The 144,179-nt window shown below is 42.7% G+C and overlaps 1 protein-coding gene and 1 non-coding gene across 2 annotated transcripts; both read right to left on the bottom strand.

Annotated features, from left to right (window-relative positions):
- Nucleotides 1-37,131: 37,131 nt before the first annotated feature.
- LOC150049616 (U6 spliceosomal RNA) lies at nt 37,132-37,238 on the bottom strand. The gene has a single exon (XR_016538917.1). It is a non-coding gene; the product is annotated as a U6 spliceosomal RNA (small nuclear RNA).
- Nucleotides 37,239-51,590: 14,352 nt separating this feature from the next.
- On the bottom strand, nt 51,591-121,251 carry Rnf152 (ring finger protein 152). Its single transcript, XM_090353011.1, has 3 exons — nt 120,974-121,251; nt 119,713-119,836; nt 51,591-58,852 (listed from the first exon to the last, which is right to left on the bottom strand). Exon 3 carries the CDS (start codon nt 58,710-58,712, stop codon nt 58,101-58,103), a length of 612 nt encoding a protein of 203 aa, XP_090209137.1. The 5' UTR covers nt 58,713-58,852; nt 119,713-119,836; nt 120,974-121,251; the 3' UTR covers nt 51,591-58,100.
- Nucleotides 121,252-144,179: the final 22,928 nt, after the last annotated feature.

Genomic DNA, 144,179 nt, shown 5'->3' with positions numbered 1-144,179 from the left:
CCCCTCTCCCCTTGAATACTAGTTTTCTGGAATTCATTGTGTTAGGCTATGAGCTAGTTTTTCTAGGAATCACATCATTTGAGTTTTCCTATGCAAATATCATACTTTGCTTAATACATTTGTGTGTACTTGCACACAAAATCCCATATGTATTTCCCTGTACACTTATAAATTAGTTCTAGCTTCCACATAGGATAGAGAAAGTGCATCCTTGGTATCTCTGGAATCTCGGGCTATTTTTAATACCTTGGAAGCAGGTGAGGTTTCTGATCAGATTGTGACTGAGCTTCTCAAACAAGCTTAGAAGTGTCTTCAACTCATCAGGTACTACTCTGAGAACATCAGACTGACCTCCCACCCATCAGCCCTCCTGTCCCACAGTAAGTTGTTCATGAGCACAGAAATGCCTTCAAGGCACCAATGAAGTCTGTCAAGGCCAATTCAGAAACAGAAGGCTGAAGCCAAATGGAACTCACGGTGAACAGAACTAGCCTAGGCCTGAAGGCAACTTATTACTAATCCAATGGGTGTTTCCAACTGAATGAGACCACATGAACACTGGCAAAAAGCACAAGGAAAGTTCTGTCTTCACTCAAGCCTGTAGCTTGTCCCAGGACAAAGGAGCAAAGGTTCCTTAAACATAAACACACTGCAGAGTCTCTGGAGAAAGCAGTCTCTCTTTTCTATCTGAAAAATCATACCCAGTGGGGGACTGGGACCAGGCCAGGGATCTGAATTCTTAAGTGGTTCCCCAGGGGTACTGGAACCACTAGGCAAAGTTAAAATGATGGCCCATAATGATCCAAAGTCAGATGCTTTGTGTTACCTTCTGTCCCCATGGTGTTGTAGACATTAACAATAGAGACCAGAGACTAACCTGTCTACCAAATTTATGGGCTTATATATTTTTTGAAATGGCAGAAGGAGGATAGTGAGATATGATACTGGGCTGAACAAGGCAGCTCAGAGTGACCATAAAAGGTCTGCTGTATCACACTCTGAAGACTCACCAAGGGTCAGTAGTGACAGATCCAATGAAAATACATCCTCTGGTTTTGGGTTTCCTCCCCTCCCTCAGCTCATAGAAATCCCTTTTTCCCAAGCTGAGTTCTAAAGACAGGAGGCCCTTTTTGCTTCTCAGTAGGGAAAGTTTAGCCATAAAATAGAGGCTCCTACACAGAAAAGAAGGTTCAAGGATATTGGCAATCTGGGTAGAAAATTGTTGTAGGAACTCCTTGAACTCCCATACAAAATTGTCCTCAGATTTAGAAATGAGACTTGCCAGGAAGTCAATGTGGGGACAGAGAGGTCATGCCTCTCCCATGAGCAGATTGTGCCCAACGTTCACAGGGGACCCACAGTGAGGCAGTCCTCTTCCCTTCAGTTGAGAAACTACCTGTCATCTTAGACTATTTCTCCTAGTCTGACCTTCAAATCTTTAAAGGCAGGAAGCATAATGGAAAGATACATTGGCCTGAAGTCTGAAAACCTGGATCTGGATCCTTAAAGCATTATTCCTTACTTCTAGTAACTGCCCAACCCATCCTCCCAGGATGAGAGAACCAAATGAGCCATGTGAACATACTTGGCACGTGCATGTGTCCTATTTCCTATATGCCCTATCATGTAGTAACAAAATCAATCAACTGCCAAATCTTTCTGATTCTGGTCTTTTGGGTTCCTTCAACACATCCCACATTCCTATATTCATTCCACTGGACTCAAAATCTCTTCCAGTTGTCCTGTACCAAAGGTCCCTGTTGTAGCATTAGGTTGATAGCCTTCTGGAAGTCTCAGTGGTTAGGATTCAGGATCACCATTCCTCCATACTACCTCTCAACAGTTGGCCCCTTACAATGAAAGCAAGAGTGTGACTGAATTCTGACACACAGAAATGCTGATCAGCCAGCAGCATCCAAGACATCAGACCACGTGGCTTGTAAGCTTAGCAAACATCAGACCACCTGGTTTGTCTCAGCTGTCCTTTTACTAGAAGCAGATGTGACAAGGAGCTAACAGCAAGACTGAGCTAATTGGTCAGATGACAGAATTCTCCTTAACCAGATGGACACAAAATCTTAGTGGAAGACCTGGGATCCAGTCCAGATGGCCTGAACTGCCCAGACCCTGCCCAGGCAAAGCCAAGAATGCCTGTAAAACTTTATTGGTCAATGCAATGAACCTCACTCATTGTACCATTGAAAAAAATAAAACGTTATACCCAGGTTGCAATAAATAAACCTGTTGTTCAAAGGAAATAAAGATAGCTTGTAACAGACTCTGGAATATGAGACTCTGGAATAGGACAAAACAGTCTCAAATATCCCAAAGGATTAGTAAAGTTGAAATGTTACTATAGAACATACATCAACAACACATGAACAAACTACAGCTGCTTTAGAGTGAGTTGTAGATAATCTCACAATATTGTCTTATTGCACTCAGGCTACTATTATAAAATAACAGAAGCTGGGTAGCTTAGAAACTATAAACTAGGAAATACAATAGCAGAGTGCCAGTGTCTGGTGAGGGTCTACTTTCTAGGTTATGGGTGGTATCTCACTGTGTCTTTGTGTGGTAGGAGTGGGGAGCTAGCTCTTTAGGGGTCTCTTATTTCACGGCTAGGTTAAGTAGGATTTTGGCATATCCTTATTGAGTAGACACAACATTCAGACTATGTTGAATATCACACAGACTTTCTTTTCTGCTTACCAAATTTGTCCTTACTAAATTTTTCCCCCTTTTCAACAAAATCCATGATCTTTTAATGCATTCTTCTTCCTCTGACCTCAAGGAAACCCTGCTATCTCTAACAACAATCTCTCCTTTCAGTAATGCCTGATTACTTTTCCACTCATTTATTCAGCAAATATTTGAACTCTGAACATTCAAAACATTGTGTAAACTTGGAGGGAAGGAGATAAACAACACAGTGTCTGGATTGAAGGGACTCTTGTCTTTTGTGAATGCTGATTGGTGTTGTGATTTGAACTCATGAGTCAAGAGTCTCGTGCTTACTTGCCATGCTAGTTCACAAATGGCATTCTACACTTGAACCAGGCCTGAAGAAGCTCTCCCCCCACACCCTCTCTCTCTCTGGAAAAGATGCTGAGATTGGAACTGGCAATAATACAAGGTAGACAGATATATATATGAGTTTCAATGAAAACACCAGAGGTAACCCTGACAGAAAAATCCTTCTACAATGGGCAGAGCTGTAGGGTATGAGTGACGAGTTAGGCTGTGACACAAAGAACACTGTAAGCAGAGGAGGTAAAAACTCCATCAGCAATAGCCATAGTCTATGAACTCCTACCTCATTCTAGGCCCTCCTACAGGAATGCCATGCACATGATAAATGGAATCAGAAGTCAGGTCCACTAGTCATGTCTCATAACTACACATGGAGATAGATTCTATTATCATCCCCATTTAACAGATGAAAAACCTGAGGCCGGCACTTAAAATACTCTGCCTGAGCTCACACCGCTAGAAAGTGCAGAATCAGAATTTAAACCGGGGTCCTCCCAACTCCTAAAATAACACAGCATAGTCTGTTCAGATACAATTTATGAACAACTGAAATTGGAGCTGGTCCTGCAGCTCAAGTCAGCCGGGCATGCCGGTAGGCTGGAGAGGTCAGTGAGCCAGAATCCATGACTCATTTTCCTACCTGAAAGGTAAATCTATTCATTTCTCTGGCTACACAGTCAGTGCTCCACAGAACCAGGCAAGTAAGAGTAGCAGAAAAAAAGAAAATAGATTGTTGAGCCAACCACTGCCTGAATAATGATGAAGCTCTTCTTAATCAAATGCCTTGTTTTCCACATGCTGGATCCACACCAGCAAATCCTTGGGTGTGTTCCCCCAGACTCAGTGTTTCGGACAGTGAGAACTCAGTAGGGAATAAAGCCTACAAGATCTCTTTTGTTAGGGAGCTTAAAACAACCTTCCCCTAACCTGACCCCTCTTATTCTGAAAAATGCCAGGGAAATAACAACAAAATCCCCACAGACCCTGGCAATGAGTGAGACCTCCCCACTGCATCGCTCCAGTTTCTTTATACACACCTTAGGTTTACCTGACCACACACATCCCTAAGTTCCTGTCATGTCAGCCAGAGCATCAGAAGCCACTTATTTTGCCACCATGGGCCTTCTCAGCAGACTTAGTAAAGTGGCAGCAGCAGCTAAGTTAGCACTGTCACCTCAAGGCCTATAGGCTTTGTCCTAGGAACTCAGCCTTGAGCCAAGAAGAACACACACACACACACACACACACACACACACACACACACACACACCCTCCAAGAAGAACATACCTCTATTCAAATTCCCCTCTGCAGAAATGGCTGCAGTGCCAAAACCAAATGGGGAGAGAGAAAGGATTCAAAACAAACATTTCATGTGGTGTCTAGTTTCCAGGCAGTTCTCATTGTCACTGTCTTCTGATCTCAAACCAATTGCATGGATTAGTTGGTAATGTCCTTGGTTGTGTCAAAGCCAAGGTGACAAGGAAAGGAGAACCATAGAGGTTCTTTGACTCAGCTACTTGGTGAAGCAAAGTGAGGGAAGAATCGTGATCCAAATACTAAGCTGGAGGTAGGCACAAGTCACTGACATGTGGAATCTTATGGGATCTTCCTAACCCAACACTCAGCCCATCCTGTGTGTGCGACCAACTGGGTCAATGAGCTGAGGCCTTCTCTCCTAGCACCAAAGCCTCCCCAGAATCTTTTCCCAGCACCAGACCTTCCTTCCACCTCCCTTATAGACTGTAACCTTGTCCTCAAGTTGCCCTCCTCTCACTCTACCAGCTAAGCCAGATATCCCAGCCAGAAGCCTCTGGGGCTTCCAGGAGCAATGGAGGTTGCCTGTCTGCATGGCATACCAGTGTCTCAACCTCAGCCCTGAGATCCAGGCTTCTACTTTCTTCCTAGACCTTGTCCTGTGGGGCCATGATCAAGGGCCAGGGTATCATGTAAAAGCAGACATAGATGCAACAATGCATGTCATTTAACTTTTCCAACAAGTCAGACCTCTTCAGCCACAGAAAGCTTAGAGGAACCATAGAAGATGCTCAGAACTCTGTCTGCTCAAGGAAGCATGCTTGTTGTAGTTTGGATAGGGTTTGCTCCCCAGAGTTCCAGTGTGGGAGGCTTTGTCCTCAGTGGCATAATGGAAGCAGGAGGAAGTTTAAGGGGATGGAGCCTGATGGAGGACTCAAATGAGACTAATAACTTCTCTTGAGCCACAATTTGATCTCACAAGACCAGTCATTATTTTAAAAAGTAGCAAGACTGGTTCTGCCTCCTACTCTTTCTGTCCCACCCTGTGATTTCCCCTTTCACATGCATCTTACTGTGACATCATCGCCATGATGTGATGAAACCAGAGGAAACCTCAGCAAAAGCCACTGCCATGCCATTTGGACTTTCCAAGATTTTACCTGAAATAAACCTCTTTTCTTAATGAAATCCCTAAGCCTCAGATATTTCATTATGGCAACAGAACACAAACTATATATACAACAGGATTATTTTTCTTCCACCCAAGAACATGCTGTTCTTGGATGTCATAATGTCTCTCTGGCCTTCTGAGAAGATTGCCACATAGTCTTTCTCAAGGTCTGCTTAGTTACCACAAAGGAACAGACTTTATAAAAAAAAAAAAAAAAAACCTAACTATAATCAGTCATTCTTCCTGAATCAGAAACCAAATTTTTCCTGGGCTAATAATTTTCTAATATCTGTATGAAAATGGTCACATGCAGACAGCTACCATAGTTCTGGCATCAGGGCAAGGCAGAGCCATCTGGCACCTCTTGGTCTCCTTGGCTTGGATGCCTGAGGTCACTGTCATTTTGGTTGGAGAGTCCTCCTGCAAAGACATTCCCCCTGCCAGGGAAAACAATAAGAGGCAGGTAGTAAGTTGGAGCTTATAACGGGAAGGAAGGTGAACATGTAATAGTCCCCCTTTGACTGAACATTGGACCATGTCTTCTCCATACAGTGCCAGGATGTGGGAGGTCAAGATATAGGAAATCTGCTCATTGTCTTGCAGGAGGGGAACTGCACTGTTTATATAAAGAACTCTCTGATTGTGTGCTCCCTTAATGGATGATTCTTGGCCCATGGAGAGGTGCTATGAGCTATATTTAAAGGGACAACTGTTTTCCCAGTAGGGGAATCAGAGAATAAATTCCTGTGGAAAAGCAAGAGGCAGAAAGGACAGCTTTGGAATAAATGCTCTGTAGAAGAGAGGTCCTCAGGGTAGGGTGTCTTCAAATAATTGGTTTAGTGAATCAGTAATTAGCCCCTGTAGAATAAACAGCTATAGAGATGGCATTTGGCGACATTGTAGTCTTTAAGTTACCGTTGTAGTTTCTTTGAATCGTCTTCCTTGACAGCCAAAATTGTAAGCAGTGAGGAGATGGAGCACCTCTTTCCTGTACCCTGGGGTTCTCAGAAACCAGTGGGAACTTGACTTTCTCTTCCCTTTGAGGAAGTTTATCTGTGGATTTTTCAGACCCGGCAGGAGCTGGTTCTAATGTGGACTCAGCTCCTACAGACAAAAGTAAAAATGAGCAGATCTTGTCTCCTGCAGTGACCAAGGAATGAGCAGTGGCAGGATCCATATATATATATATATATATATATATATATATATGCCTGTCAGAGTGTCAGGTGTCCTTTACAGGTGCCACCCAATATGGCTGCTTTCTAAATCAAAGCATCGGCAAAGAGACAGAACTGGAACATGGGATACAAGTCAGACATTAGCTTCAGCCATCTAATTTTAGTTGTGAAGTCATATCTTGGGCATTTACTTCCTACTTCCTGTTCATTTGACAGAGTTTTTTAAAACAATCATCTTGGTGACATCATCGCCCATCATGGGACAGTGTAGAAGAAATTGCTTTCTCGTGCTGTGTTGCCAGTCTAAGCTGGAACAGGATGGAAGAGTAAAGAATTGGAACATGTGGGTATGGACTTCAAACTGTGCTAGCATGTTTTTGAGCAAGATGTCATCAAATCCTCAGCCCAGCAACACTAACCCCAGGTACAAGTTCAAGGTCACCTGGGAATGAGGACTGAGGATTCAAAATTGCAGTCTCCTTGTTGGTTGGATAGAAGAGATATTCTTAGAACATCTATAATGGAGCAGGAAGTACCTGGGAGGAAGATAAAAATTTTGCAGACTTTCACTCTGACAATGGTGAATTCTCCTGCTCTGTGCTGATAGTGGCTTTCAAAGCATAAAAAGATGGAAAATGCTTGTAAAACTTGAACAGGCATAAATCCATTGTGTCATAAGTTCTTACAATGTACCCTGAATTAATTAAGCTCTTGATATTATTAATTCCACTAGCCTTCACAATAAGTCCTATAATAGAACAATGTATAGAGGAGGAAACTGAGGCCCAGAGAGGTTTTACCAACTGCCAAAGATGACAAGAACAATTGGTAACACAGACAGGATTCAAACTTCCTCTGGCTAAAAGGTCGGTCTCTAATAACTATACCTCCTAGCTCCTCTATGAACTAGCTGAGAAATGAAGTCGTGTAAAAATACAAAGCTATTCTACAGGCCCTGAGTTAAAGCCCCAATCCTTGAGACTCCATCCAACAATCAGCAGAAAACTGCAAAATGTAATTGTGACTAGAATGGTTGAGTGTTAGCCTTGAGTAAAAAGATAAGGGAATCAGGTGCTTGTGGCTAGCTTCTCAGGTGGCTGAGATCTGAGGATTGTGATTCAAATCTGGTTGGAGCGGGAAAGTCCATGAGTCTCTTATCTCCAATTTACCACCAGAAAACCAAAAGTGGAGCTATGGCTCAAAGTGGTAGAGTACTATCCTTAAGTGAAAAAGCTCAGGAGCAGCACCCAAACCCAGAGTTTCAAGCCCCATGACAGACAAAAAGAAAAAAGAAAGAGCCATGTGTGGTGGCTCACACCTGCAATCCTAGCTACTCAGGAGGCTAAGATCTGAGGATTGCTGTTCAAAGCCAGCCTGGGCACAAAAGGACTTGAGAGTCTTATCTCCAATTAACCTCTAGAAAACGGGAAGTGGGGCTGTAGCTCCAGGGGTAGGGCAGTAGCTTTGAGCTGAGCTGAAGAGCTCAGGGACAGCGCCCAGGCCCAGAGTTAAGCCCCATGATCCGAGAGAGAGAGAGAGAGAGAGAGAGAGAGAGAGAGAGAGAGAGAGAGAGAGAGAGAGAGAGAGAGAGAGAGAGAGAGAGAGAGAGACAGAGAGAGAGAGACAGAGAGAGACAGAGAGAGACAGAGACAGAGAGACAGAGAGAGAGAGAGACAGAGAGAGAGAGACAGAGAGAGAGAGACAGAGAGAGAGACAGAGAGAGAGAGAGAGAGAGAGAGAGAGAGAGAAAGAAAGAAAGAAAGAAAGAAAGAAAGAAAGAGTTAAGGAACAGGGCTCAGGCCTGAAGTTCAAGCTCTGTTCACTAGCATGAGCACACACACACACACACACACACACACACACACACACACAGTAGTGTGAATGCGAGGTGTACAGCTTCCTGTTCCATTGCATTTCCTTCCGTCAGGAGCACAGAGGCACTACTGTAGTCACACATCTGATAAATGTTCCTGTCATTCGCATGTCTTTCCTGTCAGAAGGACAAGGCTCCTGGTGGAGCATGGGTCACCTGAGCATGGCATCACCATGTATCCTGCAGCATCTGACAGTGTCTCCTCCACATCTCATCCAGGACAGCTTGGTGTGTAATCACCATTACCCACTCCACCCTCCAGGCAGTCTAGACCCAGATGAGCAGAAGTAATAGCAGCCAGCCACACCGTGCGACAGGCAGGTGTGCTCAGAGTATTTGGAATGCATCTCTGCCCCACCACCCTTGCAGGGAGCCATCATCCATCACCCCTTCTGCAGCAGGGAAGCAGGTGAGAGTGAGCATCAAGAAATGCTCTGGTGGGGTTCACTCTGAGGAAGGGGGGCTAGTTGGGATTTCCAGCCCTTCTTTGTGTCTTTTCTCCCTCTCTTCACAAAGCAGGGTATTCCTGGAGGTCACAGGTAACAGCTGCCCCACAGTTCCCGGGCAGGAAGGCAGATACAGAGTAGTGGCCAGTGAGCTACCCAGCTTTGCCTTCAAGAGCAAAGCACAGAGCCCTTTGCCCCTCTCTCTGTGGCTTGTCTCCTGTTTCCCTCTTTTCCTGCTCTCTTCTGCAGAGCACTGTCAGCCGTGCCCCCACCCTGACCTGGTTTCAGAATCTCTGCCCACATAGCAGTCTTTATATCACCAGCAACTGAGCATGTCTGGAGCACTATGCAGACTACTTTCAAGCAAGCCACATCCCACCCGGTAGGACCTGAAGCTATCTTCCTCTTGGGGAGTGAAGAACCAAGAAAAGACTGCAGTGTGGTGTCTGCAGGCAGTCACCTCCTGTGCTGTCCTGCAACCTCTTTCCCGCAACCCTCCTCAGCTTCCTCATTTGAAAAGACTTGTTTCATTAGCATATTAATATATGCTAAGTGCACAAATGGATTTCATTAAGATATGTTCATGCCTGCATACAATGTGCTTTGCTCAAATTCATCCTCTATTACTCTTTCTTGTCCCTCTTGGGTTTTTTTTTTTTCATTTACAATCCAATGGGTTGCAGTGCTCTGTTTTCATGTATGTATAAAACGTGCTTCAATCATATTCATCCTGGTAACCGACCCCTTGCATCCCTCCTCCTCCTTCTCTTCTCTCCCATACCCAGCAGTCTCCTTTTTACATTTATGTCTCTGCTTTTGTTTGTGAATTTTCTTATTTCTTCCTTTTCTTTTCTTTTCTTTTCTTTTTTTTTAGATCGAACTTCAACCTATGAGAGAAATATGTTATCCGTCCCTCTGACTTTGGCTTAAGAAAAGAAGGTCTTAGACAAGACAATCTTTTCCAGGTTCTGTGGGCCTTGAATCCATTTTCTCCTCTGATGTTTACCCTGCTTCCTTTTCAGATCAGAAACCTAGCATCGGTCCTTCTTTCTTCCCTTCCTTTTAGTTCAGCTTGTGGGTCATAGAACTGGGAAGGATGTTGTCAAAGAGCACAGGCAAAATAGTACCAGTCCTTTCCTCACTTCCTAGTGTGACTGTATAATAAGCAGTTCTTGTGTACACAAATCCCCTTGGCTCCTTCCTGGCCTACTGGCCACTTACAGCCAGCCCACACCTTATACCTGCCTTCCAGCAGATTCCTTCCCTGGCTGGCCTGATTGCTTCCTGCATTTAATTTTACTTCCCATTCTCTCATCCCTTTCTGACACAACCAGATTGCTAGTGTCTTTATACCCATTGTTCAGCTGCCAGGCAGCCTAAGCACTCTTTTTTTCTGCCTTTCTTCCCCAAAACACCTTTGTTTATGCAGAACACACAGTGTTTGGTTCCTTGTCTACAGACAGACCATTCTCAGGGCTGCAGATGATGAGAGCCAGCTCCAAGCTGAGAAGGGAGACCAGTATTTATACTATGCTGTGACAAGTCTGCAATGAATGCCCTGTAAATGCAAGATCTGAACCTCCTCACAGTTCCTGACATGCGGCTTCCTGTAGTCTGAGGGACAAGTAGTACTGGTGGTTGACACTGTTTCATCAAAGAATGTTGGTTCTGTTAGCTGAGAGTCATGCCTTCCCATAGTCCAGAAAGCAATGAACTAGCAGCAAAAAGAGGAAGAACTTCAAGGTCAAGATGAAGGTCAACAGCAAGGGCTGGGGTTCTCTCCTAGAATACAGAGCAAGCATGGGATAGTGGTAAGGAACTAAGATATTTCTCCCCTTGGAATGGATGAGAAACTGCCTTCTGGGGCTTTAACTCAAGAGCCTTTCACTCTCATTTGGCTTTTTTGCTGAAAGGTAGTGCTTTTCCTATTGAGATACACCTCCACTTGCAAAACTGATCTCTTCTCTAACAGGAGCAAACCAGAAAAGGTTTGCTGTAGTTTTCTTATTGAGTCACAGTCAAGGTCTCCTGGAAGGGCAAGTAAGTCTGGGTCTGCTCCTTTCTTCCTCTTTTCACTAGCCTTTGACACCACAAAGTCTTCCTAAGAAAGGAGAAAAACATTGTCCAAGAAAAACAAATGAACTCATTACCTGATTTATGAAATGGCTACCCCTCGGTACATCGCCTTAATAATAACAATAAAATTATATTTTCTAAAAAATAAAGGAGAAAGAAGAACAGTGTGCTAACAGAGGGGGATATAATCTGAGACAAATATGCTCTAAAAATGTCAGGAAAATATATGACATTACAATTTTTAGTCTCTCTGCCAGAGTGATCATTATTATAGAACCATTCACTCTTATTTGGCTTTTTCACTTCAGGTTGGAAATTGATCCCTTGAACCATACCACCACTTTTGGCTTTTTACTGGTTAATGGGAGATAAGAATCTGGTGTATTTGTCTGCTTCAAATCACGATCCTCAGATTTCAGCCTCCTGAGTACCTAGGATTACCAGTGTGAACCCCCAGCACATGGCTAATTGCACAACTTCAGAGCTCAAGAAAACACCTTTCCACTCATGGGTGGTTCCTCTACCACTTGAGCCATGCCTCCAGTTCCAATGACACCTTTCATTATAAAATCTCCTACTCAAATTACTAGAACTTGATGGACATTGTGGCTCCACTTCAGAGCAGAAGACATTGAGTCCAGGGGAAAGGACCCCTAACCTTTCTGCGCCCCATGGAAACAAACAGCAGACTTAGAGGAAAGCTCAGATTCCGTTTTCTAGCAATAGGTTAATGCTTCTTATTTGGTGTAGAATACAAATTAGGATTTTAAAGTATCTCCCCTTATTTACCCTGAGGGGTTAGAGAAGTCTTTCTTCTTGCTTTTTTATGACTGTAGTTTTACCTGTAGAAGTAAGTGGTGCTATAAATTCTGCCTTGCTTCTACCTGCTGTTCTTTCCTAGCAGGTCTTGAAATGATGGCTAGAAATGGTTTCAGGCTTTGCAAAACACAGTCTGAAACTTAGAGAGTTGGTTTTCTGCTCAAAGTTACCACAAAAGAGAGGTAATTTAAATGACATTTTATTGTTTCAAAGAGGAGTTAGAAAATATGTTCTATTATCAAAAATGGACACATAGTCAGTCTATTGTTGATGGGCTTTCCACTGAATTTGAGCAACACCTTTGCCTTTTCTTATTACACAGCCTCATCTTGAATGGTTACTGTTTCAGATTAATCACAGTTGGAACTCATCATATGCTTGACACAGTGTGTGGAGGTAGAGAGATGAGGGATTCAGCACCTGCCATGCTGAGGCCAGGTTCCATTAGGGGCTGCTGCCCCTTCTAGATGGAAAGGAATTAGTTGACCATGAACAACTTGTCTTTTCAAGTGGACACCTCCCGCTCCAGGCCCCAAGTCATTGAGTTGTATACATTAAATCAGAAGCTCATTACAGTTGTCAGAATTACCACGATTGACAGTTAAGCAATCTCATTATGTATTTATGAAGGATTGTGGTAAAGCTTTGATTAATATTTAGGTGTTCCCTTGGAAGCAGCGGCATTTTTATTTGAACTTAGAGAATTTTTGAGACCACTTAGATTGGATATTGAAACCTTATGTGCTGAGAATTAGCTCAGTGCCACAGAAAATCAAGATGTATTTTGTTTTGCTGCTTGTGACTCTCTAGTAAAGAAGACGTTGAACAGGATTCCATCTGGTATTTGTGCTAGGCCCTATCGAAGACCTGCCTCTGGCCTCAGAGATGTATGTCTAAATTCTTATGTACACTAGAAATGATTGGCCAAGTAGGTGGTATTTTAAGGTTAAATAAATCAAAGTGTCATTTTATTTGCAACCAAGAATAATCCCATCTTTACATTTCATTTTTTAAAATCTCTGTAGTTGAACACCAGTTGTTCCCACCTATAATCTTAGCTACTTAGGAGGATGATACCTTAGAACCATGGCCCTGAGGCAGCCTGGACAGATAAACCTATGTGACTCCAATAAATCCAGAACTGGAGGCATGGCTCAAGTGGTCAACTACAGGCTGTGAGCAAAGGGGTCCTGAGTTCAAGTCTCAGTATCAGGGGAAAAAAATCCACAAATAAACAAACAAAACAACTGTATTGTTAATAGGCTATTAACATATGGGAAGTAAATATACTTGAGGTTGAATTATAACAAAAATAACAAATCATTTCCTCCTTTCTTTCTTCCTTTCTTTCTTTCTTTCTTTATTTATTGCCAGTCATGGGCTTGAGCTCAAGGCCTGAGCCCTGTCCTTGGATTTTCTCAAGGCAAGAGCTCTACCACTTGAGCCTCAGCACCATGACCTGCTTTTTTCTATGTGTGTGGTACTGAGAAATCAAACCTGGGTCTTCATGCATGCTAGGCAAGCACTTTACCACTAGGCCAAATTCCCAGACCCTCCTCCTGCCTTTAAAAAAAAAAAAAAAAAAACAAAAAAAAAACAACTCTTTTTGGCTCATCATATGGTACAGTTGAATCACAAGGGCCATGAGTTCCACTTCTCAGAATCATTTTTTTGGCTATTGAGCTATTGCCTCTCTGTTCCCAATTCAATACTTTATATTCTGCTTTATGATTCTGTAGCTGATATACAGCCAACCATGTTTCTCTTTTTCCTACTCCTTTAAAATAGCCCTTTACTGATATAGAGTATTTTTTTGTACCCAAAACCTCTTCCAATTAAAGAGAGAGAGAGAGAGACAGAGAGAGAGAGACAGAGAGAGAGAGAGAGAGTTTTGAAGTTCAATGTTGGGAGTGTTTCATTCCCATCAAAATTCTTCCCAAGGCGTCACTTTATGGACACAGAATGTGTGATTGTAGGGCAGGGACTCCAGTCTGGATTAGGCTCCATCATCAAGACAGGGAGCACAGAGGAGATGTGAGGGAAGCTCTGCCCGCAAAGGATCTGATCATTCTACTCATCTCAACATATAGAGATGATTACAGAAAACCACTGCAAATCTCCAAGGCTATGCAAACTGTCTATTTCCTGCAATGCCCACCCCTGCTGGCCATTCTAGATGAGGAGCAGCACCGTCTGCCAAGCCTCAGGGAATGTGTTGCAAGGTCACACTTGGCACAACCACTTCAGTTCCCACCAACACCAAGCAAAGCCCTGCACATCAGTCCTACACATAGAGGAGAAAGTATCAAATGCGACTCCAGGAAGACACATAGCCAAAGGGGATCAAGTTCCAACTCCAAATCCCCAAGTGGAACTCAAATTGCATGGTCACAATTTAAGTTGACATTCCTAATGGCCAATTCATGGGAATTTCTCTTGAAATGTCAATGTTCATAAACACTTGATAATGGTCAACTCCCTCTAGGATTTTTCTCCCATAAAATGATTAAAGAAAAACATTTTTAAAAAATCTTATCAAGATCAGAGACCTGCTAAGCTCCCCAGACATGAATAGTTGGCTCCCTTTCTCAGCCTCTTATAGCAAGAGATTCAGGTCATGTCTTAGGAAGTGAAATTCCTAAATCATGACTCTCCAGGTCATTTGCTCATAGTGTCTAAGAATAGTCTAGCAAGTGGTGAAAGCCAAGAATAGTAAATCTACAAAGCCAAAGGTCTAGTTTGTATATTTATGTTGGTTGGTCTACTTTGACCAAAGACTGGTAACTAAAATTCATGTAAAGTAACACTATAAGACAAAGCCTTAGAAATAAAATGGAATTGAGACATCAGCTTTACATGTAAGTCCTTGGAACTCTTATACAGCAGGTGACCTCCCTGAACCTTGGTTTTCCTATTAACAAAAATAGAGCCAATAATGATGTCCATTTCCTCCTGTGAGAACAGATGCAACATTTTATACTAAAACACTCTATTGCAAGAACTTTTGCTTCCAGGAATCACTTTAGAACTCTTGGTAATCCAGTGGCCAGTGTATATCAATTGTTCAATAAATGTTTGCTGAATCTCTGACTGCCTGAATGAGTGAATTCTATTGTTCTTGATTGTATTGTTGTGCTATAAAGAGTTCATGTAGTATTTAAAAGAAAACATATCAAGGGCCAGGTGCGAGTGGCAGTTCACACCTATAATCCTAACTACTCAGGAGGCTGAGATCTGAGGATCACAATTCATAGCCAGCTAGGAAGGAAAAATCTGTAAGTCTCTTATTCCCAATAAGCTACTAAAAAAGCTAGAGATAGAGCTGTGGCTCAAGTGGTAGAATGTTAGCCATCAGCAAAAGAAGCTCAGTGACAGAGCCCAGGGCTTGAGTTCAAACCTTATAACGGTTACAGTTACACACACACACACACACACACACACACACACACACACACACAAAATAGCCTACAGACTGGAGGAAAAATATGACCCTTTAAGGCCTTCAATTGTGTTGTAATTCATTTAAACATGATCTTTCTCCCAGGAGCCTTAAGAACTTTCTAGAAATTATATCATTAATCATGAATTCTTCAGGTACGAAAGAAAGCAGGAAAAAGCATGCCAGCCAATTTATAGTGTACAGATTGATATGTATCTGACATACAAACCCTCAGCTTAATTTTAATTATGTTTTAAAATCTATGTGCCAGTGGTTGCATATAGAGATCCCCTTCCTGAATACTTGTTTGTTAAGCATGACATTTGAAATATGTTGTAAAAATCAGTGTTAATAAAATATTTTTTAAAAGCATGCCAGCCATAGCAATTTTATGACAGCTAAAGAAAATGAGGCACAGCCTGCTTCCCTGATACCCTGAGCACTGGGCATAGGGGACCTCAAAGATTGACTGTTTCTAGAAATCAGGGTTTTCAACAATGAAAAAAGCCTAACTTAGAGTTCTGCATAGCCCAACTGCATTTTTACTCCAGAACATATTTTCATTTCTTCTTTCCTTTTCTGGAAAAGAGAACGGGCAAAAGAAATTCACCATGGCTTACTTCTCTGTCAAAGAGCATCAGTAGGTAGATAATATTGGGCCTGAAGATCACTGGATTAACACACACGCGATCATCTTCTTAGCATCCCTGTGTCCAGTGTAAACAAGGCTCCACAGCTGAGATCCCTGCAGGAGAAAGGGAGAAGATGTGCCGGTGGTTGGCCCTCTCCCAGCTCTGCTCCCTGCACTCACAAACCCATTACAGGTCAGAGGCAACTTACATGCAGTCTCAGTGAAAATGTCTTTGCCTCGGAGAATCCAAAGATGTTATTTATGTTGCTTAAAATCCTGGGCATTCTGGGCATTCCATGTAAATATTAGACAAAGCCATGGATAACTGCTAAGCTTATTTGTACACATATATAAGATTGCTTTGGAATCTCCCTGCTAAAACACAAAGAATGGTGGCACCTCTGACCCCCTTAGAGCACCCTGAAAGAATGACCCCGCACCATCCACATAGCAGCAGATCAGGAGCAGAGAGTGATTATTTGTTATTGGAAATAAAAAGTAGTAACATGATAAACTGCAGCAAAAGAATCATGTTTTTCTGGCCATCCAGAATGCAATCAAGGATGTCAAAAGCAGTATTTTGTAAGCTGTGTCATGTAATCATGAGAAATTCCAACAACGCTTGATAGTTCCAGACAGTACAGCTGGCTCTTCATATTCATGGATTCCACATCTCCACAGTTAACTAGCTGTGGAACAAAAAGATAGTTAGGGGGCTGGGAGTTTGGCCTAGTGGTAGAGTGCTTGCCTAACAGGCACAAAGACCCGGGTTCGATTCTTCGGTACCACATATACATAGAAAAAGCCAGAAATGGTGCTGTGGCTCAAGTGGTAGAGCTCTAGCCTTGGAGTGCTCAGGCCCTGAGTTCTAGGCCCAGGACTGACAGACAAAAAAAAAAAAGGTAGTTAAAGCCTACAATGGCTCATAGGTGCTGATATTTTTTTTTCTTGTCATTGTTTTTTAAATAATGCAGAGCAAGTGCTTCTTGTGTAATTCTTACATTTTATGAGGCTTTAGAAATTATCTACAAAGGATTTAAAGTAAACAATCAGAGGCATGCAGGTGAGAGGAAAACACATAACATGTTCTAGAACAGACCCGGGAATCCATCAGTTTGGTTATCCTCGTGGGTCCTGAGAACAATGGCCTGACAACACTGAGGGAAATTGTCTACCAAATCTGTAGCTGAAGGAATCTCAGTAAGGGATGATCAAGGTTTTATCTAGATGACTGCACTTCTCATTTGACCTCACATTCTTCCTCACAAATGAATAATGATAGGAAGAAGGAAGGGGATGAAATTGTTTGGATTATATTGCAAACATGGATAAACATGACTGAAATCTCTGTTTAATGTAAACCAAACCAACAAACACAACCAGAAGCCCCTCCACTACCATCTCCCCCAAGAAAAAGAAAGAAAGAAAAGGAAAATCTAAGAAACATGATCAACAGTGATCATCTTGGAGGAGCTAAGAGGTCTACTAAGAAGAGAAAATAAATGACAAAAAAAATGTACTATGATCAAGTCATATCTGCTTCATCATCCTGGGGGAACTTGTATTGCAAAACAATTCTGGACCTGTTCTTTCAACAGTCTTACTGATCTGCCATTTTCTGACTGCCTGATCTGCCATTGGCTAACAGGGATTATCTCCTTGAATTTCATTTTCTCAACTGAAAAATAAGGATAATGATAACTTTCTTGGAATTCTGTGCAGGTTCTGTGTCTAAGGAAGTAACTACTATTGTTTGTGGCACCATGGTTCTCAATTAAAGAAAAAAAGATGATTGGATACATGCTATATTAGCAACTTCTGATTGCTATGAGGTCGACAGCTCTCCCATTCTGTAACACATTTGGAATGAATGGGAAGATGGTGGCCCAGACATGTTAAAAGCAAGAGATTAGGCTGGGCGCTAGTGGCTCACGCCTGTAATTCTAGCTACTGAGATCTGAGGATCACAGTTTGAAGGTAGCCCAGGCAAAAATGTCCATGAGACTCCAATAAACTACTCACGAAAAGATGGAAGTGGCCCTGTGGCTCAAGTGGTAAAGCACTAACCTTGAGTCAAGAAGCTCAGGGACAGTGCTCAGGCCTGGGCAGGGTCAGGGAGGGGGGAGGAGTAGAAATCACATTCCCACGCTGCATCTTAGTTTTAATTCAGTGGGGATTAGCTTTATCTCTTCTCCAGTTATAGCTACAACTCTTTAAGGTTAGAAAATGGTGATTCAACAGTGCAGAATACTCACAGAGGCCCATCTTTCCTGTGCTAATTCAAACCAAGGTCTCAGTTTCATCTAGGCTGAGCAACTAGGAAGAAGAAGCCTTAAAGAATATGTGTAAGAAAGCCTCTCTCACGCGTCTACTCATCCAGTTTTCTCAATGACCTGTTTCGAAGCACTGGGATGCACTGTCAGGAACAGAGGAACAGAGGAAGGAAATTTGAATTGGAAGCAGTAAGAAGCAGTGCAATCCAGTGGGACTCTTAGGAGCTTTCACTGGAGAGCTAGAGAGGCCAGTTCCTGGCTCTGGGCTTACTGATTGTGTGGGGTTTCCTGAGGCTGGGAGGAAGGAGGATGGGGAGGTATTCTTTGGTGGGTACAAGTTTTCTTTTCAGGATGATGACAAGTTCTGGAAGTAGATTGAGATCATGACTGGAAAACAACCTCCCCCTCCCACACACATGCTGCAAAAAAACAAAATTGTAATCCTATTCAATGCCACCAAAGCATGCACTTTAATCAGTTAAAATAGTGCATTTTATTGTAGAAGTATTTTACCTTTTGGGGGAAAAATAGCAAGGAGCTGAGCATGAGAAATGCTTATGGTTCTAAATTTTTGTAGTGTTTTTTGGTAATGACTGATTTTACAATTCTAATAGGAGAGAGAGAGAAAAAGAGAGAGGAGAGAGAGAGAGAGAAACTGAATTACCCACCAAGTGTACCCCAGTCTTAGGAGGGTAGGGTGAAAAATGAGGACATGTGACCAAACCAAAATGATTCTTAGCCTCAGAAACCACAGCTGTCCCAAAGCTTTCAATTTATTCATTTATTGACCTGGGCGGGGGGGGGGGGGGACAGCTAAATATCTGTGGTGCAACTTCTCATCCAGAAAGTCAATTATATAGTGTGAAGCAATATGAAGCAGAGTTTTTTATCAGGGAGAGATGGGGGGGGGGGTAGCTTGATTTCTAATGGATTTTTGGATCTACAGAGAAGACTGGAAGACCCACTGACTAAAAACCTAAGAATGTCACTGATCTCCATTTTCTGGGGATGAAGGAGTTGTTTTATTTGAGGGAAATTTCCACAAGCAATAGAAAAGACATCAAGGAATTCAACTCACCACAGAACCTGCGGCTTTTATTGTCTAGCTAAAGTACAAAAACAGCAGCTAGGAAGATTTAACAGTGAATATTTCACAAGTCTCACTTCAAAACCGAAGTGTTGTTCAGGCCAGGGATTTTGTGAAATGTCACACTTCACTTCTTAACACAAAGTTTAGAAAAGATAGCTATTAAAAGTAAAATGGGCCACAAAGCAGAGAGAGAGTGGAAATTGCAGGCTTCTGACAAGGTATCAGATAGAGAGAGGAAGGCCTGCCTGAAGGAAAAACAACCATTTTCAGTATTTCTAGTAAGCAGTGTAGATCAGAAATCTCTGCTTCTTGCTGAATCCTGAAGCCCTAAATCACCTCTGCTAAGTTGTTTTCGCCCCAGCTCACTGTGGAGAGATGAAATGCGAACAGAGGTTTCTCCTCCATGAGTAATGTTAATTGGTCTCCTCTGAAAGCCTAGGGGACGCCTTCCTTGATGAACAGCCTTATCTGCAGAAAGCAGCCTCTCAGGACAGCCAGGGGAATTTGTAGTTGGTTTCTTTGCAGAGTCAGCTGGGTCTCCTCTCTGCTTGACTGCTGCCTTACCAAGAAGGGTTGAAAATGGCCCCAGGCACCATTACTCACCTTGGGGATTCCACACCATCCCTTTGGGAACAACTACATTCTGACTCACAGATCAGGCTAGATTCTATTGGGGCTTTTTTCCCCCATCAGGTCTCCTGTTCTTGGTGCTACACATATGTTTTAGACAGAGCCCTATTTTTTTTTTCTCCATTGGTTTTCTTCTTTGTTTTTAGGGGTTTTGTTTTGGTTTGTTTTTCTATTTTCTTTGGAGTCATTCTGTTGATCTTTTTCTAATTCTCAGACAAACCAGCTCATTTATGTTTATGTATCTCTCTTCTAATATAACTACATGAAGCTAAAAATCATCCTTCCAAGTTTGGATATGTGATCTCATTATCATGTGCTTGTATAATTTTCTGTGAGTTCTTACTTGATTTGGATTATTTCATAATTATTTGTGTTCATAGACACAAATTTTGAGAATTTTCAAACACAACCAAAACTAGACTTGTATAATAAACTGTCATGAACACAGAATCCAGTATCAAAATAGCAACATTATGCCAATGTATGGCCCAAGAATGTAAGAGTTTTTAAACTCTTTTTATTGCTGCTACTACTTATAACAACACTTGATCACTGTCAGAGAACATTCCATACAAGAAATTAACACTTTGAAATATGTCCAACTTAATGTAAGTCAGCCACCCATGATCAGTTTTTTATAAATATTCTGTTTAGTTTGACAACAATGTGGTCCTTAATTGGTTGGTTGGATGCAAATGTGTGTGTGTGTGTGTGTGTGTGTGTGTGTGTGTGTGGTCTATTATATAAAATCTACTACATATTCTCCTTTCTTCTATTTCTTTACTAATTTCTGTTTATTGAAAAGATGTGTCATTGTACTATGTAAAGTATTTCTTTGTTCTTCTTTTCCCCTTAAGGTCTTTCTCATGTTGTTACTGTATCTGGCTTTGGTACTTGGTATAGTGTGTGTGTGTGTGTGTGTGTGTGTGTGTGTGTGTGTGTGTGTGTGTGTGTGTGTTTGAAAATGGGAAGGTAAGAGAAAAACAAGATGAGCTGGAGGGGGTGCGGGGAGGGAAAGTGGGAGGAAAGGGGTAACAATGTTCAAGAAATACTATACCCACTACCTGATGAATGTAATTGTACCTCTGTACATCACCCCAACAATAAAATAAAACTTAAAAAAGAATGTGTTAGAATATCTGGAAGTTTATACTCAGGTAATATAAATTTACACTTTTTATACTTTTCGTAACTTTTTCATCACTGTGTGATGTTTGTGTTTCTGGTATTGCTTCCTGGGCTTCAAGTCAACTTTACTATTAATTTAGATTAGCTTCCTCTTGTAGATTTTATATAAATGAAACAATTCAGCAGTGTTTTTCATCTGATTTCTTTCTATTAGTGTAATTATTTTGAGATTGATTCATGCTATTGTTTCTATCAACAATTGTGTCCCTTTCTATTATGGAGTAGTATTCAGTTGTATAAATATGCCATAATTTGTTTAGCTCTTTAGTGTCTTGGTTTCTATAAATAGGTTATGGTCCTCTGTGCACAAATCTCTGTGGAACACATATATATTTTCATTTTTCCTTCTTAAATGCATAGAAATGAAATATGATAGAAAATGTACATATTGCACTATTTAAACACTGTCCACTGAGATTAGTGGGTCCCACTGGGTGGGGAGAAAGCTACCAAGAGGCGGAAAAGAAGATAACTGTGGTGTTTGCATGTATAAAATACAACACTAAAGTCTGTTGAAAGTATTTTGGGAAGGGGGAGTGAGCGGGAGGGAGACAGTGGGGTGTGGTTGATATGCATGTGTGGAAGTGTTACAATGGAATCTCATTGCACAAGTAATGCATGTTCATGACAAATCTGCCAACTGTTTTCCAATTTTACATTCCCACCAACAATTCTATTCCATTGTAATACACAGAGTAGTATCTCATTTTTGTATCTCTTTTTGTGAACCTGGGGATTAAATCCAGGGTCTTGTGCATGCTAGGCAAACAGTCTATCAGTCTATCAAACACTCGACACCCCAACCTTCACTTTGATTTTAATTTTAATTTTCTTTTCCCTAATCTTCGGTCATTCGTGCCCTTATGTTATTGACTAGGTTTAATGACTCACGTCTAATCAATCGGAAGCATCACAGGGACCCACTTCAGTAACGAAGTTACAAGGACATGTGCTCCCATGTTGGGCTGCCCTTTCTTTCCTCTCTCCTGTAATCAGCTACCACATTCTTGTTTCACACATTTCCTCTGCTCCTTTTGTTTTCACTTCCCTCTCACAAATCTGTGAGATATATGTTAGAATTTCTCACATTAGCATCTACTATCTTAACTTTCTTCTCACTTTGTCAGTATCTCTAATGCTCTCTACTACACTTTAGATAATGTCTGCAAAGCATTCTTCTAGTTTACAACTCCCTCTTCAAATGTATTTAGTTCTGTTAGTTCTTTTTAAATTCTTTCTTTTATTTGTGGCACTGGGGTTTGAACTTAGGGCTTTGCACTTGCTAAGCAGGTGCTCTACTGCCGAGACACACCTTTAGCTCTTTCTATTTTGGTTATTTTTTAGAAAGAGACTTTCTTTTTGCCTACATCAGCCTGGACTACGATCCTCCTATTTATGCTTTTGATTGTAGTTGAGAAAACAGATATAGTTTGGAGTTTTCTTTTGCAGGGGAGGAAGTTGAGATAGGGTCTTTAGACAAGGTTGACCTCAATCCTGCTGATTTTGCCTCTTGAGTAGCTAGTAATTACAGGCATGAGTTACCAGCACCTGGATAATTTCTTATTCTTTGTGCATATTTTCAATGTATTCTTGTATTTCCTTCAACAGTCAGTAAACTGTTTTCTGCATCAGATCATCTAACATCTGTGGGCTGTTATTTCTGCTATTATACTTTTATGATGTTTTAGTTCCCTGTTATTTTGTAAATTTTGAATGTAGGCTCATGTTTCTTAGAATGTTATCTTTGAGAATTGCTTCGGATGAGCCTGTGTTGATGGTAGTTTTCTTCAGAGAGGATTGCAATTTCTTTTTCCAGACACCTGGGGTGCCATTGGGCCCTCAATTACTTTAGGTTTTAGGAATCACCAGCTATCACAAGCTTTGACATCAAGAGTGCATGAATGAAGGATTTTAGTTCTGAGTTCTCAAGAGAAAATTGGTTCTTCCTATAGTCATCTCCAAGATTCAAGAGAAGCAGTTTCTTTGTAGATTCCCTTTTCCCTTTGATTTAGAAGTAGATTAATTTCATAACCCTCAGGACACAGGCCTTGATTCTCACTTTCTGTGTGAGACATCTGCGCTGACTTGGCTCTGCCAAAGTCTCTAGCTTCCAGAACCTGGACACCAATCTCTAGTTTACTAGACTTCAACAAATACACTTGAGGATAAAAACTGATTCAAGGTTCTACCTGCTTCTATAAATCAAATCTCTTACTTAGTTTTTGATTTCTCAGTATTTCTCCCTTCTTTCTAACTCATTAATGAGTGTGAAAATAAGTTTAAATACTTACAGAAGCAATACGATATCAAGTCAGCATTCTGTCTGAAATACAAAGCTTTTTAAAAAAAAATTACTTGCAAGTTCTAACCAAGTATGAACTAATTCAAGAAGGTTCAACCATGGCCTTAAGTCAAAGAAACGGGGAAACGAAATGGGAAGTTGGTCAATTTTTCAATAAGATACCAGTTCTGTTCTCATAGCTATCCCCGCACAGATGGGAGATTCACTCTCCCAGGGATGGAATGACTTTGGATCTTTCTGCTTTGCAAAAGCTGAATTTATCTTTAGATTATGTCTCAGGAAACAGAGATGTTCAAATCATCTTTAAAACTTCCTACTAGGTTCTAAAATCATGGAGGTTTAGAGCTGGATGTCATTACTTCTTTTTTAGCCTTTAATTCGCTAGCCAAGCAAACCAAGGCAAGGAACTCTGCCCACACTGGGATTAACTTGAAGGGGCAGAACACCAGGCTAGTCCTCAGCCCCGTTGTGAATAGCACAGCTCATATAAACCATGCCTTTTTTGCTGAAATATCTGCCGGACTTTGCAGTGTAAGTTCCATCCCCAAAGAGCTTTTCCCATAGCCTAATAAAACATGTTTTTAAAATATGATAATTTGTGATTTAAGATAGACCTCAACTTCTATTTTAGGTCACATCTTTGACTCTCCCACGACTAATTTTTGATGTGCAATTTGTGCCCTTTATTGCCCATAGGGAGTCTGCTGTATAATGCGTACAGTAGATTTATGCCCAGTGTATAGACCTTCCTATTTTAATTAACTGAAGAGGTTAATAGTTGTGTATGTTTGGTTTTATGGCACATATTTCACATATCTATTATTTATTTGATATTGAATTCTGGATCAAAAGTGCAACCCCCAATTATAGCAGAGTCCTCATGGGAAAATATAGCTGGCATTATTGTATGACCACAATTTTTAGACATGAATTACGGCCTACATATAATTTGTAGCATCAGATTTGTAGGTAATAAGATTAGAATGAGTGGACTCTATATTATAATTTGAGGAGCAGAGTCAATTGAAGTGAAATTTCAATCATTTGCAGAAGGAAAGGGACAATCTTATAATAACTTGGTGGGAGAGAATAAGTTGGAAATAAATATTACACATTATTAATGTGTTATACATATTCCACTAGTAAAGAATGCTGAGCTTTTCTTTGTTATTGTTGTTGTTTTGTTTTTTTGCCAGTCCTGGGCTTGGGCTCAGGGCCTGAGCACTGTCCTTGGACTTTCTCAAAGCTAGGGCTCTACCACTTGAGCCACAGCACCACTTCTGGCTTTTTGCTACGTATGTGGTACCTAGGAATTGAACTCGGGTCTTCATGCATGCTAGGCAAGCACTCTACCACTAGGCCAAACTCCCGGCCCCTGAGCTTTTCTTTTATAGCAAGCAGCTTGTCTTTCCAGTAATAGACTAGTAATACGTTTTCTTGAAAAGACTGAAATTTTACGTCTTTATATTATTTGCCAGGCTACTTTCAGATAAGCAATTATAATCATTTGGTTGTGTCCCTCTTTTAAAGCAGACTGGACATTTACGTTGGAAAAATATAAAATGGTTAACATGAAAATGAAGACAAGAGTCATCCTCTGTTCAAATGAATTAAGTTACAGGTTGAATACTTCCAGAGACTATATTTTATTTTATGTTTTGTTGTATCCATAATTCTGAGATCCACCCTCCCCGCCCCCAAAAAGATTGGGTCCTGCTATATAGCCCTGGCTGGCCTAGAATTTGAGATCATCTGGCCTCTAACAGCTGGGATTACAGGTGTGTAAGACCATGCTGAGCTTGACACAGTCAGCTTCAAACTCCATAACACACAGTTTCTCCAGGAGTAGCAAGTTATAGATTAGCTAGTTTCCAAGAGAAACAACATGGCAAATAATGATAAACATGATCTGGTAAACTTGGGAAGTAGTATTCATCTCAAAATGTTTAACACTCATTCTGATTATCTAATAAGAAGAGGAAGTGCTAAGAAATGCTTAAGGCATTTTCAAATTGTTTTCTCCTTTTCCCTCTGCACATTACTATACAGAGAGAGATGCTGCAGTGGCAGGCAAATGTGGAACACAAAGAGCAATGAGTTGTGCCTTGCCATTTCAAATGGAAGCAAAACATAAAATAAAATATAGTCTCCTTCAAATGGAAGCGAATTCCATTTGACATTGCTGATATAACCAGCAAAACATTTATCCATGTGGCATAAGGAGAGAAGCATTGGTCACAAAGCCAAGAGTTTCTTTTTGAGGAGGAAAAAAAAAATACTGGGGTTTAAACTCACGGTCTTATATTGACTAGTCAAGCACTCTACTAAGTGAGCCACACCCCCAGACACAGTCCTGGATGCTGTCTTTTGTTTGTCTTTGACAAAGAGTCTCATTATGTAGCTCAAAATCCTCAAGCCTCAAGTCTCTCAAACATCTAATACCTACACCAGAGAGTTCTAAACTCTCTCTTACATATCCTTTCTCTCATGCCCAGTTTCCTACACTACAGCCCCATAGAATGGGTAATATGCCTAAGAGACTGAGCCCAGAAAAGCTGAACTCGAATCCAGGTCTGGGCAACTCAATTTTACAATAATACTGTATTGCCCTGGGGGGGAAGCACAGTTCAGGGCTCAAAGGAGCAAGGAGATCCCCCTCCCTCCCCCCAAAAAGGGTCAGAGCATCTGTCTATAACAAAAAAAATCCTCTGGGAGCCGGGAGTTTGGCTTAGTGGTAGAGTGCTTGCCTAGCATGCACGAAGGCCCAGGGTTCAATTCCTTGGTACCACATATATATATAGAAAAAAGCCAGAAGTGGTGCTGTGGCTCAAGTGGTAGAGCTCTGGCCTTGAGAAAACCCAAGGACAGTGCTCAGGCCCTGGCAAATAAATAAATAAATAAATAAATAAAAATCCTCTGAACTTGGGGAAGAAAGACACCATTCCTGTTTCTCAAGGAAGCCATTGAAATCTGAGATTTGGTTCAGGTCCCAACATGGGTCAGATATCCAACTAACTTCGGCTTCTTCCTTCCTTGGCTGCCTCCAGCCCACACTGTTGCGCACAGCTCTCCCAGGTCCACTGGAAGCTGGCTCTCCTGGGGTGATGCGAGGCTAAGGCGTGTTTGCCTGCCAGCCAGTGCGTTAACAGAAAATTTTCCCAAGAGTGCAGTGAGAGTTAACGTTTATAAAGTGCTCTGAGAGACACTGATAAAAGATGCTAAATGACATGAACAGAACTCATTCCGCAGGCCTGGCATCTGCTTGGCCTTGATGGATATGTGTCTCATGTTGGCGCTATAGGTGGACTTGTACTTCAGATGAATTGAGCTCATTAATTAGGATGCTGCCTGCAGTTTATTGGGAAGAGTGCTCCTTTATTACTGTAATTAAGACCCTTAGTCAACCCCTACACTCTCTCCCTGTAAACATATGGGGGGAAGGGTCTCTTTAAACCCACTGGGCACATCCTTGCTAAATTCAATCCTATTATCTTGCACCTACAGGGAACTGCATCTCAAATAAAATAAAGAGCTGTTGATTTCCATGATGCTTTCTCTTAGCTAATCCTATGTAAGTACAAGAGTGGTTTGGTGATGGGTGCATTGCTTTAATAGTGCTTCCCTATGTCTAGACATTTGCACGATTCTGGAGCCCCTCTATACCTCATACCTCTTAACATTTGATAGATTTGCCTTTTTCTAGTCCTCCTGGGTTTTTTTAATCAGAGCTTTGCACTAGCTAGACAAGCTCTCTACTAATGAGCCACAATTCCAGCCCATTTGGTTTTCTTTTGTTTGTTTGGTTGGTTGGTTTTTTTGTTTTTTTGCTTGTCTGTTTGCTTTTTGTGGGTCATGGGGCTTGAACTCTGGACTGGGCACTGTCCCTGAGCAATTCAGCTCAAGGTTACCACTCTACCAGTGAGCCAAACCTCACTTCAAATTTTTAGAGGTTAATTGGAGATAAGAGTCTCAGGTGCTTTTGAGTCCGGGCTGGCTTTGAACCTTCATTCTCAGATCTTAGCCTCCTGAGTAGCTAGGATTACAGGAGTGAGCCATCGTGCCTGGCCCATTTGTTTTTTAGGGTATGTTTCAGGTAGGATCACATGGTTTGGGCCAGGGCTCACTGAAGCAGAGCATCTCCTGATGGGTCTCGTTCTCCCTCGCACCCAGAGTTAAATGCATGGCCACCATACATGTGGTCTGATCATTTTTTTTTTTAATTTAAGAAACAAAATCAAGCTTCTTTATTAACATGCTATCAGGGAGCTACTTCTATTATCCAGAGAACCTGCAGCACCTTCAAGGCAATTCTTCCCAGTCCTATTAACAAAAAATTCTGATGCCCAAGCAGGGCATGGTGGCTCATGTCTGTGATCCTAGCTACGCAGGAGGCTGAGATCTGAGGATTGAGGTTCAAAGCCACCCTGGGCCCTAAAAAGTCCATGAGACTCTTGCCTCTAATTAATCACCAGAAAACAGGAAGTGGCACTGTGGCTCCAGGGGTAGGGCAGTAGCCTTGAGCTGAAGACCTTGGGGACAGCTCTCTTCAAGTCCCACAACTGACAAAAATAATTTCTGATGCCCAGGTCTTAACATCAGAAATTTTGATTCATTTGGTGTGGAGTGGAACTCAAATATAGGAGTGAGTCCTCCCTCCCTCCCTTCTTCCTTCTTTCCTTCCTTCCTTCCTTGCTTCTTCTTCTTTAGAGCAGTTTCAGGCTTAGAGAGAAATTACGCAGGTGAGTACAGTATCCCTATAAACCCAAGAGCCATGAAAAAAAATTTAAGACCTTAAATGATTCAAATGTATGAGTAAGAATTCTTCAGTGCTGCTGCTGTTAGACAATACCTATAGAGCTGGAATCTCAGTGTTTGTAGAAGAAGAATTGCTGAGGAAACCACAGTGCAAATGCTTAGATTTCCTCAATACCTTTCTCAGTGCCTCTCTCTCTCTCTCTCTCTCTCTCTCTCTCTCTCTCTCTCTCTCTCTCTCTCTCTCTCTCTCTCCCCCCCTCTCTCCCTCTCCCCCTCTCTCCCTCTCTCCATGGAGCCACGTAGAACCACTCTCCATTTTCTAGTGGTTAATTGAAGATCACAGCCTCACATTCTTTAGTGCCTGGGCTGGCTTCACCCCGATCCTCAGATCTCAGCCTCCTGAGTAGCTAGGATTTCATTGCCTCTCTCAATGCAGCTGCTCATGTAAATGACCTAATAGTGCTCACTCCCAGAACACTGGCTGTCTGAGGCAGACCTCCCTTGCAGACTACATAATGAATGGTCTTGTCATTGGTTATTACAGGTCTTGAAGGACTCACTTCCTTGTTAGATTAAAGGGAATATAAATAGAGGTAATATAAGCAGTGGCAGTCTAGGGCTCTTTGAGAATGGCTGATGACTCTCAGAACTTATGGGAAATTACCACGGTACTTTTAAAAAGGAGTTACCTGAATATTTTTCTTAACATCAGGACTCATGCTGAGAGAATAATTAAGTAGAACAAAGATAGCAATCCATTTGCTAAAGAAGAGAAAATCTGGGGAAAAAAAAAACTGATAGTGACTTTAAAAAGGAGGTGTACTTCTTCAAGTCTTTTCTGCCCTTGACCACCCATGTATTCATTAAGCAACAGTGTTGACCACCTAGACTGTGGATTCTGAGTGCTATGAATAAATAAGAAACCAAACAAGCAGTAGTGCTGGTATCTCTATAAAGCTTATACTTTAGCTTCAAATTAGAATAGATACTCTTTCTAGTGATATTAAGTACTGCTGGGCATTTTATCAAATGTAAAATACTATCAAAATTGACCTGGCATCACACCAACATCAGGATGCAGAAGAAACATCAAAATTCACTATAAGATATCTCCCATTGTTGAATTTTGATTAGATTGGGGGAAAGGTGAATATTCTTTGATATTAGTAAACTATAACAGTCTAACTGTTCAATTACAACTCAAAAATCCCATAGAACATAGGAAAATAGACAAAAGTTTCTTCTATAAAGTTAAAAGCTTGTGGATATATTAGGTCTGGGTTTAAGTTGGTAGGCACCTGTTTTAGAAACTTGCTGAGAAGAAATAGTATCTTGAGGGAAGACAGGCTCTGGTATCTATCAATTAGCTATTGTTGTATAACAAAACCTTTCTTAAGCCAAATAGCTTAACACACAGGACACCATAGGATTTAGTTCATTATTCTCCAAGTCAGCTAGGAGTTTTGAAATCAGAGGGTCAAGTATATTTCATGTCTCAAACTGTGTCACTTTTGCTAAATAGCAAAATTTCTTTGTTGATCAAAGAAATGTATGTAGCAAAACCCAGTACCACTGTGGCAGGGAACTACAGAAGGGCAGAGAAAAATCACTACCACCATCTGTGCAGACAATCCACCCCAGTAGCCCATCCTTAAGCCATAGGTATTTGGAGACAGAATTCTTTGTGCACTGAGCTTCGATGATCCAAGAGAGAACCAACCAAGGAAAAGTACAGCTCCCCCTAGAAGGCACTGAATTCTCCTCCAGTTCACTGGACTCTCCTTTCTTAAAGTGGCTTCAGATTATGCGAGTGTGAACGTGTGTGTGTGTGTGTGTGTGTGTCCAAAAGAACCATGTCCCTAAGTCCCTGTGTCCCTATGTCTTCATATTCAGGGCAAGAGAAAGACATTTGTGATTCAGTTATCTCTCCCTTCTCTCTTGCTGTCTGTCTGTCTCTGTCTCTCTCTGTGTGGATACAAATCAAAGTATCATCTTTCTCGAGTCAAAGAGCTAAGTGAATCACCAGTAGAGCCTGTGAAGAGCATCAGAGAATTCATGGGGACTGGGATGAACCAAAAAGTTTGCTTTTCTTCTCTTCTTGCCCCTCTCCCACTCCTCCCTCCTTCTCTCAGTCTCCCCTCCCCCCCTCTCTTTTTGCACTGTTCCTGAGGTTTAAAAATCAGAACCTGGGCACTGTTCTTGAGTTTTTGCACTCAAAGCTAATACTTTACCACTTGAACCACTCCACTTCTAAACTGGCTTCGAAATGCCGTCCTCAGATGACAGGCTAGGATTACAGGTGTGAGTCACCAAAAGAGTTTGATTTCAAACTCTTGATCCTCCTGCTTCAGCCTTTTAAGTCCTGGGAGTGCAGGCATGAACCCCCACTCCCAATCCAAGCTCCCAGGAGGAAGAACTGTGTGTGACACAGCATTCACAACAATGCTGGGACCTCTAGCATTGAGCACTCATCCACAGTGCCCCCATCCCCTGTGGGTAGTGTAGAGGTGGCATGAGCAGAAAGATTTGGTGGATTCATGCACACAGGTTGTCTTAGTCCTTCTTGAACCAGAGCAGAGCATTTAGGGTTACTTTTAAACTGATGTTTGTTTCTTAAAGCAAAGGAATTTAGAAAGAGCTCTGATCCTTTAAGACTGACCTATAGCTTTAGAGACCCATCACCTAGCAACAGGAAGATAATTCTTTCTCCCCTCCAACAGGTAAACCTCTGGCTTATTTAATTGAAATTTCAGGCTTCCTGCCACACTCCCGAAAAACTATCACTTTAAAGAGATCAAACCGTACAAGCCAAACAAAGTCAGCTTTAAGTGTGCTGCTTTTCAAATGCTAGGCTAATGAGATTTTCATTGGGAGAAGAGATTCAAAGCTTTACAGCTCATAATATAAGAAGCTTTGTTCGATTGGCATTCACAGAATCTCACAGAGTCTGTGGTAAAATTCCCATTGGGTTTCTGTCTGGGGATCAAAGATAAATGTGAAAGCAGAAACAAAGTGTGAATTGTATGAAAATAAAGAATGATCTAGACATTGCACCAGCTCGACTTATCTCTTTCCTCCCTCCTGCTTCCCCTCCCAGGTCCATTACAAATGCAACTGGCCCTACTCCTCAAATGCCTGCCCATTTTGTATTTCCACCCCACTGCCCTGCCCTTTCCAGTGCTCTTAATTGCTCTCTCTGACCAAGCCAGCCCCATCCATTTGCCCTTCACCCGGTGAGCTGGTTTATTTATAGGAACACAAAGCTTTCCCGCATTCTGTTCCAAAGTTGCAATAATCACAACCACTTCTTTCAACAAGCTTCAAACTCCTTTGTCTGGTGTTTAAGACCTTGTGATCTGACCTGAATCATTATTCCTTTCACCACTTTCAGTCAAATACAAATTCCTTGTCCTCCCCCAAACACATGCCAAGATGCAGATGGATGATGATTGGGGTAGTGGTGGTGGTGGTGGTGGTGGCAACAGTGGCTTAGGTGGTGGTGATTTTCTACAGGCTCTGCTAGGTATCTCAGGCTAGCTTCACACTTAGGATTCTCCTGTGCCAATCTCCCAAGTACTGAGATTACAGGTGTCAATTGTGTGTAGGGCTTGAACTCAGAGCCTGAGCACTGTTCCTAAGCCCTTTTTGCTCAAGACTAGTGCTCTACCACTTAGAGCTACAGCTCCACTTCTGGCTTTTGAGTGGCTTGTTAATGGGAGGTGAGAGTCTCATGGGGAGTTTTCTTCATGGTTCCAACCACAATCTTTAGATCTCAGCCTTCCTGGGTAGGTAGGATTACAGGTATGCGTGCTGGAACCAGGCTGCTTTTAAAAAATTTATTCTTCCTTAATTGTACAGCAGCTCTTCAAAGCCCTGTCTCTAATTCTTTAATCCTATCAATTAATAGAGCCTAAGTCAAATGCTACTTTCTCCTGAGGAGAAGTAGACATTTTCCGCTTCTTTAGAGCGGTCACCCTAGTTAAGCCCATCTGTTTTCTAGCTGTGTTACTTTGAGTAAGTCATTCTTTCTGAATCAGGAGAGAGTTTGAACCTATTTTGAAAAATGAGGTACCACCAGGCGCTGGTGACTCACTCCTGTAATCCTGGCTACTCAGGAAGCTAAGATCCAAGGATTGTTATTTGAGAAAAGCCTCAGTAGGAAAGTTGATGAAACTCTTATCTGCAATGGACTACTAAAAAAAGAAAACAACAAAACACCAGAAGTGGTGAAGTGGTGGCTCAAATAATGGAGAGCTAGCATTGAGCAAAAATTCAGATTGGGGACAACACCTAGGCACTAGGCACTGAGTTCAAGCCCCAGGACCAGCGAGAGAGAGAGAGAGAGAGAGAGAGAGAGAGAGAGAGAGAGAGAGAGAGAGAGAGAGAGAGAGAGAGAGAGAGAGAGAGAGAGAGATCTCAGCCAGAGGCCCAACCCCAGGCATTCCTTATATCAGATCCAATTGTCCTCCCCTAACATGCTGAATAAAGAGATGAATGATGAATAGTCATTGAAGGGTAAAGGGGGGTGATTTCCCATGTGACATAGGTACAGTGCAGGACAGAGTAGAGAAGGCACAAAGGCCCATCTTCAAGGTACAGAGAGGCATGAGCTTTAGGTTTATATAGACAGGACTGGGCCATAAAATGAAAGTTATGCATTAGGAAACAGTCCTGGTTGCAAGTATAGTCAAAGGTCAAGGCTGTGTTTTAGCTGAACATTGGCTCTGATCTGGCCAGGCAGGTCATGATCACTATAGGAAAATCACTATCGCCTGTAAGGGAAGCTTTGACTCTTGTCACAAGATGTTACTGATCAGTCCTGTCCCTCCTGGATTCCAGGGGGGCTGCAAGGTAACGAGATAGAATAGTGTTTTACAGATGTAGTATGAAATCAGGAATGCTTAGCTTGTGTGTGTGTGTGTGTGTGTGTGTGTGTGTGTGTGTGTGTGTGTGTGTGTGTGTGTATACAGGTCCTGGGACTTGAACTCAAAGTCTGGGCACTGTCCCTTAGCTTTTATGCTCAAGGCTAGTGCTCTAACATGCCAGTCATAAGTCCACTTCTGGCTTTTTGGTGGTTAATTGGAGATAAAAGTCTTATAGACTTTCCTAACCTGGTTGGCTTTTTAATTCAAGCCTCAACTTTCAGTCTGCTGTGTAGCTAGAACTATAGGCATAAGCCACCAGCACCCAGCTCTTTTTCTGCTTTTAATTACCCTGTAGACATTTGCAGGCCAAGTGCTTTTTAGTAAAAGCAGTTTCTAAGTACCTGTTGTACTCACTCATTGGTGAAAGTTAAATAAGCCAAACCATAAAAGGTACTTAATTCAGGAGCGTGGCATGTAGCTGACATTCAGTGGGTATTAACTCTTATTTTTTTTAAATTACAATTTAAACTGCTATTATAGTCCCTTTATATATTTCTGATCTCCTTTCTATATTATAAAATCCTTTGGGGAATAAAATCTATTAGCATCCTTCCCATGACTTCTTTTCCCCTAGCATTCAACTATATTTTGAATGAAAAATAAAAGCATTCCTCATTCTCTTCCCTGAACAATTCAACTAAAAATGTTTCAGTCCACTGCTGTCCCTAAATTTCTTTTTTTTTTAATTTTTTATTGTAATTAATAAAAGGGTTACATGATATTTGCCAGATAGAAGGTGCATTAATTCACATACATTGATACCCTTTCACATGTCTTGGTACCCATTACCTCCCCCCCACCCCCCCACCCATCTTGGTTTTCCCCCCTTCCCTATCAAATTTCAAATAACCGAATACAAATAAATTCAATATATCAGATAACAAACTGAGATACTGTAACAATATGAGATACCCAATGTCCCTAAATTTCTTACCTGGGCCTAATTTTCCATAGCACTCAATTACAATGTATCTCTATTATTTTGTGATTGGTTCTACTGTTTATTTTCTCTATTAAAATACAGTGTAGAAGACAATGATTATTGCTGAATCCCAGCACCAAGGTCAAAGCTTTGTGTACAGCAGGAACTTGAGAAGTATTGGCTAGATGGGGGGAGTATTAGAAAGATGGAAACCTCTCCTCTTGTTTGTTTTTCCAGAGTTGCATTTCTGTTTCAGTCCTTTGAGATTAGTCTAATAAGATATCACATACTACGAAATTTATAAATAATAAAGATTTCTTTTTTACAGTTCTGGAATCTATGAAGTCCAAGATTAAGGTACTGACTGATTATCTGGTGAAGGCTGATTCTGTTCTTCCAGGAATGATATCTCATTTCTGTAGCCTCACATGGAAGAAAGCCAAAGGGCCAAAGGCTCTGTGCTCTATGAAGCCTCTCTTATGAGACATTCATTCTACCCAGACATTCTTAAAGGCTCCATGTTGTAGACTATTACACTAGCGGTTAAGTTTCACTGCATTAATTTTGGAGGTACACATTTAGAACACTGAAATCTCTAAATAAAACTATATCACTGTCTGCTCCTCGAAGCTCGGTTTATAGAGAACAATTGGAAATTTTGCCAGACAATTCTGCTATGTAATTATCAGTTGAAACTCAGACTTCGATTGGAAGTAGGCAGTGGCTACTGGTATTGCTTACTCTCAGCTTGTCTGCCTTGCATTGGGGCATGAGAGGGAAATACAGCTCTCTGTCTCCATGCAGTCAGCCAGTGCCTCAAACCAGAGCTTTCTAGACAAAACCAGTTAAAGGTTCACAAGATACAAGACTTCCTCAGGCCCATCAATTGAAGAGACCATATATTCTAAATGATATAGGATGTGGGCTTCCTGTTAGAGCTGGGTCCTAAGATGTTATTTAGGGGTCAGTTGACTTGGACTTTGTACCCTTAGATCCCAAACAAGTTTGAGAAATAAGCATAGTGGTGCTGGCTATGACATTTAAATGAGTGGCTATTACAACCTAATCTAGCATCCTGAGGAACACAAACTATTGTGGTGGATTATATGAAAAGCCAGAAAGAAGGTAAGGGGAGTCACAATATTTCCAAATAAATCACCAAATTCAAGCAGCCTGAAATGATAAGAAACTGGCTATTCACACTCATTAGTTCATTTCAAACAATCATGAAATCTCTCATCTTCCTTGATTGTCCTCCATTCTTTCTAGAGAAGAGTGATTTACCAGCTTTTGCTAAACTTGACAAGTTGTTCTAATTTTACCTGGCACAATGTTTTCTAAAACCAGAGTATACAGGGACTATACAAAATAACATCAGTGCCATTTACATAGACCTATGCAGAACAAGGACCACCTATAGCTAACTTTACTAAAAAAAAATATTGTGGGGTTTTTTTTTTATTGTTGTTGTTCTTTTTTTTCTAGTTCTAAACTATGCAGGAGCTAGACGTTGAAACAATTCCATTTTGTTTTTTCCTTTCCTGTTGCAAAGAAGGAGAATCCTTTCCTACAAATAAGTGTGACTTGAACTTCAAGTTTAATGGACTTGAACAATGGACTTCATTTGCCCTCTATCAATATTTGGATTGTTAGAATCCTTTGGTTCTATCTCCAAACCACCAATCTTCCCACCACATGAGTCGTTTCGATTGTTGACCCCTGCTTCAAAACTGACCCACTAGGCTGGGAGAGTGGCCTAGCGGTAGCGCACTTGACTAGCATGCCCGAAGTTCTGCATTCAATTCCTTGGTATCACATGTAAAAAAAAAAAAAATGGGGCCAGAATTGGTGCTGTGGCTCAAGGGGTAGAGTGTTAGCCTTGAGAAAGCCCAAAGACGATGTCCAGGCCCAGACTTCAAGCCCAGCACTGGCAAACAAAAAAAACTGATCTACTCAAAATATTGCAGCATAAAACATAAAAAAGAAAACCCACAAAAACAAGTAAGTAGCAGCTATCTTCTTTTGATAAAGAATGTCTTTAGTATTTTGGCGACATTGTCCCATAGGAGCTTGGTCAGGCCAGCTCAGGAACCATGATTACTATCCCAAAATTGAAGGATGGGTTCACATGAGCTCTTTATATGTTTTGCCCTTTGAACATACTGGCCAGAGGATCAGACTTGGTCCAGGACCAGGAGGTGTGGTAAAAGATTGACTTTCTAAGGGCTCAAGTTCCTTGGCTGCATTAACATGAGTCATCTTTGTTGTTAAAGACCTTCTCATTAGTAACACCAGTGCAACTTATGCTTGGTTTGAAAAAACCAAATCCTAAAGTTTAAAAGGTAGTCTGCACATTTAAAGGTCTTATATTCTAGTTGGGGTTGTAAGATAGATCTATGTAGTGGTTATATCTTGTGAAGAGCAAGTAAAAAAAAAGAGAATGGGACAAATAATTAAATTTTCTGTCTTAGAAACTTTTGTCACACCTAATGTCATACTCTAAAACAAAATGTGTGATAAAGACCAGGTATGGTACAAACTCAATGAATGCTACAGGTATGAAGAGCTATATAAGATGTCACTGACTGATAGATGACATGTTCCTTCAGCTCTCTTATTTCCACCAAAAAAAAAAAATCATAGATGAGGCCGACACATGAAGATCATTTCAAGGGCTCACAAGTTGGAGATTTTAGCAAGGGTTTATTTTAATGTAACAGGATAATGTGGGGAGAAAAAGAAAAAAAAAAGTCTCCACTCACAGGAAATAACAAAGTCCTAAAATGGTGACTCTTACCAATGACCTTTATACTTTCTGGCCTGGAAAAAACACACCCTTGTCCTTAGACAATGGCTTTGGGAGGAGAACATGTGTGCGATGTTATTTAGGTACGTCTGAAATGCAGAGACAATAGTATTACCTTTTGCCAGACAATTGTCTTTCAGTTTCTTGCTCTTAAAAAAAAGCATTTAGAGATTTTAACATCTTCTTCAGAAGGCAGATAGTATTTTTAGCTTGCTCTCCCCTGCTATGGTTCTGGAGTTTAAGTTGGTGGCCTTGTGCTTGCTAAGCTAGTATTCTACCACTTGAACCCTGCCCTCAGCCCTGCCTTTTGCTGGTTATTTTTTTAATGGAGTGCTTCACGAATTTGCATGTCATCCTTACGCAGTAGCCACACTAATCTTCTCTGTATTGTTCCAATTTTAGTACATGTGCTGCCAAAGTGAGCACTTTGCTGGTTATTTAGACAGAACTAGCTACTCTGAATTTTTGGATTTTACTTCCCGGTTCTAATGCTGGTGTCTTTCCTTTTTAATATTTATGAGTCTTAATTTCCCTGACTCCCCATCTATTTTACCTCGAGGAGACCTGGAAAAGGTACACTGAGGAGATGAGGTAAAGAAAAGGTAACATTTCTACCTGACATAGAAAATTCAAAGGTCCACAGGGGCCCTATGGGAAAAACGAATGAATGAGACTGATGGAAGGATTGCAGACTTAATTCCACATGCTCAGTGGTGATGACACTGCCCCTGCCTCTTTGCTAGGCAGAAGTGAGGACTATATTACTCTAGTAATGACCTTGCTTTCCAAGAAAAGTTGGACATCCAGATAGCCACAAGAAACACACAGGTTTCAAAATACTAGCCAATAAAATAGACCCTGTTCTAGGTCATGTAAAACCATTACTGGCGGAACTGGATCATCCCTGCAACTCTGATCTTATCCTTCAACGTGAGCAGCTAAAGCAAAGTTCTTTGCTCTCTTACCTAACCTTTTGCATTTCAAATAACTTGTTTTACTTTATGAAAAATACACATAACCCTGGTTAAATTGATATTAGATACACTGCATTTACTTTGCATAATTCCCTAATTTTGAAGAGGAAATTGGAGATACTTGCCCCCCTCCATAAGATTTTGCTCTGTCAATAATAATTGTTCTGAGCCTCTAGCACACTTGTAAGAACTGTTGAACAGGAGTTGGCCCTGATTAATTAAACTCTGTTTGCTGAGAGCAAATGGCAGGGCCCTCATTCACTCTGCTTGCCTCTCCAAGGAGGCAACTGTTCTTGGATTTCAGTTTCGTTACTATGGAAATTTATTCCTCCCAACTTACTTTTTATATTCGTATTGTGAAGCAACATACAATGTATGTTTCATGTTAACTTTATTTTTGCCAGTCATGGGACTTGAACTTTGGGCCAGGATGTTGTCCCTGAGCTCTTCAGCTCAAGGCTACCACCCACCCCATGAGCCACAGCACCACTTCCAATTTTCCGGTGGTTAATTAGAGATAAGAGTCTTATGGACTTTAGTGCCCAGCCTGGCTTTGAACCACAATCCTCAGATCTCAGCCTCCTGAGTAGGCTTATAGGCGTAAGCTGCTGCCCCTAGATAATTATAACTTTTGAGCATATCATTCCGTGGAATTGAGGACATTCTCAGAATTCTACAACCATCGCTACTATTTCCAGAACTTTCTAATCTTTCCAAATGAAAACTTGGTGCCCGTTACATAATTCTATGCATCCCCTTCCTGTAGACTCTGGAAACTTCAATTCTTCCTTCCGTTCATCTCTCCCTCCTTTCCTTCATTTCTTCTTTCCTTCCTCCCTCCAGTATATCCTCTCTTTCCCTCTGTTTCTCTCTTTTCCTTCCTTCTTTCCGTCCTTCCTTCCTTTCTTGCCTCCCTCCCCTCTTTCTCCCTCTCCTACTCTGTCTCTCTGTCTCTATCTCTGTCTCTATCTGTGTCCCTGTCTCTCTGTCTCTATCTGTGTCTCTGTGTCTCTGTCTCTGTCTCTGTCTCTCTCTCTCTCTGTCTCTCTCTCTCTTCTTTTCTTTAGCTTTTCAATCAAGGTTGGTGCTCTACCACTTTAACTACACCTTCACTTCCACCATTTTTCTGATTCATTCAAGATAAGATTGGTCTGCCTGCACTAGCTGTCAACCATGATCCTCAGCTCTCAGCCTTCTGACTAGTTAGGGTTATTGGCATGAGCCATCAGCATTTGACTCAGATTCAGCCCTCTATCTCTATGAATTTGCCGACTCTAGACAGCTCACACAATGAAGTTACATTTGTCCTTCTGCATCTGACTTCTTACCCCATGTAATGTCTTCATCCCTACTGCTGTCCATGGCCCATTTCCTTCCGTTGCTGCTCTTCCTTTCCCTCATGGTTCCTGCCCGAGTTGTCTAGTTTAGCTGTAAAAACACATATAGAAGGATAACATATATTTTTTTGCCAGTCTTGTGGCTTGAACTCAGAGCCTAAATACTGTCCTTGAGCATTCTCAAGGCTAGTTCTCTACCACTTGAGCCACAGCACCACTTCCAGCTTCTTCTGTGTATGTGTTACCGAGGAATTGAACCCAGGACTTCATGCATGCCAGGCAAGCACTCTACCACTAGGCCACACTGCTGGCCCCTAGAAGGATAATATTTTTAGCACCCAAACTGCCTAATTATACATCACTGAAAGCCACAATTGTCTCAAAATGACAGGATCTTCATTTAACCAAATCAGTGACTTTCAGATTGCATTTGAATCTAGACTCTTATCTGGCCCCAGAAAAGTGATTTCTGCTTTTAGTGCTTAGCATCTGCATCTGAAAAATAAAGTGTGTGGGGGGGATGATAAAAATTTGGGGGAATCCTGACAGCCATGTCATATACAAGCATAAGTATGAACGTGGCAACACTAAGTTACTTAAGAATCTTTTACTAGCAGGGTGGGAGTTTACGCCTATGATTTTAGCTACTCAGGAGGCTAAGATCTAAGGATCGAGGTTCAAAGCCAGCCCGGGCACAAAAGGACCTGAGACTCTTATCTCCAATTAACCTCTAGAAAATTGGAAGTAGGGGCCGGGAGTTTGGCCTAGTGGTTAAAGTGCTTGCCTAGCATGCATGAAGACCCGGGTTCGATTCCTCGGTACCACATACATAGAAAAAAAAAGCCAGAAGTGGTGCTGAGGCTCAAGTGGTAGAGCTCTAGCCTTGAGAAAGTCCAAGGACAGTGCTCAGGCCCTGAGCTCAAGCCCAGGACTGGCAAAAAAAAAAAAAAAATTGGAAGTGGAGCTTGGCTCGTAGCCTTGGGCTGAAGAGCTCAGGGACAGCGCCCAGGCTGAGTTCAAGCCCCATAACCCACCAAAAAAAAAATCTTTTACTAATTTCATTTAGGCACTTGTTATATAATAACAGACTATTTATGTAAATAATTTGTCTAAAAATATTCTTTTTTATTTATTTTTTTTGTTGGGGTAATGTATAGAGGGATTACAGTTACATTTGCCAGGTAGTAGGTGCATTACTTCTCACACATTGATACCCCTTCTCATGTTTTTGTCCCCATTTCCCCCTACTCGCTCCCAATCAACTTGTTTTTCCCCCTTCCCTTTCCTATTTCAAATAAACCAAATAAACATATATACAATATAATAGATAACAAATAAATACATTCATTTTATTAAATATAAACTATTTACTAACCAGGGAGTAATACGTAGAAAGGGAATGAGAGCTGTGACAACACTTAGGCGCATTTCTCTGTAAGATACAGAGTATCAGCTGGGTGTGGTGGCTCACAGCTGGGTGTGGTTAGCTACTCAGGAGGCTGAGATCTAAGGATCACGGGTCAAAGCCACTGAAGTCCATGAGAATGTTATCTCCAATTAACCAGTAGAAAACTGGAAGTGGTGCTGTGGCTCCAGGGGTAGGGCAGTAGCCTTGAGTTGAAAAGCTCAGGGACAATGCCCAGGCTTGGAGGTAGGGCAGTAGCCTTGAGTTGAAGAGCTCAGGGACAATGCCCAGGCTCGGAGGTAGGGCCGTAGCCTTGAGTTGAAGAGCTCAGGGACAATGCCCAGGCTCGGAGGTAGGGCCGTAGCCTTGAGTTGAAGAGCTCAGGGACAATGCCCAGGCTCGGAGGTAGGGCCGTAGCCTTGAGCTGACGAGCTCAGGGACAGTGCCCAGGCCCAGAGTTCAAGCCCTATGGCCAACTGACCAACTGGAACAAAAAAAAGAGTATCTGTGCAGTGCACAGTGGCACACACCTGTAATCCAAGGACTTGGGAGGTTGAGGCAAGAGGATAAAGTATTTGAGACCAACCTGGGCCACACAGCAAAATCCTGTCTCAGAAAACAAAAACAAAACAAAACATAGGTGGTAGTGACTCATGCCTGTACTACTTGCTGCTCAGGAGTCTGAGATCTGAGGATCATGGGTAGAAGCTAGCCTAGGCAGGAAAGGCCATGAAACTCTTATCTCCAATTAACCACCTAAAAACTGGAAGTGGGACTGTGGCTCAAAATGGTAGAGTGCTAACCTTGATCCAAAAGCTCATGGACAGAACCCAGGCCCTAAGTTCAAGTCTCATGAGTGCCCTCCACCTGCCCCGCCAAAAGAAAGATGTACAATGCTCTCCTTCACACACTGAAAACAGAAAGCAAAATACAAATCAAAAATTGATCAAGGTGACAGCCCACAGTAGGAAAGTTGATAGACATAGAAGGAGAAAGCAAAGGGAAGAGGGAAAATAAAGCAAAAATCTCAGACAGGACACTGTGGAGTCATTGAATACAGACACGGAAATCTTGACATAACCTCTAGAAGCCTGGAGAGCATTCATTTTTTCCACAGTCGAGAAATGTACAAAATTGTACAGGGAGGAGAACAAAATGTATGTTTGAAGTTTTTTTTTCCTTTCAGACCACAATCTAGTAGGAGACAGAGGCAAATAAGTTGATAAACACAAGAGCAGAAGCCCTTCAGATACTAGAGTATCACAGAAGAGGAATTGTTGATTCCTATCTTGGGTCAGTAAAGCTTCCTGGTAGAGGGGACAGCTGAAGACTGTGTAGGAGCTTCTCAATCAACTGACTATCCCTTTTGGTCAAATATACCCAGGAATATTTTAAATCTTCTTACATTGCCTGAGATTGAGTGTAGATGGAAGGTGCTGGGAGTAGAGATATGTGGTAGAGCACTTATCCAGCAGGAGGCCGGGTTCCTTCCTGGTTGGGAGATGACCACAATCTTCTGATGACTGTCTAAACCTGGGCAATGACCACAGGGAAGAAAAATAAATATAGACATTCTTTTAGTAGTTTTTATGTCACTTATTTAACACATTGTAAGTATTTCCTGTTAACTAAAGCATCTCATTATTATTTGTGTGTGTGTGTGTGTGTGTTAAGGGCGGGGTTGGGGTGGGTGTTGTAGAGCTTAAACTCTGGGCCTGGGAGTTGTCCCTGAGCTCTTCAGCTCAAGGCTAGCGCTCTACCACTTTAGCCACAGGGCCACTTTTGGTTTTCTGGTGGTTAGTTAGAGATAAGAGTTTCATATCTGGGCTGGCTTTGAACTGAGATCCTCAGATCTCAGCCTCCTGAGTAGCTAGGATTACAGGTGTGAGGCACTGCTCCTGGCTGCTGAAGTGTTTTTCCAAGCTTTATTGCTTTGCTTACTCCTGAGAGTAACCCCATTTTACAGAAGATAGTAGGGCTGAGAGAGGAACTTCCCCGTGGTTATACTGACAGTAAGCTGAAGACCTGCATTAGAACTCAACCATCTTGTGCAGTCCAGTATATCTGCTCTCTCTCCCGTCAACTCCAGTGGACTGCCATCTATGCACCCCCAACAAAGGCAAGCTGGCTGAACACGGAGGCACTCAGCAGAAGAATGAAAATTTTCAAGGCCAGCAGAAGACTTTTCAGAGTTATTGAAGGGGAAGCAATGGCCTGGCAAATGGGAAGGAATGTGGGACTGTTTCTGGTGTTTGATCTGTAAAAGACAGAGAATCCACTTGCACCAACACTAGGCTATGATACGGTGAACAAGAATCATGGGATGCCTGACAGGATGCCTCTGCCTCTCTCCTCTCTGGATAAAATTTCTGCATCAGATGGAAAGGCTGTGGTAACCTGTCTCCATCTCTGAGAAGACCTAAAAAAGCATTTGGTGACCTATTTAGGCTTAATTTGCTTTTAGGCTTTTCAGCCGTCTGTGGGAGCTGAGGAATGTCCTGCCCTGAAGCTTGCTGATGTACAGTAATGTCAGTCAGTGCCTTTGTTCTCCTGCATCCTAAACACAAGGGCCTTGTAAGAAGCCAAGGTCACCTCTTCCACTTCTTGCTAAGTACATCATCTAAGGGTTGCTCTCAGACCTATTTGTTCAAAAACCATTTTCTGTTTAGAATTAAATCTGGCGGAGTCTACCAATGGACTTACATGACTGGGTTTGAATTTTACTGCCGTAAAAAGAGATTAGTCTTGCTGTAATAATATTTTCCATTTGGAGAGCACGTAGGGCTCAGAGGCCTTTTCAAAAGCTATGTTGGTTTGACTCAATGTTTTAAAAATCAGCCACTTTATCCCAGCCAATAAAGACAAAGAATGTTTCCTAGATGCACCTGGTAGGAGGAACAGCCTGACAGAAGACTATGCTGGTAATTTATTTCCTGAACTCTCAGGAGATAGGCTACTAAAACCTCAGGTTCAGCTGGGGAGGGACCTAAAACAGTCCGGGGTTTTAGTTGTTGTTTTGTTTTTGGTTTATTTGCTTGTTTGTTATTTTAGGGGCTTTTTCGTGCATTGGTACTGGGGCTTGAACTCACTCTTGCTTAACTATTTTTTTTCCTCAGGCCCTCTGTATCTGTGCCACACTTCCACCTCAGGCTCTTTAATGGTTAATTTGATATAAGAATCCTTCAGATTTGCCTTCCTGGGCTGGCTTTGAACCACAATTCTCAGATCTCAGTCTCATTAGTAGCTAGGTGTATAGGCATGAGCCACCGGCTCTGGTCCTTTGATCTTTGGATATCAGTACTTTTCTCAGGAGGGCAAATTAGCACAAGATCCTCTGATCTGGCTCTTCTAGGATTGTTCCTTCTGGGTTTCCCACCAGTGGGGGGCCAGCAGCTCTCATTTTGTTCTTGTGAATCTAGATTGAGACATTTTAAGGACATCTGGTAAGTCCTAGAGCCATCCATCCTTCAGTGAATCACAAAATGAATAGCCACCCAGAGAAAGAGCCCAGGTCTTCACAGAGCTTTGAGACAGGCACTCCTCAATTTCTGTCACCCTGATCCTATCCTCATAGACCCCCAGATTACTTTGCCTTTACCGTGGAGTTTAACAACTCTTCTCTAGTTATATGTATCAGTAGGAAAGCAAAGCGAAGAGCTTAGAGCAGGGCCACAGGTGGCTCATGCCTGTAATCCCTGCTAGTCAGGAGGCTGAGATCTGAGAAACACTCAGAGCCAGTGGGGGCAGACAAATCCATAAGAGCCATATAGCCAATGAACAAACCAACAAAACACCAGAAATGGAGGCAGAAGTGGCATAGTGATGAGAAGACCAGCCATGAGCTAAAAAGATGAGCAAGAATGTAAGGCCCTGAGGTCAAGCTCTGGTACCATCACATGCACACAACACAAAGAAAGGTGTGAGACTAAACTGTCGTGACTCACAAAAGCTTCAAGTCAATCAGCCTGCTTAACCAAGCACATGTTGAAGGGAGGAGGCACTGAGGAGGAGAAGCAAGTACAGTTGGAAGCATAGGCAAGAGAACAAATGAAGCTGAAAGCAGGGTATCAGGAGTTGAAGACAAAACAGAGGAATTAGAACACAAAGGCAAAACTATGAAAAAGATACTTAGAACATACCAAAAGTACATGCAAGAATTGGCATATTCACGCCAAAAGATCAAATCTACACATAACTGGGATTGATGAGGAAGAGGATTTCAAAACTAAAGTGATTAAAACCCTATTTAATAAAATAATAAAATAAACTTCCTCAACCTCAAAAGAGATCTCACAGACCTGACAGAGGCATGCAAAACTCTAAACAGAATCAAAGAAGAAATATTTATCAACATAGCATAGAAAAAAAACCTCTGGACTCAGCTGGAGCATGGCCTAGTGGTAGAGTGCTTTCCTATCATACACAAAGCCCTAGGTTAGATTCCTTGGTACCACATACACAGAAAAAGCTGGAAGTGGTGCTGTGACTCATGTGGTAGGACAAAGTGTCTGGGCCCTGAGTTCAAGCCCAGTACTAAAAATACAAAGAGTTAATTTTAAAGTCATCAAAATCAAAGAGGAAACTTTATTACAACTGAAAGATTAGAATAGCAGCAGAATTCTCCACAGAAATTCTGAATACAAGGAAAGACTGGAGTGGTATAATTCAAGCTCTGAATGACAATTGCCAACCTAAACGAGTGTAACCATTAAAGGGATGGAAAAAAGATCTCTCACACAAATACACCCTGAAAGAAGGTAGGAGTAGCCATACCTTTGTCTGATAGAATAGACTTCTCCAGCTCTTAATTCTTTATTTGCATTACAAATTGCTCTACAAATCAGGTTCCATATAACCTGAAGCAAATTTGAGATTCATATTCAGGCTACCTGATAACGTTTACTAGAAAGTAAATAGGAAGTTATATATAGACTATCTGACAACATTGTTTTTGAGAAAGTAAATAGGAAGTCATACCTATAATTCTACCTAATCAAGAAGCTGAGATTTGAGAATCATAGTTCTAATCAAGGCCAGACAGAAAAGTCCATGAGATCTTTACCTCCAATTAACCATCAAGAAACCAGAAATGAAATAAGAGCTAGAAGTTTTGCACCAACACAAAAAGACATAGTCACAATAACATGATCCAAACTATTGTTTACAATTCAAATGAGTTCTACTTAAAGTGAACATTTGGCATATGTCTATGAAAGTTTATATATTTCAAATTGGCCAAAGTCATGTTGCCATGTTTTTCTCTTTTGGATCTCTGAGAATTTAAGCTATCATCTTGCAACTGAGATTATTTTATTCTTTGGCACATAGGCACTTAATGAGCTCTACAATGAATGGAAGAGTGCTAGCAGTTGTTGAGGGGAGCAATATGTCCTCCACTTGGGTGAGAACCTGGGTGAGGACTTGGAAGTGAATACCCCTTGTAAATGTCCATCGCAGTATACTATCTGCCTCACCCTAGCTCAGGCTCTGCACACCCTCCATTCTACTCCCCACCACCCAAACCATAAATGACTCCAACAGAATGACAGAATGACAGAATACGTGTGAGATCCTCAAATTCGTGAACTGTAGGAACAATTAACATTTGTGAGTAATCAAGGTGAGGAGTCATAAATCTGTGTGTGTGTGTGTGTGTGTGTGTGTGTGTGTGTGTGTGCATGTGTGCACATGTAAACGCACATATTAGTGCTTGAACTTGTGGCCTCACATTTCCCTTAGCTTTTTCACTCCATGCTGGTACTGTATCAGTTGAAGGACACTTTCACTTTTGACCTTTTGCTGATTAACTGGATAGGAGTCGCATGGGTTTTTCCTGCCCATACTGGCTTTGAACTGTGATCCTCAGATCTCAGCCTCTTGAGTAACTGATGCCAAGTGGATCTTGACATTAATTCTTTTAAATAAGCTTATCAGCTCATCAGCCTTGAGCACCATTGAGAGGAAGAGGATATGACTTTATTGCAGGAAGATAGCTGAACAGGAACAGCTTGCTAAAATGGGTTTGATGGGCAGGAAGGAAAAAGTGAGCAAACACCAGAATCTAAGTACAGAAAATGGTGAGCTCAGCACTGAGTCCCAGCCACCTGGAATATCCTAGACTGACAGTAGATGAGATAATTTGCAAACATTCATTCAATGAGTGCTCACTGAACATGGAGCTGGCGGGAATGCAGTGGTCAGGGCACTGCAGAGACAGATTGTCTCTAGGGACAGACCCCAAGCACAGCAGAAATGTCTCTGACCATGGTTCTTGGTACGTAGTCCAGTCTCTTGCAGGAAGTTTTCCCATGCCATCTCACCTCCACTAATGCTGCCATCTTCAAAACAAACGTAAGTAATTTGTTCTATTTTTTAAGCCAAAGACCACTTTCTATTTTATATAGCCAGAAGTCATTCTAAAACCTGATAGCCAATTCCAAGTGCAGGTGACTCATGCCCATAATCTTAGCCACTGAGGAGGCTGAGATCTGAGGATCACTGTTCAAGGCTATCCTAGGTGAAGTCTGTGAGGTGCTTACCTCCCTTTAACCATCAAAAAGCAGGGAATGAGTTTTGGTGGCAGAGTACTATCCTGGAGCAATAAAGCTCAGGGGCAGCACCCAGATTCTGAGTTCATGCCCCAGTACAGGCACACAAACACAGACAGACAGACAGACAGACAGACAGACAGACACACACACACACACACACACACACACACACACACTGAAAGACCTCTTCATACAAATCAAAACCATAAATATATCTTCAATGTTAATAGATCGTAAGAGCTGGCTGAAATCTCAGGAGCTGTGAATGTTTTACTCAGAAATAAAATTTACCTTTATGAGGGTGAGGGTTGAGTCATAAGTGCATGGAATGAAATTTGGACTATTTCATGACAGAAAGCTAGGAAGTGATGGTCCTAGAGAAACCAGAACTGTCCTTTAAGGGCTGTCCTTTAAGAAGGCATGCAACCAATAGATGTGGGAAACTATGTGCTTTAAGTAAATTCAAACAGATGGAAATTTATAGAAGCTCAGGTTGAGTACATTTGAAAGTAAATATAAAAATGATCAATTTCACCCTGTGAAATTTATATTTCCATTAAAATCACGTTGTATTTCTATTAAAAAGAAATGGGAAATTTATTTTTGGTTTGTATAAATCCCTCGGTTCATCTAATCCATTAAGCGTGGCTCTAATGCTTGGGAGTGGAGGGCGAGGTCTGAAACTTCTTTCTATGGAGTTATGGATGATCCTCAAATTTCATTTAAATTCCCTGATGAAATCAGCTTATTAAAACTTGCCCCCATGTTTTGTTAAATTTGGTATTTTACAGTAAAAAAAAGTCAGCACATTTTAGTTTAGAGATTAGAGATGGCTTTTCTGATTAAAGCTGGTGCTCTGCCACTTGTGCCACAGGTCCACTTCTGCATTTTTGCTGGTGACGTGTAAACAAGAATCACATCTGTCTTCCCAGGCTGCTTTCAAATCACAATCTGACCTGAGCCATAAGCACTTGGCTCAATTCAATATTGTTCTAACTCATTGTTTTGCTAACATTGTAAGCCTGTATTACTCAAGTGTACATGGAAATGGTTAAAGTCCTTACAATTTCAGGAAAAAGATAAGTATTATCAGAACATCGTTGAATTGATCATGTTGTTTAATTGCTGCTTTCTTGCTTCTTAATAGCAAATTATTGTTAATTTTCCTCATCATTACCAATTTGGCTTGTTATGGGTTGTTTTTTAACCCCACAAGATGTAATGAATATTTATGAATTTTAGACTATAATTTTCCAAAGCTAGACTCTGATATGTATGCAGTGCATTGCAGAGTGAATCATCTAGACCCTTACTGCTAAACAGATGTGCGCAGATATTAACCCTATAATCTGCTCGTGTGACAATATTTTGTTAAATGTGTGTATTACATAATTTTACATAAAAATATCCTACCAGGGCAAAGCTCATGCCATAATTGGGTTATTACATGCTTACATGACATATTTACAGGTTTATATGTTTTCACATGAGAAAGCAAACACAAACTCATGTTTTTATTCACTTTGTTTTGAGACCGTATTTCTCCATGTAGCCCAGGTTGGCCTTGAACTTACAATCTTCCTGCATCTGTCTCTTCAGGGAAGAAGTTACTGACTTGGATGATACTACCTCTTTTAATCTTTTTACATAAAAAATAAGAACTTCATGTATTTTGTTTTTGTTTGTACAACGCTTTTGTGGTGACTTTGATACAAAAGTGAATTGGGCGAGTCAATTTTGTGATACAACATTTAAGTTCAACATTCTAATATCCTCCTTTCCCCAACTATGTTCTACCAGATATTAGCAGACATTGTGCAAAAATGACATTATTCACTCAAATAAATTTCGAAGAAGTGAATGCTAGGTTAGCTTTGTACCACTGAGCTATATTGCCTGTTCCCTGAGGGTTGATTTCATATGTTCACTTGGGTAGGCTATTATTTCCAAATAAGTCCCACATACATGCACATTCACATGTATAAACATTCACTTATTCTTTCAAATAAACCACGATGAAAACAAATAACCATGTACTCATCACAGTGTCATGAAGACAGATGGAGAGAAAAGATGAAGAGAGTGGTAGATGTGGAGGGAGAAAGGTGAGAGGAAGAGAGATCGAGAGGCTGAAACCAATTACAGCTGTACCCGTTTCTGGGTCAAGTAGAATTGTATAAAAATTTTCAAACCTATAAAAAGAAAGGCAGAGGCTCAGCCTTAATTCCAGAACTGCTTCCTATTCTCCCATCTTACCCAGCCTCTTCAGGACACTGTCAACATTGAAAAGGGGATTTCTTCTCCAGAAATTAACATAGAAAGATAAAGCATTAAGAAAGATAACATACCAACAGATAGGCTCTTGTGTCAGAAAATGTTCCTGGGACTTAGATGGTGTGTGTGTGTGTGTGTGTGTGTGTGTGTGTGTGTGTGTGTGTGTTAACAGTGGGATGCAGTGAATGTGAGATGAATGTCAGATCTGGTAACACTCACTCTCTGCACCTCCAGACCTCTAGTGTTGACAGATCCCAGCCTCTCAACCCCACATTAGAGGCAGAAAACTTGTGCCACACTCTGTATCATGGGAAGGGACTGACAATATTGATGTCCCCAGGCAAACTGAGGGCTCCTCATGGGCCTTCCTCCTGAATCCAGGTATGAGTAAAGTCTAGATAAGACAAAGACACCATCTCTCTCTGGTATGGGGAGCCAATTCTTGGAGGAGCCAAGGAAGGCACTTGCCTGTTGTAAACAACCCAGGCCTCCTGTCTGCTGGCTTCTCTGGCTGAGGGAGATGTTGGAGTCTGAGCAGGTGAATCTGCTTCCAGGGAAGGGCACACTAGAATTTGTAAAATTTGAACAAAATTATGTTCTCAATAATCTAGACTCACAAATACAAAGCTTGATTCTTTGTCACAGGATGCATTGAATCAAAGTGACACAATCATTTCAGAGATACAGGATTATCTAAAAAATATATTTTCCAAGCTGGGTACTAGTGGCTCATGCCTGAAATTCTAACTTCTCAGCAGGCTGAGCCAGCCTGGGCACACGAGTCCATGAGACTCATTACCAATTAACCACCAGAAAACCAGAAGTGGTGCTGTGGCTCATTGTGATAGAGTGGTAGCCTTGAGCTGAAGAGCTCAAGCCCCACTATATATATATTCCCATACAGAACCAGAGCATGCTTCTACTAGCATCAACAGATCAGATCATTGATTACCTCTCAATTAAGATGCTAAGCTGAACTGAAATTCATATGATCCAGTGGTTCCTTCTTGTTGTCCAGAAGGGTTCTCCAAACACCTTGTGTGCTATCCATGAAAGCATTTATCAAAGGGCAATTTTTGAGGCATGGAGCCCAGGCAGGGGCTCTGCTACAATTCAACAGCCCATCTGGGGCCAAAGGTATGCTCACCATTTCTGAACAGTGGAAGACCACATTGCAAAGCCAAGTTGCAAAGACATTTTGGGGCTTACTTACGACAAATTCATTCTTGGGCTTTTCCAGAGTCAGTTGAAAGTCACCTTGACTAAAATTCCTGGCTTAGGAACTCTTTATATCCAAGTCTATTACAATTGAATGATATTTCTTTTCTTTGTGAGTTGGGGGGGAGATGGGAAGTGGAGAGAAGAAAAACATTTGAGTCTTTTTGAAATCATTTTGAATTTTAATCATAGCAAATGTGTTTTAACAGTAGTCATAAAATTAACATTACCACATATACAAAGGACAAGACACCAGTTGGCATACAAAAATACCATATATTAAAATTGAGTTCATCAGAAAAACTCAGGACTAGCTAAGACACCATCTATAACAGAGAGAGCAAGCAAGAATGCGTTTTAAGACATTCAGATTAATAAACAGCAGCTTGATATCCCCTTTACAAAGTCAACATTTGGCAACATTTGGACAATATTTTTTCTACATGGCCCAGCAGCTCATTTATTTGTAGGGCAATTTGGCCCTTTAAAAACTCCTAAAAATAAATAATCCACATAATTGTAAATGAAACATGTCAAGGGCTGGAGTCAATGGCCTCTGAGTAGCATTCATCTCACCATATGACCAGTTTGTTACCCAGCGTGAAGGAATACACTGGTAGAACCCTAAGAAGGGAGAAACATGCGGCAGCCACACAGCTTCCACTGTTAGTCTGTGACAGCCCCCAGGAAAACCAGCTTCTACAGGCTATCAACCATCCAGTGAGGAAAACACAAACCAGTAGTGGAATAAATAAATAGAACCCATGGTACTCTCCAATAAATTTCCCTAACAAAGGTAAGTAATTCAAGACAGACCCATAGAGCTAGGTAACACATTCTGCAGTGAAGAGAATGCACAGAACTTTGTACTGACTCAGCCACCATTTCTACAGAAGGTTCTGAAATTGTCTAGCATGCTGACAGAAGATGACAGGAAATCCTGGTCCTCCTTGGGATTCTCCCCATCAACTTTGCACCCTGTATAAAGTCTTCATCAGAAGCAACCTGACCGAATGTGGTCATCCATGCCAGAGCAGTAGATTGTGCTTCGCTGAGTTACCTCACTTGCTCCCAACTCCTTTCTGCAGCTGCTTTCTGTTCTCAATGTCCTTTCATACCTATTTTGTTTTCCACAATCCTATCACAGACCTTCTTTCTCTTAGTATTTTATCCTTCTCTGTGTTTGTCTGCCTGTCTGTTCAGAGACAGATGACTTTGTCTCTGCTTCTCCCACAGAGTTCACTTAACAGCTGGGTGGTCTCTTTGGCAGTCCACGCAGCACAGTATAAGGTAGTACAGTACTTACTGCATTATGTACTATTTAATGAGATCAGTGGTTCCCCTGATAAATGACAGTTGTTACTCTATTTCTTCTTGTTCCAGCTCACACTTCTTCTCTACCACCACACCCATCAGCTACTTGTGGATTCCCAAAAGGCAAATGTCAAGTTAAAAACTGACCATCCCCTCAAGGATGTAACTCTTCTAAACAACCAAGGAGCAGGGCAGTTTACTAAAATGAACACTGGAAAGCTAAAACATGATTTATTGGGGCATGGTGGTCTCCAGGGGATGGTGAGCAAAGGAATGGAGAGAAGAGAAGACTAGGAAAATACATTATCATTAGAGTCAATGAACATACAGGAAAATGAAACCTCCTAACTGAAGGTTATGGGCAGAGAATAGATGGAGAAGTGATCCAGAAGCATTGTACTCATAACATGAGTCATGGAATTGTAATCTCTTTGTACAACTATTAAAATAAAAAGTTACCAAAAAAAAGAGATGCATTGTCCTTATAAACTGATTTGTGAAACTGAAACCCCACTGTACAATTAATTACTTAAAGCTATATATTTGACCATTCCTTGGGAAAACTCTTTTTAGGATAACTCCAAAATAACTCACAGTTGAGGGAAAGGACAGAAGACTTTGCCATGAATCACTAGCCTTACAAACTAGTGAGGGATCTAGAGCAGCATTCTGTATGATTAGGAATACGTATGAATGAACATCCCTGCAACAACAACAACAAAAGAAAATACATGCTGTCAGGGATCTGAGGAGGCCCCTCAGTATTTTGTACTAATTACTGACTGTCCCTAAAAGTATCATAAGATTAGTATCAAAAACCTTAAGCTAGAGTAAAATCCAGCAAATACGATGAGTGTTTTCAAGCACCACTACATCATAAGTGAGATATACACAATGGGGTAACTCCCAGGCAGTGAATCCAGAAAAAAAAAATCAAGATTACTGGTTACAGAGCAAATAAACTTGTGCAGAAAAATGGGACCCACATTGGCAGAGCTGGGGAATAATGACTTACTACCCTGATCCCATGAGCAGTCAGAAATTAAATGCCTCATCTGCTTATGTGGCTCAATGACAGATGGCTTTCAAAAGAACCCAGCCGTGTCCATCTCTTCAAACACTGGCGAAGTCTAAGAAGCCTATCGACAAAGTTACTACCAAAGTCTAACATTATGTATGGAGCTCATAGCAACTCCAAGAATTTAACATTTAGAATCTACATTGTGTAATCCCTGCAACTTAGAAAGGATGGTTCTTACTATCTAGCCAACTCTTATCCCAGGTACGTTGTGTATGTATGTATATGTGTATGCACATTAAGTCAGCTGTCAGGACAAAAAAAACCAATGCTTGAATATCTACTTTCTTGGTTACTGGAGTTTGAATTCAGGGCCTTCTTTGTGCTTATTTTACAAATGCTCTACCACTTGAGCCATGTCCCTAGTTCTCTATGTTTTAAAAATATTTCAGGTTCCACAAAATTCAGCAAACAATCATCATTGCTTTGAAATTTCACTTTTCGTTTCAAAATTGTCATGAAATGACCATGGCTCTGGCATGGTGTAGAGCTGTTTGGTTAAGGGTTACCCTGGGGGTAACATTTTGCTGGGAATGATGGAATTGTAAAGGAACAGACTCTCCATCTAGGTCCAAGATGACAAATGGCCTGATGGATACTTCAAAAGCAAAGCTATCTGGCTGGTAGCATCATTTTTCCAAGGGAAGATACACAATACAGTATTTTGCACATCACTCCTGTCCACTAAACCTTGATTATCAGGAAAAGTCTGAGTTTTACATGGGATTTTACCTCAAACTGAACTTCCTGCTTTCCTTTGCTCAATGAAACAAACAAACAATCCTAGTAACTTCAATACCATTCCAGTCTTCAAATTTCATTGGTCAATGCTTCGTATTGAAAACAAAACAAAATGTAAAAAGTGCCTCTGTTTATGGAATTGTAATCCCTTTGTACAACTGCTTAATGGTAATTTTTAAAAGTGCCTTGGTGTAAAACTCTACTGAAGACTAAAATAAAAACAAAAAAATGTCAAATCCCACTCTAAAAAATAGTATGTGCACTTTAGTCCGGCATCTAAAAACTGACATCCACTGACTCCCACACCAAATAAAATGACAAGCTGTCAGACTTCCCAAGAAAACAAAAACACTCTGAACTCTGCAAAATATGCTTGCTCTTAGATTTCACAGCTTATAATGTAGTAATGGAGTTCAGGAAAGACATTGAAAGTGAAGGGGGGGTTCATAGGCTTTTTTTTTCTGTAACATTTTTTGGCCACAAGACCCTAAACATGATTTCACAATACAGGTCATGCAGAGCTTGCAAGTTAAACATTTTACAGCTACAATCTAGCTACTATTTTTGGACAATAAATTCGCATGCAGCTAATGGTCCCAGAAAAGAGGCTTAATAAAGCCCACTTTAAACTCTACTGCTCTTCCTTGGCCCAAAATACCTAAATAATAATCTGTCAAACTGGAGATGACATATTTTTTTAAGCCCAGAATGGAAGAGCTTTCTTTTTGCCGACTCTATATTACTAGCCCTCACACGCTTTCTTTATCTCACTGTTACTTTTGGAACATTTTGATGTCACTAGCCAATATGGTAGCCTCTAGTCACATGAGTCAATTTAACTTTTAATGTTTTCAGCATCCCCAAAATGCCTATCCAACAGCATTGATCTAGAAAATGCCAAGGGCTGTATGGCATTAGCACACAGTGGACCCTCTAGTGGGCCCACTATGGAAATCATACACGAGATTAATTTTATTTGTAAACAAAATACCTTCAGCTTTCTGATCATAGAAAGTGACTAGAACTTCAGAACCAATTTGCTTCTGCTCATCACAACTTTTACCCCAGATAACTATACAGATATTTTCCAAAGACAATACTTTTCCGGTGACATACTTGGCTCTATTTAACATATTAAGCATTCACTTGTTTGTCAAGATCACTAATAAAGATGAAAATTCATGCTTCTTATGATTTACTATTTATACAACACTCATTGTCCTGTACAAATAGGAAGGGGCATCCAACCCATGTTTAGCAATTTTTAGAACTTTAAATTGCACGGGTTGAAAAGTTTCTTCAAACATCTACTCTCATCCCTAAATCAACCCTCATTTTGTTTCCCAGAGAAGTTCCTAACTAAATTGAAAAGAAACCTACAAAAACAAACAGACAGGAAAGTAATAGCAGAACGATAAAGGATACTCTTCAACCCCGAAAAGAATCACTTGTCAGGCAGGGATGATGTCAGATCCAGGAAGAAGTAAGAGGACACCACAATGCATGGCCCTTAACTCTTTTGCTGCAGAATTACAAGTTATCACTCTCCTTCCTAGGACCCCTGGGCTCACTTCCAGATTGACACCTGCCACCAGAGGTTGCTTTCAGCTCCAACTTTCTCTGCTTTCCACTTGTAACCTTTCATGAATAGGCAAGTATAAAGTCTGGCAGTTGTATTACATGGACTGTATAGGTTGTTAGCATTGCAGGTAAATTCCAGAAGAGGTCAGGGCATGGATGCCAGATAACATTAAAACACTGTTCAACATATTAAGACTCTATCTGGCAGGTTTGTAGGTCTCTCTCTCTCTCTCTCTCTCTCTCTCTCTCTCTCTCTCTCTCTCTCTCTCTCTCTCTCTCACACACACACACACACACACACACACACACATACACACACACACACTAACAAGCAGGTATGCAAGCTGCTGGTACAATTCATTTAGCAATGTAAATAATTTTTCTTAAACACTTACACATAGTCTGATTTAAGTAGGTACTATTAATTTGAAGGTCAAGAATCTACCAGAAAGCCAATTAATTTTGCACTGCTCATTATAGCTCCAGCACAGGGCTGGTTTTAAGTGAACAGTTCTGTGGGCATTGTTTGTTTTATTCTATAGCTTTGAACTAGGAAACACAGAATACTGCATCACCACACACATTAGTGTCCGTGGGGACTACATAAACCTACTAAACAAGCACAACTCTTATCACAGACTATGCTAGAGGCTTGGTCATTTCAGACTATACATTAATGTATATAGATACCACTCATAAAATTAATTTAAATAGTGCAGGGCTTAGAATTGCAAGGATAAAATCTATTTGAAATGTAGCATTTCAATGCTACATTTTTATGTATTGTTTTCTGTCCAAAAAAAAAAAAAGAAATTAGGTCAGACATGCATTATAGCAGCCTGTGAGTTTGAGAAATTGACACTCACCCAACAGTATATTTTGTTACATAATACAGGATAGTATTCAGCTAATATAATACCTAAATTATTAATACCAAATAAATCCTAGATTATTTGTTGTATAATGCCCAATAGCTTACACAATAAAATGGCATTGTAACCTAGTTTCTAGTTTGCACTTTCAAATACATTTTCTAAAGGTTTTATGACAAATTTGAAATATGTGAAAAATCAAAGTTCATAATTTTACATTTCTCATTCCAATTAAATGCTAGCTCTTATTCTAGTTGTTAGTGTTTCAATTTATTCCACATTAACGCCATCAGTTTAGTATGTGTATACTTTTATGTTGCTTGAAGATAACAGCTAGCATATAGATCAATTAAATTATCTCTATTTAAAGGGCTATTATCTAGCTTTACTTTCTGAAATCAGTCACTGCTTATTTTTCTCTTCTTTCTCCCCAACCTTCCTGCCATTTTCTGGGATTCAATAGAACTTAAAATCATATTTAAGTGGAGATCTTGCTTCCTGAAATCAGAGAAAGGAATTACAAGAGAATTATAAAGCTCATAGCTGACTGTCACCTTCCCCCCACCCCCGCCCACCACAGGAGTTTACCTTTAACTTTAGCAGATCTTTCGTCATGAGCATCCATAGACTGCTAATATATTTTTAAGCAGTTACAAATTCCTCAGGAATTGGGTCCATTTATGGGAACATAAGCTGTTTACTTTGCCACTTTTCTCTACAAAACAAATACATTTTGAAATACAAAAGATTTTTCTTGCTTGTATTTCAAGAGAACATTGGAGTTCTAAAAGATTTGACTTTCACAGGCCAACATCTTTCAAAAAGTAATCCGTCCAATTCAGATGCTTGTCCATCCATAGTTTTCCCAAAGCCCAACACTGGAAGACAAGCTCTTCTGACCATCTCCATTTATGTCTTAGAAACATAGAACATAAAACCACACAACAAAGGAGCAGGTGAGTGTTGGAGGTGATCAGGAGACATCTCATCTCATTTCGGGGAGGGGGAACAGGTCCAGGCATCCACAAGGTACCCAGTATTTCAGATGCTTAACGTATCTGTGCCTGCAAAGTCTGACTCACAGGATTCTTCTGAAAAGACTCAAAAAAGCCTGAGGTAAATCAAATTACACACACGCTACACACACACAAATACACAAATATTTACATTTTAAATTGTGAGATGGCTTGAGGAAAATCTGTGTACAGGATTCCTGGAGAATTAGACATTTCTCATTACCTCTTCATTAATTGCTCCCTTGTTCACTTTCAGATTAATAAACAGGTAGCAAGTTCTAATCGCAAGGGAAATGAAGGTACATGACAAGACATAACACACAGAAGACCCCTGTCCAAATGTGTTCTCCAAATCACAACAATCCATTTCACTTATTTTGATTGGGGTGTCCTTTGAAATGTATAAAATGCCTTAGCAACAAAAAGAACACTGAGTTTCACTGAAATAAAACAGATGAAAGAAAGAAAAAGGCCAAGCAGCCAGCACTGCATGTCTTCACCGAGTTTCTACGTGGACTCGAAGATTAATTCTACTCATATGCCCAGCATCTTTGTGATACCCTACTGTATTTGGAGATCGTTGTAAGCACGTGTACAGTTGAACGTCTACGTCGCAGATGTCTATCTCACAATGTGATTTGAGAAATCATAAATTACAGGCCCATTTCCTACATGATTATGAGGAAGCATGCAATCATCTTCCAAGCCGTCTCCATCCACACACCGCAACTCGCCTGCCATCTTGCTCCGACCTCACTTTCCACCCCGTGTGTCCGTCCTTCAGGCGGATCAAGTGGCAACTCAGAGGCCAGCGCTTGGCACCAAATGGTCAGTGTCACCCCCACCCCCATCTCACCGGCATCCCCATCACCAACACCTGCTCCACCTCCACACTGGCACCCACAAGAGCCTTTCCTGCCCTGGGGTTCAGCCGCACGAGATCACAGTGAAGCGCTTGGAGATACAAGACATGTTGTGCAGTACAATGCCCAGAAGGAAGACCAAGACACAGGCCACCAGGATCACAGTGCACACGCCGGACCAGGTGGAGCTTTTCACGGCCCCCCGGCGCTCTGCCTCCTCCTCCACCACCTCCTGGGGGGGCCCACCTTGCAGAGGCTGCTGCTCAGCTGGGATGGTCACCACCGTGACGGGCTTCTGCTGGCTTCCGGGCAGCAGGCGGCAGCCCATGTCGCCGGGCAGCAGAGTGCGCTCCTTGGAGATGGGCAGGGGCAGCATGTAGCACCCGTTGCTGGGGAGTTTGATGAAGACCGGGGTGTGCTCAGACGTGTGTGGAATGGCGATGACTGCCAGGACCTCAGGGTCATCGGGGAGCTGTGACACCGAGAAGCCCGGGGGGAGCTTGGTGATGCCCCGGCACCAGGGACACCTCACGTCCTTCTGGCTGGTCCTCATCTGCTGGAGGCACACGGAGCAGCAGGTGTGTTTGCAATCCAGCAACTTGGGCCTGCGCCGAGGGCTATAGTAATTGAAACAGATCTGACATTCCAGCAAAGAATCCTGGGAGAGGGTCTCCATGGTGGTCCACGAGCGGGAAGGGCTGGGCCCAGACCAGCCAGGGGCAGCTGCTTCTCAGGAGTCCCCGCCTTGGCTTTCTGGTGTCACCCAGGGAAATCACGGGGCTTGCAGGTCTTTGGCATTCACGGGTGTGTTCATGTCTGAAGGAGACAAGCGACACAAACAAAACTATTCAATGCATTCAGAGAAGGAGGTGGGATGCTACATATTTCAAGGATTTAGAGCATGATTCAAAGGTACTGAGCTTCCAGCGAAAGCATAGAAATGGACACCATCAACAGACAGAGACCATGCTTCCCTATTTCACAGGGTCTGTTGTTTCTGTTCTGGGCATTGCAGCGCACCCTGGGTTTTCCTAAACCACTTCTCTTTTCCGGGAAGTCTGAGGCATTTGCTAGAAGGAAATTTCCTCTGGTTCTCTCTGTCTCTGCTCACCCTCCTGTAAATAACAGCTGCCAGATTCAGGCAATCTCAGGGTGCAACATGTAACCAACCAGTCTACTACAGTCTAGGGTTCCTTTCTCAAAGGTTATTAACATGACTCTGCTGACAGAAACTTATCTTTTCAATCTCTGTCACCAAATCATTTGAACCAAGGCTAATGTTTATCAAACATTCGTACCATGTGATAATTCTCATCACTTGGTCTAAAGTGACAGAAGCACTCATAAAAATGAAATAGCAATGCACCTTAAGACAGTAAAAGGCCACACAAAGGCACACTAACTGCACAGTTACCACAAATATTTCTCAGTCAATTCTTGTGTTATTAATATTTAGGCCTGTGTCAAGAAACATCTCAGTGTCTCACACATGCTAGGCCAAGTATTCTGGCCCACAAATAAGAATCAGACATGGGAACAACACACAAAAAAATCAGAGGTCAAGTTGTTTTCCAGTGAAGAAATCAGCATAAAAACTGAAAAGGAAGTCAGCCATTATTAAATTATTTCTCTCTTCTTCCCGGGACATCAATAAGAATTTTTACCCTAATCCTAGAGTGATAGAGATGTCTGTTTATGGAATTTGCCAGTGTGGGGGCTTGAATTCTGGGCCTGGGCACTGTCCCTGAGCTCGTTTGCTCAAGGTTAGTATTCTACCACTTGAGCTACTATTCTACTTCTGGCTTTTTCTTTTTGGTGATTCACTGGAGATAAGAGTCTTGTGGACATTTCTGCCCAAGCTGGCTTTGAACTGTGATCCTAAGATCTCATAATCCTGAGTATCTAGGATTACATGTGTGAGCCACCAGCACCTGGCTTCCTTATAGATTTTTAAAGAATGCTTTATCCTTAGCTTATAAATTTCTATCTTTGACCTAGATGGCTTTTACGGAATCTCTATGCACCCAGTCATAGGCCCAGCTAGGAGAGCAAATCCTGCAGGGAGGGAGAAATGAGTTTTATCAGGCTCAAGCACAGACAGGGACTCCGGTTCAAACCAAAACTTGGGGGTTTACTGCTGGTGATGGGAAAACACCAAACGTTAAGTGTAGAATGAGGGGCCCGTTACAAAGACCTGTTTGCGGACTATTACATCAGGAATGAAGAGTGGCTGAGGGTACATGGGAGTGGTAGAAAATGCTTCTCTCTCTTATCAGAGTAGCTCAGGGAAGGCAATGCATTGAATGAGGTCACAAGGTAGAAGAATCCAAGTTAAGCCATGACAAGACCAGAGTATCACAGAGAGAAATCAAGACCAAGGGCCACAGGTTCTGCTTAAGCTATGCTCCATGCAGGTGTTGGGAACTAAATTACACAGGAGGAATCAAGAGAATCTGGATAAGGTGGGGACTGACATTGAAAAGTCATCACAGAACATGATTAAGGTTGACATCCATGGGGGAGAAGTAGCAGCCAGAGCCAGCAGAAAGCAGAGGAGAGTGGCCCTCAGGAACCAAACTAGGAGACCATCAACTTATCCTGGTATCCAGCAGCAGTACTGAGTAGCACAGATAGAGAGTAAACAGTGAGGGAAGACCTTTGTGGCATGGGGAGTACTGGCTGGTACTTCAGAAGAGAGACTTCAGTTGAACAACAAAGAGGTATGAGAGGGTGAAAGAAAATATTCAAGACTCCTGCACATGAAGAATACTTCTCATTTTCAGAATAACAAGATTTGGGCAAAAGGAGGCCGAGGAGGCAAGTTCCTGTGCTCAGAATCTGATGTGCCAGTGGGTTCTGTCCAGAAAGAGAAGCAGCAGCCACACCTGTGGGAGGAAGTCTGGATGCACAAATTTGAAAGGGGAAAGCTCATGGAATGGGAGTAGAAATCTTCAGTGACGGTGTTCTAGAACCATTGGTCACTCCTGTGGGTGGGAAAGGCCACAACCCCTCCTTCCCCAGGCCCGATATCCTAAATTCTAGAGGGTGGCCACACCTAAACGATTCAGATGAAAATTACTGGGCTACCTTTAGATTTTCAGAAACTACATCTGGTGACATTCAGATTACATCAGAATATGACTTAGTTTTTAGTTCTTCTGGATATCAACCAACACAAAGCATGTACCTTGCTGTCATTATTTGTTTTTTTATTTGGAGGAAAATAATATGTACCTAAAGGACTACAGGAACTGACCTCAAAAGAGGAGGCATCTGCCAGGGAAAAAGAAAAGGAGGCACGGGCCGTGGATGGTGAGACTGCTCAACCAGGGTGCTCCCTTAGCACTCCGTCCAAGTCCTTTCATCCAGCTACCAGGAGGTAGCTTGGAAGACAACAACTGCTCTCATCTTTGCAGGATGCCCACCTTTGAATTCAACTGGATTCCATCCCATCAGTTATTGGCTTTTCTTATGGCAAGCAGCCAGATCAGTATTGATAACAACTCTTAATACTGTATCTATGATAATGAATTTGTTTTTCTTAAAGAGGGAAAGAGAAAAAGAGAAGGCATGAAGCTTGTAGGGATATCTTGGACTTATCTGTCCTTAGTGTTAAACTCACAGAAAAAGAAAATCAGACCTCGATCATAGCAAGATGTGAATCTACATGTAGGATGATTGATCAGGTTGAGAGTTTTAAAACAAGGACAGAATCCCATAAAAAAAAAAAGTACTTTCCTTAACAACATTTCCAAGTCAGGGACAAAGATATGTTGTGATACCAGTATCAAAACAATTAACATCAATTTATCGATTAACCTACCTTCTATACTATAGATTTTACCTTCTAAACAATGGATTGGCACAAATGAGAAGCACAAGGGCTATGGCCTCTACTCTGTCACTAACTAGCTGTGACATCTGATCAAGTCACTTATGCGAGCCAGCTTCCTCATGGTCACAGCAGGGATGGCTGAAGGTCAAGTGTGTTCACTCACTAGTCACAACACTCAAAGTATAACTTGTCCAGGCAAAGTGCACAGTGGCACTTCCTGATTATCACAGAGCTGCCATGTTGACCAGAGAATGTAAGTATTCTTCCTGGCCCTGCTTCAAGTCCTGCCACACCATCTCCTCCCTCCACCCTCAACAAAACCAGCATGTTATTTTATCCAGCCATTTGTATCCAAAGTGATGTTCACTTAATTTTGTGTTAAGCTCCCTTAAAATGAGATTATGCTACTCAATTTCCAACTTTATCCAAGTAAAGTCTAGGCCTTACAGTATAGGCTGGATACGGAAGCGGAAAGGGAAAACAGTTTCTATTTTCCAGTGCTTAGCTCTAAAGCCAATTTGACAGCAACCTCTTTGATTTATACTCCGATTTGTTCTATGGTAAGCCAGTTTGTATTACATTCCAGTTTATTTTCATCATCATTACTAATGATGATGATTAGTTAGGCAAAGAAAAGAAAATTTATGAGGTTATGTCTCTAAGCTAATGATGAATCATTCTTTCCCTCTTTCATCATACAGTCAAAAGATGCAAGTCAACCATTAAAAGAGGAGGGAGAGGGGGAAATAAACCCACATAGGCTAGAAAAGAGCTTGAGAGCTACTTGTCAAGTATGTTATATACAAGCACATACTAGCAATTGCTTTAGGAACCTGTATTTGGAATTGCTTCTTCCTGAGAGCAAGATGTGATACTCAAATAAAATACTCATTAAATTTTAAAAGGAAAGAGTACTTTGGTAGAATGCATAAAAGCAACTACATACTGAAATATATTAGACCAATATTTAAATGTCACTGCAATTCTTTTTTTTTTTAAGACTAAAGAACAAAACAAGATCACAAAATCAGAAGTAGTGGCTATGGGAGACCATTCCAAAATTAAAAAAAAAAAAAAAGGCATTGTGGCTTATAAAATAGACCTTATTTTCAAGCAAATCTTCCTAAAATACTACTTCGCTTACACACACAAATAATATCATTTTCACTGTGGGGGGGGCTGGTCTGCATTACTATTAGTGCATTGCTATTCTTCAGGGACTATGGGTGATCAGGGATTTGGATCTACTTTATAATATCAACATGGTTTTATAAAATAAGATTTTTTTGCCTTTGTTTTGTTTTGTTTTTGTTTTTGCTAGTCCTGGGGCTTGAACTCAGGGTCTGGGCACTGTCCTTAGACACTGTTTGCTCAAGGGTAGCACCTGGCCACTGTAGTCACAGCAACACTTACTGCTTTTTCTTTGTATGTGGTTCCAGGGAATTGAACCCAGGGCTTCATGCATGCTAGGCAAGCATGCTACCACTAGGCCACGCTCCTGGCCCAAAATAAGATTTTTTTAAACACTATAATTTTGTGCATATTTATCCAGTGTGGGCATGGCAAAGAACTTCCAAGAATTTAGTGGGTGGTAAAATGGTAAAGTCTGCACCAGACTAGTACAATCCCAGCTGCTTTTAGAAATCCAGGCATATGTGCCTGAGGAGTTAAAAAAAAAAGTAATGAAATAAACAACCTAGACAAGTTACTCTGCTTAAATGCTAAAGAATCCTCATGTATTCTTTGACTACAGGATGAGTTATGAAGCCTGATCCTTGAATTGTTCATATGAAAATCTTAAACGTAATGATTACCTTGAGAAAAATACCCAACTCAGCTTTTCTTTTTTTCTATTGAGATAGCATGTCTTTTTGATATAGAGAATGTGTTTGAAATGAGATTAAACAAATAATGATAATCTCATCTTGTTTGGCACATTAGCTGGCAAGACCTAGGCTGGATCTTAGTAAGCAGTGTAGTTAGCTGGAGGAACAGAAATGGCCTTTCTCACTCTCTGACAGTAAATAACTTAACTACCACATATCCAATATAGTTCATTTGGTCCAACTACTCTCGTGGCTTTCATGGAGCAGGGTACTGGCAGCAGACAAGTCTCAGCCGACCATTCCGTCAGTCAGTGGCACTCCACAGCTCCAACCTCTGCACCATGACCTCTTTCGAGCACTCATTCTAGTTTAAGGTATTTGCTGAAACCAAAATATGGGAAGTGAAACTGTCCTTGTAATATCTCGCATGACAGAGGAAAGGGGCGGGGAATTCCACACTGCTGGAGGCCAAGTGGCTAAGAGGTAAACCAAGGTGGGGCAGAGATAATTAGCAGCTCAACAGGAAGAAGCAAAACAACAGACAAGCTACCACATCAAGGTCATTCCAAGGACTCAACTTATAAAGAAGGGCCTAGCCACAACCTAAGTGCTGTTACTTGCCTGTAGGAACCATGGAGCTGGGCCATGCCGCTGGGCATCTAAAGTTACTGGTAGGGTGCATGCCAGTTCCATTCTGAGAAACTCAACTAACCAAGCTATGATCACCTGTGATGGAATTCACTAGCTTGCAGTTCATTCATTTACATTTACTAGTAAATGTAAACACACTTTAACCTACCCACAGTTTGGTCTTTCATATGGAAAATTATATTGGGATCAAAAAAATTAATTAAGGCCATATTTCAACACTGTCTCAGCCTCCCTAGTTCTGTGATTCCTACAGGAATGGTTACCAATAAACCTGACCACACTTAATTGTGGACCAAACAATGAATTTCAGAAAAGGTGAAACCTTCTTGTCAATTTGATGCCATCTTGGGGTATGGGCCCAATTCTCCACCAGGTAAAGAATTAAGAGCAGTTAATAAAGTGGCAAATTAATCGAAAGCAAAAATGGAGTACAGATTCCCCATACATGGGGGGCCTAGAGCCAGAAGCTCCTTGTGGTCTTGGAGGGCAGTTGATTATATATATATATATATATATATATTATGGATGTTCTTCCATGCATCCTTCCCTTCACAGGATTTGAGCTGATGGCCTGATGGCTTGCGTTCAAGAGGATCTGGTTGGTTCCCCATCTTAGTGTACAAGAGTATATCCAAGTAGAGCTCATGCTCACATGTGCAACTCACTACTGAGGCAGGATTATAATGGAAAGAAGTGCCATATTTATGACATTATGAAAAGAAGTGCCATCTTAGGAGCAGGCACTTGAGGCACTATGGGAACACAAAGCATCATGATGGGAGGTGTGTTGTCTGCCATACATTAGGTCTGCCTCCTTTTACCACTATCTGCCTAACAGTTTCCCCTTTCGTTGCCCTACATGTGTTCCTTGAACATTTCCTATTGCACTGAAGGAACAAGAGTCTTGGTACTAGGCCATGGTATTCATACGATAGGTATGTGAAACGCACCTTCACCTCATCATCATAAGGTACATCATAAGTCAAAGAGCAATTGTGCTCAGCTTTGCCAAAGTAGTCATTCAGTCACGGATAATATTAAGGAGTCAGAGTATTATGTTCTGGGGTGGGGGATCTCACAGAGAACCTCAGCATTGGTGTAAGATACTTTAAGGTGAAGAGGAGAAATTTAATAGATGCAGAAAGATTCATTGGCTCTTCCCTTGTCTGACTAAACGCTCTCATAAATTCCCACTTTTGGGTAGGTCTAAGTCCCAGGAGAAGAAGACAGGGGTAACTACTCCATAAATCCCTCGGGGAACATCTGATAACCAAGACAAAGACTGCATATAAACACCGATGCATTTCCATTTACTCCTAGAAACTATCTGACTTTCCTGCTTATAATAGCGAGCTGTTCTTCCTAAACAGCCTTTGTTCTCCTCCCTTCTTCCCTTGTAAACTCAGTATAGAACACCCCACTCAGGCCAACCCTTTAACTCACTATTAGGCATGAGTTACAAGTCTATAAACACTTCCTCCTAGAATCAACTTTTATTTTTCAATTTAATTTACAGCCCCCAGATGCTGAGAGTATAGGGGTTTTTGTTTTAGTTTATTTTCCTCACAGTTCCAATAAAACTGTATTTACATGTGTGGGTATACCATGGGAAAACAAACCCCTCTGTACACTAAATATATACTCATAATAAAGAAAAAATGTAAAAAACACTCCATTTATGAAAATAGGCCATGCCACATCTCCGACACCAACTCTCTATGTAATTTCCTTTCCTTCCTTCCCTCCTTCCTTCCTTCCCGCCTTCCTTCCTTCCTTCCTTCCTTCCTTCCTTCCTTCCTTCCTTCCTTCCTTCCTCCCTTTCTTCCATTCAACAAACTACTCTGGTAGCATAATACCTATCATTAAACCAGCATATTCTTCTAACAAGGGCTACCTTACCTGAGTTTTGTGGCTATCTACAAAATTCAAAGCACTTCTGTAATTATTTTTCATTCCATTTTGGAAATAATATGACCTACTGATGAAACATTATAGCTTTATAATTGAAATTGTGTGTGTGTGTGTGTGTGTGTGTGTGCTCCTGCTCATGCATGCTGGTACTGGAGCTTGAATTCAGGGCCTCAAGCCCTGAGTCTGAACTGCAGTCCTCAGATCTCAGCCTCCTGAGTAGGTTGGATTACATCTGTGAGCCACTGTCCTCCATGGTCCAACCCCCTAACTTCAACAGTTGTTAAATGACTGTATAGAAACAGTAAAGAGAGACAACCCAGGAACACAATAAAATGATCAGCATTTACCAGACCCACTGTGTTAGGTACGATCTCACATAATATATTTATACACAGGTGAGAAAGATTGGTAGGAACTGGTTCATGTGATTATAGCAGCTGAGAAGCCCCACAATAGGCTGCCCACAGGCTGGACACACTGGGATGATCAAGTGTGGCTCAGTCCAAGCTCCAAGCCCTGAGTTTCCCAGGGAAATTAAGGGTAGAAGTCAACTCAGATGCCTGGGAACCCAGTGGGATGCTGGTTCAAGGTCTAGAACGCAAAGGCCAGACTTCAGCATGCTGGGCAGGAAGCCAGCATATTTCAGTTGGGTAAAAAGGGGGACAAGACCAATTTACCTTCTGCGTTTGTTATCTCAGAGCCACTGGTTGATTGGTGCATTTCTACCCTTGATAAGGTCTGGTTCACTCTGACTCACAAGCTACCCTCCTCTGAAAATGCCCAGACATACCCAGAATACAGCTCTACAAAATTTGTGAGAATTTTTTAATCCAGTCAACTTGACATATAAATGAACCATCAACACCACCAACAGCAACCACTGATGCTAGGAGTGAGAACACAGAGAGACAACTCCAAACTATGACACAACAGACTATGAAAGGAATCATAAAACTCCAGTGAAAGACAACTCCATTGGATGGAACTTCATAAAGATATGGCCAATCCTTTCTGATATGGACAATATGCTGGTACTGCGGCCTGAAGTAAAGACTTCAAACTCTCCCTTAAGTTTTCTACTCAAGACTAATATTCTACCACTTAAGCCAAGGTTCCACTTTCAGTTTTTTGCTGGTTAGCTGTAAGAGTCTCATGTACTTTTCTGTCTGGTCTTATTTTCAAACTTTGATTCTCAGATCTTAGTCTCCAAAGTAGCTGGGATTACAGATATGAGCCTCTGACACCAGGCTACTACATAACATTCTTAGGGTAGTTCACCTTGACCTTCTCAGTAGCCATAATTCTGTGAGCCAACTCCATAAACACTCTCCTCTCCTGTATCTATCTACATATCTGAGACCTGTCCCTCCTGTGAACTCTGACTAATACAGTGGGAAATTATGTAAATCTCACACCTTCCTTTAAAGGTCTAAACAGCACATCTTGATTCACCAAAAGTACAGCTTCACTAACTGGAAATGGCCTAGAGCTAGTGGAGACAAGGGAGGGAAAAATGTGGTTCAATTGCAAAACAAATTGCATAAACCCAAACTCACCTAAATGCTAACTCCCACACATTACATACACACACACACACACACACACACACACACACGTGTGTGCACTTCTCAAAAGTTATTTAAATCTACCCAAAGAACATTCTATGTAAAAGTTGAAAAGAATGGCAAATAGAAAACCTAGCAGATTTACAGATGTCTTTAAGTTTATTGAAAAGTCATCCACTGGGTGGCTTGCTGGGGCCTGTGCCTGTATTCCTCATTACTCAGGAGGCTGAGATCTGAGAGTCGAGGTTCAGAGCCAATCTAGCCAGAAAAGTCTATGAGACACTTATCTCCAAATAAACAGCCCAAAGCTAGAAGCAAAGCTGTGGCTCAAGTGGTAGAGTGCTAGCCTTGGGCAAAAAAAGCCAAGGGAGAATACTCTGGCCCTATGTTCAAGCACCAGTACACACGTTTAAAAACAATAATCACAGTAACAACAAAACAAACAACCAAACAAAAACATCCATTTATATGATTATTTTTCTTTGAGCAGAGCATTTATTGCTTCAGTCTTTGTACCTACCCTCAGCATTAATGATTCATGGCACGAGTTAGGACTCAGGCTGAACTTGCAAGGAATTCCTAAAGGCGTGGGCACTAAAAGTAAGCCCCCAGGGGAGTCAGCTGTCAGTTTGCTCATTCCTTTTGCTTTTTCTTACTTCCAGTTGCAGTAACTCAATGAGGGTTGATTTTTCCATTTAGGCAAAATAAGAAAGAAAAAAAGTACAAACCCTGAAACCACATATTGAACAGCAGTACAAACATACCACCATCCATCATTCATCTGTCTTTCCTAATCTAACAATAAAACCAGATTTCTTCTCTTGCTTTCTTGTATGTACTTTGTAGTCAACTTTGAAATGTAGCATATCTATAATGAAATGGATATTTTAAGTGTTCCATCTGATGAGTTTTGACAACTGTATTCACCATGTAATTAGTATGCCAATCAAAAGATCCTCACCACCTCAAAATGTCCCTTAGCCATCACCCGCTACTGCTGCTTCAGTGCTTTTCTGTGTTTAATTTTTTTTACCATGCAAAGCTTGAACTCTCACACTCTTGCTTTTAGCATTTTTTGCTTATTGGTTGATTGGAGAGAAGCGTTGCCCAGGCTGATTTGGAGCTGGGACTCTCAGATCTCTCTCAGCCTCCTTCCTGAGTAGCTAGGTTTGCAGGAGCAAGCCATCAGCTGTCTTGTTGCTTCTGTAGGCTCAAAACCCAGCCCAGTAGCTGGGCACGGTGGCTCACACCTCTAATTCTAGCTAGTCAGGAGGCTGAGATCTGAGGATCAAGGTTCAAAGCCAGCCTGGGCATGAAAGACAGTGAGACTATTATCACCAATTCACCACCAGAAGTGGGCTGTGCCCCAAGTGGTAGAGAGCTAGCCTTGAGATGAAGAGCTCAGGGACAGTGCCCCCAGGCCCAAAGTTCAAGCCCCATGACTTACAAAAAAATAATAATAAAGAGGAGGGCTGGCCAGACAGAGAGGACAAAATGGGACCCAAAGCAGCGCCCTCTCCTTTCCCACCCTATACTATGGTGGTGGAGAGAAGCAGAGGGCTCCAGGAGACAAGGCCAGAGGCCCATGTTATTGGCTAGTGAGAAAGGTAGAACCCCAAGGGATAAAAGCCAGTACTCCCCAACTTTCCTTTAGTGTGTGGATTTCTTCACCACTGTAATCACATTTTTGGTACTACTGGCCTGTGGAACCAACAGCCTGCTAGGCTATTTGTGATTCCACTAAGCCACATCTTCATGGCTGTTTTCTGCTGGTTATTTTTGGGACAGAGCCCTGCTTGCTACCCTGGTAAGAGTCTGACCCTGTGACCAGCCCATTGAGGCTTGTCTTCACGGCTGCAATCACAGGTGCCAGCAGGATGCCCAGCTTTCCTCCATTGAAACGGCTTCTCGTAGACCTTCCCTGTCTTGGCTGGACTGGAATTAAAATCCTGGATCTCAAGCTCCTGCATAACTTAACATGGCAAGTGCAAACCCCAGCATCTGGGGATAGGCAGTGAAGGGGAGGAGGGTGAACTCAGGACCTCTTCGTCCCAGGATGGTCTCAAACCACGATCCTCTCATTCTCGGTCTCTTAAGTAGGTAGGATCATAGTGGGAGTCACCAGCATTCTTATACCATCATTAGAACCCAAGTAGTCAGTAAATGTATATAACCCTCGCAATTATTTCCAGATTATTATTATTGTTATTGTTATTATTATTTTGCCATCCCAGCAGAACTCTGTGCCAGATTCAACATTAACTTCCTAATTTAACTCTTCCCCCAGAGCAGACTGACTGACCTCTTTCCACTTTGTTCTATGAATTTCGGTATTTAAAAAAAAACCCAAAAAACAAAAAACGTAGATCATATAAGTAGTCATAAAGTTACTTAGCCTTTAACCCTGTTCTAGAATCCTCTGGGCTCATTTCACTTGGCATATCTTTAGGGTCCCCTTTCCTTTTGCATGGTTGGATAATACTCAATTGTCCTGGTGGCAGAGGGATGACTGACAGGGAGACAGGCCAGGCTGAAATGAAGGGGTGAGTATGGAGGGGGGAAAGCAAGGCAAAAGAGGTCCATGGGAAGGAAAAGGAGGCATGTAGAATGACACAGATTCTCTGCTGGGCCAAACTTTTAGTCAGGTTTCAGAATCTTCTCCTAGACCCACCAGTGCAATTCCTTGTAAAATCCAGCTTTAGCTAGAACCTCTCTGTCTTAATATCTGATCCCCTCAATAGCAGATCAGGCTTCTCATCATCCACACCCATCACCCAGGCCATGTTGGAACCTCTGTTCTTTCTCTAGGAAGAGACTTGTCACTGGAGCCAGAGCCCTCCTCACCTTGCCCCTACTGTTTCCTCTTAGCAGCTTCCCACCCATTGCCTCCACCCAGCTGCCTGGCTGTCAACCCCATTTGTCAGCGCAGAACTTGGATTTGAGCCCAGGCTCTCTTCCTGACTGCAAGACTCCATAGTGCCAGTCCTGAGTGAAGTCTTTCTTAACATGCATGGACAAGAATCACCGAATGAGTTTTCTTTTAATGGGGGATCCTCAGGTTTCTTGTTGAGACAACTAACGGGAGTATTTTTGAGGAACACAGCTCAGATGATGAAATTCAGGGAGGGGCTGGAGGTCTGCAGATGATGGGAGAGAGCCACTGCTAAGATTCTCTGAATCTTCAAATCTTCCCATTACCCAAATCCCGCTCATCTCTGAAAATCTACAGGAAAATACCTGTAAGAGGTTCTGTGGTGCCAGCTGGAGCTGGCTATTAGATCCTCAGATTGCCAAATAATGACTGTGTCTAATCAGAAGCATCGCTGCTCTTAAACCTTCCACTGTCTCTGCACACCAGGCTGTGATTACAGCAGGAGGGCGGGAAGTGAGGGAAATGCCGGGCGTCATCATCTTTCGCATGAATGCTCATTTAGTTTGAGTTCGTCATCTTTCTTAAACACACAGCTTTGCAGGCAAAGGAAGCCCTGAGCCTTGTCCACACAGGAGACGGCCTGTCCCGGGTGCTGCTTGTTAAGTCAAATGAACGTGCTTCTCTGACGCTCATTCCCTCATTAGCATATCTCCATAATAGCACTAGTCCATTTTCTGGAAGCCAGAAACTAAAGTTATAATAATTCTGTTTTGGTTTTGTTCTGGCAGCACTGGGGATTGATATTAGAGGTAACACATGTTAGTCACATGCCACTAAGACACATCCTCAGTATAATTCCAATTTATACCTCAAGATCAAAATGGATTTAAGCTCTAACACACACACACCCTTCCTAGGTCTTAAACTGCAGTCATTGCAACTATCCTTCAAAATACCAAATGTATTCAATATGGAGGGAACTAGTACATTCAAGTATTATTTTAAATATATAGATTAAGCATCTGAATTATTGGCAATGTTTGAGTAACATAATTTAATCAATGCAAAAATGCATTTTTATTTATGATTTGTCCCTGTTCTAGGCATTGCTCATGAGTTTCTTTTGCTTGAAGTTACTGTTCCACCACTGGAGCCACAGTTCCACTTCCAACTTTTTGGTAGTTTACTAGAGATAAAAGTCTCACAACGTTTCCTGACAGGATGGCTTTGAACTGAAATCCTCGGATTCCAGACTCTTGAGTATCTAGGATTTTAAGTGTGACCCACTAGTGTCCAGCTTACAACAGGGCATTATCAAATCGAGGTCAATTCAGCTTAAGCATTTTGAATTTATACAAGTAGTAGAAGCTTTATACAATATGTAGAAGCTTCATTTTTTGCTTTAAGTGCACAAGTATTTATATATAATATACATACACGTACAGATAACTTAAACTACTTAAAATATTAGCAAATACTTACTTGCACTAAGCTAGTAGATTGAGCTAAGTAACTGATAAGTCTTATTTGGTGAGAATTGCTATCCCAACTCAGTAAGGTGAAAACATTTCCCAAATAACTGAACATACCTTATTGATTTAATCTTATTTAACCCAATGATAACTTACTAACTGTAGTGTTTCAGCTTTCATCCCCTCCTCCCTGTGTCCTGCCCATCCCGAAAAAGTTTCCTTTTCAGAATAGATACAAAATGTACCTCAAAATATTAAATGCATATTTTCTAGTTTTACCTATTATTTTATAAGCCAGCGCAATTTAAGCAAGCATGCATTTTGTGAAGTAGCAAAAGGATTCAAGAAATTTTTTAGACTAGAAAATAAGATAGCTAAGATCTCAGAAGCTCTTCCATATTTACAGCCTCCCCTATAATTGGCCTTGCCAAATACAAAGAATGTATTTTCAATCATCAAATAACAATTTGGTGACAATACATTTTGCCAGTCAGCACACTGTGACCTTTACTCCACTTAAGAGACACTGCCAAGGCCGTCAGTCTGTTGTCACATCTAGAGTCCCTAAAACAACACAACAAATCCAAATGTGCCTCAGTGAAGGGAATTATCAAAGCAGAAGAAATGAGGGAGGCTCACATTAGGTGAGCAATGGCTGCATGCGTCCTTTAGCTGGTGACGCTATCGCTTCTATTAGGATTCATCGTTACCAACACAGAACTCTTAGGTTACCCATAATCCAAGAGACTTCACGAGATGCAGCCATCATCTGATTTAAACGACAAATACAAATGAACAGATTTCTCATAAACCATTAGCTGATGTAGGTCACAAGAATCAGATCAAATTGGTTTATGAAGACAGCTACTGCTTTTCAGAAAATGATTCTCTAATGCTCTCAAGTTACTGAGTAACTTAAAACAAAGCAAGGTCAAATTTAACCCTGGTGGATGACTTAGTATAGAGGAGACAACAAAGCCTCAGAGATGTTCGCAGTTCAGATGATTCCCAGTGCCCACCCCTGGACTTTAAATCCAATTTCAGCTTCCACCAGGATCTCTGGCTCTCCCAACATCACTGAAATTGTCACATCCCCTCTTATTACCAGTGAGACCACAGACACACACACACACACACACACACAATTTCCTGAGGAAAGGATTTTAAACTTGGGTGTGCTGCTTGTCTTTAGCTGATGAGAAACATTTTCAGAGCAGGCCCCAAGAAATTATGCATTTAAAAAATGTCATTGCTGCCAGAAGCTGGATTATAATAAGCACATCAAGAGACAAAAATATTATGACAACAATGTGAACTTTCTTCTTTCCAAGCACAGCCCTGGGATATAGACGAGGCAATCTTTTTCATTTATGGCTACTTTCATGATCTAATTTCCATTTGTGTGAAAATATAATCAGTTTTATCTATGAGATAAAATATCAAAGATATCAAGGATAGAAACTCCACTGTTTCTGGGTATACTGAGTGAAATCTAATGTAATCCTTTTTATTCCACAAAGCAGCAAGTCACCATGCATTCCATCAACCATCCAGTGACTTACTAAGCACCTATTATTGTGCCGGACACCGAAGCAAAAGATGTGCCCCTGTTTAGCTGTCCAGTCTCATTTTTGTTATGCTGTAGTTGGAATTCCATTCTCTAGCTCCTCTGAATCACTTGTATTTTTCTAAACACCATGTTCTTCTCTCATCTCTAAGACTTGGCTCTTTTTAGCTTAGAATGCTACTCTTCCTTTTTTGTCCTGAAAAAATTTTGAGCCTCATCCAAGAGGCCTCCTTGCATAAAAGCCACATTCAGTCTCATTGGTTTCCATAGGCAAGGGAGTTCCTTAAGAGCAAGTACTTACTCAGGTTGCTGGTGGCTCATGTTTGACTGTAATCCTAGCTAACTAGGCCAACCTCCGGCAGACAAATCCATGACTCTTATCTCCAATTAAGGAGCAAAAATCTGTAAGCAGAAGTGTGCTTAAGTGGCAGAATGCTGGCCTTGAGCAAAAAAGCCATGCAAGAGCAAGGGGCTGGGAGTTCAATCCTCAGTACTGATATGAGAAAAAATAGAGCAATAAACAACAACAGCAAAACCCTAACACAGGAATGTCTGGTATGAGATCCACTCCAGGTTAAAAACCAGCAAACACAATTATCATTGTAGAGTTGAGAATCACCAATATTCTTTAACATACAACAATGTGCTCCCAACAGGCTCACTCAAGCAATGGCTGATGGGGAAGCAAATGGCAGGAAAGGAAGGTGGCAAAGCTACAAGAGATACTTAGCCTGCCTCCTTCCCCTTGTCAGTACTCAAGGTGAAAATAGACCTCCAAGCTACTAAGTCACAGATTTGCAAGGCCATTTACATCCCCATTACTCACAAAGACAATATCCTGGTGTGGGGGGGATTTATTAATGACATCCATCCACCTGATGAAGGGGGCTAGGTGTTTCACACATACACTATGTCTTTGAGTGGCTTCAAAATGACAGCCAGGTTATACTGAGGGGTGGGAGAGAAGGTGAAAGAGCTCCAATACTATTTGTTTTTATAAAGACAAACAGAAAGAACAAATCAAATAAGGTAAATGGTCACTAATACAAGGGTAAGTTGGGTTAGGGACAAAAGGATGAGAGAATGAGATTTCTCTAGTATACTTTTTGCTGTTTTGCTATTTTTGAGCCATGTCCATATAAAAAACAATAAGTGAAAAATTCAACTCTGGTATTAAATAAAAACAACTATCGGATTAAACTCATGACTTACAATAATACTTTTCAAGCCCAGCACTGGTGACTCATGCCTGTAATCCTAACTAGTCAGGAGGCTAAGTTTTGAAGCCAGTCTAGGTAGGGAAGTCTAGGAGATTGTTTTCTCTGATTAATTACTCAGAAAAGGCTGGAAGTAGTGCTGTGGATACAGTGGTAGAGCACTAGCTAGCCTTGGGCTAAAGGAGCACAGAATCTGGGTGCAAGCTCTGAGTTTAAGCCCTATGACCAGAACAAAATAGCAGTAGTAGTAATGATAATACTTTAAGCTTTGTTAAATGAGAGGTTTAGTAACAGTGACAGTCTACTAATATTGAATATACTAAGTTACAGAACATTATTTCTATATAGCACTTTTCACTACAAAGAACCTAAAATCCAGTGTTGGAAATGTGGCTCAGGTGGTAAAGTACCAGCCAATGCGCAAAACCAAGACTCAGATACCAAGTTGCAGTCCTGGTATTGGACAAAAGAAAAGAAAAAAAATGAGATTCTCCTGGGCCTGGGATAGGAAGACTATAAAGTGACCCTCCTGCTAGGTCATCAGCAAAGAATGATGGCACCCACCAACGGGCATGGGAGGCATCTGGCACTACACTGGCCAAGTCAAGCAGCATGAATGTGGGTACTCAATACCTGTGTACCTCAAAAATTCATCTGCTTGATTCTTATTTGCATGTGACTGCTTCCTGGGGCTGGAACTCAGGGCCTGCACACGGTCCTTCAGCCTTTGTGCTCAAGACTAGTGCGTTACCATTTCTGACTTTTTGCTAGTTAAATGGAGAGCAGAGTCTCCTAAAAGTTTGCTGCTCAGGCTGGCTTCAAAAGGCCATCCTCAGGTCTCAGCCTCCTGAGCAGTTAGGATTGTAGGCATGAGCCACTGGTGTGGCCTCTAGACACCCTTTATGATGAAGCATCAGCTGTAGATGATCTTTAAAATGGGGCCATCTGAGAGGTGCCACCATCAAAGACCAGTTAACTCTCAAATAATGAGAAAGATCCCATTGTCTGATGTGACCTCATGAGAAGAACCCGATATCCCTTGCAAAGAATCATGCCCAAATGTTCACCTCCATCTTATGTAGACGTGTGCTAAAACATTCATCTTGAACCCAATCAGGAGGGAATGAGACACAGAGGTCTGGGAAGTGGTTCCTGAAAACTGACAAATGTCGCAGAAAGAAAAGCAAAAAGCAAGGACATCCCTGGGTTGTAAGAAACCAAGGAGAACACGGACGACAAAAAGAACTGAACTCTGGAGGGGAAAACCTCCAGCGAGAAGACATTTGTGAATTAGCTGTGTATTCGCTGTCACTACTGTTTGTGCAGGGGAGTGTGCTCATTCTCAGATACACACAGCTGGAGGGATTCTGGGGTGAAGTGATGCCCACAAATCTGGGGGGGGGAGGGAAATGAAGAGTAGTAACTTGGTACCTTTCCCTCCTTTTCATGTACAGATTTAGATCTTCACAAAATTTACTACAGATTCATCTGCATCCTTCCCACTGTTCCTTTGTTCCATCTGCTCAGTTCTTCTTGGCTCCCAAGACTCTTAAGCAGAAGGCAGCCTTGATTGGGGTTTGAGCTTCCACACAAGGTAGTAACCCTCCTTCTCCAATGTTCATAAGGATTCACAAACCCCAAAATCCCCAATGTGGTGTTTTTCATGATTGAATATTTTATGTAGGCAAAATGTCTTACTCCAGGCCCAAACACACTCCTCCTCAGACCTCAGGGACTTAGCATAAGGTCTCTGGATATCCAGCTCCAAAAGTTCCAGTCTCTATCTACTATCCTTCTGCTTGCCCCTGGCTCCCGCCCATCAGCTGAACCTTGGCCCTTCCTCTCTGTGCCTTTATTGGAAGAAACAAAACCACGCCATCCTCTGATTTAAAGGCCCTTGTAGACCACACATCCAGAGACCCCCTTGTCTTTACTCAGCCCCTATTAAAGTATCTGCACCCCAGGCTGCCTGCCTTCAGAAACACACACTCTCCATCTCTGTCTGTCACAGTTCAGGAGCGCACGCTAGATGAATTGGGTAAACAGGAGAAACACAGGTGACCCTCTCATTCAGCTCCCAGCTCTTCTTAGAGTTTCTCATTTGTTCTGGCATGTTCAAAGGCCCAGAGCAATAGCCATAAAAGATGCCCAAAAGATCAGGTTAATACATTATCAGAGATGGAGGAATAATACTTCCCTTGTAACATGGAGGATCTGCTGTTGGCCAGCCAGATTTTCATGAGCCTGGACAGAAAAGAACCTCAGAAATGGACCCCAGTACAGTTTAAAGCAAATATTTCTTTGTTTCTAGGATACCCAGTCTTAATTCTTTCTGAAAGCCTCAGAAACCTTTCCATGCCATCCCAACAAGACCCCAAACACCCAGAGACTGTCCCCAGATGGCATTAACATGGGCTGGGAGGACAGAGGGGCTGCCAGTCACCAGGATGGCACTGGAGGGGCTCAGAAAGGGTTACATAGCTGCTGGTTGTCACACGAAGCCATGCAAGCCCAGTGTTCAGCTCTGACACTGACGGCTATGAGGCCAGAACCCACGACTTTCTCATGACCCAACTCCTTGGCTCCCATTTCTCCCCCTCCTGTAGGCTGACATCCTTCATCCTAATCTGATTGCTTCCCATCTGTTCCTCCATCTTCCTGGTCCCTCTTGGAATGTGCTCCTCCACAGAAGGTGTTAGAACCTGCCAGTCCAATCTCATCTTCCTCCCACTCCCGCCGTCCCAGCTCATCCCCGCAGTCATCTTCCACTTCTGAAATGCAGTGATTCCACTGCATTACAAGAAACAAATCCCCCGGTGCCCTTTGCCAGAACTGTCTAAAAGTAAGCTGCAGACCTAAGGTCTCATTACCCCTGCACGCACCAAGTAAGTACTCTCAAGAAGTCGACCCTGGCAGACGGTACCACTGCCCCACTCAAACTTCACTTCACGTTCTTCTAAGAGTGGCAGGGATCCACACTCATTGATTGCGTCTTTGATCTTTGTTCTGGAACAGGTTCTTGGTCTTCTTTGGATTTTCATAACCTTGACAGTTTTGAAAATGACTATTTTACTGACTATTCCCTAACTTGGAATTGTCCATGAATAGATTCAGATTCTACTTTGTAGGGGAGTAGAGGGAGATATTGTAGAGTTCTTCCACCCATCCTAGCAGGTGGTGGAAAATTATATTAGCTTAAATGTCCTGTGCCTCGCTGGTCTCTCTTACACACTGGACTGTTTGTGTTTCATGTGTGTGTTGGTTGGTACTAGGGATTGAACTCAAGGCCTTGCACTCTTGCTTGGCTTCTTTTTTTTTTTTTTGCCAGTCCTGGGCTTGAGCTCAGGGCCTGAGCGCTGTCCTTGGACTTTCTCAAGGCTAGAGCTCTACCACTTGAGCCTCAGCACCACTTCTGGCTTTTTTCTATGTATGTGGTGCCGAGGAATCGAACCCGGGTCTTCGTGCATGCTACGCAAAGCACTCTACCACTAGGCCAAACTCCCGGCCTATCTTGCTTGGCTTTTTCACTAAAGGCTGGTATGCTATTACTTGAGCGACACCTCTACTTCCATCTTTTGCTGGTTAACCGAAGACAAAAGTCTCACAGAATTGTTTGCCTGAGCTGGCTTTGAACCACATCCCAGCTTCCCAAATAACAAAGATTACAGGCATAAGCCATAGGCTACCACTATATTTGAGCACCGAGCTACCTACCCATTGTATTTAATAAATGTTCTGTGGAGTAATACCCTGGGACATATAAATATCCTATTCTTCATCAAACTTTTTCCTATTAATGTTGGCATTCACACATTGAATAGCTGGCATTTTATTACAGATAACAAACAGCTTCATTTATTTCTTATTTCTTTATCATGGTCTAGAGCCATGATTTTTATAGTATTTAACACTTCTAATCTACTATTGCTGCATTTATTTTGATACAAATATGTGCCAGGTTTGGCCAGTTAAAGCCCCACAGGTTGGTCCCTGTGTTCTTGGCCATATCCTTATCATTATTTCCTCACTTGGCTCCCCTGTCTGAGGCCCAGAATTAGCCATTCCTCCATGGAGTTCCTTCAGTGCAAAATGTCATTTAGATACCACAGACTGGGTAGATGGGCGTAGGTGATCACTTATGGACATAGCTGGGAAACTCAGGTGCCCTGTAAGCGACTCTGGAGATGCAGACTGCGGCAGGCGGGCTCATAATCGTCCCCAGTGAATATGGCAAAATCCCATTCCAGAAAGCCCTGAGGCTCTAGAGGTGACCCAGTCATAAGGACTCACAGGACTAAACCTTTATAACAGAAGGCCCAAGAGAAATTGTTCTCCAGGTGCTCAGGTAATAAAGCCCTCACCAGACACTGAATTTGCCCATATCTTGCTTCATACATTTCCCAGTTGCCAAAACTATGAGAAGTATTGTTTATAAGACATCTAGATGACAGCACTTGGTTACAACATCACAAGTACTTTCAGACAATGTCCCAACAGGTAATTTCATAAAGTAGGCAACCTCCAACATCAGTGAAAATCCCTAGGGGTCTGTTTTGTCTTTTGGGTTATAACTCACGACTCCCTAGAGCCAGCCATGGCATGGCACAGAGCAGAGATGGAGAGGTACTGTGTTGTTCTTTCTGGCTCCTAAAGGTCCTCTTCCTTTACTAAAGATGCAGGTTCTGGTCTGAAGGCCTCTGGTTCCATCTGATTGTCACCTGCTCTATGCTTAGCTGTGTGTTGGGTTCTAACTTGCTTCATAAGTAGGCCTTTAGAATCTGGGTCCCAGGAGCCCAAGAGTCAGTCCTACTCTGCAAGGTTCCACCCTCGCTAGCTCCAAGCATCCAGCCTGGTGCCTGCCTAGCACTGCAGGGACCTATTTGTTCCAGAGAAGAAACCTTCCACTGAATAGAAATACCAAAAAGAAGTGATGGCCATGGGCCTATACTCCTCTCTAACTCCTTCCTAACAGAGGGAAGCGAAGGTAAGGTTTGCTTTCAGAATAACATTTGGATCCCAAGTTTCAGCCTTCTCTGCTAGGCCTGCATTTCTGAGTCTCTCTCTGTTATTCCCAAAAGTGTCATTGCTACAAGCACCATTGTTTTTCCTCCCTTTTCTGTTCTGCACCACTATAATCTTCTCCAGAAATATGTGTCTATGCTGGTAGCAAAGGAGTCAGATTCACACTGCCTAGTGCAAGAGGCTGGTGTGGAGAGAATGGCCGGGACCATGGAAGACATGTGGGAATGGTAGTTACGAATCAGGCTGAGCCCACTGTAGATTCTTTCTTCTGCTTTTTAGCAATTCCTGCAGGGTTCCAATCATGATGGATATCCAATAACACTGCCAGGCTAACTAGCAGTGATTTCCAGTGGGTACCCATAAAAAGTCATGACAAAGCCCGAAGATTTGGGACATAAGAGCGTTCATTTTTTTCCAAGGTGGGAGAGGTATGTCATAAATATCTCTGGATCTGCAATGTGATATGACACTAGCTATTAAGGCCCAAGGAACCAATATCCAGGAGACAGTTCCTGGTCCATTAATAATAGTTACAAGATGACACATTCCATTGCTGTGTCGTGCTGCAAATCTAGTTGCTTTATTTAAGGATAATAAATAAATGAGCACCAGCCAGTCATACTATTTCTGGTGTAAAATAGCAAGACCACTGTCACCATCCTATCAGGCAGAAATCAGTTCTGAGTCACGGAGTCAAGGCTTTCCTCTGGCCTAGTGATTGTGTGTGTGCCAGGTCCTGGGGCTTGAACCCAGGGCCTGGGTGCTGTCCCTTAGCTTTTTTCTTCAGAGATAATGTGTTCTACTACTTGAGCCACAGTTCTACTTCTGGCTTTTTGGTGATTAATTCTCTAGGACTTTTGTGTTTGGGTTGGTTTTGAACTCCCATCCTCAGATCTTCACCTCCAAAGAAGCTAGGATTACAGGGATGGACCACTAGCATTTGGCTAGCTTCATGAGTTGTAATTTGGGTGCACCAAAGCCATGAAAGGTACAGATTCCCTCTTCCTCTGAGAGAGGAGTACAAAATAAACAGTAGTCACTTGACATTGTCCAAAAATAAATGTGCTCTTTACCTGACCTATGTATGTAACTGTAACCCCTCTGTACATCCTCTTTGTAGTAACAATTAAAAAAATTATTTTAAATGTAGCCATTTCCACACAAGAAGAGCCACACTTGCAATTTCCTAGAGTCCAACCTCTAAAGCCTTGCCATGTAGCTCAAGTGAAGAGAGCTCCCAGCCAGTGTCTCCTCCATTTTTAGGGGCCCATGATCTTCCAGTGCTGAGCTGTACAGCTATGATTCCCAAGCAACCATTGATATACTTTTTTGGGTTTCACAGGCTACTCCATCTCTGTAACAACTATTCAACTCCACCATGGGAGAAAGCATCTATAGACAATACGTATACAAATGGACATGTGTGTGGTTCAATAAAACTTTATTTCAAAAACCAGAAGGGGCTGCCAAGAAAAACTTGCTGGTATCACTTTAAATTTGGTACTGGAACTGAGAACTGCACATTTACCTGGCATATGTGAGACTCTGGACTCAATTCCCAGCACTGGAAAATAAAATCAACTTAGCACAACAAAACAGCAAATCACAATATTTAGCTCAGTTCAGGGTCTCTCCCTCACCCCCAAAAAGTCCCCATTGATTTCCATCATAAATTTATCCTATTTGCTTCATTATTTTCTTAGCCAGAAATCCCACTTACTACTTTTTGTCCCCTAGTGTATACTTTGTCAAGAACAAGCAATTGTTCCATTTTCTAGCCCACACAATGAGGATCAGAATAATCCCATATTACCAACATTTCCTGAAAGCCCCTTCGTGGCCTTGTTTTCTAACTCACAGCTCATTTCTAGTAATTGACAGCTGACCATAAACCAGACGACATAGAAGAACACATTCTTTCATGTTCTTAGGGGGCCTGGTTCTCTTCTGGAGGCCACTGTCATCACTTGGACAAGCCTGGCAGTTGTCACTCAAATCAAGCCAGTGAGGACAAGGGCTTGTTTTCCCTGGACATTTGTTTTCACAAAACTTAGGATCCACACAAGGCTCTCTCTGGCCTCTCCCTTCCTTCATGGAAAAGATCAGAGACTTGTGTATCTCATCCATTCCATGTGCATTTCCCTGGATCTCTCTCAGCTTCTCCATGCTTTTGCCCACTCCTTTGCCCACAGCAACCTGATAGCACAGTGCACATGGCCCCAGTGGTTTTCTTCCCAGGCTCCTGCATTTTCTAGCACAGCCCTGATCTTAGGAAGACTCAAGAAAGGTCATTGAGTGACTGAGAGAATGTCATATATACCCTACAGAAAAGCTCAATCTCATTAGAAAGCACTTAGGTTCGCTTTGTTCTCATAACTCCATATTGTCCCCCCGCCTTAGTCCACTCTTTCTATGTATCCAGAGATTGACCCCCACCCTTTTTTCCCAGGTGCATACAGATACCAGGCAAGCCACCAAAGATAAAGGCAGACTGCCTGACTCCAGCACAGCAATCTATCTAAGCCTAGCCATAAACATTCCATCATGGGTCCAGTTAGAAAGCCCCCACCTCCCTTGACTTAATGCCTTTTGCATTAACTTCTGGCCCCTTGCTCAAACCTCATAAAGCCAGTTCCTGCCCCAGGTAGGACACAAAACCTCCAGTCCCACGGGAAGGTCTGTGCCCCTTGCGGTTCCTCAATAAACAGTCCTTACCTATTGAGGACCCAGTCTGGCCTATTCCCTTTCTGTTATCCTCCATTTTCCTAACACTGTCTTCTTCCCTAGCTCCTTAGCACTAGCCTTACCAAATTAGACATTAGATTCTCCAAAACTGTTGGACTTTGTTTTTAAAAATTAGTACCATCTGTTGTGGAAACATTGCAGTTTCTTTAAAAACAAAATTAGAAATTGGACCCAGAGTATGGCCTAGTGGTAGAGTGCTTGCCTTGAATGCATGAGGCCCTGGGTTCGATTCCTCAGTACCACATACACAGAAAGGGCTGGAAATGGTGCTGTGGCTCAAGCAGTGCTAGCCTTGAGTATACCCAGGGACATTTCTCTGAGTTCAAGCCCCAGTACTGGCAAAAAAAAAATTAAAAATAGAATTACTATATGATCTAGCAACTCTACCTCTGGGTATACACCCAGAAAAATCAAAAGGGGCAGAATTGAGTATTTTAAAGGCATATTTAAAGTTATGTTCATAGAGCTGTTATTTGAAAAGGTTCCAGATTCACAAAGAAACCAAAGCATCAAAATTAGATAAATGAATAAGCTGACTGTGCTATGTCCATACAAGGGAGAACTATTCAGCCCTTAAAAGGAAGGGATTGCCAACATGTGCTATAATAGCACTTCAGGTTACACTGGCTGTAGCCAGTTACAGAAGGGCAAGTACTGTAGGATCCCACTGGAATAAAGTAATTAGTATAGTAAAAAAAAAAAATCATAGCTTTCCTAACATGCCCAAAGCCTGGAGTTTAATCTCTAACATCCCTCCCTGCCAAAAAAGTTATAGAGATAGGAAGCAGAATGGTGGTTGCCAAGGACCAAGAAGTAGAGTAAGCACCATCTATAAGACCAAAGTTTAGGAAATGGGAGAGAGCAAGTTTGATTCCAATGACTAGACCCTTTAAGAGTGGAAATGATAATCATTGTATGTATTTTAGCACAATAAATAGAAACAAGTATAATCACTCAATAGCTACTAAGGAGGAAGTGGTTGGCAGGATCACTGTTTGAGGCTAGCCAGGGCAAAAGGTTTGAGAGATCTCATCTTAACCAATAGTTGGGTGCCATGTTATATATCTTGATATCATCCCAGGTACAAGGGAAGCTGAGATCAGGAGGATATTGGTTCTAAGCCGGTCCAGGTTAAAAGTTCACCAAAACACCATCTCAACAGATAGAAACAGATCATGGTGGTTTGTGCTCATCATACCAGCTCTAGTGGAGGGTTAAGTAGGAGGTTTGCTGTTCAGGCCAGACTGGGAGGGAAAAAAATGTAACTTCCTAATCTCAAAAACAGCCAGAGCAAAAATGACTGAAAGTAGCTTATGAGCACCTGCCTAGTAAACCTGAGTTCAAAACCCAGCATCACCAAAATTAACCAAATAAAAATATAATAAAGACAGCTGGATGTAGTGGCTCACGCCTGTAATCCTAGCTACACAGGAGGCTGAAATCTGAGGATGAAGGTTCAAAGCCACCTGGGGCACAAAAGGACCTGAGACTCTTATCTCCAGTTAACCTCTAGAAAATGGGAAGTGGGACTTGGCTTAAGGGTAAGGTGGTAGCCTTGAGCTGAAGAGCTCAGGGACAATGCCTAGGCCCACAGTAGGGTGGTAGCCTTGAGCTGAAGAGCTCAGGGACAGCAACCAAGCCTAGATAAAGCACCATGACCCACAAAAAATGTGTATATATGTGTGTGTGTGTGTATACACACACACACACATATATATATATTATTAAGAAATGAGGGGTCTCCCTGTCTACAAGATGCCATGTTTAAACTTTACAAAGCACAAATGATGCTATCCTTTCCACCTGAACTCTCAAGATTCATGTGGCAGCGAACATTGTGCTCCACCTGAGGCCTATGGAATATCATCCAATTATAAAAGAAATATGGTGCTTAGCTGCTCCCCCTCCCCCTTTACCACAGCCAGTCACGACTTTAATCTTATAGAGTAGCTTCACCTGTTCGGGCATTCTATGTACTCATCCATCTGTGACAATGTAGGAGACAGTGTCTTTATCTCAAAGATAAGATTCTATGAACAGACCAAAGAAAAAAAAATTCACCACTGCTCTACCCAATTAGCGCCAAAGGTTGGCGAGAGAAGGAAAGTAGCAGTAACCTGCATCATGTGATTAAAATCGTAATCTCCCATGAGGCAATGAGTGATTTCTCAAGATAAAATGCAAAATGCGCTTCAACTCAATTTCTACAGTCTCTGATGACCTTTAGATATTCACACTGTCCTTGCAAAAAAAGACATTTATTCCCCTATTCTCCCCAGTGATTAACAAATTTTGTAGGGCAAGTCGCAAAGCCTGTTTCATTGGCTTGACTCCTTGGTCCCGCTTTAGAACTGTCAGTGGAAAAAAGGACTCACGATGTGACACTAGAGGATTTTTACAGTCGTAGGGGGGTCAGGCTAAGAGGATTTTCTTGTTCATTTGTGCAGGTGACAGTTTTGACATCCTGTGCTATCTAAGAAAGACATGCTAAGTATCCCAGATAAGATCTTGCTAAGGGAAGTAGCACTGTGGCTCAAGTGGTAGAGCACAAGTCTTGAGCCCTGATTTTTTTAAGCACCAGGACAACGTGCATGTACACAGACATAAAAATGCGCGTGCACGCGTGCGTGCACACACACACACACACAAATCCTCACTAAGCAATGAGGTCAGCTCAGAGCACTAAAGTTCCTGCAAGCCAACAGACCAACGCCAGGCCAGCTGGGCATCCAGTGTACCTACTTGGCCATCTGGGAACTTCTGGGCTGGAAGACTTTTGTCTTTCCTTTACTCAATGCTTAAGTTGGAATGGTATGCGTGTGTGTGTGTGTGTGTGTGTGTGTGTGTGTGTGTGTGCATGTATTTAGCACAGTGTTCCACCCACTAGGTATTCAATAAACACTGGCTTTACCCCTGTCTTTATGGCTTAACTTCACCTCTGAGAGGTCCAGAGGTATGGCTAAAAGGAAAATAGAACTTTCAGAATAAACAAAAAGAGGCTGGGTGCAGTGGCTCACACCTGTAATCCTAGCTACTCGGGAGGCTGAGATCTGAGGATCAAGGTTCAAAGCCAGCTGGGGCACAAAAGGACCTGAGACTCTTAATCTCCAATTAACCTCTAGAAAACGGGAAGTGGGGCTTGGCTCAAGGGTCGGGTGGTAGCCTTGAGCTGAAGAGCTCAGGGATAGCACTCAGGCCCAGAGTACAAGCCCCATGACCCCCCACACACCAAAAAAAAAGAATAAACAAAAAGAAAAATGAAGAGAACAGCAAAAGGAAAAAGTATCAGAATAACATTTGCAAGCAAAGATAGGACTAGAGACAAAGCCTATTTTAGAAAGTGCCAGGCCCTCGTTTCAACCCCCCAGTACCACAATAAGTAAATACATAAATAAGTAAATGAACAAATACACCTATGAAGGGGTGGTGAAGCTTTAACGAGGGGACAAATTAGGGCTCTGCTGACTATGCTATTTCTGTTTGCCTGGGTGTGCTTTTGCAGTCGACTTGAAACTTTCATTGCATAATGCTGAGCATTCAACTCTGCTTGAAAAACAAAGGTCTGCTGTGGATCCAGTCTCAGCCAGGGAAGTAGCAAAGTGCCTCCAGCTGCCTTCCACTCAGTTACCATTCCCCAAGGGTCCCAGAATGTGTTCTTGTGCAGAGGTGGCTTTGAATCGATGAGACATACAAGATGGTGTGTATTTTACCCTGAAGCTAACTCTTAAAATCACCACCATGGTACAAACATTAAAAAAAAATCTCACACTAGTACTCACTAGACTATGTTAAAAATGAACTATACAACTTGTGGGTGAGGCTGGGAGGGAAAAATTGGGAATGAGCAAAGGAAGGGGGTGACAAAAAGAAATGTACTCACTACCTGACTTATGTCACTACTGTAACCCCTCCAATATCACCTTTATAATAAAATTCAAAACACATACCTCAGAGAAAGCAAGCCACTCTAAGACATGCAGTGGCATGGAGTAGGGGAGAGGAGGAATGGGGATTGAACACCAAGTCTGGGCATTGTCCCTCAGTTTTTCTGCTCGAAGCTGGCACTCCCCCATTTGAGCCATGCCTTCACTTTTAGCTTTTTCATGGTTAACTGGAGATGAGACAGTCACAAACTTTCCTGCCGGGGTTGCCTTTGAACCATGATTTCAGCCTCCTAAGTAGCCAGATTACCAGCTGTAAGCTGCTGGCGCCTGGCATTTTTGACTTAAGATTTCCATTCAAGCATTGAGAATAGCCAAGCATTTGAGATCACCAAGGTCTTGACCTGTCCAAAACAGAGTTCTTTACTTCTCCCCAACCTCCCCTCCAAACTTGCTTCTCCCATGGTTCTACCCTTCAATGACCGTCAGCCTCATCCAGCCACTGGCTTAGGCCGATATCACCAGAATCTACTCGAGACTCTTATTCAACAAGCCCCACATGAAACATGTGTGCAATCAGACCATTTCCCCCCACTCAGGTACCATGTCCTGGTCCAAGCCACATGCTCTCTTTGAGGAGGGAAATGAAATCAAATGGTTTTGGCTACCAAATCACTGTTTGTCAGGTAACACCGGAAGTCAGTAACAGAATCACAAGCAGTATCTATTTTCCCAATAATAATGTGTCCCCTAGAGCAGACAACACCTGAGTGCCTGAGCTAATACATATTCTTCCCATTCCTTTTAGAGACCCTTTCCTCCCCATCTTCTCACTGTGGGTTTTCTCCAGGACAAATACAGTCATGTTGAAAGGGGGTATGAGTCAGAACTCTCTGGAGTCAAATGGCAGGCCTTCCACCCTGAACCTGGGCAAGTTCTCTGATCCTGCTGTGACTCTATTCCCCTCATTTGGAAAATGCAAAAGCCAAGAAAATCGGCAGGTCCTGATGCTCAAAGAAGAAAATACACTCAAAACCCACAGTACATTGACTGGGACACAATACGCCTTAAAAGCTGAATGCAATTATTATCATTATAATCCTCATCATTTTTCAAAAGTGGTTTTAAGTGACATTGGTAAAAGAACAAAATTTTCTTTGAGCATTTGCTACAATTATTCTACATCCTTAAAATAATTCCCTTCTACTTTCGAAAAGTAGAGTTAAAAATAACTCAAATGGCTATTATAATCACCACCAGCTTTTTGAAATAGCTATAACAACTAATAAAACTCAAGTTACTCAAAAAGGCAAATTCAAGCTACATCTACTTAGAGCACAGAAAATTTTCACTAAGATTGAGGAAGGGAGGAACAGGGAGAAAGTAATTGATTATATTGTATACAGTATGTAAATGTAACAGTGAGATCCTCCCTTTATAATTAATATAGGTTAATAATAAAAATGCAAAAGAACATACTAAAAGATTCTTTAGAAAATCTTATACCACTTTCTATTAAAAGTATATATATATATGCACATATACATACCTATAGACACACACACAAACTCATGACATCACAATAATCTGGGTCATGGTAAAACAGGGCACTTGGGGCTGGGACCAGTGGCTCACACCTGTAATCCTAGCTACTCAGGAATCTGACAAGTGCTCTTCTACATGAGCCACCACGTAACATCTGTTCTTATCTCTCTGCATGCCTCTGCCATCTTTCCAGCATCTAGAAGTCTACTGAAGATACAGCAGCAACATCTGCCCAGCACCTTATGATTTATTAATGCATCATCTACTGCTCAAGGTTGTGGTGCTTATGCCCAGCTGCCCAGAGCTGGCCTTGGCAGCACACTGCATCAAAACTCCAAGCACCCAGGGAAGGCCACTAACAAAGACCATGGCTTCTGCAAAGGGTTTCAAAAAATAAATGGAATTCCAAATCTATTTTTTGTCCTCCCACCTGGAGGGAGTTCATAAGCAAAAGCAATATTCAACAATTCTCAACAGTCATAATATTCAGTGTACATATGTGAAAATGGGTTGGGTGGGGAGAGATTGGGGAGAAAAATGGAAGGGGTAACATTAATCGAGCTGCAGTGTATTCATAAATTGTTATGAATTGCAATCCCTTTTTCTAACTGCTTAAAGATAATTTAAAAATGTAAATTTAACCCAGGCTCCCATGGCTCACATCTGTAATCAGGAAGCAGAGATCTGAGGATCATGGTTCCAAGCCAGCCTGGGCACAAAAGTCTGTGAGATTCTTATCTCCAATTAACTGTCAGAAAACTGGACGTGATGCTGTGGCTCAAGTGGTAGAGCACTAGCCTTGAGCTGAAGAGCTCAGGGACAGTGCCCAGGCCCAGACTTCAAAACCCACAACCAAAATAAATTCATTATTTAATTAATTAAAAAAATAAGGGATGCCTATTTAAAGAGCAAGCAAACTCTGACAACAAAAGGAGATAAGTGTTTGCTGATTAACCAATCATGTGATGGATTTTTTAAGTTGTTAAACGTGTTCAGGACATTGGTGATTAACTCTTTCTTAGTCTAATACAAATACTTCTGTAGCTGGAATTATACCATACCTGATCAATGCAGATCACTGAAATAGAGTCCAACTCTGAGCGTATTCCCCTCAAACTCAAAAGACAAGGGAAGCTAGGAGGTCCACCTCCAAAAGAGAACCAATGTCACTCCGCAGCACCTCTGCAGGGGGTCTCCATCTTGGCTGTGCGCTAATAATCACCTACAAAGCTTTATCAAAAAAAAAAAAAAAAAAAAAAAAAACCCTGGCTTTGCTTCCCCTTCCAAAGGCTCTGCTTGAATTGTCCCAGCTGCAGCCTGGCCTTCGGGACTTTTCAAAGCTCATCGGTGACATGACTGACTATGCAAGGTTGAGACTGGCAGATACAGAGGGAAAAAGTAAAGACACATGCTTACCTGTTCTCATAGGTGCTAATGGCCCTGAGTGACTTTATAGCTAAGAGTCACTCAGAAATATGAGCTTAAAATCTATCACTGCAAAATTAAGCAGCTCAGCATTGTTCTCCTGGTCTTATTGACTACTTAAACACTTCAAGCTACAGATTTAGATGAGTGGGAAGTATCCATTTTAAAAGTACCAACATCACACAGCACTTGCTAAATTTTTAAACACAGAAGATATAACATTATATGTGGCCACTGTGAGAAGTATGAAATTGGCAAATCTGATAAGGCCCTACCATTACACTAACAAATTACACAAAACTTATTATGATGGTTATACTTGTATTGATAATTTAGGATTTTTGTCTGTCTCCGTTTACCAATGCCTCAGGGAGGGAAAGGAGCCCATAGCACCTTGAACAAGGGAGAATGTAAAACAAATCAAGCGGATCTCATGGAAAGCTTATGCTTTGCCTATGACTGGGTTCAATGTGATGTGAGGGGGATGGAGGTTAGATCAATACCTCATCAGAATGCAACTGGCAGCACAGTAGCGAGTTACATGACTTTCCAGACTAGAGAGAACTCAGCCACTCTCTCAAAAACTGTCAAATAACAACAAAAAGGCCTTCTAAAGGTCAGACGGGAGAATTCTAACAACCAGAAGATGTTAAATGTGATGGTGATAGGGAGAAAGGGAATTGCTAGCCTATACTGTGGGGCTTGTGTTCACACCAAGTCTATGCAGTAAACACAGCATCACATATAATGATAGCCAGTGTGTAAATGAATCGACGGGGTGGCAAGATTCCCTGAGTTCTAAAAAAGAGACAGTTGTGGTCCATCCCAAATTTAGCAAAGTACACTAATGGCCTTTGGAAAGCTTTTCCTTAAGGTTGTCAGCCTCGGGAATTCTGCTTTAATTATGTGGGCAGTGTCACAGCCTCAAAATGACACAGGCTAAAGTAAAAGAAGGAAAATCTGCTAAATCTTCAGCACTCTATACTCACTAATTAACGTTTCCTTACATATAAGTACCAAAAGAGCCCTGGGACAGAGTCCTGGCTCTACCAGTAACTCGTTGTGCGATGCTGGGCCAGGTAATCTGAGCGGGTGAGCTCTGGTTGTCAAGGTTTACAGCTATGAGGGGAGAGGGCTAAACATCCCGGGTCTCTTAATTATTATTGTTGTTTATGTGTGCTGCTACTGGAGCTTGAACTCAAGGCTGGGCACTGTACCTTAGCTTTTTCCCTCAAGGATGATGCTTTATCATTTGAGCCAAACCTCCATTTCTAGTTCTTGGTGGTGAGACTTAAAGAGTGGATTCATGGACTTTCCTGCCCAGGCTTGCTTCATACCTGGATCCTCAGATTTGAGGCATCCTGAGTAACCAGAGTTACAGGCATGAGCCACCAGAGAACCAGGTGGCCTTTATTCTGACTCTAATAAATCCATTCAAAAGTCCATTAACATCATTCACACTGGCGGATTTCTATCTAAAATTACATTCTAACTGAGTCTGTGAGCGGAGATGTGACAACAAGACTCTGCAAAGCTAAATGCCGGGCAATACCCCAAAGCTGAACAGCACCATGATGAAATGCAAATCAGGCCCCCTTAGGTGGGAAAGCTACAAGGACCCAGCCGCTCACCTCACTCCAAAGAGGCTGGAGACACTTGCCCACAGGAAACCAGTTTCTTCATGCATGTCACCTCCACACCCAGATCCTCCCAAATAGCAGGCTCAGAAGCATGGGTAGTAGAGTATGGTCTTGGGATATGAACCCCACACCATGTCATGGCCAGGACCCTTCCAGACATGGAAGGTCTGGCAGAGGCTGCCATGTCACTCTGATCCAGAGATGATATCATGGATTGTGGGTTGGTCTCCAATTGGGGAGGCAATTCTGGAAAGTTTAGTTGGAGATGAGCCCTGAACTCTGTCTTGCCCCGGGTGGTCATTTCCTGTATTCCACTTCTCAACTTCCTGTCCTCACTGAGATGAAGAATATCTCCCACCATGCTCTCTTCCTGTCAAGCTCTTGGGAGTTGAGCAACCAAGCTCGGAACTCTCTGAAACTGTGATCAAAATACACCCTTCCTCTCAAGTTATTTCTGTCACAGATACTTGGTTACAGCCACTGGAAAGTTAACTAACACAAAGCAGCCATTTCTTGGGAGATGGAAACCTGAATGTTCAGATTTGCAGCATCTTTCTCTTCCTCCCTGCTTTTTCTGGCTCCTCATACAGCAATCTTTAAGTTAGCTACAGAGAAACAGTGAATTCACAGAGCTGCTGACTTCTCTTGGGATTTAATTCCCTGAACAACTAGCTCCATGTGACAAATGTGCTTGCTTAAGTGGAAGAGCTCATGGAAGAAGTGACAGGAAAATTGAAGACTTGCTATAAAACCCATCTTCAAATAGCCATAATTATCACAATAGTGTCACCCAAGCATTATTTACAAACACCCTCATGTACAATCCTTTCTCTCCTAATAGTCCACATCTAGAGACAGTGTCATTCCTCAGGACAACATTTTAATTTAATTAAGTAGTAAAACAAGAAGAAACCCACTTTTTCCAATCAAAATTTGAGAAAGAACATAATTAAAATAAAAAACAGGCATAAATGAGAATGCCTGGTGCTTCACCCTTGCTGTTGCCAATTCTTACTACACAGAGTTATATGACACCCTAGTTTTTCAAACATTGTCATGATTACCCAACACTCTAAGTATAGAGAAAATTTTCTATTTTGCCACTTATAAAATTAAGAGTTATTAAATAACCAAAGTCAAGTCACCTAATTTTTTATTTCAATTTCTGCTCTAGGACTCAACACACTGTATCCACATGATTTTATTTTCATGGTGAAACTAAAATAATTTTTATATTAAAAACTGTCTCTCTCCCCCGCCCCTCTCTGCTTGGGATTTGCTTTTCAACCTGTATGGCCTCTGAGCACATTCTGGCTTGAATCCTGGAAAATGAGGCAAAAATTCAATAGGTGAGGAAAAAAACAGCATTTTCTCTATAAGCAACAAAAGGCAAGAGAATGCTCCCCACAGTCTGTTGTTACAGCTGTGATTTTTCTCCCAAATCCTTGGTTCTCCATTTCAATGACCAGCCCTTCCGTTTTCATGGCTATGTTATGATTGTACAGGGTACAAAAGTAGCAAATAATCCCTCCCTGGAGTTCGATATCTTCCAGACTCTGGCCAGAATCAAAAGTACACCTCTGGGATTTGTTCATTCTCTTTTCACATGACAGCCTATCCCACTCACCTTTCAGCCTGAACCTTGCTAATCAATAGTCTTTCAAAGTAAATTAGTCACAGAGAGTATGATTATATAAGTAATTTGACAATTAAACAACACACCAAGGTGATGGGCATATCTTTAGCCTAGTTCTTTTTTTTTTTTAAGCCTTTTTGACCACTACTAAATCTATGGAATGAAATCAGCCATGTTTGTCAGAGGCTGAAACAGCTGCTAACACAATTGGAAGGTCTCTCTCTCTCAAGCCACATGCATGGCCACCCTGGCTTCTAGAGCTAGCTCTAACTTAGTGGAGGTATCAGGTATTTCTGGTATAACTCCTTCCCCAATTGTTGGCTTGACTGATTTTCTCCCCAGGGCTCCTCAACACTTGCATCCTCCCTAGCTCTCTAGAACTGATGGACCTGTCTCCCCTGCAGCCCTGTGTACTACAGTAGATCAGCCATCTCCCTAGACCTGCCCTCCTGGTTACTTCAGAGGATACCTATGCCTGGGACTCTTTTCTACCAAGCTCACTACAGCCCTCCTACTTAGGTCCACTCAGGCCTGGAGAACCAATTCTTCCTCCACAGTCCACAGGCCTTGCTTTTCTCAAGTCCCTCTCTGTCAGCCCATAGCCTCTCAAGGATGTGGCTGTCCTCACAATCACCCCACTCTTTCTGCCAGTGGTTGCATACAACAACCTAATAATTGCCTTGCAGACATCATGATGCAGCAAATTTTCCCATTTTCAGAGATGAGGAAAACTGAAATGCCATTTTAATAAGGAATGTGTGCTAAGTTTAAGTTCAATAGACAAGATTGGGGCAAAAAAAAAAAAAAACAAAACAGAATGGAGCCAGGCACCAATGGCTCATGCCTATAATTCCAGCTATCAAGGAGCTTAGCTCTGCAGATCTCAGTTGGAATCAAGGTTAGACAGAAAGGTCCATGAGGCTCTTCTCTCCAATTAACCAGCAAAAGTCCAGAAGTGGAGGTATGTACAAGTGGCAGAACACTAGTCTTGAGCAAAAACCAAAAGAGAATGCTAGACCCTGAATTCAAGCCCTAGTACCCGCCCCCCAAAACAAATAAATATAAACCAGTAGAACAGAACTCAGCCTCAGTCCTACGGCCTGAATCCTATCTCCATGTTTCTTGTGCTTGTGTTACTGTTGATTGCTGAGTAGTGCTGAGTATAGGAGGCTAGATGAGATACTTGTAACCCTCAAGGGCCTAAGTGATCTCTCATAGCCATAACCCCCCCCCCGCCATGTTAAAGACAAGTATCCCCCCAGTGTCTGCCAGTCACTGCTGCCATGCACTTGCTTGGTTCACAGACAGAGGACACCTCTGCTTGAATTCCCACCTGAACACTTTTGATAAAAAACCAATTGTTTCAAATAAAACAGGACAAGCTTCTGTACCTCCCACTGGTGCCATCTGAGCGTCTTCATTGCTGACTTAGTTGACTTAAGTGAAATAGGCACCCAAGCATGAGAGGACTGTTGAGCAAGTTCAGACTGAGCTGCTTCAGAAATGCTGTGTAATCTTCCCACTCTATATTCCCATGCTGACATGAGGGTGGCACAGGTCACAGTCCTGGGGAAGAAGAGTCCCCGGGCATTCCCCACTCCTGGGAATTAATCATAACAAACTACCAGGGGGTAAAGACAGTTAGGTACATCCTAACCCTGTACCTAAAAACATGGCTTTATTTGGAAATAAGATCATCACAGACAGACCAATCATGGTCATATCGAAGTAGGGTGGGTCCCTTCTTTTGTGCTAGTCCTGAGGCTTGAACTCAGGATGTGGATGCTGACCTTGAGCTTTTGTGCAAGGCTAATGCTCAACCACTTAAACCATAACTCCACTTCTGGCTTTTTGGTGTTTGATAGAGGGAAGAGTCTCAGATCTCAGTGTCCTGCACGGCTAGGCTTACAGGCGTGAGCAATCAGCACCTGGGCAGGCCTTTAATCCAACATGATGATGTCCTTACAAACAGAAAAGACACACTGGAGAGAGGACGAGATGCAGACAGAAAGTGGAGTGTCTACACATAGGGACTGCCAACCACTTGAGAAAGTAGGGGCAAAGAGGCCTCTCTTCTGTGGGTGTCAAGGGGCATAGACCAATAAAGCCTGATTATAGACAACCAGCTTTCCCAGCAGAGGAGACCAAGTATGTGGTATTTGGTTATTGTGTCCCTGGGACACAAATGTGGTAGGGTGAGGGGAAGCTACATAGGAACCAAAAACCATATGCTTTGGAAACCATGCTAAATAGGGAAGAGAAAACACTTGTCACTCAGGAACAGCCCTCAGAGAAGGAGCTACCTGGGTGGTAGAACTGCAAAAGCATAAGACAAGGCTTCTTCCCTGCCAGGAAGCTGCACATCAGTCCATCTATTTCAGATCCTAAACAAGAGAAGGAGCAGCAGGGTGGGAGCAGTAAAAATAAAGGCTTCTTTCCTTGCTGTGTATATTCAGGGGTCCTGCCTCCATCCTCCCAGTCTTTCTACTCCCCTCACCCCCCTACCCCATGCTCAGGGGAGGCAGGGACTGCAGAATCTATGCCCGCTCTCATTTTCCTCACAACAGTGCCCATGGAAGGGAGAGAGGCAAGAACGGTCAACCACTTTGCACATGAAGAAACATACTCCGGTAGGTCAGATGTTATCCGCCAATGGGAACCTGAAAGAAGCATCAGTGGGCCAAGCAAGAAACTTATTTAAAAGGTGAAATGAATATTAGCTTTCAAAAGTTCTAGAAGTGGCTGGGAATGTGTGTAGTGGTAGAGTGCTTGCCTAGCATGCATGAAACCCTGGGCTTGATTCCTCAGCCCCACATAAACAGAAAAAGCTGGAAGTGGCCCTGTGGTTAAGTGGTAGAGTGCTAGCTTTCAACAAAAAAGTGCAGGGACAGTGCCTGGGCCTTCAGTTCAAATCCCAGGACTGACAAAAAAAAAATCTAGAAGGCTTAGTTGTTTTCAGTGGTCCAAGTAACTTTGCAGCAAATAGCATCCACCAATTCTTTTACCAACTCTAAAGTATCTTTGGAGAAAAATCCAGGCACACTTTCCAGCCTTAAAATACAGGGTTCTGGCCTTTGTCTTCTCTCTCCTTTTGTGTTAGCTCACGGTCAGGAGGCCAGGGGGAAAAACTTGTACAGGAGCACATTTTTCCTGAAGACAGAGTTTAAAAAGGGTCTGTGATGCCTAAATCCATCTGATGATGGGAAGAATCTTTTCCCAGAAGCAGAGGTTTGGAGAGAGCCAAGAGCATAGGAGGCAAGTCCCTGGGCATGGCAAGGCTTGAATGGGCTGAACTGAAAGAGGCTGAAGATAAATTTGGCTGAAGACCTAGGCTCCAGTCATCTGCCTTTTCCATGCACATGAATCGTTCCCTATCCAGAAAACATGCAGTCACATTCACCAAGAAAACCTGGCTTCCTTCTTCATGCCTCTGATGGTTATGATCTATTTCTACCCACCAAATACCAGACCCCAAACAAGCAAGCTTTGTCATGACTTTCCAATGTCTTAACACCAATTGTTGGCCAATGACTCAGTTCAATTGTGAATACTAATGACCCAGAACTAAAGCAGATCCTCAGGTTCAAATTCTACCACAGTACCTCTGGGTGCTAATCACAAAGCCCAGGCTTCCCAAATCTCTGACTGGCCTTGAATAGTGAATTTCCACAAGCTTCTGACCTCCTTAGGTTCAGTCATTGGCTAACTATCCACTCATGAAGATCCAGATATGTTTATTTCTTCTTATTATTGGTTTATTATAAAGAATTACAGGTTGGGGCAGACAAATGGAAGAGATATGTAGAGTATGAAGTATGGGGCGTGGCGGGGGGGGGGGGGAGCTGAACTTTGACCCTCCAAGCAGCTGCAGGTATGCACCAACTGACAGTTCTTCAACCAGGTCAATTAGAGGTTTTATAAAGATTGCATTAGATGGTTCATTAATTAAACAATTGGCCATCCATGCTTAATTCAGTTTTTAGCCACTCTTTCCATCAGAATGGAACTGGAAAGTCCCAAAGCTCTAACCCAGTGGTTCCTCAGGGGAACAAACCCTACAGCTACTCAAGGGCCCACCCAGTCACCTCATTAACATCAACTATGGTGTAGTCTAAAGGAGTTTAGTATGAATAACAGACCCCTACAGGACTTTTCTAGAAGCTCAGTACCAAGAACTAGGAACCAAATCAAGTAGTATCACAAAAGATCACAAAGGTCTGGAATCACAAAGGTCTTCGGAGCTCAGGGACAGATACTGGGAGGCATAAATGAAATACAGGTGTCTTACTAGGTAGCAAGTCATACCTAACTCCTATAGCCAAACTACCAACACCCGTACTCCATAGCTACCAGGAGCCACTCTGGAAAATGGCATCTACTACTAAACATCAACCTACATCCTGCCAGCTTGAAAATCTTAAACACCACTGAATAGAAATTTAAGGTTTCTTTTTCAGATTTAAATGTCTACTTATTTCAAAATGAATTAGGAGTTCTCTGGGTTTCATAATGTTTAATTCATTAATGATAACTACAGCTCAAAAAATTGAAAGGAAATTGCTTCCAGGATAAAATTATATGCAAAATTCGAAGCAGTGATTCATGCCTGCTTCTAGCTAAATTACTAATCCATCTGATGAACCTGGCTGGCAGCACACCGAAGGAAAAAAGAGAAAGAAAAAGAACTGCAAGTTCCCCCATGGCTTTTTTTCCTAATTTTAAATAACTTATTAGCCTTAAATAGTTGTAAAAAAAAAAAAAAGGGTTTTCATTCAGTAAATTAATTTATTAGTTGGTCAATGATGCTGCTTCCACTATTCTTCCCCACTTTTCCAACCCCACCTATGCCTTCAAATTGTGTGCTTCCAGTTCACATATACACACCAAATATAATGACTGTATTTGCCTACCCTACCTCTTCCCATTTGTCTGCCCCTCCTTCATCTCCAGCCCAACCAAACATGTTTCAGCCTTCTGTTACTCATTTTGTTAAGCCATTCATTGTCCCAGAGATACCCCACTGGGATTCTCCCCTGAGTACATTCTTTAGTCAATTTGTTTGTGTATAAATGCATTTGATCCTGTACATTTTCATATATGCTCACAATTTTACATCTAGTGTCCACATGAGAGGAAACATTTGCTGCTTGTCTCTCTGAGCCTGACTTAGCCCCAGTATCTTTATATATTCTGCTGAAATGTTTTACAAATTGTGCAAGCCCAAGTTTCCATACTCTCCCCCTACTCCCAAAAACCTCTGTTCTGTAGTGGCAGTCCCTACTTTGTTTCTAATACCACAAAGACACTGATAATAACAGACTAACACTTCTGTCACTCAAAAAAAAAAAAGAAAGTTTTCTGCTGGGCATGGTGGCTCACGCCTGTAATCCCAGCTACTCAGGAGGCTGAGATCTGGCCATCATGCTGCAAAGCCAGCCCAGGCCAGAAAGTCCATGAGACTCTTTTCTCCATGAAGCACCAGAAAGCCAGAAATGGTGCTGTGGCTCACAATGATAGAGTGCTCGTCTTGAGCATAAAAGCTCAAGAACAGTGCCCAGGCCCTCACTTCAAGCCCATGACTGATCAAAAGAAAAAGAAGTTTTCTCAATACTGAACTTAGTGCAACAGAGTTTTCAGGTAAAAGCAAAATTGTCTGTAGTGTCCATTCTAATCCCCAAAGAACTCTACTTAAAACTCAAGGGGTAAAAGGCAATTTTCTCCTCATTTGCAAGAAAGACTCTCCAGCTGGGACACAATCACCCATCTCTCTGTTTGATCAATGGATATGGGGGCAACCATGCTTCCCAAAACCGGCACAGTGCTTCCTACATTTTTCCAAGCCTGCGTCATTCTGCCTCCCACATTTCTCCCCTCTGGGGTCACACTGTCTGCAGACGATGATAGGCAAGGGCATTCCTGACTTCAGAACCCCTCCTTCCTGAGGTCAGCAGCTGGCACAGTACAGGGAGGGCCTTGCCCACTGGACACCGCAGTCTGCATCCTCACAAAAGTTCTGCAGCCAGGCTGGCTATCATCTTAACTATTCAGGAGGCTAAAAGGTGAGGATCATAGTTAGAAGCCAGCCAGCAAAGGAAAGTCCTTGAGACACTTGCCTTCAATCAATCACTAAAACAGCCAGAAGCAAACGTGTGGCTCAAGTCAGCCTTGAGTGAAAAAGCCAAGGGACAGTGCCTAAGCTCTTAGTACAAGCTCCAAGACAGGCACCTATATTAAAAAATAAAATAAAATAAAACAGCTCTGCAAATCAGGTTCCCCATCACCAAGCTTCCTTGCTCTAGTCCTCTTGTCTCTAGCTCCCGGAGGAGCCCTGCTCCATGCCAGGTGCTTTACTACAATGCTTTATCCTCAGGACACCTCCAGGGAAGGCACTTACTTCATTGTTCATTTATTATAGACCAGCACGGGGACAGGGGACAAGAGCAATACATCCCAGAGACCTGACGATGATACAAGCACAAGGACCTCAGGGCCATATTTACACCCACACTCTGCCCACTCCAGGCTTTGTACCATCTGAAGCTGAAAGTGGTCAGGGGCCACCTTCTAGACACGCTTCCAAGAAAATCACATGTTATATTGTTCTCCAAGAAAGATCTATACTTGGGACTAGAAAAAGGGAAAACTCACAGCTAACTCCTTTACACACACACACACACACACACACACACACACACACACACACACACACACACAGATGGCCCAAAGAGATACAGTTTCTTCATCCTAAACAGATTCTGTTATCATAGGACCCTATCTGAAAACTAAAGCATAAAGGGCAGAGGGTCTGGCTCAAGTGGTAAGGCATCTGTCCAGCAAACACAAGGCCCTGAGTTCAGTCCCCGGTACTGAGCAACAACAAAAGTTCCCAAACCTGTCCTTCTCAGGGATTCCAAGTCTGCTACTACATTCATGTCTTGGCTAAACACAACCTTCAAGCCATTTTTTTTTCTTCTCTTTAGGATGTGGAAGAGTCCTTTCAAAGTTATCCTGGAATGAAAAAGATTCAAAGCCCTACTTTCTTGCTCTGTCTGTAGTCCTCCCCTCTTCAGGTCCCAAAACAAAACAAAAAAAAAAAAAAAGGGAAGCCTAGGAAAGGGGGCTGGTTGCAGCTGCACACAAAATGTCCCCAGGCTGGGGGGGGGGGGAGGGACTGAGCATCTATCTTCTTTCAGCACCTACTGTCTCCACCCCCAAGAGTTAGACCAGCCCACGAGTAGCAATCATGTTGCAGCTATGTGCCTCCATCGCCACCCAGGCCCCTTCCCGTGATTCCCAGGGTTCTTATCTCATCCCCACCAGGACACTGTTCCATACCTGAATCCTCCTGAACTCCATGGAAGTGAGGATGACCCCTTTGCTAGGACACAGATACTTCAGCACAAAACCCACAAGGAAAGAAGGGGCCTGATGGTTCCCACTGAAGGATCTACACCCTGCCTTTTGACCTCATTTCTCTGGGTCTGCATCTGGGGCCTGCCACAGGCAACTGCTCTGAAAATTCATTCAGACCAAGCAATGCAAAAGCATGCCCATTATCGGCACTAACTTCTCTTCTCTTGACCTCCCCAGGTAGCTTCTGCTGGCTACATCAAAGCTGAGAAATTGCTCAGGATCCCAAGGCTGATAAAAAGTAGAACATGACATAACACCATTGGCCCACCAAGAGGCCAAGATTCTCTTCACACCTCAGGGAGTGAATTTCTCATGGTAAAATCACAGGCACCCTGCAAGCTGGTAGGCCTGCATTACCGGAGCTTCTGATATCAGAAAGTCAAGCTGGATTCCCAAAACACAAACATGAAGGTCTACGAAGGAGCTACAGAGGTGGCCCTGGTTTATCAAATAACTTCTTTCATAAATTTATCAAATAAGTTTAAAAATGACTTCCCATAAGTTTGGGAGGTGAGGAGCTCCCAACATCTGGCCATATTCACAGCAAAAGCTAACCTCACTCAGGAAGCAAGCCTGGTAGCAGAGGTGGTAGCTGAAGTCCCTTCTTCACTGAGTCTCCTAGAAAAAGGTAAGGACCTCATGACTTCTGTTCGTCTATCAGAGCCAAAACATATTGCTAATGATTCTGATAATGCCTCGTTTAAAACTCTGAATTAACCTGGGCAGTACAATTTTTATAATCTCCAGAAACTTCATACATTTCCATGACATGTCACAGTCTGTAACGAGACCTCCTCTCCTGTCTGGCTTGCCCAGACAGGAATAGAATAGTAGTGAACAGCAATCACTATTCTACAATGCAGGTTTCTCTCAAAATAACCTCATTATTCCTTACTTCCCCAATTATGTCCCTGATAGAATCACCAGCATCCATGATCTTAGCAGCTATTTGTTCCACTGTAATTTCCAAATGAACTTCTGGGGTAGAAACAAAGTAGCTCCAATAAGATAATTAATTACAACTCTAATATTACTAGACAGTGGCTTGAATTAGAACACCGAATTTTTTTAGCATCAAGTTTGTAATGCCATGCTCATTTTTGTAGAGAGCAAATAATTACTAAAGATTATCATTAGCTTATCTTGGTTCTGGGAACATCTTCTCATTGGTACTTTTCAATAACTACTTTTACAAACCTGTGAAAGTCCCTCGTATTCTAACGAACCACACATCAACCATACTACTGACCCAGTCTGCAGTTTGCATCTTGGTTTTGCTTCTTACTAGAACAATCCCAAACAATCCACTAAACTTGCATGGACTGTTCATCCAAAAAACAGAGCCCTACTCCTAAACAATGGTGAGGACTAAGTTGGAAAAAAAATTGGAAACAGCTATTATTATTTTTTTACTTATAAAATTATTTTTTTACTTGTAAAGGTGCAAATTCCAAAGATACTTTAGAGGCTCTCCACACGAGTCTTGGTTGGGACTACACCACTGCCACCTGCTTCTTTTCTGCAAATACAGCAAATTCTGATTCTTCAAAAGTCAGTTCAGGCTGGGCATAGAGCTCAGTAGCAGAGAGTTCTTGCCTAGAATATTTTGAAAGTCTGGGTTCCATCTGCAGCATCACATGCACATACGTACAAGACAGTGTGTCTTTTCACTTGTAAATATAAACTAAGCACATGATGATAAGCAGCATGCTACCAGGCTTCTGACCACAGGCAGAGGCCTCAGTCACAAGAACGTAGTAAGTATACAAGAGATAGAAACCTCTGTTGATAATAAATCTTTAACCAACAAATACTTATGAGGAGTGCAAGGGATATAAATAGGATGATAACATTGCAGTGATGTAATGCTGTATGGAAAAGAATAAGCCAGGTACTTGAATGCACAGAGGGATGGGCTATGCCAAGGAAATCACTCATTAACAGTGGGCTGTGCCCAAGGCAACATAAAAATGATGGAAGCAATGGAGGCCATGTCTCTCTGGCAATCAATCACCAGGATTCAGGTACTGAAGGAAGAGTTAAATTCAACAGGACACAAGAGGGGGAGGGCAGGTATCGTAAATGAGCCCAGGTCTTGGGAATCTCTGGGAGCTGGTGAGTTGATCATTCTACGTGGACTGGGGACCCTTTCAATCAAGGTCTCTATATTCCAGACAAGGTCCCATACACAAATAGCCTTTATATACAGGCTAGGAAACATTTTAAATCCAAGAGAAATCATAATCAATTTGGGAATAAATATAAATTTGGCAATTCCATTATTTCAAGTAACCTATCGCTTAATTTTCAGCGCATGAAAGAGTCTTTCTTCTAGAAAAGATTTTTTTTCTTTATTCCTAGCAACCTTTCCATTGTTTTTCTTTGGCCAGCATTCTTGAGGGTGGTTCCGTTGGTGAAGTGGTTCAGCTCAGCTTCACAGTGACCCACTACACCTTCCAAACTGAACTCAGGATTGCTCCTCAGTCTGGTCTTTCCCCCACCATATTTGTTAACATCCTTCACTCAACATTTCACACAGAAAAAGCCATCTACCTCCTAGATGGCTCTCACCCAGGCAGCCTCTACAACTCTACTTCTGTCTCTGAGCACTCTTCCATTCATTGGTCCATCTGACTCTCGCCACTGTACTCCAGCATCAGGTCTTCATGGGACCTCAGTGGCCTTCCATCTTTGTCTCTTCCTTCTCCAGTCAGTCTGACTGCTATAGGACTGAGTTTCCAACAGCAGCTACATATTCACATCTTCCTCCAGGCCCCCAATAGCACCTCCTGCCAAATAAATCCCTAGGCCCCTCTCCCAACCCCTTGCACACAGCTCTTTCACAGTCCCAGGCTCCAGTCATAACATATCACCCTTCCCTACCATCCCGGGGGAATCTTACCTGGTTTCTAACCTGGAAATGGCATCCCACATGCCCCAAGGCCAACGGTCACTACCTACTCTTCCAGCCATCCTAAAAGCCTCTAGCAGGAAGTCATCTTCCCTCCTGTGAACTCCAAGACCACCAGGCACATGTTCTTACTCCCACAAAGCAACTTTCTGATGTAAAAATCACCAAATCAACAGGCTAATTCAGTGTCTCCTGACATGAAGTATTACAGCAAGAGTCAAAGATGACATCTGAGTACCTGCACGCAGATAGCTAGCTTGGGAAATTATGCTGACCCCACACACCCACACAAAATAAAGCAGGGATGCCAAACTTTGAAATTGTCATATAGAGATGTTAGCTGAAGAGACAAAAACATAGACAGCCTGGACGAACACAGTCTCCTCCATAGAACCAGAGGCTGGGGCCAAGCCTACAGCAACCTTCAGCCTGGATCCACTCTCAGGCTATGGTTGCTGGGTTCAAACCCCAGCCCTGGCTTTGACTTGCTTTGTGACCCTGTGAGAGACAACGAACCTCTCTGTACCCTCAATTGCCTAACAGATATTAATAAGATTTTCTAAATGGGGACCAAGACATGTGAAAGGATATCAATGTATGGGAATTAATGCACCATCTATCTGGCAAATATCATGTAACCCTTCTATTAATTACAATAAAAAATATATGAAAAAAAATTTTTCTGCCTTTGGTTGCAGCATGTACATACTATATGCTAAACCCTAAGGGCCACACACATAATTGATGTTACCAGTGTTAGCAATTCTTCGTTTTTCTATTGTGAAAATGTTTTAGAACCAGAAATCTGGTAGTAAAGATATTTAGCAAGACCTTTTACTAGAAAGAAATATCACCATCTTATCACCATTAAATGAAATACACTCTATTTCCTGGTAGGGATTCAGACAGACAGACAGATAGGGTGACATTCACAGAACGACTGAATCTCATGTATACAGAGCAGGCGCACGAGGCAGCTGAAACAGACACAAAGCGTGTTCACCCTCCAAAGGGCTTCATCCACAAATAGCCATTGTCCCCCAAACAACCCTGCTGCTGTCAGCCAGATGGGCACCAAAAGAGACCATTTGACTTATGTGTTTTGGACAGTGGGTCAGCGTAGACTCAACCACAAAAACAAGGAATCACTGGTAAAGAAATCTAGCACTTTTATACTGAATGTACAGAGAGGCAAGCTTTGTGGGTCAGCTTTTTAGAGGACATTAAGCCCAGCATTTGGCTGGACTGAGCCTGTGAGTGTCCATTTCAAGTGTAGTTGTATCAGACAGTGATTTATTTATTAATGGTGTGGGGAACACTGTGACTTCAGGCCATCAACATCTGTCATCGAATTCTTCCCTCTCCCCACAAAAAGAGTAACTTAAAATGCATTAAATATACATTGCCACAAATATTCCCATTTGATCTTGTGTTATACATACAGATATATACACAGCAACTCCCTTGATATTTTATTACAGCTCAAAGCTGCTCATTATTCACATGTTGAAATTATTAGTGGTAGTAATAACAAATTTACCTTGTACCATCTTAAGAATTATGGCAATAAAGCTATGTCCTCTGGTCTAAAAGAGTAGTGGCTTTTCTACAAGAACAAATAAGCAACCAAATATAAATGCGTCTTATTTATTGTTTAAGTCCTTCTTCCTTTTTTTTTCTTTGAGATAGGCTCTCAGCCCAGGCCTCAGCTTCCCAAGCTTGCCTTATGATCTAATGAAAGAATGGCTTATATTTTCTTCACCTTGCATTCCACTGCAGCTGGGGAAAGAAAGGTCTGAGCCACATGATCCCTCAGGGGTGCTCCTTCTCTGTTGTGGCGCCATCTTACCCCAGGGCTTCCAAATCTCCTCTGTGGACCTCCTGGCAGAAGATCACGCATGGAAACAAAGGAACTCCAGTGTGAGCTGTCTCTTATGTTCCCATACATCCATGGTAAGTAAGACCAGTTGTATGGTCCCACCAGTGTCTGTCTGTACTGCAGCAACTGGCAGCTAGTGTTGGGTGAGCCAGGGATGCTCAGGATAGCCCCCAACAACAAAGAAGTACCCAGCTCCAAATAGTGAAACCTTGAGATGTTGGTGAACACTTAAGCCAGTCTCAGCTACAGTGACACAGACATCCATATACTCAGGTATACCATCCCTTTCCACTAAGGTACACACAAATCCATCTCAGCAAAAAAAAAAAAAACACGTCAGGAGTTATTCATTAATCCGCTTGTTCTTGTTCTCTCCTCTGCTCAGTCATCCTTAACAAGTAAACAGTCAAGGAATTCACAATGGAATAGAGGAGGAACCATATATAGAATTATCTCACACAGGGCAAGGGAGATTCAAGAAGCCAAATGGAAAGAAGGGAATAAAGTTTATAGAAGCTGGAGAAGAGCCAGAAGCAGAAAGAAGGAGAATGAAGGCTTGCAGGAGGCATGGCCCACAGTTCTGCCCTTGGGGTGGTGTGCTTTGGGGAAAGGAGAGTAGGGCAGGGAGAATCATGTTCCAGAGATGGAACTGCACGAACAAAGGATGAGAAAAGGATGAGTACAACTTAGTCTACTGCTGGTATGAGTGTGGGAGGGAGGATCAGAACTAAGAAAGGAAAAAAAAACACATTTTGTTCAAATGCAGGATTTTGGTGGTCTATTTAAGAAAGTCTTAGCTCCCAACAAACGATCAAATCTCTCACACAGGACACACATGGGCTGTCATGACATGACCTGTCCAGACGTGTTCACACCACCAGCCTTCATGGAAACCTAGTAGCACGTGGTAAAGCTGGGGTGACAGTGGTATTGGGAAGGGTCTTGGCCCAGGTTCCATGTCCAGTTTAGCTGGAACAGACTGTGACGCTGAGTAAAGTGATCTAGCCTATTCTCTTACCCTTGACCTGAGGGCCATACTCCCAATTCAAGTGAGGGAGTGAAAAAGAAATGGAAACGCCTTTAAAAAAACAAAAAATAGGGCCAGGAGTTTAACCTAGTGGTAGAGTGCTTGCTTATCATGCACAAAGACCCGGGTTCGATTCTTCAGTACCACATACATAGAAAAAAGACAGAAAAAAAGACAGAAGTGGTGCTGTAACTCAAGTGGTAGAGCTCTAGCCTTGAGAAAGTCCAAGGACAGTGACCAGGCCCTGAGTTCGAGGTCCAGGAGTAGCAAAAAAATAAAAATAAATAAAGCTGGGCACAGGTGGCTCACACCTATAATACAAGCTACTCAAGAGGCTGATATCTGTGAATCATGGTTCAAAGCCAGCCCCAACCAAAAAGCCCTTGAGACTCATCTCCAATAAACTACTCAGAACAAGCGGAATTAGTGCTGTGGCTCAAGTGATACAGTGTTAGCCTTGAAGTAGCTCAGAGACAGGGCCCAAGCCCTAAGTCCAGACCCAGGAATGGCAAGAAGGAAAGAAGAAAGAAAGCAAGTGAGCAAGCAAGCAAAAAAGGAGGGAGGGAGGGAGAGAAAAGTAAGTCATATGCTATAACTAAGACTTCCATCTAAAAAATAACCTAAAGGGAAAGATGGCCAGGTAGGGGTAGTTGACAAAGTGCAAGGTCCTAAGCAAAAGCCACAGTAACACACACACACACACACACACACACACACACACACACACACACACACACACACACACACACACACAGACTTACCACGGAACTGAGCAAGTTCATTGGTTCATGACAATAATCCCAGCTACTCAGGAGGGAGAGATCAGGAGGAATGTGGTTTGATGCCAGTCCAGGGGAAACTTTTCAGACTCTCACCCCACAATAACTAAAGCAAAAATACTAGAAAATGTGACAGAGTGCCTGCCTAGCAAGCATGCGGCCCTGTGATTAAACACCAAGAGCAAAAGCCTTACTATGGCTTCCTAATTTACAAGGAATTCAACTTCTGTTATAGACTGGATTTGACCAAATAGGATGTTTATTGTACTGAGAACAATAAAAAAGAGGATTTGATATTGTCACAGACAGAGATTCCACCAATAAAGTGAAGTTTTGAAGCTTAACATTCTTATATTCTTTCCTAGTAAAGACGTTTTTCTCTGTAAATCAGCAAGTGCCTTGTGGTTTCGTGTGACGGCCTTAAGATCTGAGTCCCTAATATCTTACTTATTTCTTTGTTACATGCCCAATGATGTGAGAATAATTAATTTTAATAAATCTGACTCTAAGGCCAAAAGAAAAGGAAGACTACAGACTACACAGAAACTCTTAACATTGAATTAATCGTGAGTCCTGCATGTGTAGAAATAAAAGCAATGTCTTTGGTACATTCTGTTTGCACAGGAGGTCTCCCCCACCCCCATACACACAAACACACACCCCTAGACAAGCTCTTGGAGAAGTCACAGTGGCTGTGCGGCAAGGTGAACAGGGGATCTTGAGTGTGTATGGGAAGTGATGATGCAGTGCCTGCCAGACTACCTTCACATGCTACGTATATAACAGAACTGATTACCCGGGCTGGCAGTTTGATGGAGGTTCTGCCTACAAATCCTAACAGCCCTAGATAACCTTCCAAGGAGAAAGAGAACTGGGATGGTTATCTTCTGCTAAATACTAGAGGAATGTGTGGCTTATCCCAGAGCCTTATCTACTCCTATCAGTCCTCACAGTGTGGTGATTTTCTTCCCTGCCCTTACATCCTGAAAATCCTTATGGAATCTTCTGGGAGAAAACACTAGGTACAGTGTACACTTTGTTCTTAGTCCCACCCTTGCTACCAGCTGATTTCCAACACGGGCAGGCTCCAGAAGCACCCTACCTACAAATAAAAAGACAAGGCAATTTCATTGTCTGCTAGCATTGTTCACTCCAAGATAATAAAAAAAAAAAAAAAAGAAAGAGCATGAATCCCCACAGAAATAAATGCACCCTACATAGCACTGACACCCAGACCTACCCACCTGACCTGCAGACATCGTCGAATTAGCATGGGAGGGCCCAGTTTAAAGGCTCAGCCAGGACAACCCAGTGTGACTCTGACCTCCAGTCTCGGAGGCCCCTCCCACTTTGCAGTACGCCCTGGATGTTATTATTCTGAGGAATAAACTGACCCCAGCAAGTCTTCATTGAGTGGCCGCTGCATCCCAAGCACTGAGCAACAACCCTGACAGCCAGGCACAGCCACTGTCAGGCCTTGGGGGAACTTCTGACACAACTCATTACCCTTCTATTTCTACTATACATTTGTAGTTACTCTATCGTTAGGTCTCTTAGTCTTTATTAAACGTGTTTTCTCTTTAAAAAAAAAAAAAGGATTAATGCCTAAAAATGAAAAATATCTCATTCCAAAATGTAGATTCATAAATAAAGAGCTCGACAAATCCATATCACCTCTCCTTTTCTTATCCTAACCCCATCTTCTCCTGCCTCTATGTAGGAACCTGAATACCTTACATCCACAAAGCCAGCTTCACAAGGAGAAGCACTGGTCACACAATAGTAGCACTCCTGTATAGAAGGGCATTGTGGCACAATTTTCCTGAGACTGGTCTGGTTTTCAAATGGAAAGTTTTGGTAGGTACTTGGGAGCTCATGGCTACATTCCTAGCTACTCGACAGGCTGACATCTGAAGATCCTAGCTGGAAGTTCATGGCACTTATGACCCACCAACCAGCCAGGTGTAGCTCAAATAGTAGAGTGTCAGCCTTGAGTTAAAAAAAAAAAAAGGCAAGGTACAATGCCCAGGCCCAGGCTAACTCTCCCCCCCCCCCCTCTCTCTCTCTCTCTCTCTCTCTCTCTCTCTCTCCTCTCTCTCTCTCTCTCTCCCTCTCTTTCTCCCTCTCTCTCTCTCTCCTTCCTTCTCTCTCTCTCTCTCTCTCTCTCTCTCTCTCTCCTCTCTCTCTCTCTCTCTCTCTCTCTCTCTCTCTCTCTCTCTCTCTCTCTCTCTCTCCCTCTCTTTCTCCCTCTCTCTCTCTCTCCTTCCTTCTCTCTCTCTCTCTCTCTCTCTCTCTCTCTCTCTCTCTCACACACACACACACACACACACACACACACACACACACTTCATGCTTTCAGTTGGGTATAGTGGTTAAAGCTAGAAAAAATTAGCAAGAAAAATAAGCTGCTCATGGCAGTATATACCTATAATCCAAGCTATTTAGGCAATCACAGACAGGAAGATTTCATCCTAAGGTTGGCCACTAGACAAGCATGAAGACTCTCCCAAATAATAAATATCATCATCATCATTATCATAGCAGCAGCATCAACTAAAATAAAGGGGAAAAGCAGGAAGAAAAAAAAAAGAGAGAGCCGTGGATGTGGCTCTGCTTAGCAAGTACAGGCCCTAAGTTTAATCTTTGTACAGCTAAAAATAGACTGATAGAAAAAAAATGCTTTAAAAATGTATGGTAAGGAATTAGGAGAAAAGTATCAGATACGTTTGTTCTTCTTTCCTGTTTTAGTTTTATCAAAGAAAGAAGGAAGGAAGCGAGGGAGGGAGGGGGGAGGAAAGGAGGGAAAATTAAAATTAAAATTACATACATTAAATATGGAGCTTTCTGTCAGGATTGTGCCTCCATGCAAATCTTGACTACTTTACTCAATATGTGGCTTACTCATTACGCTCTGTTCCAACTGCTATTTTACCCACCACCCTATTTAGCATGGTTCAATAAACTACTACTAACCTACCATAACAGCCACCTTTCTGCAGTGAATGAGCAAATCCTCCAAGCTCTGGAGACTTCCCCTGCGCTCACCGCTCCCTTCCATCTCCTCTATTAACCTGCGAGGGAGTAATTTGCCAATCTACCCCAGAGTGACAACTGCAAAGCACTATCACATCAAAGACTGGTTTCAAGACAGTTTTTTCAGATCCTCTGAGAGGGTGTGTAGCAGCTGTGTATTCCCAGCCACTATTTCCCCACTTTCTAATAACACTAACCAGCATGATCAAGCACTGAGTGGCAAAGATGGGGGCCATATGAATGAGTGTTCCAAAATCAAGATGTGAGGTGACACGGATGTGTGCCACAGAAACATTTAGGCCCAAGGAAATATGGTGGTCAGTTGGCTTCCTGTCACTTGGTCATGTCAAGCACGGTCATCACAGGACATTCGATTAGACTGAGGGGTGGCCTGGTACAGGAGCAATCCTAACGCTGCCTGTTAAATATCACCAAAGACAGGGTTATCTCTCCTCCCTCTTTCCTAACTTTCTTTCACTCCTTCCCTGCTTCCTCCCCCTTCTTCCCTTCCTTCCATGGCAAACAGAAGTTAAAAAACATCACTAGAGGGCAGGGAGCATAGTCTAGGGGTAGAGTGCTGGCCTTGCATGCATGAAGCCCTGGGTTCAATTCCTCAGTACCATATACACAGAAAAAGCCAGTGGCACTGTGACTCAAGTGACAAAGCACTAGCCTTGAGAAAAAGTGTCCAAGGATAGTGCCCAATCCCTGAGTTCAAGCCCCACCCAACCGAACCCAGCCCAACCCCCAAAACAAAAAACAAAAACAAAAAATCACTAGCAACTAACTTTGTTAGAATGAGCCCCTAGGGAAGAGCTTTACCTCCCAAGCATATTGGTATGCACACAGCAGCCTGGGCATTCAAATTCAATTCAGCATCGAATCATTATTAATGCAAGTAGATGAAGCTCATATAAGTAAGTTTCCCTCTAACTTCCTTGAAGAGTACAGGCTGAAAGCACTTCTAATTCCTTCATCACCGTCGGTCAAAATCGTTTTGTGTTTGCAAAGACTCACCACTGGTAATATCCTGAGAACTTTGTACACAAAGTCATAGTGACAAAAATCTTGAACAGGGTCCAACACAAATGGAGAGCTCCAGGATGAGCAATGGCTAGAAGAACCCTATGCATGAAAGCTCTAGGGATGTGACCTGGTGACAGAAGAAAGCCCAGGACACCTCCTCAATGTACCTTCTCTGTGAACTGGCTTGACTGAGTCTCAGTTCTTTGCAATTAAGCAGATTCTTTTAATCTTAGGGGATAATACAAGCCCTTCCACGGCCAGTGCTCCTTTAAGAATGAATGGATATGAACATAAAAATGGATGAATGAATCAATCAATCAACTAATGTTGAATGAAATGAAATAAGCACTGAATCAAAAAGAAAGGCATTTTCACTTCCACCATGTGTGAACTCTGCAAAATACTTTGAATGAAGTATGGATTAACCACTCTGGTAAATTCAATCAAATTTTAAAGTCAGAATAAAAGTCAAAGTTGTTTAGAAGTTGTTAGGAAGTTAAGAATCCAGTTTCATAGAACTCTAAAGGCAACAATGTATACTTCCCCTCCTTAAAGGAAAGAGAGAAGGAAGGAAGTCACTGAAGATGTTTACAAGCATGAAAAAGTCAAGGAAACCCCTTGTATGTATCATGATAATAAACAATGAAAAAAGAGAAGAAAAAGAAGAGGAGAAATAAGAGGAGCTGGAGAGGAGAGAGGAGGAGGGGGAAGGGGAGGAGTAGGAAGTGGAGGAAAAAGAGGAAGAAAGAAAGAAAAAAAAAACAGCAGCCACCAAAAGTAATCAGGGAAGGGAACGACCATTAAAACAGCCTGCTGGGGGCCGGGAGTTTGGCCTAGTGGTTAAAGTGCTTGCCTAGCATGCATGAAGACCCGGGTTCGATTCCTCGGTACCACATACATAGAAAAAAGCCGGAAGTAGTGCTGAGGTTCAAGTGGTAGAGCTCTAGCCTTGAGAAAGTCCAAGAACAGTGCTCAGGCCCTGAGCTCAAGCCCAGGACTGGCAAAACAAAAACAAACAAAAAACTAAAAATAATAGGCTCCTGGTCTAAGGGCACCTATGAGGAGAAAGTCAGGAGGCCACAGCTAGAGTGGCATGGGTGAAATAAAGGGAGGGCTAAGAGGGCCAGTTAGTCTATTCATAAGCAGAATAGCAGTATTAATAATAAAGTTATCCATGCCAGCATATCTGCCAAAGCTTTAAGGAAAATCTCATCAATCCTTGTCGAAGCCAACCTGAGTGAGGCTGGCAGCCAGTGTGCCTACCTACATTTAGAAGTGGAATGGAGCAGTCCCGTTCCCTTTCCAGGTGAGTTGGAGATGGCTGTGGGGGGCGGCAGGGGGAGAGAGGAGCAGGCAGCCAGGCCTGCCTCAGATGCTGCTTCATCCTTGCTCTGCCCTGATGGCAGCACCTCCCCATCTGATCCACCCCTCCCCTGATGCGTGGAGGTGTGCTACCCCAGGGGAACATATATCACCTAGGATGCTTGCTGCAACTTACCGATGCAGGAATACAGCAGGTAGTAAAAGTACCTTTACTGATTCAGCCCCTCCACTCTCGAACTCCTACAACCCTACTAAGCCTCCATATCCCTATGTGCTCTATGAGGAAACTACGGGCCTCGGGAAGCAAAGGAAATGTGGGTTCCACAGATTCTGCTGCAGGTGCCTTTTTAATCCTAAATTGGCAGTTGAAGGCAACCAGAAACAGAAAAACATTCCCAACTGGGATTTCCATTCAAGAGGCAGATACAGGACCCACCCTGTACCAGCAGGAAGCCCAGTACCTTCCTTCTTTCCTATGGTGGAGGCATCTACAGGTAGTACCAGGCATTACACATTCCCACCACCACCACAGCTGTCTTCAAAACAGCAGGGACTCAAAAGGCCACACAAAATAGAAATGTGTTTTGAGATGGGTGCCAGAGGCTCCTGACTGTAATTCTAGCTACTCGGGAAGCTGAGATCAGAGAATCACAATTTGAAACCAGCTGGGCCAGAAAAATTCACAAGATACTTACTTCCCATTAACTAGCAAAAAAGCTGGAAGTAGAGCTGTGACGCAAGTGATAGAGTGTCAGCCTTGAGCCAAAATGTTAAGGTATGGGACCTAGACCCTGAAGTTAAGACCCAGTACAATACTATATACTCAGTTCAGCCTCAACACTCTGATTGGTTCTGATGGTCTATGGCTATGTCTGCTCTTCCCTGCTGCGCATCTTCTAGCTCAGAACCCCCTTGGGTTAACTTTATCACTGAGATGAAGCTGGACAATCCTTAGGCTAATACCAGTGTCCCTTCAGTCTGGGGGGGAGGGGAATGTAACTTGACCACTATATCATGTCACCTATACACAGAACTGTCTTTAAAAACAACTTCTCCACCGAAATAAACAAAATCACAGACAAAAATGGTAACATCACGACAGAAATGACCAAGATCCAGAGCATCATGAGGGAATACTTCTCAAACCTTTATGCCAACAAATTTGAGAATCTAGAAGAAATGGATGAATTCCTAGCCAATATTAACATACCCACACTGAACCAAGAAGAACTAACCCAACTCAACAGGCCTATTTCAAGCTCTGAAATAGAAATGGCAATTAGAGAACTTCCACCTAAGAAAAGCCCAGGGCCATATGGATTCACAGCTGAATTCTATAAGGTCTTCAAACCAGAGCTCACACCTATACTCCTCAAGCTCTTTACGGAAATTGAAAATGAAGGCTCTTTACCAAACTTATTCTATGAAGCCAGTATAACCCTGATCCCCAAACCAGACAGAGATTCATCAAAGAAAGAGAACTATAGACCTATTTCTTTGATGAACATCAATGCAAAAGTTCTCAACAAAATACTGGCCAACCGTCTACAACAACTCATCAAAAAAATTATACACTATGATCAAACTGGATTCATCACAGGGAGGCAAAGCTGGTTCAACATACGCAAATCAATTAATATAATTCAACACATCAACAGGAGCAAGGACAAAAATCACATGATTGTCTCAATAGAGGCAGAAAAGGCATTTGACAAGATCCAACACCCCTTCATGTTAAAAGCTCTGGAGAAACTAGGAATCCATGGAACATTCCTCAATGTAATAAAGGCTGTGTATGACAAACCCACAGCTAGTATTATACTTAACGGCAAAAAGCTAAAGCCATTCCCTCTAAAATCAGGAATGAGAAAAGGATGCCCACTCTCTCCACTCCTCTTTAACATAGTTTTAGAATTCCTAGCCAGTGCAATAAGGCAAGAAACAAGCATAAAGGGGATCCAAATAGGGAAAGAGGAAGTAAAACTTTCCCTCTTTGCAGATTACATGATCCTGTATTTAAAGAATCCTATAGACTCTACTTCCAAGCTCCTTGAGCTGATTCAAAACTTTGGAAGAGTAGCAGGGTATAAAATTAACCCTCAAAAATCAACTGCCTTCCTCTACGCGAACAGTAAGAGGAATGAGGCAACAATCAGGAAAGCAACTCCTTTTGCAATAGCCTCAAAGAAAATAAAGTACCTAGGAATTACCTTAACTAAGAATGTAAAGGACCTTTTTGATGAAAACTTTAAAACCCTGGAAAAGGAAATTAAAGCAGAACTGAGGAAATGGAAAAACCTCCCATGCTCCTGGATTGGAAGAATCAATATTGTGAAAATGACAACCTTGCCAAGGGCTATCTACAAATTCAACGCAATACCCATCAATATCCCAATGGCATTCTTTAAAGAAATAGAAGAGGCAATCCAAAATTTCATATGGAATAATAAAAGACTCCGTACAGCAAAAATATTTCTTAGCAGAAAGAACAGCGCAGGAGGAATTTCAATACCAAACTTTAGACTCTATTACAGGGCTATAATTATCAAAACAGCTTGGTACTGGCACAAGAACAGGCCTGAAGACCAATGGAATAGAACTGAGGACCCAGATATTAAACCACAGACCTATGGCCACCTAATCTTTGACAAGGGAGCCAAAAAAATAGAATGGAAGAAAGACAGCCTCTTCAACAAGTGGTGCTGGCAGAACTGGTTAAGCACATGCAGAAAACTAAAGTTAGATCCTTCTTTGTCACCCTGTACTAGAATTAACTCCAAATGGATCAAAGACCTGGAGGTAAAAGCCGACACTCTGAAAACTTTACAAGAAGGAATAGGAGATACACTAGGCCTCCTTGGCACAGGTAGAAACTTTCTTAATAAGGACCAAGAATCACAACAAATCAGAGAAAGGCTGGATAAGTGGGACTGCATTAAACTGCAGAGCTTCTGTATGGCAAAGGACATAGCTAGTAAACTAATTAGGAAGCCTACAGAGTGGGAGAAGATCTTCACCAACCATACAACAGACAAGGGCCTCATATCTAAAATATATCAACAACTCAAAAAATTGAATCAATCCAAAACTAATCCCCAAAGTAACAACCATCCCATTAAAAGATGGGCCAAAGACTTGAAGAGAGTCTTCTCTGAAGAGAAATAAGAATGGCCTATAGACACATGAAGAAATGCCCAACATCTCTGGTCATAAAAGAAATGCAAATCAAAACAACTCTTAAGATTCCACCTCACTCCAGTTAGAATGGCCAGGATCAGGAAAACTAATAACAACAGATGCTGGAGGGGATGTGGCCAGGAGGGATCACTACTACACTGTTGGTGGGAGTGCAAACTCATTCAACCACTATGGAAAGCAGTATGGCAGTTCCTCAAAAGACTAAACATAGAGCTCCCCTATGACCCAGAAATTCCACTACTAGGCATTTACCCAATTGTCCAGAAACAAGGACATACTAAATCCACTAGCACAATGATGTTCATTGCAGCACTATTTACCATAGCAAAGATATGGAACCAACCCAGATGTCCCTCAGTTGATGAGTGGATCAACAAGATGTGGTATTTGTACACAATGGAATTCTATGCAGTTATCAGAAAGAATGACATTGCCCCGTTTGTCAGGAAATGGAAAGACTTAGAAAAAAATCATATTAAGTGAAGTAAGCCAGACTCAAAGGAACATAAGCTCAATGGTTTCCCTCATTTGTCATAATCAGTAGAAACCTTGGGTTCTCCTAGCAGAGATTTGCAATAGAGCAAAACCTAGACACATAAGGCCATATAGTATGACGCTAAATGAAAAGACCTCTAGGATATAGAAACAAAAGCCATATAATAAGTGATTGTTGTCCTTAATGTACTATGTTATCTCTCATCTCTTTTGCTGTCCCTTGGTTATCTCATATTGTTACAGTATCTCACTTTGTTATCTGATATATTAGATATATTTGTATTTGGTTATTTGAAATTGGATAAGGAAGGGAGGAAAACAAGATGAGGGGTGGGGGGTGGGGGGAGGGAAATGAGGACCAAGACATGAGAAAGAATATTAGTGTATGTGAATACACTGGCGAATATAATGTAACCCTTCTATTAATTACAATAAAAATACATGAAAAAAAACCAACTTCTCCAAGGTGACTGAGCAACAAAGCAGTCCATTCTTAAATTCCATTCCACTGTAACTCTTGAAAATTCTAATGTATATATGTAGTTATGTCAGCGTGAAGACACTTAACTGGCCAGTTCTTCCCAGAGCAATGTCTCTCTGCAAACTGTCAACTGTGTAACCTCCACCCCAGGAAAAGCCTCTTTCACAGCACCCAGTTCTTGCATGGCAGAAGAGGCTTTCAAACTCACCAACGTAAGTATTCAATGATTCTGCATGTTCTATGAACCACATGACATGAAAAAGCCTCTTGGACACAAAGCTCACGCCTGTAATCCTAGCTACCCAAGAGGCTGAGATCTGAGGATCACAGTTCAAAGCAAACCCATGACATCATCTCCAATTAACCACAAAAAGCTGATAGTAGAGCTGTAAGCTCAAATGGTAGAGTCTACTAGCTAAAGATCAGTGCCCAGGCACTGAGTTCAAGTCCCAGTACTGGAACAACAACAAAATCCAAGTAATGAAGTTGCTTGGCCAGCCCTAAAGCCTAATATTCCTGCCTCCACCAGTGCTACCTGTTGCATTTGCTGTAGGAAGTCACCACCTGGTAAGTCGGGCCCACCTGGGCTGTTCCAAGCAAACTCAGGAAGTCTCAGCAAAGCAGCAGATGGCAAGAGAGAGTAAGTATGTGATACTTCTCTATTATATAACACATCCTCATAGCATAGGACTGGGAAACAGCTATCAGCCTACCACTCCTGAATAAACCAGTATTCCTAACAGGCAAAAAGCAAGATAACTACAATTTTTATTTGATAACCAGTATACAATCTTTTTCAGTCAGTGCTCTGGGACACAAAATACCTCCAAGCACCCAGCCAGACAGTGGAACACAATGAAGAAACCTCTCTTCTGGGCCACATCAGTGTGGAAAGTGTCAGAGATGCTCACCCATACCCAGTTCTCCTGTTTCTACTCAGAAATGCTAAGTTGGGGCTCAGGAAGGTCACCTGAGTGGGCTGGAGTAGTAAGCTGCCCTCTAGGTGGGGTTCACACAGCTGTTAGAGTGGCAGCTTGGGTGTTTCCTTTCCAGTTCTGCAGATCTACGACCAAGCTTTGGAGCAGTGTCCACTTTCCAGAGATGCTGGACATCCAGCCTCAAACAAAAACAAATGGCATTTAGATACAGAAAAATCCTTGTCACCACAGCATAATCTAAGAACCTCTGTGGCAGACACATCATTGCTTAAAAAGAGAGACCTGCAAAAAGTCTCTCCTCTACCCCCAATCTTTTTTCTAAAGGTGGTAATACCAAAAAGCGGAATTTGTCTCAAAATGGAAGGGTATCTGGAACTAAACAACACCTTGAGTTGATAAGGAGAAGATGCGAGCAGGACAGGAAGAAGGAGTGCAAAGCAGAATAGCCTTCCAGCCATGATGGGGTCACCCCATTCCTGTAGGATTCAGTTGGAGAAACAGCTATCACAGGCTGACCCTCGACCCAGCCATTCAGAGAACAAGAGCTCTCCATGGAAAGAGGCATTCAGGCAGAGGCTAGATCAATACACCTCCTCCCCCAGAAGTGCTATGGAACCAGTGACAATCAAGCCCCCATTTCTCCATTCTCCTGTATGTAAGCTTCCTGAAGGTGATTCGCTTTTGTGTCTAGCCTTCACCCACACCCCTCGACGACGTTTCTCACTGACGCATCTCTATCTGCTGCCCATAAACACCTACTGAAGGACTAAATGAATGAATGGAACTATTGAGAAAGGTGCTAGAACTAAAGACTGACTCCTCCAAACTATAGCTAAACACATGCTGCAGGAATCTGGAGGTGGGGAGCTTTCTTCTAAATATTTTTTTTTAAAAAAGACATCAATACAGTCCTTTATTAAGATTTATCACTATACACAATGTAAAACCGCAATGAAAACCAGCCCTGTAGAGTAGCTATCTTGGTTCTGGATGTGCATTCGCATGTACAAGCAGCAATTTTCCCAAGTGGAATTTTGTGAGTGAGGAATATATTTGATCTGTTTTTTAAGCCACACCCTTCTTTCTGTTGCATTTTTACATTGCTATTATCCCCTTGCGTGAATCTTCCCCACAGTGACACCACAGTACACACCCCGGACTACTGCTGACATTAAAATCACTTGTCAAAATACCTCTCTCCTGGCACCAGATTACTAATTTCATAATGGCCTTTGTTTCATCTGGGACTACAAAACTGCTTCCCCCCAGTGATATGAGAATGTTTTCAGTAAAAAAATAAACTATAAATAAATGAATGCAGGTACCATTTGCTGTTCTAAAGTCTCCCTCCAAAACAAAGCTTACCTTAGAGGTGAATGAGGCACATTAAACTTTATTCCTCAAGGGATTTTTCTTTTGGTGGGGGGAGGGAGACAGAGGGTTAAAGAACATCTGTCCTGCCCTAGTTTCCAGCAGCAGCAGCAGAGTAAACCTTTAGCAGCAGTAAACCTTTGGCCCTCAGCAGTTAGTCTCCCAGGACAAGAATCCCAGAGCCCATTTCCATATCAATTCCTACTTCAGTCTACTTGGGTGGGATGCTTAGGCTCCGCCCACTGGGGGGGGCAGAAGGCCAAGGTGAACTGATAAGTCTGAAGGTTAACTCTTCCAGATCTAAGATTAAGATAACCCCTGGCCTTGTTAGGTAGACATACAAACACAACTATCCTTAGAAAGGAAAAGAACAGGCCAGAGTTTTGGGGAAAAGAACCAATAACCTAAAGAAATATAAAATGAAAATAATGAGGGTCTAAAGGTTCGGTGAGCACATAGAAGAAAACTAAAGGCCCCTGTTTCCCTCTTCTCTTTCTGATCGGTCCCCCAACAACCCTCCTAAACACCACTGAGGCACTGGACCACCAGGCTTACTCTCGGGATGTGGAGACACTGTTGCAGTGAAAGGCAAGGGGAAGACAGGGCCATTTCACAAGAAGGTCACAGCATCTGGCCCTCACTGAGCACTGTCAGATTTATGATCCAGCTTTACAAGGAGACCTTCAACCAGTAAGAAATACCCCAACTATAGGCTGAAGTCAAAATATACTCCACCGGGCCCCCCTCCCCATCCCAAAACACCTGCCTAAGGACTGGTCAGCTGGTCAACCAGGGGAAAGGTCCCCTGTCCCCCAACGACCTCTTCAGAGGGAAAGTGATGAAGTCAGCCGTCATTTCTTTCTCTGGATCAAGAGTTTTGGCAGTCCCAGCTCCTTCTGACACTGAACCTCTCAAGATGCAGACGCTCCAGCACCGTGGACCCAAACAACCCAGAGACACCCCAGCGGCTACCCAGACGGGTCCTGCGTTACCTGAATCTGTCACGAGTCCCTTTCACCCCCTTCTGCGTGATGACATCAGGTGGAAGCGGTCCGCGCAGGGGAGGCAAAGAGGCCGAGGAGCCCGAGGCACGCTGGAGTCTGAGCTTTGTTCAGCCTGCAGTGAAACACACGCAGTCAGGGTTAGACACGCGCAGCCTGGCGGGTGCGCCGGCCACGCCGGAGTGGGTGCCCCGAGATGGGGGTGGGGTGGGGGGACGAGGGGTGCAGGGACGGGGCGCAAGGCTGCAAATCCTCTGTCTGGGATCCACACCCACCTCCCCGCGCTCTCCACTGCGCAGTCCCCTCCTCCCCTAGAGTCCCGGGCTGCAAACCTACTAGCGACCGCAATCCCTGGGAAAGCGAGGAATCCCGGAGGGTGGAGAACACCACCGGGGGCAGAGACACAGGACACGGGGCGATCCCAGCCTTCAGGGGATGCGGGGCGCCCGGTCACCCGGCCAGACACACGCCCAGCACCGCCGCAGCCACCAGACCTTCCTCGCGTGTGCCCGGGTCGGCCACCGAGTCCCCGTCTCCGTGTGGTTCAGGATTTCTCTACTCCCTCCCAAACCCGGCCCCCTCCACCACACCCCTACGAGAGAAGGGATCCGGGGCCGCTGCCGCCCGGGCAGCACCCCCCGAACCCAGTCTGCTTTGTCCTGCCTCTGCCCTTCCAGAGCAAGCGCCCCCGGCGCGCGTGCCCGCACCAGAGACCCCCCAAAGTCTGGCCCGCCACCGCGCCCTCTTTTCGCAGGAAGGGGACCCCAGGGCAACTTCTAGGGGTGGAGCAAGCGCCCCACGAGGGAACGGCGAGCCGGCGGGCTGGGGCGTGTGCGGGCTGGGGGCGCAGGCGCGCGCAGTGCACCCCCGGGGCGCGCGCGGCGCGGGCCCGAGGCGGGCTCCCCGGGACCGGAGCTCCAGGGGGCATCCGAGGACTCGCGTAGCCTCCGGCGGCGCCGCTCCCGCCCCGGCCGCGCGCCCAACTCTGCCGGCGCCGGGGACGGACGCAACTCTGGAGACCACCGGCCCCCGTCCCCCGGGCCGCGCACTCCCATCCCCGGAGACCCCAGGGCCCTCCACCGCGCGCACTGGGCAAACGCCCCCCCAGACCCCGGGCGCCAACGGTCCTTTCCCGCTTCGCTGGCTGCAGCCGGGGTGCGGACACCCCTTCCCGCGCCCTTCTGCGCCCCGGACCCGGAGGACGCGGGGCTGGGCTGGGGGGGGGGGGGCGGACAACCCCGAACTCACTGACCTTCCCGCGCCCGGGCTCGGGAGCGCTACGCGGGCGGCAGCATCGCCGCGGGGTCCCGGGGCGCCCGCCACGCTCCGCCAGCCCAGCGCTGCGGGGCCGCGGGGCGCCCGCTCCACCTGCCTCGGGCTGCGGGGCGGCGCCGGCGAGCGCCCGCAACCCCGTTTCCCGCTTGGCACTTCGGGGGCGCCCCCACCTGCCGGGCCACCCCTCCGCGCCCCAGATCGGAGCGGCCGCCGGGCGCTGGGCAGCGAGCGGGAGCGCCGTGTGTGTCACCGCCCGCCGAGACACAGGCACGGACGGGGGTGGGGGCGGGCGGGAGGCCGGGCTCCGCGCCCGCGGCCCCGCCCCGCCCGGCGGCTCCGCCCCCGGCACCCCACCCGGCCGCTCTCCCGCACGTCCGTCGGTCCCGACTCCCGACCTCCCCTGGGACGCGGGACGCGCCCTTGGCACGCCCCACCCGGGCCCCGTTGCCTACTGGACCCGCACCTGAAGGTCGTTTTTGCCCGCGCTGGAGCGCAAGCCGAGCTGATTCAGGTGTGGACGGAGCCGGAGGCTGGGCTTGGGCGGGTGAGGGGGGGTCCGCCCGGCCCCGCGGGGGAGGAGCCCGGGGCCAGGAGGGACTCTGCTCCAGCTGATGCTTTCTGGCTGCCCCTAAAGGTTCTGTAGTCCATCGAGGCAGATCCTACTTTTCCAAAAGGCCAGGAAGCCTGGAAGAGGCCCGGACGTCCAGGGTGGGTGGGGTCTGGATAATAGAGACGGGAGGCGCCGGTCCTGGGGGTTCCATGGGACCTCACAGTCCACCCCGGTCCTGGCCTGAAAACCCAGCCTCTGGTCCGAGGCTAAAGTGCAGTGGTAAAGTGCTTGCCCAACATGCTTGAGTTCATCCCAGCACTGCAAAAGCAAAACAATATGTAACACCTACCTTAGGGCCATGCTCTCCCTGTCTCTGTGATCTAAAGGCCAGATCTCTGCATCTTCCCTGGGCAGCAACACAGGGGGATGGACGAGGAAGGCGCCTGGCTCGGGGTGGTCTCCCTGCAGAACAATTAGAAAACAAAACATACAAAATGGAACGTGTAAGCAGGATGCGGCTGGCTCTCACTTGTAATCTTAGCTACACAGGTGGTTGAGATAGAAGGTAGAGATGCAAAGCCAGCCCAGGCAGACAAGTCCCAAAGACTCTTAACTCCAATTAACCAGCAAAAAGCCAGAAGTGGAGGTGTGGCTCAGGCTCAATTAGTAGAATGCCAACCTTGAGTGGAAAAAGCCCAGGCCCTGAGTTCATGCCCCAGTACCAGAACACTCTCACCCCCTCCCCTCTCTCTTTCTCTCTCTCTCTCTAGCAAAGTTGAGCATTCCAACTTTCCTGCGTCTGGAGTAGGAAGATTCAAGCTGCTCTGAACTGACAAAGCAGTAATCCTCCCCCAGCTGCAGTAGAGGTGGCTTCATTCATTCCCTCCCTCCTCCACGTAGCTTCTGTCATAATAAAAGGAAGATCTAAAGTTCACAATGCTGTCAGCTGGCACTCCTTGTCTGGTTCCACAAATACAACCTGTTGTTGGGTTTCCCCATGAGCTGATCCTAAGTGACTACAGAAAATCCATTTCTGGAATCCCATTTAGAGCACTATCCCACAGCCATTGGGCTGAGCCTGGTTCCATTATCCTCCAAATGATAATCTCAATTATATACCAAAGAAGAAGCAGGAAGGCCAAGATGCCCACATGTATTAGAAACCTTAGATCATTTTGCAAAGACTACCTTATGCTTCAGCTTGTAGGCAGAACTCATGGCCTGACACTGTTGCTTGGCTTTTTCACTTTAGCATTTGAGCCATACCTCTACTTCCAACTTTCTGCTGATTGAGTGTTTTCAAGCTGTGTCTGTCTAGGCTGGTTTCAAAGCTCAATCCTTAGATGTCAGCCTCCTGAGGTGGGCCTGAGCCACCAGCACATGCCCCGCCCCCCAAAAAATATTTATAATGAAGATATTGACAACTCAGAAGTTGGCCAGAGCTTGGAATAAGGCAGGTGAGTTATTATGACATCTCAAGATCGTAACAGGGAAGCTTAAAAAGTTTAGTCTGGAAATATTCATATGATGCAAGAGTGACTTTCCAAATTACTTTTATGAGGCTAATGCCAAGTCACAGCAGTGATTCCAAAATGTTTCAACTCCTTTTTCAGTTACTTTCAAGATTCGAGCATTTAGCATGTGTGGTGTGAATGCCTCCCATCTCATTCATTCCCACTGGCTGCTGGGTTCATTCACAGAGCATCATGGGTGTTCTGCCTTCTGTCCAGTCTTGTCAAGCTGTCACACAGAGAAGGTTAATTAAGTGGGACAGCCTGAGATGACCCAGTTCTTAAGACAAGTTGGAGGCCAGCACCCAGGCGGCAGGAGCAGTTAGAGTCTGGGGAAGAGCAGGGAAGAACATGTTGTAACAGATTCCTACATGAGAAAGTTTCAGGAACAAAGCAGCTAGGACCAGTCCATGTGAAGTTGTAAGTGGTATGGTCAGAGGATCTGCCATACTGCCAAAACCAAAGCCCTGCACAAGACAGTATCCAGGATCTGCAAGAACTAAGATTGTGAGGCTGGGCTCTAACACTGCAGAGAAGTTTCAGATATTCAAACCAGGTGTCAGTGGCTCATGCCTGTAATCTTAGCTATCCAGGAGGTTGAGTTCTGAAGATCTCAGTTCAAAGCCAGCCTGGGAAGGAAATTCCTTGATACTCTTATCTCCAATTAAGCCAGAGTTGAAGCTGTGGCAAAAAAGCTCAAGAACAGCACCCGGGCCCTGAGTTCAACCCAGGAACAGCAACAGCAAAAAAAAAAAAAAAATCAAATATTCATGAATCATACAACAAATACTTACTGAGTATGGACTATGGACTGGATACCCATAGGATTAAGACAGAGAAAAGAAGACACCAAAATTCCTGCATTCATAGAACTTGCCTTCCAATGGAGATGTTATGCAACCTAAGAAATAAATTATGTTGGAGGAGGAGAGAGTGGAGGGGAATAAATCAGGGAAGAGAGATAACGTTAGACAGACCTGTTCATCGGGTGTCTCTAGACCTGAGAGTGAAAAGAAGCTAAAACAGCATACAAGGCCAGGAAATAAGGAAAGCCCCATTATCAGCAACAGTTCAAGAAGAGGTCTATCCTTGGCCTTGGGCAAAGGTCAGGATACAGAAACTGGAACCCAAGGTAAATCAGCCTCATCACCTTAATGGACACTGAGTCACATGAGATCGAAGCAGGACTGAGTTCTTACTCATCTGTGTACCAGCTTGAACCAAGGGAGGGGGGGATGCTGTTTACTGGGCTGATCTGGGAGATAAATATAATCCCATAATGCCTGGACATTCTTCTACCAGGGATGACACTTTCACAAAAGAATGTGATAGTTTGTTTGATAGCTTTGGTAATTGTCTTTTTGGTCTTTTCACCAGGCGTTCAGCATCTAATGCCATGAGGAGGGAGGGGAGCAGGGAAGGAAGAAGGAAGACAGATAGGATTGGGAGAAAACAATCTCTGTCAGTGCTGGGATGTCTAAAGATACAAGTCCAACCCAATATGGAAGGCAGACTTTCTTTTCTGCTGCTTGTCATTGTCCTTTGCAAGGTTCTTCCTCCTCCTTTGCCTGATATCCTAACTTCTAAACAGAAGCCACATATAAAGTATCATTAACTACTAAGCCAATTGGTAAATCCTAACCCTTTGGAAGAATAGGCTGGAAAAAGGGTTGAGGCCAGCCTGAACTATACATGGAAACTCCTTCTCAACAAAGGAAAACAGCAAAACCAAACAAGTTGTTAGTTGCTAAATGATCTTTCTTTACATTTACAGAACCTAGAACATGCGGCTGCTTTCAGCAAACATCTGAATGTATAATGCCTCTCCTTATTTGCGACTCCTTCTTCTTTAATTCTGTGCATCAACTAACACAATGCATAGAAACTGCTGTGATGTTTAACTTGGAGAGAGGGATAAAATACATTTGTAACTAGCCCCAAGAGATCAAGAGTGATTGCAATGTTCAAGCTATAGAAAATAGAATAAAGGAGAAGAGAATATACACATGTTCACAAGACACCACTCAGCACGACGTCTTCCTATGTTGCTCCTTGCTGGCTCTTCTCCCCAATGAAATGACTATGCACTCCAAGTCTCCTAAGTGAGAGCTCTATGGAAACAGCTCCCCACCTTCGTAATGGCACCTCTTGTTACCATACCCAGTCTCTAGAGTACTCAGTGACAAGGAGCCAGACTGGGTACTGTGCCAAATGTTTGAATTTTCCATCTTAAAACTTCATTTTATAACTGAATGGTAGTGATATTTGCACAATTCAATACAACTACTAAAAAACCAATATATCTACACTTAAGTGGGTTTATGGTGTATAAATTATATCTCAATAAAGTTGCTTAAAGATTTTACAGTAGAAGCCAGACTTCCTCTGAAATCCTTGCTACAAAAAGGCTGAGAACTGAGGATCGTGGTGTGAAGCTAGCAGGGATAGAAAAGACCATGAGATTCCTATCTCCAATTAACCTGAAAAGATGCCAGAAGGGGAGCCACAGCTCCACTTGAGTGGGAAAAAAGTGCCTGAGTTCAAGCCCTACCAACACACACACACACACACACACACACACACACACACACACACACCCAGAGTGGAACTCTCCATTTAAACATTTTTGTGTGTTACCAATGAAAAAATGGAAATATCCTTAGTCAAAATATTATCATCCTTTGTAACAGCTATTTAAACAGAATTGGTCTAAAAATTTACCTTGCTCTGATATGCTACTTGCCACCTTAAAATACAAGTAGCCTGAAATCATACATCCTATGATACAATGAACCAACAGTGCCTGCTAAAGGTAGTTCACATTTCAAAACCAGATTTCATTTTTGTACAGCATAAGTCAGTCCCAATACATTTATTATTTTGATACAGTGTTCTGATTGAGACAGGTACTCTATTTGACATGTTATATTGCCTATTTAGAACCCAGTGCTGCCCAAAAACAATGCAACCTTATCTGGAACTAAATACCCCAGCATTCTAAGAACACCCAAGGATTTTGATGGGAATTATATTCCGGATTGTTTTCTAAAACAAGTGTTGGGTTAAATGAAGCATTTCTACACTCCTAACCTTACTTTCATATGTACAATGCCATTCCAAATCAGCTGGCCAGAATTAACTCACCAGCACCAAAGGTCTACCCATCCATTTGGATGCTGCCAGGGGCAATGAGTATGGTCATGAGGATGGCCTGGGTGAATGCCAGCTTCCCCTCTAACACACAAGAGCACTGGTAACCCAACGCCCCTGTAGTATAAGACCTTTCCTTTCATCCGCAAATGGCTGCTGTCTAGTTTTAAGTATGGGAAAGGAAAGCACCCCGTTGGTACACTGAATTTCTTTCCTTTGAAAACCAATTAAGATACTCTCCTTACTTTCTAGTGGGTCAGAGTGCTTAGCCCCTGGTTGGCCGTGTGCCTTTTCTCTTGCTCCATTCTCCCCCAATTCCATCATCTGTCCTAACCTTCTTCCCTTCTGGTACACCCCACCTTCTGTTCACACCTGTGGGTTGTAGGGTCCTCCTGAGTTTTTCTGAGTCAGCTTTCAGGTTGCTGACTTCTTCCCCTCACCCACCTGCTGCTCCAGAGAGTAATGCAATGGTGGCTGGTGCTTTAAGACAGGAGAGAAGGAACAAGGGAGCCAGGAGCTTCCACCACCATTTTTCAAGAGTCAACTCTAAATCCAGGAGCTTGGCAAGCTCCTCCCTGAAGCTGGCTCGAGTCCCGGTAGGCCCCAGGCTCCAGAACTCCTTCTCTAGCTTGCACCTTACCTAAGCAGAGCTGGCACCCTGTGCCTGCTCCAGATCCAAATCTGACTTCAGCCAGTTCCTTATCTTCACTGTCTGCAGTTATTACTACCCAAATTGTCCAAACATCTGTTTTCAGCAAAGGGGCGGGGGGCTTTCTTCTTCCAACCACCATTTGGATATTCATAACACTGATTCATGAGCCATACACAATTATCTAGACAGTCAGACACCCAGGGGCGCAGCCAATGAGAAGCCGGAAGCAAATGGTTTTGCCTGCATCTTTCTGTGGCCAGTCCCAATCTTGCTAGAGAATCTAGTCAGAGCGCCCTCTCGTGGTCAGGAGGAGAAGTAGCAGGGATGGGTCCCAGAGTCAGACTTGCAGAGGTAATGGAAGAACTATCTCTTAAGGAGACAGTCTCCACATTTCTTGCAATCATGTCTGTCTTCCTTTCCTATCTGGGTGGAGTAAAGACCCCTTCACCCAGCTCTTAACCTTTCTCTTTTCTGTTTCTTCATAAATCCTTAATAATATTCACAGCAGTTGGCATAATCATCTATTCTATTGCTTTATGGGGTAGTGGGGTATGTGTTGGCCACTGTGTGTGTGTGTGTGTGTGTGTGTGTGTGCGCATGTGCATGCGTGTGTGTGTGTGTGTGTGTGCGCGCGTGCGTGTGTAGATATGTGAGCTTGTACTGGAGCTTGAACTCAGGGCCTCATGCTTCCACTTGATATTCTTTCTCGAGGCTGGCAAATAAAAGTGTAAATAGGGAGAACTAAAAGTGTAAAGAAAGACAAGACATGCTGATAGGTAAGTGATTTAGATATGATAGCTTTGGGGAAAAAAATAAAAGAGGGCATAGGAAGCAGAAATAAAAACCAAATAAGATCTGAGGACGAAAACCAGCCCAAGCAGACAAAACGGTAATCGCTATACTAAAAAGTAAAAACTTGGTGGGGTGGGGTGGGGAGGGGAAAACCTGGGAGTAAATGAGGAGGGGAATGACCCAGTTCAAAAAGAAATGTACTCATTACCTGATTATGTAACTATAAGCCCCCAGTACATCACCTTCACACTAAAACTTAAGTACAAAAAAATAAATACATAAAAGTAAAAACTTGGGCCGGGAGTTTGGCCTAGTGGTTAAAGTGCTTGCCTAGCATGCATGAAGACCTGGGTTCGATTCCTCAGTACCACACATAGAAAAAAGCCGGAAGTGGTGCTGAGCCTCAAGTGGTAGAGCTCTAGCCTTGAGAAAGTCCAAGGACAGTGCTCAGGCCCTGAACTCAAACCCAGGACTGGCAAAAAAAAAAAAAGTAAAAACTTAGCCAGATACTGGGAGCTCACATCAGTATTCCTAGCTATTCAGAAGGCTGAGGATTGTGGTTGGAAGCCAGTTGTGACAGAAAAGTCTGTGAGATTCTTTATCTCCAATTAACCACCAAAAAGCTGGAAGTGGAACTATGACTCTACTTAAATATAAAATTATATTTTTTTAAAGAAGTAAGTGGCGTATATCAAATACCCAGGGAAAAAACAAATCTATTCATTGACAATTCAAGACTCGAAACCATCAAACCAAAACAGTTCTTCACTCTTATCATGCTCCTAGGCTCCTTTGGTTAACACCTTTGATAGAATTGCAAATGGAGCCTCCGGAAGTGTGAATGATTTCCCAGGGGAGGAAAGGGAGAGCACCAGTCAGGCCAGGTGCCAGGGAGAAGGCTACTTCTCTGCCCTGACTACACTGCGGACAGGGTTAACAGGTGAACTGTTCTACAAGCTGTATAAGACCCAACCAAATAGTGGGATTTAATTGGCCTTGGGTGAGGCTCAGGCATAAGAGCTTTCAGAACTAAACAGAGGCTTCTAATTTGCAGCCTGGCTGAGCACCTCTGGGCTACAGTAGTCTTAGCCATGAGGCAGAACCTGAAGACAGGAGACAATGGGGAGACAGAATTGATGAGACTTGACAACACATTGCAGAGAAATGCCAAAATGAAGATGCCAGGTCTTTAGCCTGAGGCACTTGCCTTCTCCATAATATCTCACCAGTGTAGAACAGCTACCTATACTATATAAACCTGGGAACACTTTATCCAGAATCAAAATAAAAGGAAACTTGCTGCTTTCATTGTCATGAAAATGGATCATTCCACAGAAGGAATCTTGTGCATGTATGTGACAAATCATTTCATTGGTGGGGGTTGGGAATGGTGTAACTATAACATTAGCGAGATGTAAAATGCTTCCTCTGGATCGTCATAGAAACTTCCATTCAGTGGTGCAGAGTTCTGTGGTTGGAAACCGTTCATGAGATCATCTTCCTCCTGGGATTCCCTCAAGGATTCCAAGATTTGTAGATGAAGGAAAAGCACCTGGATGATGACAAACACCTGAGGTCCATGTTTGGAATTAGGACCCCTCCCCCATGAAGAACAGCAAGAGGGAGGATGAACTTAGGAGTTATAATACTTGGGATGCTGGTATGGCATGTTCAGATTGGAAAGACCAGAGACATGGAACAGAATCACTGCAGTTTTGCGTGGGCTGGATCTTAGTCCATCACGACTTGGTTTAAGTCTAAGAGGTGAAAGAGCATAAGAAAGCATCTCAATATAGAAAAGTCAGCAGTTCAAGGACCACATGGTGAGAAAGAGCAAGTTCTCAAAGTGTTCTACTTTTTGCAGAAAACGGAACCTGCCATGAATCCCTGAACATGGTCTTCATCTGCTTGTGCTTTTCTCTAAAATGTTCCTTGTCTTGTCCAGCTTCGTGCGTTTGCCCAGTCCTCTGAAACACCCATCTGCAGTGCTACCATAGCCTGCTTCCCTCCTGCTGCCATTCCCTCCCGAAACCCTCACTTCACCTCTTTAAAGCCCTATTATAGGAATGGATCTGTGTATTGCTGTGTAGCAAATTAATCTTGAATTTGGCCATTGCAAGAAAAAAAAAATCAAACGTCTATATCATTACTAAGTTCCTAGGTTTAGGGATCTGGGGCTGGGTTATCAGAGCCTCTAATAAGTAGCTAGATGTTGGCTAAGGGTTTGGTGGGAGTCTGGAGAAAAAGAGGTGGGGGGAGAGGAGGAGGAGGAGGAGGAGGAGGAGGAAGGCATGTCTTTCATGTCTCCAAAGTTCCATGCCATTATTTCTCCTTTATTTAGTGCATTAAAAGTATGTCAATAAATGCAATCCACATTTATGTCTAGGGGATTAGGCTCAGCGTCTTTGAAGGGAAGAGCATTAAAGCATTTTTAGATATATTTAAAGCCACCATATGCGCCTTCCCTTCATTCAGCCTTGTTATTCAGTCTTTTCATGCATCGCGTAGTGGCTCAGCCTCTGTGGAGGACTGATCATGAGCATCACACCGTGCTGATGAAATAAGACAGGCAACCCGAACTTTGCTCCTCAAGTAGCAAAGGCACAAAGCAATAATGAGTAAAGCCACAGTGATATGACAGACGTGCCATGGAGAATCCAGGCACTTGGTGGCTCAGGGTTGTGATCCTAGCTATTTCAGGAGGCTCGTGGTTCAAAGTCAACCCGGGCAGGAGAGTCTGTGGGACTCTTATTTCCAACCAATCACCAAAAAGAAAGAAAGAGAGAGAGAGGGAGGGAGGGAGGGAGGGAGGGAGGGGGAGGGAGGGAGGGAGGGAGAAAGAAAGAAAAAAAGAACGAAAGGAAGGAAGGAAGGAAGGAAGGAAGGAAGGAAGGAAGGAAGGAAGGAAGGAAGGAAGAAAAGATCAGGAATAGTACCCAGGCATCAAGTTCAAGCTGGAGGATCAACACAACAACCACGAGGAAGTGCAATGGGAGAACAGAAATAACAGAAATGGAAATAAAGGTAGGGAATTGGAAGGTTTCAGGTGGAGTGCTTTGTTTTTTTAAAGTCGATGTACAGAAGGGTTACTGTTACATAAATCTCTTGGATAGTGTCTCCTCTTCCTGCTCTCTCTCAGGTCAGGTAGAGTGTCTTGCCTTCGTTACTGCTCTTTGTCTCCCCACATTCCCCTGGCCCTTTGGGTGCCATAAATGTTCCTTTTATGACTATTGGGAAGTGAGTGTCTCTGACATTGCAAAGTCAGACACATGCCTTGGACCTGTGTCTCTCTGGCCATAGTAACTGGCTCAGGGGTGGACATATGACAGGCTAAGCTGTTATGAACCATGTCTAGGACATTTTCCGTGGCAGTTAAAGATGCTGCTTTCTCCTGATTTCACAGACATGCCAGCCTGCATGGGTGGGCATGCAGACTATGCAGTGGGGACACTGAAGTCCACATGGAAGGACACAGAGGCACAGAAGCCCGTCACTGTCTGCCCTGAGCTCCTTCTCTCTAAAATCACAGCCTTTCTGTGTTTAGATACATTCCTTTGCTAAGAGTTCCTTTAAAATCAGTGTAGGAGTCTACAGACTCTCCTGTACAGGCTGGCTTCGAACCATGATGCTCAAATCTCAGCCTCCTTAGTAGCCAGAATAACGGAGTAAGTAAGCCACATGTGCCCAGCTTAGCCACAATATTTCATGACCCATCTCTGCTTCAGGAGGAAAGGATGCATAACTGTGGACTATAGACATGGTGTGTGCTGATGTTGAGAGAAAACCCTTTGAATTGCATGCAGTAGCTTCAAATATTCAGAGTTATGTATGAGGACAGAGGTCATGCACAGAAAAACAATACCCAGAACACTAGGTTAAAAAAAATCATGGGAGTCTAGAGTACAAATGGAGAGGACATGGGACCCCTGCCCTGGCTGAAAACCATCACCGCTACAATCTGCCAGCCAAATGATTTCAGCCAGAAGACCTTCTCTCTCCATTCCCACCAGTTCCAGCAGAAGACAAAGGTTCTGGCAGCCCCAGGGCAGGCTCCATGGAGACAGGTCTTGCTGCAGGCTCTTCAGCTCTCCAGGCCAGAGGTGCTCAAAGTGTCAGGCTGCCCCTTCCCCTTCCTGCTCTCATGTTCCTGCTTGGGGGGCGGGGGGGGGGGGAGGAAGGAAGCCTCTGTGCAGAGATCCAGTTCTCTGCCTTTGTTCTCTCTCTCCTCTACATCAAGATGTCTTCACTGTACAAAGTCCCAGAGCTGGGGTGTGAGCTTTGAAATTCAACTCCAGTGCAATTCCTTCAGAGCTGGTAGGTCTCCTCTGGTCCTGCCCACCCCACGCTCCAGCCTCTGTGAACTCTCCATGTGCCTGCCTTGGTCTTCTGATGCAGAGACTACATGTGGCACTGCTATGCCCGGCATTATAACTCCTAAGTTCTTAATTAGTGTAGATAAGGAGAGAGTGATGACAGCCTAAGAAAGTACCAACAGAGAAGAACTTGAAGGCCAGTGGGGACCCAAATGTGCTTGTAGATTGAAGAGATAAAAACTGTACAGTTGGGGGGAGAGAAAGAGGGAGAAAAACATGGGAAGGGGTAACAATGTTCAAGAAATAATGTACTCACTACCTGATGAATGTAACACCTCTACACATCACCCCAACAATAAAATTTTAGAATAATAAATTAAAAATTGGTACAATGAAAAGAGTAGCTAGGAATACTAGATGCTTTAAAATATATGTGTACTGATACACAATTTTTTCTTCAATGGATGAATAGATGTACATATATAGTTCAGTTCTGAGAGTTTAAGTAAGGAAAACTAATAGAAACAACACAAATTTATATATGTTACAGTATGGAACAACTCTTACAGAGAAACATTTACATAGATTAGCATAGATTTGCTCATTCTTTTTGGTTCTTTGCTTTGTTTTGTGCTGGTACTGGGATTTGAACTCAGGACTGTCCTTAGCTTTTTCACTTAAGGCGGGTGCTTTATCACTTGAGCCATAGCTCTACTTCTACTTGGTGGTTAGAGGTTTGAGATATGAACCTTATGGACTCTTCAGCCCCAACTGACTTTAAGTTGTGATCTTGAGGATCTGGGTAACTAGGATTACAGGCATGGGCCACTAGAGCCCAGCTACTGTAGCCTGTGTTTTTAACAAAGAGAAATATTTTCTACTACTGGGTTTGCTTCTTTCTCCCTTTTGGGGGGGGGCGGGGGAGATGGTGTACTTCAATGTAAATGTATATTTTGGAGGGACATAGTTTGGTTTGCGTTATGTTGGTTTGTTTTATGTTCTTCCCTTTTAACATCCCTAATACCCCAAAGTCATACAAATCAAACTCTTGATTTTCTGATTCTTACACTAGCAATAGCTATATAAATGGTAAGTAGTGTTCCTTGCTACTTACTGCCCCACCCCCCCCCCAACACAAGCAGTTACATTCAGGATTGATTACCCAAGTCTGAGTTGTGAGCAAATGAAGAAAGCTGCCTGATGAGCGGAGTGGGCCCTCCTACTTGGCAGCCCTTGCTGGAAATTTGTAGCAATATTTCCAGTTTGCAGAAGAGTGTTCACCAAGCTCAAGGGCAGAGTTGAGAAGAGGCAAGTTTTCCTGCCCAAGTGTTCCATTCAGCTTGTTCCTGGGGAGAGGGGAGGAGATGGATTTCTCCAACTTTGAATCATTGCAAAAAAGGAAAAGACATGATTCTGCTAAACACCCAGCGGAGGTCATTGCTGTTTGGACTCTTCCTTGAACAATAATAGATGGCACCTTCCTCTTGCCATCTCTGAATTCTAACTGCATGAAAGACAACACACACACACACACACACACACACACACACACACACACAAATCTGGTTGCACAGACACACACACTCCCATCTTAATACTCCAGCTACATGAAAGAAGACGAGATTCAACCTTTTTGTTCCTCTGATCTTAAGCACCTGCTGCAGAGTTCACTTTATAAATGTTATTGGAAACTAAATCAAGTCAAGTTGAATCTATCTAAAAGGAAGGTATGAGGAAAAAGTTATCAGAGCAACAGAAGAAAACAGTCTCTAATTGTGCCTGGGGGAATTCAGAGAAGATGTACCAAAAATAACAGAAAATGAGTTTTGAGGAGCTGTACAAAGTCTTTTGACAATACAATTTGATTGCAAGAAGAAAACATATATTTAATTGTAATAACAAACACTTACACATTTTAATGTAGTGTTTTAATCTTTGCAACCCTTCCAGGCACTAAATAATTGAATTTTTTAGATTGCTTTCTTCAAAAATCATCCACATTGATTTAATATATTCCCATCAGAGTAGGTGAATGAAAATGTAAACAAACTGAAGCAGAAACAGCACAAAGCTCAGAACTCTTGTCCATAATGCTCAGACCACATGCTCCCTAAGCCTCACATGGAGGACACGGCACTGATGGAGTCTCTATAGAGACAGAGACCTCGACACCTATATCAATGTGGACCTTAGTGCCAAAATACCTCACCATGTGCACAAGAGAGACCCCAGAAGACCCTCTACTCCTCCACCCTGACATGAGAAATAGCAGTATTCAAAAATGCTGCTCAGAGCCAAGTGCTGTGGCTCATGCCTGTAATCCTAGCCACTCAGGAGGCTGGGATCTGAGGATCAAGGTTCAAAGCCAGCCCAGGCACAAAGAGACCTGAGGCTCTCATCTCCAATTAACCTTTAGAAAACAGGAAATAGGGCTTGGCTCAAGGGTAGGGTGGTAGCCTTGAGCTGGAGAGCTCATGGATAATGCTCAGGCTGAGTTCAAGCCCCATGACCCACAGAAAAAATACTGCCCATTTCTTTCCCTCCTTTCCTACCTTATTCTTTCTTCTTCCCTTCCCTCACTTTGTCTTTCCTTCTTCCCTCCCTCCCTTCCTCTTTCCTTCTTTCCTTGCTTGAACCCAAGGTCTTGCACTCTTGCTTAGCTATTTTTTTTACTCAAAACTGCACTCTTTTACTTGAGCCACTTCTCCTCTTTCAGCTTTTTTTTTCTAAATAATTGGAAATTAGACTTTCTCAAATATGTCTTCCTGGGATGGCTTTGGACCAGGATCCTCAGATCTCAGCCTCTTGAGTATCTAGGATGACAGATATGAGCCACCAGTGTCTGGTCCCATCCCATTCACTTCCTGAAATCTCTTCTTGCTTAGTAAATTAAAGAAATAGGAACAACTTCTTGTCTGGTTATCTACAATGGAATATACCATTGTATCTGTAGAAAGTTATTTAATGAGACTCTTCTTGTTGGCAAAGATTTCAGTACAATTTCAGTGCCGAGAAAAATGGAGAAGTTCTCCAGAGTCCACCTCCAGCTTATTTAAGAAACCCTAGTGTGGCTGGGAGGGAGAGGGAGTAATGGAGAAACTTATTCAATATCAACATGACAGTTCAGTACACTGGAGGCATGAGCTACTGTGGTCATTATGAGAACCTCTCTTAGAGGCTGGGGTGTCTTGAAGAAGATGATGGAAAACATAGGAAGGAGCAAGAATGAAGGAACTTGTGTCATGTATTATTGAAGCCTTAGGGGAGACCAGAGGTGAAAAGGAAAGAAGTTCTAGATGGAATGGGAGACTGGTTTTGATTTGGACTCAAGAGATATTTTAACTCCTGAAAGTGAGACACCAATACTTGAGGAAGATTCTGATAATTGACAGCTATTTGGAAGGCCATGGGACCTGCCCAACGGGCTGTCAAAGGTCAGGATAGGAATCCAGCTCCCTGTCCTGTTCATATCCATAAGCTCTTTCCATTTAATAAATGACTTCTAAATCCTTAAAAGAAAATAGCCTCATTTGTCTAACATGGCCAAAATAAATACACTGCTACATAGTCCATTCTGATAGTGGGTATAATGATTCAACTGACTTCACCACATGGTAATCCTCCAGATAATGGTTTCAAAGGATCAACTAATTATTGTGGGAAAGTCTAAACAGACAGCACTGGGCTGAGAGGTTGGGTAGCTGCAGATTAAAATGGGCCTCCTTGTTTTCCCACAGACTAACTCCCAATAAAAGTAAATAATGAAATTTAGATCACGCTGTCATTAACATGACATTATCACTTGTTTGGATAATCAAAATCTGGCAGACATTCAGCATCATTATTTTAAACAAACACTTTCAGTTTTTCACTGGGAAACAGGCTAAGGGCCTAACCTCCAAGGTTAATAAGGACATAGTTTACCTGGAGAAACAAATTTCAGACAATACTTCATATGTCCCAAACTCAAACTACACTTTTATTCCATGTGTAAACCAGTCTTGGGCTTCAACTTAGGGGCTAGGTACTATCTCTAAGCCTTTTTTTTTTTTTTTCAAATAGGCTGTCGTGGTAGCACTTTGCCACTTGAGCAACAGTTCTTCTACTGAACTTTCCTGCCTAGACTGGCTTTGAACTTCGATCCTCAAACCTCAGCTTCCTGAATGGCTAGGATTATAGGCATGCCCTACTCAAACTATCTTTTTGAAGAGAAAAATCTATGTTAGTGACATATTTCCCACCTTCAAGTTATTGTAGAAGGACTCTGCCTTTGAACCACTGCATCCTCAGCATGTACTCCCCGCCAGCCCAGAGCTTAGAAGTCATTTCTTTCCTGATAAGATAGAAATCTATTGGAAGTGCAATAATCCTAACCAAAAAGCAAAAGGAGATGAGTAAGCTTGGAATGTTTTGTAATTGTATGATTATAATACTGTGACCCATAACTGAATGGCTCACAATTTGATTTTATAATTCCTAGTTACTCCATAATGCCCTAGTATTGTACAGATAAGGTTATCTTTTTATAAGACTTGCACCCAAGATTCTATTATGGGTAAACTGGAGATAAAAATGGGAATTTTAATACGATTATAGGTCAATGGTTTTTGAATTGTTAATGTATAATAGATCCCAGAGGCATGCGCTGAATACATAGTCCGTGAAAAACACAATTAAATAAACAAAAAGCAATTTACAAGCTGGAAAACATTTTTAGTTCTCCTACAGCGTTGGAACACATGTCCTGTAGCATCCAACTTAACAGGGCTGAGAAGACACCACAGAGGGGAAACAAGTAAATGAATCTCACTTCACAGGCCCAGTATCAGAAAGAAAATGGTGTCTAGAAAGGCATTTCAGAACTGAAAATACAGCTGGAGGTATGGTTCAAGTGTTAAGAGTGTCTGTCTAGCACACAGGAGGGCCAGAGTTCAAATCCCAACATTGTCAAAACTGAAAATACGAACCACGGAAGTAGATGGTGAGTGGTTCTTGAAGGCATGGGAGGTCCTTGGAGTAGTTATAATGATAAAATTTACAACAAGATAACAAGATAATGAAGGAGATGCATATATGTATATATTTATATATTTGTAGTACCTTAATCACTTGATAAGTGGGGAGATTTCTCAGTCCAGATTGGGCAGTGCTTTGAACACATCTGAGAAGCATTCACTGCCGGGGCCAGCCGGCAGCAAACCAGGGTTCACGGATTGGGATTCCTGAAATAGGGGCAAGGACTAGGAAAAAATAGAAGAGAGACAAACAGATGGAGTTCGGGAGGACTACAGCCCAAGTCAGCAGTCCAAGAAGACTGTGAGCTCCAGACTGGCGCCTAAGACTCTCTTGTTTATTTTAAGTTCCGACCTTAAATACTCTTCTTAAAACTAGGGAACTGCCAGAGGCTACATTCATACAAAATAGTAAACAAGTCACATACAGGATAAATGAGAAAGGATTAACATTGCTTAAAGTCATCCTGATAAAAACTGATTGACATTGCTTAAAGTTATCCTGATAAGAGTTACTTCCTTGTGTATACAGTTGTGTAGGTCCAAGGTCAGGTCCAAGGTCATTGACCCCACAGTCGGTCCCCAACAATTCACCATAGGTATGATACCTACAGAGGAGTGGGGGGTCTGACACACAGCTAACCTTTGGCAGCTCAAGGATGCTTTTGGTAACAGGTTACCTTGGTAACGATAACCAACCTCTCTTTTCTTGACTCAATGTTGTTCATCTATGACACCAATTTCTTACCCTGTGATGCCCACTCACTAATAGCAGTCCACTTCCCGGACAACAATGCTACCACACAAATGCTCTAGACACTCCAGAAGAAACATACCACCCCTTCCAGGCACCAACCACAATGAAATGACTACAAAACTTACTGCACTTCAGTTCACCTCTGTACCTCTACTTCTTTTTTTTAAATTTTTTATTGTAATTAATAGAAGGGTTACATGATATTTGCCAGATAGAAGGTACATTAATTCATGTACCTCTACTTCTACAGGGTGAAATGTTGTCTCGAAGGACTGCCTTTGTTTCAGATGCCAATGGTAGATGGGTTACCTGGGACTATACATGTTTTTAGGTCCAGCTTCGCTACCAATCTAGAGGGAGTTCTTCTGTGGTTCCCCTTTTCAGACTAATTTTCCAGCCTGACTCAGAGGACTCAGAGAAAAGCTACATTTGCTATTACAGCTTAACATAGTGGACACAAATGAACAGGCAAATAGAGGCATTTAGGGTGAGGGCTGAAAGACCCGGCAGTGTGTCCACCTCTGTCCCAGCGTTCATTCATTCCACACTGGGCTGCGTCACCCATTCCACTTGTGTATATGTTTGCCAGCTTGGAAGCTTAACATACACATTTCCTGTAAATCAATTAAGAGCGCTGGGCACTAGGGTATGGAAAAGGTAGGAGACAGCTAACCTCACTGACAAGTACTTGACCTCACTGACAAGTACTTTGACAGAACCTTGAACACTGCCCCAACTTTATCTACTTCAATCCCAATAACCCTCTGGGGCCCAGTTTACAGATAAGAAACAACCTAGAAATTTGAGGAAGGCCAAGGTCACATACTAGTAAGTTGTGGAAATAGCACATGAAGCTCAAGTCTATCTCTAGGGTGTGAATTTTTTATCTTACCCACTCTTCTTTCTTGCCCTTGTCCATGAGTGGACTGCAGTGAAACCAACTACTGACTCAGGATTAAAGTAACCCACGACAGTCAGGGCTAGTGGCCCATGCCAATAATTCTAGCCACTCAGGAGGCTGAGATATGAGGATCAAACTTCAAAGCTCTCTTTGAACAAATCTGAGATGCATATCTCTTACTTAGCAGCAAAAATCTGGAGGTATGGCTTAAACATTAGTGCCTTGAATGAAAAAAAAAGCTAAGCAAGAGCACAAAGCTATGAGTTCAAGGCCATTATGAACACAAAAATAAAGTCAAAACCTAACACAGACACACGTCATAAAAATCAGAATTATCTTTACAATGTTATACCCAATATTGTAATCCTCATGAATAGTATTTTTGGTCACTATGAATGAACATTTTCAATTATCAGAAGCATCCTGAATAGAATCACAAAAATATAATTACTTAAAATTAAAGTTAACAATGAAAATAAAACCTCATTAATTCAGGTCCCACTAATTCATAGTCAGTGCTAAATTAATAGAAACTATGCTCAATTTTACCTTTGCAAACCATTTCCTAAGAAATCAAGAAATTAATTACACAGTTGTCAGTTTTATTCATTATTGAGTTCCAGAGCACTTTATTATACTCAATTAAAATTCTGAATTTCCATTTTGACTGTTACTGTTATATTAAGCCATGCTTGTAAAACTTAATAGAAAGGCAAAATGTAGTCCTTAAGATATGGCATGTCAGTACAGATTTTAGAAATATTATTCAGAAATTTCCTTGACTTAATTATTTTTTTGAAAACTGCCTAGTCAATTGGGCAAGTACAGGGTTTTAATGCATGTATACAGAAAAATCCATACTTTGGTCACACTTTCACTGGTGTCCTCACAAACAATGTGATTTGGGTGGTTATATCCTAAGTGAGGATATCATTCATAATAAAAACTGCAATTTCTATGCTTGTAGTATTGGGATTTAAAAGTTATTTAACAGGAAAGCTCTGGGGAGACCCTAGAGGTTCTTGCTAGGCAATAAAATGTGCTCAATTGCTTCCTTGGTATCAAACAAATGTTTTTATTTTTTCCGATATTTGTTAGACTGCAGGAATATTTCCCCCTATTTAAGGTTCACATGAGATATAACTCTCTAGTCCAGTCTTAGCTAATGACCCCAACATCTGTGCCCTATTGAAAGAGCTGGGTCTCTATGCATTAGTGTAAATCCCTCTCATGTCCCCTGTGGGGAAGATTTCCCACTTAAGGGCAGGAAAGCTGTGTGTGTATGTGTGTATGTGTGTGTGTGTGTGTGTGTGTGTGTGTGTGTGTGTGTGTTTTGCCAGTCCTGGGCTTGAGTCCTGGGCCTGAGCACTGTCCTTGGTCTTTCTCAAGGCTAAAGCTCTAGCACTTGAGCCTCAGCACCACTTCCAGCTTTTTTCTATGTATGTGGTACTGAGGAATCGAACCAGGGTCTTCGTGCATGCTAGGCAAGCACTCTACCACTAGGCCAAACTCCCAGCCTGAAAGCTGTGTGTTTTATCTGAACTTCTAACAGGGTTCAAAAGTTGTCAACAGTCGTGATTGGATTGAAACAATCTACTGCAAGGGAAGTGAGTTTTTATGGAAGTAGAAATAAATTATAATGCTAATAACTTGAAGATTAAATAAAAAGACTGGAACAACAAGTTTGAAAAGAGGTCCCACCACATCAAGGCCTCTGTCCAGGAACTATTCTGGGATGCAGGCCACGTGAGCTCTGCCAGCAAACCTACCTTGACCAAGCCCTCCTTGAAGGTTCTATCAACCTCTATGAACAGAAGAGACTCATGAATTCAAATTCAGCAATTAGGAATTTGAGATTCTTTATGAAACCTTCAAATGTGAAGGATGGTGGGTGGGGGGTCCATTTCATAGATGAGGAAAAAAACTTTCAGTCTCTTGTCTGAGATCACAGATCAAGCCCCAGGACAGGACCTTCTCCTCTCTGCCACCTCTCCTATGTTCATAGTCTCTGTTCTGAGGTGAAATGTGTCTCCAAAATAGATATACTTAAGATACCAAAAAATGTGCCTTTATTGGAAATAAAGTCTCTGCAGATGTAAATCACATTTTGATGAGGTCCTGGTGTATAACCCCAAATCTAACATTCTTTAAAGAAAAAAGGAATTTGATCAGATACACAGAGGAATGAACACCAAGTGATGACAACGGCAGATTGGACTTGGGAAGCTATAGGCTAAGGACTGTGAGCAAACTACCAGAAGCTAGGAAGGGATGAGGAAAGATCCCCTCCCCCAACCCCACTTCAAAGGGAGAATACCCAGCCAACACCTTGAATTCAGACTTCTCAGCATCCAGAACCATGAGCATATAATTTCTGATGTTGAAGACATTCAACCTGTGCCCATTTGTTACAGCAGCCAGAAGAAACTAATGCATTGCCATCAGGCATCGTGCATCAAGCCATTATTCCAGTCTAAGATGCTTTACTGTGACAAAAATCCCCAGGGAAGATGCACAGCTAATGCAGGTACATACCACAGAAAAGCACACTTGTTAGACATTTGTCATTTTCTTATGTGTCATAACTTTACTCATCTAGTGCTCATGATAATAGTTATAGATTATTATTCCCATAATAAAGATGGGGAATTTCTGTGGAGCCAGATGTTGAAGCTGGGAATCAAATCTGAGAATCTAGTCTCAAAAAAACCTATGCTCTTAACCACGGCCCCAGAGTGGCTGCATGGACACTGGTAGAACTCAAGAAGCAGTGTGATAGACTCATACCAACTCATGCCATGAAATGACTCCAAACAAATGAATGGAGAGAACCTGGCAGAATTAGGTTATTATCTTCATTCATTCATTCATTTGGTTTTTGGGTGTTGGGATTCAGGGAATGGGTGCTGTCCTTTAGCTTTTTTCACTAAAGGTTGTGTTAGATCTACTACTTGAGCCATACCTCTACTTTTAGCTTTTTGGAGGTTAATTGGAATAAGTCTCATGGACTTGCCTGGCTTTGAACTACATTCCTCAGATCTCAGCTGCTGTTGCTCCTCCTCCTCCTCCTCCTTTTCCTCCTCCTCCTCCTCCTCCTCCTCCTCCTCCTCCTGCTCCTCCTTTTCCTCCTCCTCCTCCTTCTTCTTCTCCTTCTCCTCCTCCTTCTCCTCCTCCTCCTCCTTATCACCTCTTCTTCTTGTCAGTTCTGGGGTTTGTACTTTGGGCCTAGGCACTGTCCCTGAGCTCCTTTTGCTCAAGGCAAGCACTGTATCATTAGAGCCACATCAGCACTTCCAGATTTTCTGAGTAGTTTATTGGAGAGAAGAATCTCACAGAGCTTTCTGCACTGGCTGGCTTTGAACCACAGTACTCAGATCATAGCCTCCCGAATAGCTAGAAACACAGGCAAGAGCCACCAACAAATGGCCTCAGCTTCTTGAGTAGCTAGGATTACAGGCATAAGCCACCAGTTCAGAGTTACTTTAATACTGCCATAAAATATCAGGTAGCCATGTGAATGTGGCATTCTCCTATATCAAGGCTTCCATATTGTTTCTTACAATATACACAGATACTATGCCTACACATGGCAGCTAGTCCACTTGGGACTTGGCCAGTGGAAGAATAAAACACTAACTTTGTCTTGCTTACAATGAAGAAAGTAAAAAACGAAACGCAACAAAACAATGACAGCCACAACAACAACAAAAACTTTAGTTCTTGATGGTGTAAAAGAAAAAATTTTCCTGCAACTATAGACTCTAGCTCTTAAATAGGTTTAGGCTTTTCCTCTAAGTATTAAAAATATAATTTGGAAAGAATGCCCAGTGGCGATGACCTATGCATTTAGACAACTTGGATTTTCTCTTACTCACCCAACAGCAGAGATTATGAGAGCATACAAATAGGAGATTGAAATAGAAGAGCACAGCTCCCTAGCGTGACTTCATGTTCTCTACAACCAGATTTCCTGGGGCAAAAGAGTGGTGTTTCCAGAGGCTGTAGGAGAGACAGAGAAACATCAGCGCACAGACAAGGGAGCCAGCCCTGGAGAGCTCTGAGCTCAATGCCGTCGATGCACAGAGCATGTGGACAGGGAAAGAGGCTCTTTACCATAACCAGGCCTGTATTTTAACAGCCCCAGTCTGCCTGGGAAGAGTAGGGGTTCTTTTTCTATTAGAACTGCTATTTTGGAGACTTTTAGAGAACATTAAAGTCATATTTTGTTCTCTCCTCTTTCCTGCTTGTAGTCTCCTCTAATAGACCTCCTGAACACACTGGAGCTTTACAATTTCCACAGCCAAAAAAAAAAGAAGAAGATTTGTCTTATTTTTAAATTTCTCTAACTAGGGCAACGGGAATCCCATCGAGTTCCATACAGAATTAATGTCCCTGTGATGTTCCCTTTAAATAGAAAGAAAGGATTTTTCTCCCTCAACATGTCCTTGTTACAAACTTCCACAGAGACTTACCCAGCCCAATTAGTCCTTCTAGATTAGTGGCTGGCAAACACTTTATCACTTTATAAAGGCTTTTTTTTTTTTTTTAAGAGTCAGACGGTAAATATTTGAGGCTTTGCAAGCCATACAATCTGTGTCATATCAACTCTACAGTTGTAACAGGAACGTAGCTATAATTAATGAAAACAGCTGGCTTTTAATAAAGCTGTACTTATAAAATGAAACAGAAGCAGAACTGGCCCATAGACCATAGTTTGCTAAACTCCTCTACTAAACCAACCTAACTTTTTTTTTTTTGCCAGTTCTGGGGCTTAAACTCAGGGCCTGGGCACTGTCCTTGGATATTCTCAAGGCTAGTCCTTTACCACTTGAGCCACAGCACCACTTCAGGCCTTTTTCATGTATGTGGTAATGAGGAATTGAACCCAGGGCTTTGTATATAGTGGGCACACACTCTACCACTAGGCCACACTCCCAGCCCTAAACCAACCTAACTTTATCCCTTTGTAGTCAAGGAATGTTTAATCCATTGTTGTCATAGGTTGAGTTTTCTCCTCATGTCAATTGATCGCGTGCTTGGGAAAATATTATATGGATTAGTAAGCACTCAAAAGAACAGCTCCACCATTTACTTTTATAGTTGTTTGTAACATACTTAATGTCCTTTCTTGGCAGTACTGGAAATGACATTCATGGCCTCACATTAGCAAAGCCATCACTTGGGCTATGTAACTCCAGCCCCCTTTTTACTTAGTTTATTTTTAAAGAAAGTTCTGCTTTATGTCCAGCAGCCTGAGTGACAATCTTCCTCATTATACCTTCCTGGAACTGAGATTCCAGGAGCATGCCATCACCCTCCCCACCCCCGCCATGGACTGAGATGGAGTGTTATGAACTTTTTATGAGTAGATTGGCCTTAAGCCTCAATCTCCCCAATCTCTGCCTCCGAAGTAGCCAGGATTACAGATATATGCTACTATATGCTCAGCTTATAAGAGTTACTGTAGTAAATGTGAGTCAATATCTAAAATGATTGCTCCTCTAGGGAGAGACGGGATCAAAGATACAAATAGAGATATTTGAGG

Source organism: Megascapheus bottae, chromosome 19, assembly GCF_031878675.1.
Source record: "Megascapheus bottae isolate mThoBot1 chromosome 19, mThoBot2.hap1, whole genome shotgun sequence".
NCBI classification, from domain to species: Eukaryota; Metazoa; Chordata; class Mammalia; order Rodentia; family Geomyidae; genus Megascapheus; species Megascapheus bottae.
This window is presented reverse-complemented; position numbering and strand designations above follow the sequence as displayed.

Coding starts and splice junctions, on each gene's coding strand:
- Rnf152 (XM_090353011.1), bottom strand. CDS start 58,712: ATGGAGACCCTCTCCCAGGATTCTTTGCTGGAATGTCAGATCTGTTTC.